Source organism: Lissotriton vulgaris, chromosome 11 (genome assembly GCF_964263255.1).
Source record: "Lissotriton vulgaris chromosome 11, aLisVul1.2, whole genome shotgun sequence".
In the NCBI taxonomy this organism is placed as follows: Eukaryota; Metazoa; Chordata; class Amphibia; order Caudata; family Salamandridae; genus Lissotriton; species Lissotriton vulgaris.
The window spans coordinates 1017625114-1017769292 of record NC_141699.1 but is presented as its reverse complement, the minus strand read 5'-3'; the positions used below and the strand labels follow the sequence as shown (position 1 = coordinate 1017769292).

Sequence of the window (144179 nt, the reverse complement as noted above, 5' to 3'; positions counted from 1 at the left end):
AAATATATGTGTGCAAGTGCTTGCACAGTTGTATATAGATTTCTCGTAATGCCATAAATGTCTGGCATGCAAACGTAGGAGGAATGTCACCAAATCTATAAACAGTGGGAAAACGTACAAAAATAAAATAATCAATTCCAAAGTGGCCCTATACACGTCTGTAGCACCACTGGCCTCTTATGAAAAGAATCCAAATACATATTTGAGCCAAAGGAAAACAAGGATAAAAGCTATCTGATTTCCAGACATTATAAACAATACCATGACAGTGACCCAACATCTTTGACTTATTTTGTAATCGATGCAATGAACAGAAATGCAAGAGACAACAAGAGCCATGATAGACTATCAAAGTAAGAAGCACATTTCCAATGGCTCTTAATCTTGATGATGAGCTCTATGTCCATTTAGACTGAACATAATACCAACCCTTTAAGAGTGATCTCCCTCAGTGAATGTGTCCCAAATCACACAATTAACTCTTTGAAGAACACATAAGAATAAAAGACAACCATCCTGTATATACCAAAAAGGGGATGGTGCTGGACGCTTAAATAGTGATCATGACAATCCCCCACCAAAAGGTAAAAACATTGTAAAGAATACATGCCAACAAATCCAGGTGATGTAAACAGCATCACATCTCACATCCATCATACAAACTTGTGGTGGTCAAAAAAGATGATCAGATTGTAAGCAATGGGAAAAATTATGTGCAATCACCTTTTTTTTGCTTTTAATAGTGATTCACATATAGACTTTTTATCCCTGAATGCCTACCAAAGTAACCCTGAATTATGCCATTTGAAGCATTTAACGCTCTACAAACCTATAGCTAGCAGACGTAAGATTAAAACTAATTGTATGAATACAGAAAAGATACCTAGCCTCAAATGGACAACAGCGAAAGAAACATAAATGGATAATTGAAAAAACACTATTGTTTGGAATAAATCAGAAGATATTTTAATCTGAAAAATAGACTACAATATTTAATTAATTATAACTGAGTGCAACTGTCTTTCACCAAATATTCTAGAATGCTTGACACTTTTGTAGAGGTAATACAGTTCTCAATGTGTGTATAATAAAAACTGAGAAAGGAATTGTATTGCTGTGAACAAGATCATTTACCGTCAAAATGCATTAGTGTTGTGTAAACTACATTTATTGAAATACATTTTAAGCTTGTTGCACCTGATTTGCATTCTGTGTGTGCAACTATAGTCTTGTTTGTAGAATAGTATATTTATATATATAAAACTACCTTCGGGAAAAAAGGGCAGGGTGTACCCCCCAGTAATAGAAAGAGTCAACATAAACACTATATATATATATATATATATATATGTGTGTATATATATATATATATATATATATATATATTATTATGTTCAGTCCGAAGCAGCACAGCACAGCATAGCCCACGCCACGCCACGCAGCAAAACTGAAATTTGAGTAAAGCCACAGACTCCGTGCTCTCGTTCTCAGTGCTTTTTATTTGTGATGAATAACAGCCCACCAGTCGCCATGACGCGTTTCACCTCAGCCGAGGCTTGATCACATGTATTGCTGTGAACAAGATCATTTACCGTCAAAACGCAATAGTGTTGTGTAAACTACATTTATTGAAATACATTTTAAGCTTGTTGCACCTGATTTGCATTCTGTGTGTGCAACTACAGTCTTGTTTGTAGAATAGTATATTTATATATATAAAACTACCTTTGGGAAAAAAGGGCAGGGTGTACCCTCCAGTAATAGAAAGAGGCAACATAAACACACACACACACACATATATATATATATATATATATATATATATATATATATATATATATATATATACACACACACACACACACACACACACATATACACACACGCAAATACCCCCTACACACATATTTAAAATGATAAATATCATCACTGTGCATTGATAGTAAGTTGAGCGTTTACATGGGTGCAATGTTTTGCTTAGCAAACACAAGGAGATGATGGACGGAGCGTTGAAACTTTTAAGACATTCACCCCAGTCACAGATCTGGGTTGAATCTATCATTCTTTAACTCACTTTGCTACCCCAGTTTAGACCCAGCTATATGCATATCAGTCTTGACCCTGTGCCTCATTGGAACAGTCCAGCCTGAACTGCCAAGACCTTCCCAAAAAAGTTAATTTACTTTGCTATTTCGTAGAAAGTAATGCGCTGATAGGTCAAAAGTTGAACAATAAAAAGGGGGTTCCCAAATGCTGATTTCCCCTATTAATGTCCATAGGAAACTGCACTTTCATATAAAAAATGGCTGTCTAGCATTGATCCAAAAATATGCTTTTAAAGAGATACTCAGATTGGGCTTTAAGGGGTTGAGAAGTGTGGAATATCTGTTCGATTGGACCTGCAGGAGTCCTGTAGTACCATTTTCTTTTTGAAATAGACTCCTCTGATTGGCTGAAGGAGCCTTTTTTCCTATTCGCCATTTTAATACCATGAGGCCAGTCGTAGCCCACGGTATTCAGTGATCTGATTGGCTGGTAACAACATGGAACAAAATGATGTGCTCACCATTACAGAACTCGGGACTCAGTCCCAGTGTTCTGAAAATATTTTGCCAATAGGGTATTAGTGGAAAGGGGCGACCACTCGGTCCCCCCGAACGTATGGCGGAGTACCACGATCCTCCCGGGAAGCCATCTTGGGCGGGAGGCGAGTCTCGGCTGGTATGCCCGAAGCGGCGTAGCCGGGGCGCGCCTTTTTCCCGCCCTAGAGTGGGTTGGCCTAGACACTGACGCGGCCGGCCACGCCCTTGGGGCAGGCAGGGGCGGGTTTACGCCCGCCCTGAAGACGGATAAAAGGAGCAGCAAGCCAAGAAAGCATCCTCTTGTTCCTGTGCTCTGAAGCTGCACCTCCTCGCTGCACGTGAGCTCGAGACGGAACGAAGAGCCATTTTTGAGCGTTATAATCGTTCTTGTTTGTCTTTCAGATACTCTGTTGGAGAATGCCGAAGAAGGCGGGAAAGCGCATGACTACCGACCAGATGCTGCGCGTTCTCATGAAAGAGGTGACCGACCTAAAGAGGCGAATGGATAAAGACGAGGAAGGGGGGCCGAAACGTCCTTTGGCGGGAGCAGCCCCGGGAGGGAAAAGCAAGAGGCCCAGGAGGGGAGCAGCTGGGGGAGACATCCCGGGTCCCAGTACCCCGCTCGAAGCACCCACTCCCGTGCCGGAAGAAGGGAATCCGATTCCCGTTGTGGTCACCCCCGTGTCCGGGGAAGATATGCCGCCCGAGCTGGCAGCACAATTAGCAGCGTGGTTGGGTAAAGGTAGCGAGGGCGCCACGGCTGTCGACGCGCAGGTGCTGATGAAGCAACTGTGTGAGACACGGGAAGCAGCGAAGGTGTCCACGCCGGCTGCAGCAGTAGAGAAGCCACAGGGGACGGGTTCAGTCGCAGAGACAGCGTCCGGTTCAGGTAAGCGGCCATTGCCGATTGCGAGGGATGAGTCAGCACCCTCTCGTAGGGAAAAGTTGGGTCAGCATGTCCCTTTACCTATTAAAGAGAAGATATGGGCAGGGGAGTATGTAAACATCTTCTCGTTGCTTACTGATCATTACGAGATGGAGCATGTTAAGGGCCAAAAGGACCTCATGCATCCGAGTGTTTGGCGCGCAAAGATGGCCGCCTTTAAGGTAAATGAAAACATTGGCAATTGGGGCAAAGCGTGGGGGGTTTTTACATCGATCTTGGGGGAACGAAGGCCCGAATTGCTGCCCGAATTGCCGATTTATCAGTCACGGATCATGGGGTACTCGGTATCACACGAGGGTAATCATTGGTTCTGCTATGATAATATTTTCAGAAAGGCTAAAGAACATGATAAAAACTTAACTTGGGATTGTTATGATTCTGTGTCATGGTCCAAAATGGAGGATACTGGTATGTTGAAATTGCCTTTAGTAGGGAGTAACGTTGGCGAATCCTCCCGCCAGTATGCGGGGACGCCCTTTCGATCAGGTACGGGTACTGACAATCACTCGAGGCCTACCGGCAATACAGGTAAAAGGGGGGTTTGTTGGAACTTCAACAGGGGTAAATGTACTAGGCCCCAGGGGTCGTGCAAATTTAGACACGAATGTAGTGGGTGTGGGCAATCATCCCATCCTGAGTCCACGTGCAGAGCCAAAACGGGTGATAACGGGGGTAGAGGAGGCGCCAAACAGGTCTAACATAGTCGAGGGGCGCCTTTACCTACCCCGATTGATACCTTGGCAATGATTCCCTGGCTCAGCGAATACCCGGATCGTGCTTCCGCTGGGGTGTTGCGGAACGGGTTTTCATATGGTTTCCGCATCCCAGTGGGGGGCTTTCAAGGTGTAGAGAAATGTAAGAATCAGATATCTGTCTTGCAGCATACGACCGTGGTACAGGAAAAGATCCGGAAGGAGGTTACTCGAGGTCGAGTCGCCGGTCCGTTTAGTGTACCCCCGGTTGCTAACTTTGTTTGTTCTCCTTTAGGGGTGGTCCCCAAGAAGGACCCGGGTGAGTTTCGGCTGATACATAATTTATCAGCCCCACGTGGTCTTTCCGTAAACGAAGCGATAGACCCGGAAGTGTGTTCGGTGCGGTACGCATCCTTCGATGAGGCCGTAGCCATTTTGAATCGCCTGGGGCCCGGTGCGCTGATGGCAAAATCTGATATCGAGTCAGCGTTCCGGTTGCTCCCGGTACATCCGGACGATCAGCGTCTCCTAGGTTTCATGTTTCAGGGCCATTATTACATGGATAGGTGTATGCCGATGGGGTGCTCTATATCTTGTGCCTATTTCGAAAAATTCAGTATTTTCCTACAATGGGTCTTCACAAAAAAGACGGGTTTTCAACACGTGATGCATTATCTCGATGATTTTTTGTTCCTGGGGGCAGCCGGGGATCCGGAATGTGGGCAGGCTTTGGCTGCTTTTTGTGTCTTAATGAATCAGTTTGGCGTGCCATTGGCACCAGGTAAGACTGTGGGTCCTTCCACTTGCCTCGAGTTTCTGGGGATCGAGTTAGACTCCGGAGAAGGTTGTTTTCGTTTACCAGGCGACAAAGTGTCAAAGTTCAGGGCATCCCTGCAAATGTGTATAAGTGGATCTAAGGTTAAGCTGCATCAATTACAGCAGTTAGTGGGTCAGTTGAATTTTGCCCTGAGAGTTATACCAATGGCCCGCCCCTTTTCCCGTTCGATTGCTCAAGCCATGGTCGGCCTGAAGGAGGGCCATCATCGCACAAGGCTCTCGGCAGAGGTCCGCCAGGACATGCGCATTTGGTTGGCATTTCTGGCGGATTTCAATGGTCGAGTCGTCTGGAACAAACCGGCCGTGTCCTCTGAGGAGCTGGGGCTGTGGACAGATTCGGCAGGGAGCATAGGTTTTGGTGCCATTTTCGGCACGAGATGGTCTGCACAAAAGTGGCCGGCATGGTGGCATGACAGTGGACTGACAAGTAACATTGCTTTCCTGGAACTTTTCCCCATTTTGGTGGCCCTGAGAACGTGGCCCGAAGGGTTCAGAGATCACTCTGTGGTATTCTGGTCTGACAATATGACCGTGGTCGAGTGTATCAATAGCCAGGCAGCACGATGCAAATGGATTTTGAGACTACTCAAGGAAATCGTTTTACTGTGTATGCAATTGAATGTGCTATTCAAAGCAAGACATGTCCCGGGGGTAATGAACCAGGCGGCTGATGCCCTGTCTCGTTTTCGTATGCAGGCTTTCTGGGGTTTTCTTCCCACAGCGGACCCGGAGCCGGCACCCTTTCCCGAAGCTCTCTGGTCTCTCGGTGCCCCGAACTTCGTAACCTCGTGGGAGAGAGTTTAGCACCCAGGACAAGGAAGGCATATGAAGGGGCGTTCCGGTCCTATTTAGCCTTTTTGGGGACTGCTAGAGGGGAGCTTTGGGGCCAGGAGGAATGGGTAGTGAACTTTCTGATGTCTTTACATCTGGCAGGGAAATCGGTGGCCACGGCCCAGAGGCATCGGGCTGCCATTTCCTTTGTTGCTAGGGCTCATGGGATCCAGGACCCGACAGCGTCTTTCGTTGTACAAAAAGCGCTACGTGGGTGGCAACGCCGTGAGGGTCGCAGAGTAGACGAGAGGCGCCCGATAGGTTTGGATAGGTTGGCCCAGTTATTATCCAGACTCCCTGCAACATGTTCATCTCAGTTTGAGACGGTGTTATTCCGAGCCGCTTTTACGCTGGCATTTCATGGGGCTATGCGGGTAAGCGAACTAGTGGCGAGGAACAAGCAGGATGTGACAGGAGGACTGTGCCAGGAGCACGTTCAGATCAGAGGGGAGACAATGACTGTCTCATTTGTCAGGTCCAAGACCGATCAAAGTGGGATGGGTGACTGCATAATCATACGCAGGATGCCCGGGTCCTCCATGTGCCCGGTAAAGTGTTTAGAGGATTATTTAGCACGAAGGGTGGCATCATGGGGGGGGACCTTGTTGAGACACGCTGACGCCACCCCACTGACAAGGTTTCAGTTTCAGCGGGTGCTTGCGATGTCGATTACCGCTGCGGGCTTGAACCCGGGCGAGTTTGGGACCCATTCCTTTCGGATAGGGGCTGCTACAGAGGCTACAGCCAGGGGTCTGAATGTGGAACAAGTTAAACGGGTGGGGCGTTGGTCCTCCAATTGTTATAAAAGGTATGTGCGGTTGCACATGTTGTGAAGCTGTAATGATGTACTCACGCTTCTTGTTTTTGTTTGGTTTTTCAGTTGCGCAAGCCTACGAGGCGGGGCGGACTATGCAGTCGACCCAACACCGGGCCAGCGGTCAGACATCACCGGCTGTGAAAAAGGAGGTGTGGGTCGTGGGCCACTCATACGTGAGGCGTGCCGCGGACGTATTCAAGGCAGGTGATATGATTCACGTGGCTGGGGAATACGGGTACAGTGTGTCCTTCTACGGAAGAGGCGGTCTCTGTATTGACCAGTTTCAATCATTTTTCGAGGGCTTGCTAGGGCGGACGAGGTCACCGCCGTCTGTAGTCATAGTACATCTTGGGGGCAATGATTTGGTCACCACTGGTAGACGACTTCTTCTTGAGGCGATGCTTTCCACTGTAAGTTGGTTAGCGAGGAGAGTTCCAGGGTGCACAATTGCGTGGTCCCATATGATCCCACGAAAAGTGTGGTGGGGGGCCTTTTCTGTTTCTGCTTTGAATCATTCTGTTAGAAAGATTAATAACAAAGTGAGTAGGTTGTTCCGTTCCAAGACACTGCATTCTATTTCGCATGGGTGTATTAATGATGACAGTATGTATTTGGGGGATGGTGTGCATTTGTCTCGGGTGGGGAATGAGTTACTCATAGGAGACTTCTTAGCATGGCTAAAGACGTTATAACATGACCTTTAGGTAGGAGTTTTGTGGGGGGTCCGGATAGCCGGTCAACTATCCGGCCTGTGGCGGTAAGGTCATGATCGGTGAGCACTAATTGGAAGATCCCTATGAGTGGGCGTCACCCAGCACGGATGGGAGCGCTCGGGGGAGGTGGCCATTGGCCCCTCAACGGGGAGGCGGTCCCTTCTAAGGATGGGTCGCCGAAAGGAAAGGAAAGGCGGTCAAGGCCCCTTCCTGGGTAGGAGGGGTTACAGCCCCCTCCTGGGGAATTTTCCGGGGCCAGGACGTCTGCGACGGCAGATGTGGTAAGTTGTGTGGGGTTTGGGGGGGGTCTACGCTACCTTCTAGATACCTCACACGAGTCCTCGTACGACCTCTAAGTGGCGTCGAGTTTTATTGGGGCCCCCGTCAAGTCAAGGGAAATTGGTAGTTGCACTTGAGGTACGCCTCTGTGCGGTCGCCCTTCACAAGTGAGGGGGATATTTCGGGGTTAGGGATCTTGACACCGGTGACGACCTTGCCGTTGGCCCTTAAACGTTAGGATGTACAATTTCAAAATTTCAAGTAATGTTTTGTAGGATGTTAGTTCGGCTAGGAGAACCTTTGTATTAGAGAATATGTTAAGGTTAGCCAAACATCGCAATGTGGTAATGAAATTGTACATATTATGAAACTGTTTATTTAATGTTTTAATTTTGTTTCATATTTTAATAAATACGGCCGGGAGGGTCACTCCCTCCCGTTTTCCAAAAACTTCATCACTGTTTCCAGTTTCCCATCCTTGGGGATTGTGTTGAGAGGGGGTGGCGGGTATCTCAGCCATATGGAAAGGGGCGACCACTCGGTCCCCCCGAACGTATGACGGAGTACCACGATCCTCCCGGGAAGCCATCTTGGGCGGGAGGCGAGTCTCGGCTGGTATGCCCGAAGCGGCGTAGCCGGGGCGCGCCTTTTTCCCGCCCTAGAGTGGGTTGGCCTAGACACTGACGCGGCCGGCCACGCCCTTGGGGCAGGCAGGGGCGGGTTTACGCCCGCCCTGAAGACGGATAAAAGGAGCAGCAAGCCAAGAAAGCATCCTCTTGTTCCTGTGCTCTGAAGCTGCACCTCCTCGCTGCACGTGAGCTCGAGACGGAACGAAGAGCCATTTTTGACCCACCCACCAGCCCCTGAGGACAGCATGTGGTTTTGAATAAAGTCTGATGGATAACTCTGATTTTGTTTACAGGTTGTGGTTTATTATTGTGATGACTTTTGAGTATGCAATAAAGAATGGTCAATTTGTGTTATGTTTTGCAAAATAAAGTAATTCTGCTTTAGTGTTATCAGTGAGCATGCTTTTAATAAAATTGTGGTGCTACTGTCTTTTCATGATTTAGTCATTTAGTAATTTAGTTAGCATTGTCGTATTTATTTTGGTCGGGCGGTAAGGTCATGATCGGTGAGCACTAATTGGAAGATCCCTATGAGTGGGCGTCACCCAGCACGGATGGGAGCGCTCGGGGGAGGTGGCCATTGGCCCCTCAACGGGGAGGCGGTCCCTTCTAAGGATGGGTCGCCGAAAGGAAAGGAAAGGCGGTCAAGGCCCCTTCCTGGGTAGGAGGGGTTACAGCCCCCTCCTGGGGAATTTCCCGGGGCCAGGACGTCTGCGACGGCAGATGTGGTAAGTTGTGTGGGGTTTGGGGGGGGGTCTACGCTACCTTCTAGATACCTCACACGAGTCCTCGTACTACCTCTAAGTGGCGTCGAGTTTTATTGGGGCCCCCGTCAAGTCAAGGGAAATTGGTAGTTGCACTTGAGGTACGCCTCTGTGCGGTCGCCCTTCACAAGTGAGGGGGATATTTCGGGGTTAGGGATCTTGACACCGGTGACGACCTTGCCGTTGGCCCTTAAACGTTAGGATGTACAATTTCAAAATTTCAAGTAATGTTTTGTAGGATGTTAGTTCGGCTAGGAGAACCTTTGTATTAGAGAATATGTTAAGGTTAGCCAAACATCGCAATGTGGTAATGAAATTGTACATATTATGAAACTGTTTATTTAATGTTTTAATTTTGTTTCATATTTTAATAAATACGGCCGGGAGGGTCACTCCCTCCCGTTTTCCAAAAACTTCATCACTGTTTCCAGTTTCCCATCCTTGGGGATTGTGTTGAGAGGGGGTGGCGGGTATCTCAGCCATATAGCGCGTGACACCCTTACACCCAGGTCTCCTGTGAGCTTCTTTAATGCTCCTGCAAGATTCGTTGCTCTAGGTTTGCTATCATGGTACCCCGGTGGAGCACAAGCTTCAGTGAAGAAGCATACATGGGGCTGCAGTGCCATGAGAGGGAATTGTTTGTGGGTGGTACCTTGGAACCCAATGAAAACACAATATGGTGGTGGGTGGCTCTAATCAAAAGGTTTAACATCTACTTTTAAGTTTGACATGTTCTTGTAGTAACAAAATCCTATATTTGCTTTTCACTACTGTGAGGCCTACCCATCTCATATGATAACATTGGATATTCCTCATTCCATTTGATAATCTGTAATTTTAAATTAGCAGCAGGTAGCTATGTCATGTTTTGTATCCTTGGAATTGTAATGAGAACCATATTTAATAGTAAAGTCAGATTTTGTTCAAAATTTCAAAAAGGCCACTATTAGAAAGTTGACATTTTTCGGACATTTTTCTGCCCTAAGCCATTTTGGGCGTGCATCCTGTCTTGGGTTACATGACCGGGTGTAATTGACAGTAAGACTTTCTGAATTCCCCAGACAGTCATTCACTTTATGAATCAGGTGTGCCTGAATTGGCTATCTGCTGGCTGGATGGGGGGGCAAAGCTAAGGACAGCCGCACTTGCAACTGAATAGGGCGTTCTATGCCTTCACACACCTATGCCCTCCACATTGTCACTGCAGCCACCTTGGATCCAGGGCTGGGGCGTCAGGAAATTCCATGTACTTGAAAGCCATTGTCTAGAAACTTCACCTACCTTCCAGAAGGAGGGCAACAGGGTATAAAATTAAGACCTCAGACACCAAATCTTCAGTTCACTCCTGAACCGGCAAAAGGATTTAGAAAGGACTGCCTGCTTTTCTGACCTGCTGTGCACTCTGCAAGACTGCTTTGCTGTACCTGGAGGAACTTCTCTGATACCTGGAGCCGACCTTGAACCCTCAGAAGCTAGCCCTGCTGTTGAGCCCTGCATCTTCACCTGAACACAGGAGTACTTAAGTGACTCCAAGAGCTAGTTTGCGGGCCTTCTGTTCAGAGGCACAGGGACATAAAATGGCTCCCAGCATCTGAGTCCTAAACCCCCAAATGGTGTCCCACCAGACCAGGACCCTTGGTTGTGGTGCTAAAGGTGCTCAAATGGCCACATCCCAAAACTGAGGACAGAAAACTGCTCTGAGAACCAGGAGGAGAGTGGTACCAACCTGATTGACTATCCTCCTGAGATGTATTGCTGGTCTGAATGACTTTGCTTCTTCTCCTGTTATGTTGTACTTCAAAGCAGAAAATGCTTACAGCTGCCTTGTGAAACTGTTTTTGGCTACATCCCTCTGTCTGCTGGAGATTTTTGACATCCAAAAGAGAGACTGTGTCTGAACATAGAAATCTTCACTGGGCTTTGACCCAAGGCTCCCTGACTTCGACGCTCCCTCTTCGGGCACAGCCTAGAATTTCACCCCCTGAAGTTTACTTTCTCAGATCATTTTTCTAAAAACTTCTTCTAAGTCCGAAGGTAAGTGCTGATCAGGCCTAGTCCACATTTTCTACCCAGACCATGCTCCATCGTGGTCGGCCATATTTTTGCAACCCAGTCTCATGCAACCAGTTGTCCACAGTTGGCCTTTTGATCTGTTTTGAATTAGTTTTAACTAACATATTTACACATTTTTAACTCTAGTTCTACTGATTGGATTTTTGTCATTTTGGTGTCAAAGAATATGTCAATATTTATTCTATTTGTCTAAATTAGTGTGGTCTTTTTCTTGTGTTGTGTTTTTACTTTATAACTGTTTGTGTGCTGCATCAATAATTTACACATTGCTTCTAAGTTAAGCTTGAATATTTTTTGTGCCAAGCTACCTTGGGTTAGGCACAGGTTACATTAGTGACTTTTTGTGGTTCACCCTACAAGGGATTATTGCTGTTGCTTGACCAGGCTCACACCCCAGTCAACCAAAAACCCAATTTCCTACATTACCATTAAAAAAGGTAATTGAAAAATACAAAGTTTAAGGGTATGTTACAATTTAATTTGAACTCAGACTCAACTATAACTAACACAATGGTAATGCACACACAAATTACATGGTTAAATCTTCTTATTGAATGCTTCTCAGTGGTTTCAAAGATTATATTTTACAGAAAAGTCATCTAATGCTGAATTATTTCAGTAATTTATAGTGTTCATTTAATTTGAAGGAAATGTAGCTTCCCTAAACAAATAAAACAGTTAAACACAGTATTTGTCTTTCTTTTAATGACAGTGTTGGTCCTAGACTATTAATCAGCCCACCTGACAAGCTCACCCTTGGAGGCCCATCCTTGATGAAAGCCTCTGTGAAGGGGAACAGCGTTTACAACGCAACTTATACCACGCAGTACCTTTACCACGCAACTTTTGCAACGCAAGTCGTTACAAAGACTTGCGCTGGGGGGCGCTGTAGGATAAGGAATAGTTTAATTTACTATCCAAAACCTTCCCTACTATCCACGGGGACTGGAGTTGGAATAGTAAATTAAACTATTCACTATCCAGCGCCCCCCAACGCAAGTCGTTGTAACGACTTGCGTTGTAAAACCTGCGTGGTAAAGGCATGCGTTATAAAAGCATGCGTAGTAACGACATACATCCCTCTGTGAAGGTATCCTCCTCAGTGTGTAAAAATAAACAGTGTAAATGCCGAGTTCTGTCAGCAAAACGTTACACTGTCCTATATTTCACTTTATTTTCTTTCTTAACATATGTGTTATTAAACATACTCTATAGTGTCAAGGTACTATAAAAATAAAGCACAATTTACAAAGTACGTTTTTAATTTCTTACAATGCATTTTGAATTTAAAACAACATTTATAATAATGCACATTGTTGCCTAAACAGATGTTATGTATTAGCACATTACTCCATTTAAAAACGCATATTTCTCAAAACATTGACAGACATATCTGCAGTTTCAGGCAAATGTTGAACATGAAGCAGATGATGTTCCCATAGTCTAAATCAGTCTAAATCATTCCAAAGTCATTTAATAAATCATGTAACATGTAATATGGTCCCATATATCCATCTCAGGTGTCAATTATAAACCACTCGACCCTTGAGCTCATGTTGTGTCATTGTCATCAGAACCCCTCAAAGCCAATATAAGCCCATCTTACACAGTTACCCTGTATGCATTATCTATAAATGACATAAATGACCCTTCCCACTGAAATTTTATCAGGCCTTTCAAAGCTCATTTTACAGAAAAGAGGTCTAACTGTGAAATGTTTCCTGTGATTCACAGTGCTGAATTAATTTGCAGGATATTACCTTCCCTAAATAAATACAAAAGCAAAAAAGATGTTTATCACAGTATTTGTGTTTTTATGCTGTTGAAATAAAACACTTTCACAATGACTGCGCTGCACTAAGAGTATTAATCAGCACACATGCCAAGCTCAACCTTGAAGGCCCATCCTTGATGCAAGCATTTACCATTGACTCCAATCCAATTTATGAAAAGAAATATTGACATCAAAGATCCTAGTCATCAAAAAGTTATAAAGTGCACTTTATTTTCTTTCTTTGTATGTCTTCTTAAACCTACTCTTTAATGTCAATGTACTGCAAAAGAAATGCACATTTTAGAATGCATGCTTTACTTTTCTTACAATGCACTTCACATAAAAAAATGATTTAGAATAATCCACATTATTGCATAAAATACATTAAAAATATTAGCATATTATCCCTAACAAAATCACACACATTTTTCATAATATTCACTGGCATATTTGCAGCTTTAGGGAAACAATGAATACTAAACATGCTCAAATGATCCAACTCCTTCTTCAGAGTAATAAATCCATTATTAAATAATGTCATATAAAAAATACATAATGAGTAACATGTGTAATAATATCGGTCCGGCATAACCATCTTGAGGTTGACAAGATAATTATCAACCATTTCTCCTTTGGCCTCATGGTTTGTAACAGTCACCACAGTCCCTAGATGGCAGTATAGTTCCATATTACACAGTTACCCATTATATAATCTCTCCATATTACATGGCTCAGATTTCTTATTGAACGTTTGCCAGTGTTTCAAAGCTCATATTTTGCACAAAATGAGGTTTAATTGTTAACTATTGCCCATGATTCACAGAGCTGAATTAATTTGCAGGATGTTTAGCTTCCCTAAATAAATAAGAAAGTTAAATGTATGTTTATCATAGCATTTGCCTTTCTTTCAATGCTGATAATAAAACCACTTTCTCTATGACAGTGATGCTCTCAAAACATTAAGCAGAACACCTGAAAATCTCACCTTTGAAGGCCCATCCTTGATGCAAGCATCTTTCATTCAATTTTATCCATTGTGTGAAAATAAACGTTGTAAACGCAGAATTCTGTCAGCAAAAGTAACACTATCCAACATTACAGTGTCTTTTCTTTCTTGTTAAACCTACACTTTAGTGTCAATGTACTACAAAAAACAGCATATTTTAGATTGCTTGTTTTCAATTGCTTTATATTGTGCTTTACATTTAAAATGTGACTTTTAATAATGTACATTGTTGCAAAAGGTATTTAATTACTAGCACAATACCTCCAGCAATAATGCACATTTCTTAAAACATTGATAGTCATATCTGCAGTCTCCGCAAACAATGATATCAAATGGATGTCTCTAAAATGCACAATTCTTTCTAAAGACTACTAAAATGAATGAATTAGTCATGACATATAAAACATAATTTACAAGTAATGCTTGATATGAATGTTTCCAGAATCTATCAATGGCAATAAACACCCATATTACACAGCTACATTGGAAAGCACACCTGAATTGGTGGATCTTTTATATCCTGGATGCATTGTACTCACTTGTGTGATACTGCAATACAACTATGAATCTTTCCTTTGTGTGGTGTTTGATGAGCTCTGTGCACTTGGGATTGACCCTTTTCAGATTTTGCTTCATAATTTATAGACAAATGTTAATCTTCAACATCTTGGTCCCTTCTCCTGATGCTTCTAGACATTCAGCGATTTTTAATTCCCTATACCCCTTCATCCTGAGTCAGAAATACTTGTTCTGTCAGAGCCAGCTGGAAAATGGTCCAGATAATTTTTGAAACATCAACAAGTTTAGCATTTACAGATTAAGTAATAAATCCACCAAGTCAAATTGTCCAGAGAATTCTACAAGGTGCCTGCAAGTCACTACTTTGGCTTTAACACATATATAATTCACCATTCCATAAGTTATTGCAAAACTGTTCTTGCACAATATGTTGAGCTAACCAGTCTCATAATTGGAAAAAAGGGCGTTCACGCCTTCTGAAATGGGAAGAGCAATTCATTAGTCCTAGGTTGTTCTGGCAGTGCCTTCAACACAGTGTTTGGCTGGGTGCTATATGTGCATCTAAAGGTTTTGGCCATCTTCATAAGAGGTTGCCCTAAAATATTGTACCACCTAACCCTAGCGGATCTCACCAGACATTATATCTCTTCTTTGGGTTTGCCTGGGCTGTTTGATTCATTAATATTTGAACAAGTGTACTGACCTGAACTAAAACTAGCTTATACCAGTAAGCAGAGCATGATTGCTGGGTTCTTACTCTATTGAAATTATTTTTGAGGATGTTGATGATGAAGATGATAATGATGATAGTGACAATGCAAGTGTTCTTCAATGCAGAATTAGAGATACAGTACAGTGGGACTTTGAGGGAAGCCAGAGCCTACTGCAACATTCAATGTTTTACTCAATGCAAGCACCCCTTCTTCTACACTTCAAAAGTATTTTAGATGGGGGTTGTTCAGTACTATTTCTCTTCCCAACCAGGAGTGACTTTTAATTGATATCTTTGTAGGAGTTAATCTCTGACCTAATCCATAAAAGAAATTTGTTGAAGATCAGATGATGAATGTTCACAAACCAATGTGGTGTTGGGCATTCAAAAACTCACAAGGCTATTCATGATTTGTAACACCCAGTTCCCACCCCTTGCTATGGAATTACACCCTTGTACACCCTAGGTACCAATTAAGGAATGCCTGTCAGCCATTTCTAAACCAATTTCTATCTGTGAACATGTATTTATGGCGGAAAGGCCCTATGTAAATTGGGCCTATGGTTTGGACAACTAAGGAGCCTTAATTTACCACTATAGTTTCAACATGACACCATTCATTGTATATTAAAATTATGTACATTTTGCTATTTGTCCTTTTTGGCATAAATACATCTTTCACATAATATTAAAGTATAGTGATTTATGTAACACATTAATTCCAGATAGATATTTGAATCTTTATTTCAATTGAGATTATTGTCTTGCAATGTACCACGACTCAGGCTCCCACCACCATAAGCCTTCACTAAATATCCGCAGCTACTAGGAGAGTCAAGCTCTCTTGAAAAGTAAGCCAAATATCTTTTGCAGACTGAGTACCTAGTGTTTGTTTGTGGGACACTGTTGTATTTTCACCTTTTGGTATTGATAAGCTGTCCCTCACACTGATTGTATTTGGGGAAATGGATGACAATCATCATGATTCTTGTATTGCTCGCAATTAAAGGCTAGCACACACTGGCTTACCAAATATTTTGTTGGTATGCCAGTGCTCATATTGAATCCAACTCTCAAAGTTATTTCCATATGTAAGTTCAGTCAATTCATGCAAATACTACAAACGTACCTTTTTGTAATGACTGGAGAACTACTTTTAACAACCACAAAGATTTTCTCATAGAAATTCCAGGCCGGGTGGTGAGGTGAAATTTCCCTAAAAGTTTGGAACACCCAAAAATGTACTTAACAAACAAATATTTAGCTTGGTCTATTTAGACCATGGAGGTATTTAGACATTTAGCACTATATTTTGGCAAGACTAAATCCCTTTTCAGAATGTTCCTGGGATACATTCAGTTTTAAATCTGGTGGGATGTTGGGGGAGGGCATTTCTCTTGAGGAAAAATGTTTTCCTAGTGGAAAAAAAAGAGTTATGCCAAATATGTTCACTTGAACAATTGTACACACATGGAGAAATGCATTCACTATGATATACATAGAAATTCAAAAATGTGTTCCATGAGTAGTCCTGGCCACTGTTGCAGATTGACAGTAATGTTTGTAGAAGACTTACCAAATTCAAAACATTATACTTTTACACCAAAATGAAGGAGAAATATGGATTTATACTCACATTAATTTGTAGGCGTTACTATATTTGTACATAGGGCAAGCTGGTGTGCTGGTAGGAGGTGTGCTTAATGACCTTATTGGGCTGAAAATCATTATATTTACTGGGGTAAAGGCACATGGTAATTTCTGCTCACTGCTGTAGTATGACTGCTGGTTTGGTTCTTGAGTGAATGCTCGTGTTTGTAATGTAATGTAAACAGCACTTGTAAAGTGCAAATGGATACCTGAAAGGTGTCCTGGCACTAAAGTAGAGAATTGATCCTACAGAAGAAATATTTTGTGAACAGCCAGGGATTAAAGGCTTTGTGAAATGGTAATAGCTGTTGTTGCTCATGCAAAGAGAGAGTTACAGAGTTCCAAGTCCTGCCGCTATGAATGAAAAAGCATAGCTCCCCTAAACGGGTGCAATGAAATCAAAAGATGGCCACATGATGACCTCAGTTGACTAGTTGGAAAATAATGGTAAACATTCTTCTTAAGATAGGGAGGTCCTCTGGCATGGAAAGCACGAAGTTCCGTGCATCATGTTCAACCAACTACACACGTGGTAATTGTGCTTCATATGAGAATACATAGATGCATGTCCTGGACATCCCATTGTGTACAGCATTAAACACAGTTACATATCATGATTGAAAAAACACATTAATGGAGTATGCAGTGGACTCGAGTGAGTCTTTGTTCATTTTCAAAATGTTTCATCTCCAAAGTCCACAACCAGTTTCTGATGCATGACAGTAACTTCTGGTGGTGTTGCCACCAATGATGACTCATACTGAAAGTGTTGGTCTATGGAAACAATTCTCGAACAGACTACATACACACAAATGGTTTGTAGCACTGCTGGCCAATCAACTTGATGAATTGTTATGTGTGGCGTTGTATTTCATCCACACATTTTTTAGCTGTGTCATCCTATTCTGTGCCGTTAGACTTGTGGAGTTGCAAAATAAGACTTGATTCTTGGCTCAAGTCCAAAGTCAAAATCAAGACCATAATCAAAAAGCTGACTCATTGTAATTTTCCATGGATGGCTAAGAATTCCAAATTGAAGTCAACTTCTGCAACAAAATCTTTTTTTTAAAAAAATGAGTGCTTTAATCATTTCTGAAAATAAACACAAAGAAACTTACAGAGCAAGCAAACAGCTTCACACACATCAACCCAGCGAGTACAAAATAAATATTGTTACAGACATTGACTCACGATACCCACAGGTGACACAACTGTAAAGCATTGCATACAATAAATAGAGAAAATGTGAAATAAACAAGGTCATCGAGCAAACGCATTCAAGAAGGAATACAATATTTTCGCACTTAGCTGACATAAACTCAGCAAAGGTAACATCAATCAGTACATTTATCCCTCAGTGTCAGAGCTGTTACCCAGTAAGCAAGTGAGCGGCGTTAGTGGGATCACCATTTCAGTGCCTTCCTCAATACCTCCTGGCCCCAGGAGGACTGGACCCTGGCACATTCCTAAGCCAGATGGAGAAAGAAAGCCCCGTCCTCCCCACAACACGCAGACCTAGCTCCCCTAGTAGCTGCAACAAAAATCTTACAATCTCTTGTACTACCATGAACTGACTTGATGGCAGCTGCCAAATTGCCTCTGATGCCTTAGAATGGTTAAGGTACAATCCTCTGCTAAGCTGTCATCATCACCATAACCATACAAAGGTGCATGTACATTTGGACTTATTCTTGTTGGTGATGCCTTTATGTATGTATATTGACTTACAAAGTAAAAACCTAGGTACAGTTTAACTGTGTGTGTTGAAGGGAGTACATCATTTCAGGGATACAGTTTATGAAGAAACAAAACAGGAGTAGAGGAAAAATGTGTAGGTGAATTGAGTGTGAGCGAGGTAAAATTAAAACCAGAGGCCACAGCCTCCTGGCGTACCGTATGATGAAAGATCGAATGGGTTGCACAGTCGTCATACTACAGGCATCCTACCATCACACATTAATATGACATTAATTGTAAAGGAGGATATTGAGCTTTTTTTAAAGTAGCAAATGGATAGACTTTAAATGAGATGGCATTTCGTACCCTCACTGCGTAGCAGGAGAAGGCGTAGGCCCTTACTACTAGTGGCTTGAGTAGTATCCCATGGAAGAATTGGCTCTTGCTATTCAAAAATGCCTGCAGTTTCCAGGCCAGGAATTTCCATGTCAAAAAACACTGTATGTGGTAATCTGAAACAACAGAGCTGGATCCTATTGCAGTGATTTAATTGTATCCTGGCATGCGAATGCAGAAATACAGAGTGGTCAAAATATCTTGATCAAGATATCAAAAAGCAAAAATGTAGTGCACAGAGGAAGGTATGGATTTACTCTTCTTAACGCCATGGCTACATACCCTGAAGACATATATATATATCATCAAGGTATATTTATAGGAGTTAGCTAAGAAACTCTAAGCATATTTACCTGTTGTTATTATGGGTATTGATATTCTTGTCATGAAATTGCGAACACTTGACATTCCTGCTTCAGTTTTCAGAACCCACACCAGTGATTTTGTACTGTAGTCAGCTATTCTACCTAGTCCCCATTTGTCCTCCTTACAAACAAGGACGAGAGCAGACAACATTCCCCCAGGCCTTGGAAACTCTGCCCTGACATTTTGTGCCCTGCTGGCCCACTTGCTGATATCCTCCAACTGCACTGAGCAGACCGATCATGTCAGTGGGGTTAATGGGAAAAACTGTGGAAAGGTAGTCAGTTCTGCTGGATCCAGCTGCCAATTACCCACTCAGGCAACACGACTTCTGGACATTAGTGTGCAGTTCTGTCAGGAATTGCAGATTCTGGTGTTCTGGCATCCCCACACCAAAATTAAGCTAACTCGTAATGAGTGAGTTAGTATACTGTTTTTACATTCCTGTCTTCTAACTTCCAACATTTCATTGTTTTTTAGCTTCACAAAGTAAACATTTTCAAAGTTTAGAAAATGGGAGTTCTAAATGGTACTTTTAAGCAACAAGCTACAATTCCCACTGCCACATAGGATCACAGGTAGATTGGCATTGCTTGTTTACCATCCCACATCTCCCACTCTCCACATTACCCCACGCTCAACCAGAGCCCCAGTATTTACCCCACCATCACATTATAACTTTCCCTGTTGTGTCAATTCCAAACTCACTACTTCTGGTTCCAATATGGAAACCATGGCAGTTTTGGAAAGGAAAAAAGATTGAAATGTTCCCCACATACTGAGAGACAATTAGGTCTTCCAAAACGGCCATTACACAATTAAAATCTTGTATACATTGTGATTTCTCATATTGTAGCCTTATAGCCCGCCGTAGAGGGCTATACCGGCTATTAAAGGCCCTCTCCAGCGTTAAAGGCCCGAGCCGAAGGCGAGGACCTTTAACAAGGGAGAGGGACTTTAATAGCGGTATAGTCCATCTACGAAGGGCTATAAGGCTATTAGAACATTCTGTCACTAGAGGACAGAATGTTCTAACAAAAAAAACAAAGCCTTTTGGGAGCTTGAGGGGATTGGAATTCCCTCAGGCTCCCTTAACCCTTTGTTCACAGCCAGAGCTGTGAACAAAGAAACATTGGAATGTTGGAGCTCCGGGCTTATACCAGCCATTATAAGCCCAGAGCACTGCATTGTTGTCAATGGAGCTACCAACATTCCAATGTTCTAATTTCGATTATTTCATTTTCTTCTTCTTTTTCTAATCATGAAATTTTCAGTCGGAGACATGGCTCAAGCAAAACCCAGAATTTGTGCATTGGTTGAATGTGCTGCACAAGTAAAAATCAACACGGCATTAAGAAACATTTTGGAGAATACATTGAGCTGGTAACCTGTATGTATTTGTATGCAAGGACATATTTCTTGTACATCTTTACACAAATGACCTCCCACAAACATTAGTTGTATAACATGTAATTTTCACAAAACCTATGCGTTTTATTGGTGTGACAAAAAGCAATCTCACCCAGCCCGAAGACAATTTCAGCTCATCAGGACATCAGTTATTTGATTCCCAGATTTGATTCACCATTTTGATGGTTCATCTCCAGGAATGAGACAAACACCAACAGACCTCCAACCACAGGCTATTTTCTTCACTTGGGGCTCATTGCGATGTCAGGTGGACGACCGTAGCGGTCTGGAACTGTCTGACCTTAGGTCAGCGGTTCTGACCTCACAATTTCCATTTTGCTATGGCAGCTTGTGCAGCCAGCGGAAAAGGCCCGCAGCACAAGCTACCTTTGGGAAATGGACGTTTTCAAACACCTTGTAGCAGGCACCATGCTGTGCTTGCCACACGGTGCAGAGATGTTTAGGGGGCACTATAGGTGCCCCCCAGGCCCTATAGCGGAGGGCCAGGAGGGAAGGGGGCCCTGCTAGGGGCCTTAAAACACACTTTCCAACAGCCTTTCCATGGCAGAAAGGCCAGCATGAAAATGCTGTCTTGAAGTGCAAACACAATCCCGATGGCGGAGCAGGGCTCTGTCATCATTAGGGGATTATGTTGGCTTCTGACACTCCGACAGGCTCCTTGAGCCTTTGGAAGCACACCAGGATCCCCCTGCAGGTTTCACTCCGACCGCGTTCATCCTAATACAGCGTTCAGACTGAAACCTATAATGTCGGGCATACAGCCTCTAACAGCTGGTCGGAGGCTTTTTGCCCGACAACATAATAGGACCCTACATAGTTAAGGAATAGGCTGGGCACAATGTATATTACGTGTTTCAGCAATTAATTATGGGTTCTGAAGCCTGAGGCAATCGTTGGGCATTTTGGGTATTAATTGCAGTAAATTGCCTTTCCTTGGGAATGACTGTCCATAGTTCTCTTGGAGTTATTTTGGCAATCTCATTTTTCTATAAACTCCTTAGGATTTCTTTTTTCTAAGATACAACTTTTTGGATCCACATGTGACTCAGTCTCCACTTACTTTTTGGAGTGAAAAGTAAGTATGTATATATATTTTGTAATATTTTGTGCCTTCCCTTTATAATGCCTTTTAATTGGGAAGGAGACGAGGCATGGCAGCTTGAGCTAATGGTTTTGAAACTTGGAAACAAGGTTGGAAATTCAAGCCTCAGCCTAACACCCTGCAATACTGGGCCTTTCACTTAATCTCCCCATGCCAAAATAAATGTGTCATCTAATCTGGCTCTATTGTAAAGTACTCTATTGTCATCAGGCACACTTTGCGCTACATATTAATGCCAAGAAATGCCTACATTCACACCCCTGCTCTGCATTCACAAATGTCGAACACGTTCTATAATAAAAGAGTTATCTTTTTTCAAACTCAATTTGCATGAGAAAATTCAGGCACTCCTTAATTATTTGGGAGTGGTTCTTAGTTTCACAAAAATATTTTTTGTGCATTTCAATTTCCTCAGATGACTCACTGACACAAACCTTTGGCAAACAGCCCATCTGCTAAAGGTATATGTAAGGCAAAAAAATCTGCCTTATTTAGTAGAGTCATTACAAAGATTTACTTGTTTGGAAACATCAGGCAAAGTGAGGAACACCCTGATGGTTCCATTAATGAAATAGGATAAAAAATTACAATTACCTACTGAGAGAAAATTCCTAGTGTGTTACGGCCATGTTTTTCAGATTTTTGAAGAACAAATTCCTACATTGAGAGTCTGCTATTGATGACAAAAAAAACTTGCTGAGTGAGAAAATTAAATATGTTGCCAATCTGCAAAGCATCAGTGCCATCGGCAGAGATGCAGCAGCTCTGCTGAGGTACAGAGTTCCCTGCCTGCCTGGTGAGGATTTTCAAATTTGGGGAGAGGATGTAGGCTTATGGCTAGGGCAATCGACCTCGAAGCTGGGGAACCGGGTTTGAGTCTCTGCAACGACGCTCAACATCCTGTGATTCTGGGCCAATCACTTAATCTCTCTGTGCCTAACAAAAATGAATGTGTCCTTGTGTAACAAAACTGGTGCTTGTGTAAAGCGCTCTGATACACGATATCTTTGAGTCTAGTTTGGGCTACATAAAACGCTTTAAAAAAAAATGCCAGATGGTCCTCCGCCTCCATGTTAGAGTAGGCCATTTTCTCGCAGACCTGACAGTCTGACTGGCTGCCTGCCAAACTGAGGGGGTCATTAAGATGGCGGGTGGACTTTGTCCTCACGCCATCCTTCCGTGGAATGGGACCGCCTGCAATTGGTGCGGGGGTCCCTTTGGTGACATTAGGATGCGCCCGCCACACTGGCGGGCGCATCCTGCATTCTTGACATTGCGGCGAGCGGTGCTCTCAGCAACGTCCGCCGCAATGCCAAGAAGGCATGTGGTGCATGGAACTGCAGGGGGGTAGCATAGGTACCCCCCATGTGCACCCCACCCAGAATCCCTGCTAATGGCCCCCAAGTATACCGTCTGCCTTTACGTGGCGGCAGACTTGGTAATATGGATGGCAGTGTCTCCCAGACACCGCCACCATGTTAGCAGCTTTTCCTCCCGGTTAACTCTACGCCCAGGCGGAAAAACGGCAGACGGTCTCCCCCGCCATGGAAATGTGGCGTGGGGGAAATTCGAAGCTGGCGGAGGTTTCTAGCGGGCGGATCGCCACTGCCATATGGGCGGTGGCGATCCGCCCCCTATCTTAATGACCCCCTAAATCTGTCTCTCAAAGTCCATGTCTGGTGTAAGACAACATCTCTACCAATGAATTAAACTTTCCATTCAAATCCTGCCTAGGGCCTAGTTCATGACCAAACTGTCAATCTATTTATAAAGTATTCTAACGGTAATATGTCAAAACTACACTACACAGTTACACCAAGCCACAAAATTATTTTATGGCTCAAACAAAACTCCTATGTTACTCCACAAAAATGTTTGCCAAATTAACCCATGTGTGCAAAGCATTGCGAAATCAATCTTTATTAGTTGGATATTGTTTTGAAATAGTTGTGTGTGGATCATATGCTTCCAATATTATTAGAGGAATGGATTAATTATTTCCCCATCCGTGAATATTTTGTACATACCGCTACTATTTCCCTTCTTGAGTTTGAAAATTCACATTAAGAGCCTGATTTACAAAGGTAACTCATACTTTTACGTTTACACTTTTGAGTACGTTTGCTACTTTTCGTTATTCAAAAACTCCTAGTGTAAGTTACTAACAAAACTAAAACCAGTAGTAAGTCCAGCACTGCATACGGCCAAACAAGTGTTACTGCAACAACCTTCCATATGAAATAATAAAACATTTTAAAGTTACTTCAAAAGTGCAGTTTGTGAATACTGAAGAAAAGTGAACTTAGTGTGTAACCGTACTAATAAGTGCAGTTTGTGAATACTGAAACGTAGTAAATTTACTCAAAAGTGAAAACTTACTCAAAAGTGCAGTTTGTGAATCGGGCCTTCATTCTTTAAGTTTGTGCAACCAATGTTGTTCTCTGGACTACTGTTTTAGTTAATACATTTTCACACATTCAGAGTAGCTGTAATGACGAGTTTTCGTCAGAAACTGGATATTTCTGAATCGATTTTAGGTCATTTACTAGTTTTCTGCTGCAATTGGATCAAAAATCATATCCTCATGAGCTGTTTGTGTGGAACAAAAAGTAAGGCTGAAATCAGATATGCCCCAACATGTTCTGGCAAATTTAATATTGTAATAGTTTGTTCCCATTTGCAAACACTTTCTCGACAACTTTACCGAAACAGTTTAGATTTCTTGTGGCTTTCACTGTTAACCATATAGGGGCAGATTTACAATAACTGGTGCATCCCTAGGGATGCGCCAGTTATTGTGCGCCACAGCTCCGCCACCCATGGTGCGCCGCATTTACAATGCGGTGCACCATGGGGCAAAAACGGCACAGATGCGTGACGCATCTGTACCGTAAAGGCAGCGCATTGCTGGAGTGCTCCAGCAATGCTCTCAGGGGCCATATCTATCCAATGCTGCGTCAAGCCTTACGCCTGCTTCAAGCAGGCGCAGGGTTTTGATGCAGCATTGGCCTAAAAGAGCCTGCGTGAAATCTTGTAGATTTCACGCAGGCACTTTTGCAAGGCGCACCTGCCCCGGAACGCCCACATGTGGCTCAGGGCTTTACAACATGACGGATCTGCCTAGATGCGTCACGTTGTAAATGGGTCGGAGGGATGCACCACGTTTACGCCGCTGTTGCGTGACGCAACGGCGGCGCAAGTCCGCCATAAATCTGCCCCAGAGTTCTTAGTGAAAACATTATTTGTGCTGAATTCTTGAGAGAAAAATCCCATCATTAATAGTGTGAGGAATATGTAATTGTTACACACAGCACAGTGGCAAATAAACACCTTAGAACCTATAGTTGACAAGTGTCATAAAGGTGTAACTACAGAGAGTATCACATGCCCTTGCCTGCCTTTCTCGTGGCTGGTCGTTGTTGATTTTGTCACTGGAAACAAAGCATGAAAAGATCAAAAATCATTCTTTGCAGCACTTTTTCCATATCTTCGGATAATGAGGTGTTATTTTTCGTATTTTACAGTTATTTTTATAAGCTGGTCTGATGTTTGAGGTATAAGTGGGCTCCGGCAGCCGTCAAGTTAGTTTCTGCTTATTCTTCATTTTAGTTATTTTCTGTATTCTTGTTGGAGGAGATCAATGCATGCCTTAGAGCTGAGGTCATAGCCTTCTGAAGAATGAAGTGGTCGTCTCTGTTCAATTTATGGATCAGGAATGCTGGAATTTAATAATATTTATTCATTAGAAATGCAGGAAAATTGGAGCCCAATGCTCCTAGAATTGCATTCTAAAATCCTTACGTTTTGATAAGGAACGCTATGTTTCTGGGGCCCAGTGTAATGGTGTGGTTTCTACTGTAGGCTGCATGATGCAACATATTTGGGAGGGGGCAAACTGGCAATCACTTTTACACTATGAAATGCATTTGCTACTAATTCTGTAATATGTGGAATTTGCATTTTATGTATAGATTGGAAATGTTCAAGTATAATATTAGACTACCTTCTTTCTCATTACCTCTTGGCTACATGTTTTCATCAGGGAAAATGTGCTAAATTCAAACCCTTCCTTGCTGCCGTTGGCCATTGGCCGACGGCAGCACTTCCTCCCCAGTGCTGCCGTCGTTTTGCGGAAGTGCCGCACTGCGGGAAAATCAGAGCCGCAGTAAACGGGTTAAAGTAGCACTCCAAAAAAATAGAGCTGCTATAACTTGGCAGCACAACCACCTCAAAAAGTCTACCAATGTCTCATGGTGTTCTTCAGAATATGTGTGCACAGACCCATAGATGGTGCACCCTTTACAAACTGTGACCATATAAATTCAATATAGGCTTCACTTGAACATGAACCTAATTCCTTGTTGTTTTACAGAAGCCAGTCCTTTCACTGCCCTGCCAACAGCTTGGTATTAATATGGACTTCAAAGTGAGTCAAGAAACTGAGGGGCTCATTTACAAGGTCCCTAGCAGCACTTTTGCGCCGCAACATTTTTACAAGACCACGCAAAGCTACTTTGCGTGGCATTTCATGGCCTTGTAAATAAGTGCCCCTTTAACTCAGAACACAATGTGAAAGGGGCAGTCCATGGGTGTTGCTGTGAGTGTTCCCACGCGAAACCCATGGAATCTGAAGCATTCCCAGATTTACGAGGAATCATAAACCTGGAGATGTGTCAGACTCTCACACCACTCCAGAGGTAGCATTAGGGATGGGCAACAGATGTAGGTGGATTTCGGCCGTTACCGACCGGTGTTTAGTGATTGAGATGTGGGGGCCTATATTTTACTGAATCGATAAATTTACCGATTCGGTAAATCTATATGTAGGTGGCACTGGAAACAGTGCCACAGGCCCCTAAGAATTCGTTATTTACCATGTAATACTATTGCATGGTAAATAACGAATTCCTTGTACATGCACATCTGTGCATGTACACCTGTGCCATGTGGCACACATACATGCCCGGAGTGCATGTATGTGTGTCACATGGCACACAAGCCTGAATCAGGGGTGCAACAGGGTGTCAAAGTGACACCCTGTCCCCTTTGTAAATTCGGTAATTTTACCCAATCGGTATTTACCGATTTGGTAATTGACATTGGTTTCAATGGGCCTCAAGGCCCATAGGAATCACTGGCAATTACCAAATCCGTAAATACAGAATCGGTAATTCCCGAATGTTACAGATTCGGTAAAAAAATCGGTAAAAATACCTACGTAGCATTTACCGATTTGTAAATACCGAATTGGTAAAATTCGGTATTTACGAATCCGGAAATGCCATTTACCTACATCGGGCCCAAAGATCCTTATTTCTCATTGATTTTTCTTCTTTCTATGTGTGCTGCATTCTGCAGCACACATAGAAAGAGGAAAACACCTCTTGTGACTGTTTTTATGCAGGAAGGTGTCCCAACAATCACCCCTACAAAGCAGACACCATTGCACCATGGCACAAAGGTGCCTGCATTGGCGACTGCAGCCCATTGTGCGCCAGCGCAGGCGAAAAGGACAGGTATGCACCATATCTTATAGATATGGCACATTCCTGCCCTTCTCTTTTGACGCAGGGCAGCACACCAAGATTCCTTGCGGCACAGCATTGCCCTGCACCAAAACCTTGTAAATGAGGCCCTGAATTCCCATGCTGTGTTTTCCTGGGCCTCCTAAATGAACAGGCAGCTGATACAGATCAAAACTATTGCTCAAATGATATCAACTTCAAGTTAATATTGCATAAAAAGCAGCATAGGTGATGATGCACTGAACCTGATTTTTATTTAAACAGTAGGATTATTAGGACTATCCTAAAGAGAATCATATTTTGTAACCCTCTCGAAGCCAATTAAAGGTCATTTCACAGTTCATGGGCTACTGCCCAGGAGCATATTTCCTGTCAGACCAATAAGCTATCAACAGCTGTGTGCTGGCAGATTAAAGAAATCCCTCCAGACATTGCAGACACTGATTTTGTTTCTAATACTCTGATACATTACTAGATAGCACTTTATAAGTGAATGATAACATCTTGAAAATGATTGTGGAGGTTACCAGCAGGTAAATCCATTCTCTTGTGGTTGCGGATATGTGCACTAATCTAGGAAGATCATACACTGACCACACATAAGGATTCTGTGGCAAAACAGTTGCATTTTTTACTTTCTTTTTGGTCACCCTTGCCATCCAGGCAAAGTATTGTGTATGCATTGTACAATAATAGCTCTCATAATTGGTCCCTTATTTTCCTAGTGCAGATGATGACAAAACTTTCTGAGCAGGTAATTGTAGCAGTTAGAACCCTTTATGGTATGGTGCAAATGACAACCCAAAAAAATCCATTCATTACAAAGACTACTAGTTTACTCACCTTCTTTTTCACTACCGCCTCTACTTTTCTCACCAAGATGAAAGTATGTTATGTTATGTTATGTTGTGAAAAAATGCATATTTTTATGATCACCCCCATTGTTTGGAACTGATGCTGCTGGTTTTGTGACTCTGTGCACTGGGGCACTGCTAACCAGAAGACAATTGAAGGACTGCAACTGCTGTTGTGACCTGTGGGGAAACCCCTAAGGGATGTACCTGCTCCCAGTTGTGCCCAGGACAAAGAAGTGAACTCCATGGGTCAGTTGGCTGGCCAACAGAGACCATGGTCATCATTAAAGCCAGAGCCATCAATGTCGAATTACCGGTCAGCCACAACTCGCTGGTTTGCCACACTGAAGGAGACTCCAAAGAAATGGCAACAAGTTTTGCACTTTTTGGCACTATTTTTATTTAACCCCTTCAACCCGGGGCTAATTCCCCCGCTGTGCGGGGGTGGAGGGGCTGCGCACGGCAGCGCGGTGCTCGTGATGTCATGCTACACTCGTCATGCTGCACAGTGGAGCTGTGCTCATGACGAGCTGAGCTCGTCACGCCTCCGCCCACTCCCATGGAACGCCCGCACAGGCGGGGAATTAGCCCCGTGTGGGCCATCAGCGGCCATTATGATGAGCTCAGCTCGTCATGAGCACAGCTCCACTGTGCCTCATGACGAGCTCAGCTCGTCATTGAGCACGCAAGGGGTTAAACATTTTAAAAATGTATATCTATTGTTCCCAATATAGATTTTTGCCATTTTGGTGTCATTTTGTTCAATAAAATATTCTCTATTATCATAAAGTGGATTGGTTTATTTTATAGTGGGGTGTTTTCCACTTGTTCGATGAGGCTCAGAAACCCTACAAATGCATGAGGCTTTCTGAGCCTCATTGCGTTTCAACACCTACAACCTCAATACAATGGAGGCTGTCATTTTGGAAACCAGCCTGACATTCCGGCTGGCTTCCGACGGGCTCCAGGAGCTCGTCTGCCAGTCGGAACCAGCACGTAATCCCAATGGAAGGCATTTTAAGCCCTCCAGATTATGATGTCAGTTTCTGGTAGGGTTTCCATGCCGGGCTTTCAGACTTGAAAACCTTGTCAGAAAGAGACCTTGGTGGTCCCTAGCAGAGCCCCTTCTTCCTGAGGCCTCCGGTTAGGGCCCCTGTTGATCCCGGCACCGTGTAGCAGGCACCTGGAGGTGACTGCCACACGTTGCAGGGATAAACACGAACTCCCTTTTCTGAACGGGAGCTTGTGCTGCGGTCGGTTTTTGGCCTCCAAAAGGGAGCTTGCGACCGCACCATAAGCGGTCGCTTCGAAATTCAGTGCAGGACTTCCAACCGACTGCGACAGTCTGCCCAACATCGTAATATGGCCCAAAGTATGTCAATGACAGAGCTTACCCAAGCTTTGTTGCTGATGCTCCTTCGACGACCTGGTGGAGTACGGACGATCAGAGGCTATACTTGCAATGGCCAGCCATTTTGGAGTGGATGATTCAATGGCTCTTTTTTGCTGTACAATAAAAAGAAATAATAATACCCAAACTATGGGCATGGGGGTGATCAGTTTTTTCATTGTCAAGTGCTAATTCAAATTTTGGCATTTTGTTTTGAAAATGTAAAATCTTTGTAAAAGCTTGATGGGAGGCCATCCCGTTTCATGGCTTCATCCATCAAATTATGACACCTTTGTCAGGAATCACAGTGACATCTCCAAATGTGTGAGGCAGAAGTCGATCAGGATGGCGGGGGCAAAGTTATGCATCATCCCAATGGAGTATTTGCTGTCTGCTGCAAAATAAATCAGTCCCTTAGAGTGGAGTAAAAAAGAGCAGTAAATAAAACAACCACTGATTAAAAAATCCAGATTTTTAAACAGTGTGCATTGAAAGTTAGACATGACTCTGCCCACAAACGTATGCTACCCAACCACACCCCATGCTTCGTCAGGCAGTGACCAGTACTGACAACCAGAATCTCTGATTTTGATGCACTGACACTTAAATTACTTCTCTTCAGTAACTCTTGAATATACCTCCACCACCCTAGTCCTACCTTCTACAACATCATCTATTAGCATAATTCTGAAAATTCAATCCCAAGTACATGAAGAGCTGGTTATTGGGCTGCACATATAGGTTGAATAAGAATGGGAATACACATGAGCCCTTCAGGACTCAGAACATAGAGTTCACAATTTCAGAAGTGTTCTGCTCTACCACCTGCTAAACCAACCTTTACACAGGAACGCAATACCCCTGCCATGCCCAACAGTCACACTAATCTATCTGCTAATGCAACAAAGTGATGGAAGGAATCCTTGAATTCTCAGCCTCTGGTACTCCCTCTGCTTTGCATTCCAGACCATTGTTAGTTTTCACTCACTATGGCATTCTAAACAGATACCAGGTTTTGGACCTGGGGATTTCTGCAGGGTCACCCCAGATTTTTAACTTCATTTGCTGAATCTGTTTTTGTAGGCTTTTAAGACTCTGTGAACTTTACTCCTGCCAACCAGTGGTAAAGTTATTGTGTTCACCTTCCTGAACAAAGTAAAATTGGTCTGCACCTGATTGGTCCATTTAGTTTACTTATATCTCTCCAGTATGGTGAGCTATAAGTAAACTAAATGGGCCAATGTACTCATGGCTTGTAAATTAAAGCTGTCAGTGGACTGCAGGACTCATTGTGTCCCCCACTAAAGCAATACTATAAAAAATGCCTCTGTCCTGACACCGCAACCAGTAGTGCAGTTTAAATTTGCATTATGACCTGGAAAAATAAACTTATTGCAGGCCTAAACCTTCCTGTTTGAGTTGTAATAGGCTTTATTGAGTAAATAACAACTACATAAAAAATAGGCCTTAAATAAACAAAATATCTGTAATATAATAGAAAGGTAAAACAGGCAGAAAGCTATTTTCATTGTGACAATACATGGGGGGGAAGGGTAATAGAATGCACATTTACAATTGAGGATCGTGTAACAATAATTAACCTCCTTAAGGAATAAACAAATACATGGAACATCTAAAATGCAATTAAATAGTGAAAGAAAAAAATTATGTAGAGAAGAAAGCAGAGACAATAGTAATTTATGGAGGCTGAAATTTTTCAGAACGATTACATAATACATGCGTTGTAACCTCAGTTAAATAGTTAGTTAAAGGTGACCAAAATAAAACCCTACTTACAAATGGTTTGACAGAGGTGGCAAACGCGATAGCCAGTCTGTGGTAGTGACAAACATTGTTCCACCAGGACTTCACTGAAAGTTTATTTGAACATTTCCAGTTTAGTGAAATTAGCTGGAAGGCGAAAGTCAACATCAAGTCAAATAAACCTTTTTCATTTAAAGATAATCCCAACAACTCTGATAAACTTCCTGTAAAAGAATATTATTTGATAGAGGAGTATGCGAGTTAAAAATAGCTGAGAAATGCGACTAAATATTCTTCCAAAAGGAAGATACAGCAGGGCATGAAAATAGGAGGTGCATCAAATCAGCCAAAGGAAAATCACAGGACCAACAAGCCTTGTTATTAGTATGTATAAAATTAGCTATGGATGAGGGAGTAAAATATATTCTATGGTAAAGAAAGAACATGGATTGAGTGGTGGAGGCAGATCTAGACATCATCAAGACCTACCCCATAACTTGTTTCAGAAACCGATGCTCCAAACACAGCCCAAATTCGTCTCCCATGCAGTCTCTATCTTAGATTTAGGACGGTCAGCATTTGGGATAAGAAGATGTTTATAGATCAGGGATGCTTTAGGAAGCACAACTAATACTCTGAGGAGTGGATCCACTGTGTGCACAAGCTCAATTGAAGGAAGAGTATAAAAAACATCAGGAATTATTTCCAAAAGAATCGAAAATTTGTGCCAAAACAAGCGCAGGCATTTAAAGGTTCCCTGAAATTGAGGAAAAGAACACAAAGACAAACCATCAAACATGTCCTGAACCCAAATATTTCCCCAAAGTCTAGCGAATTTCAATAAAGAGGTCTAATATTAATGGTAATGAGACGATTGTACCAAAGAGAAAACTGTAGGAAGGTATCCCTAGAGACAATTTCCAATTGACAGTGAGGTTTTATTAATAAACTAGTGACATTGACTTTTGTAGTAAAGTCAAGAACTTCCATTGCAGAAAAAGGCGCAAGTAAGGACAATTCAACATTGACCATATAGGTGCAAAAGAGGAGACTTCAGTAAGAAGTCATTTAGAAGCTAATCTAAGACAAAAGGCCTTGTAATAGAGCCGAAACTCCGGAAAGTTCACTCCTTCCGTAGATTTAGGTTTTTGAAGATGTGAAAGGGAATGGGAATCAACAATGGGAGCATCCTGCTAGCCTCTCCTCCGGATCGCCCCTCTGCACTCTGGTATATGCAGCGCGTATAACTTGAAGAGTTAGAAAAAGTTCATGAGTGTTTCACCAAGGTTGGTGCAAGTAAGTAGTTGATATTTCCAGTATCTCTAGACATGAGACATGGCTCGTGTTTCGGGATAATATCCCTCATCAGTAGAGAAAGGTTCTGGGGTGTTTGAGAAGGCCACCAAACAACTATCACAGGCTTCGTTGCCTCTCAGGCGTGCAGGTGCATCTCCAAAAGCTCATCAGTACGGGGGCTGTCGGGAGCCCTATAACAGATTTTTTATGAATCCATAAAAATTTAGAGAGGAGGGAATCCAATTTTTTCAAATAGACTTTCAGGATGCAAATGGGAATCATAGAGAAAATATATAATAAAACCTGAGTAATCATAATTTTAATTAAATCAAGATGTTCCCACCAAGAAAGAAATAGAGGGTTCCATGAAGAGAGGAGTTTAGAAATTCAGTCTAGAACTTTCTTCATATTCATTTTAACTGAATCCAATATGGAGTTATTAAACCAAATGCCTAAATAGTTGAATTTAGAACTATTCCATGGCCACCCAGTGGTTTCAAAATGTTGTCTGCAACAAAATGTGGTGATGGGGAGAATTTCTGTCTTGTCAGAATTAAACTTATAACTTGCAACTAGGGAAAAATCTGAGATTTCTTGCAATAGAGGTTTCAGGATGAGATATAAAGAGTAAGATATTGTCCGCATAAGCAGAACACTTCAAATGTTGATTTCTATTAATAAAACCATAAATAGAGGTATTCTGGTGGATATGAGATAAAAGGGTTCAAGTGATAAAATAAATGGAAAGGGAGAAGGAGGACAACCTTGATGTACACCGTTGCAAATGAAAAACTTGAGAGATAAGACTATTAACTACGACAGAAGCCTTAGGAACTGAATATAACAGAGAGTTCAAAGAAATACATTTAGGACCAGCACCATGCCAATGACGGGCTTTAAATAAAAAGGACCAATTCAATCTATCAAAAGCTTTCTCTGCATTAATGGAGACAGCAGCTAGAGGATAGGAAAGAGTTAGGGCCTTATTTAAAACATTAAATAGTAAACGAGAATTGTCAGAAGGTAGTCTGCCTTTAACAAAACCACGCTGCTCTAAACAAATATGTTTTGGCAAAAGAGGTTCAAGTTGCAAGGTAAGAAATTTGGCAAAAAATGTTATAATCGACATTTACTAGGTAAATAGGATGATAATTTTGATAATGTTTGTGATCACGAACATCTATATGGATTAAACATATTCTAGCTTCTAAAAAGGTGCCCTCTGCCTTACCAGTAGTATGAAAGTATTGAAAGAGCTGTAGGAGTTTTTGGGGAAGTAGATTTGAGAGGTGTAAAACTAATTCTACTATGAACCCATCTGGGCTCGGAGTTTTATATTTTTTAAGAGACTTAAAGAATAAGGTAGCTCTAGGATGGACATATCAGATTCTAGAAGTGCAAAGTCCAGGTCTACATGAAAAGGGGGTGGAGCGTGACTGAGATAGGTGTCGACGGAAGAGGCATGTGAAGAGAACTATTTAGAGTTTTATAAAATGTTATAAGTTCATCTAAAATGTCCTGATCTTTAAACACAAGTTTTCCATCCAATGAGTGAATAGACTTTACAAAAACATGTTCTTTCCAAGATTTCAGATAATTAGGCAGAGGTTTTCCAATCTTTATTTCATCCACCTTAATACACTAGTACGAAGAAGAATAGATGAAGCATTATCTGTAGTTGTTTTGTTAAAGTCAAGCTTTACACAAACAAGCTCTTCTAAGGCAGAATCAGACAATGAAGTATACAATTGGTGTACAATTGGTGTTCTAGGCGTTTGATATTAGCTAGCAACATTTTATGCTGATTAAGTAAGTGATTCCTTTTTCTGGAAACACATTCTACAATAAAGCTACATGCAGTAGCCTTTAAAGCATCCCATATCAAAGAAGGTGAAGCATCTGGAGCTGCATATAGAGAAAAGAATTCCTCCTCAAAGGAAATGAAAGAGGAAGAAAAAAGTGTATCCTGCAAAAGAGAATTATTAAACCTCCACTTAGAGGGCTTGGCATGTGAGCGGAGCACATCGAAATCAGCAACAACCGGGGCATGATCAGAAATGACAATAGGTTTGAATAAGGAGGAAATAAGGTTCTGTGTCAAGGGTTTAGAAAGAAATATGTAATCTAATCAGGTCAGGGTGCCATGTGGGGGATAGAAAAAAAGAAAATTCAGTAGTTACAGAGGTTACAGCTTCTCCTAGCATCCACAAGATGTGTCTGAGATATTGTGCTTTGAAATTTCATTTTTTTGTAATGTTAGGCCAAAAAGAATACTCTGATTGAGTTGGACCATAAACGTTAAACATTGTAAAGAAATATTGTTAATTAGCAACTTAACTTAACTAATAACCATCCACCTTCTAAATCAGTTTCCTGAGATATAACAGAGCATTGCAATCATTCATGACATAGAATAATTACCCCATTCTTCTTACTGGTCATAGGAGACACTAAGACTAAACAAACCCAATTCCATTTGAGATTCAAAGCCTCTGTCGCCGTCAAGTGAGTATCTTGAAATAAAACTAAGTTAGGATTACATGAGGCTCAATGGGATAGTATTCTCTGCCTCTTTATAAGGTTAATAAAACCTTTCACAATCCAAGACACAACTCTGAATGAGAATAAATTAGGTGTAAAACCACATGATCAACAGAGTCCTATGGCCAACAAAAAATAATTCAACAACATTGATGTAAAGAGAGAAAGAGAATATTGAAAAGTGAAGTATATAGTAAGAGAAGACAGTACATGTAAAACCAAAAATGATGACTGTGATACATACCTGCAAGGGGAAACAAGCAAACAATAAGGACTGGCGACAGACAGTAAAGATGGCACATCCAACAGGGGGAGGCGTACCACGTCGGGAGATCAAGAAAGGGCAGGCTAATGGATACGTAGGGATTTGAGATGATCTGAAATGATGATAAAAACAAAGAAAGACAAAAAGGATAATTATAAACAGATACAACCACTGAAATGTAACCTATAAAGGAAGTAACAAATGAGGATTAGAATGAGCATTATATGGAACACTCAAAATTCTTAGAGACTGTCACATAAGAGTCAAGTTCTAGAAGCACCAGTTGTATCCATGGAAGCCATGGAATGTGAATGAAGACATATTCGAAGATCTACTGGAACTTCAAAAGTAGAAGTGCTGTTTTGAAAAGTTACTTTAAACAAGCATGGATGAAGTAAACCATATCTCTCACCCATGGCACGTAGAGCCGGTCTGAGAACTCCTTCTCAGACCTCCTGTTTAGCTGTTTCTGTGGAGACGTCTTGGAATAAGAACACTTTAGATCCTGACCACATTAGGTATTTCTTAAGTTTGGCTGCGGTTAAGACTTGCAAAAGGTCAGTGAATTTAAAAAAAAGAAGGATCATGCCACAAGGCATTGAGGGAGCAGATGCAGCAGAGAGGAGATGACCCAGCCTATGGGCAGGCTGGATATTCAGAGACACTAAAGTAGGAGATCTAAAAGCTTCAGAAGAAAAGAGGTGAAAAAGGTCACAGGGTCTTCTCCCTCGACACCCTCAGGAAGACCATACAAACGAAGGTTGTTATGACTATTTCTGTTTTCAAGATCCTCAGCAGATTTATTCAAGAGTATCACCTACCTCTCCACGGATGAGATGTTTGTAGAGGTATCTTGAAGGTCACTGATGTGTTATTCAACAGTGGACAACCTGGAGTCAAGTTAAAACCATTTAGTGTCCAGAATTTGTAGACGTGTATTGGTTTCTTCAATAAATGGGACAAAGTACATATTTCCTCTAAAATAGTGTCCAAAGAAACAGACAAAGCTGGTCTCCGCCGAGAAGGAAGTTCTTGCTTAAGTATTTTGTTAGCAGAGAAGGGCAAATTCAATTTTGATGGCGCAATGGATGGAGATATTACCCTATAAGAGTTAGAATTAGTCATAATGACAGAGTTATGCAAGTCAACCATAGGGGCGCCAGGGAGGCTGAGTGCGATACAGGCAGTCCAGTGGTCGACTTTTACTACAGTGTAACAGATATTTAGATCTGCCCATGTAAAAAAAATATTCCAATCAAGCATGGGCAAAAGAAGTCTCCCTTTAATGAAAAATAAATGGTAAAAAGACCAGTGGCGTTGGCTTTTATCCTTTTAAAATGGTTGGAGTTTGCCACAATGTATTAAGAATGTTTCAAAAGACAGTGGTCCCAAACATTAGCAAAAGATATAGCAATCAGAATGAATATAGACCAAAATTGAAATCTATATTTTTAAACTGTCCAGCCGGACAAGATTTAATAGTATAAATATTTATATGTGACAGGAGAGATGAAAAACAATTGCCAAGCGGGACACAGCCTGTGTCCTACTATCACATATGACATACAAATAAGGCAAACAAAAAAGGAAACAGGGCTGTCTGTAAGTGCTTTAGATTTAAACAGACAATGGTAAAAATACACTTTGCGTGATCTTTTCAATATAATGTCAGAAATCATCAAGTGTAAAATGTCGACGACGTTTCGATCCCTGTTAGTATGGGATCATCATCAGGACTTGTAATTATATGCCTTAGTGTCAAGAAAATCGACAGGGTCGTCAATTTATTTAAAATAAATTTGTATGGACCGATTAAACTTTCAAAAGGAAAACAGGTCCTGCCGGCCAAATAAAGGCGGATGTGGCAAATGGGGACCGTTATCGAATTAAGTGAATGATAACCGGGTCCAGGATGAAGCTCGAGTGCCAGTTTAAGGAATACAGATTAAAACCGGAGAAAAGTACCAGGTTCCGCCGCACTGGGGGTCTATTGCATCGGTCGAGTCAATACTCGTTCCGTTCAGGAGCTCATCCAGAGTATTGACTCGTCCGATGCAACAGACCCCCATTGCGGCGGTACCTGTTTCTTCTCTCCGGATGAGCTCCTGAACGGAACGACTTGCGTCTGGTTGCAAATGTGACCATCTTGGATACAGACTCTGGACTTTACTTGCTCTGTACTCTTCATGTCAGCAATGACCTCCCTGCGATTCTTGACAATGCAAAGCTCTGACCAGCAACCGGGTCTTCAAACAAATAATGATGTACTTGCATGTAAACTCCAGCCAGCTCTTTTACATCGACCACTATCTTCTTGAGGCCCCACCAAAGCGAAGCTCTGACTGAATGTCCTTATATGGAACCGGACCTCTTTAAAAGGTCATATTTCCACCAGGATGAATCTGGTCCATGTATCAAACCCGCTCTCCATCACGGTCGGCCTAAACTTTTCTCTTTGACCTGGTCCAGCACAACCAGATAACCGCTATTGGTGATTTGTGCTTCTATAAGCTATACGTACATAAAGGTTTAGAAATTCATAACTCCAGATTTGCTTATTGGACTTTTGGCATTTTTTTCATCGTTTTTTTTTTTTTTACACTATTGTTCTAAATGAGGTTTTTCGTGTGTTGTTTCTTCACTTTATTAATGTTTGAGCACTGCATAAATAATTCACACATTGCCTTTAAGTTTAAACTGAGTTCATTTGGGCCAAGCTTTTGTGAGGATTTTGTGAGGATTAAGGACAGATTTATTTATTGACTTTTGTGGTTCACCCTGACAAGGATTGTGTTCAATACTTAGGTAAGACTCTCACCCATCTCAGCTAATAACTACATTTCTTGTGGTCTCTTTGTTTGTGACTGATGAGATGAGATTAGATGGCCCCATCATAAAATCAGAACATATTATTGTCAATGAAAATACATTTAATCTAAAGGGGGTAGGCTCAAATTCCCCTCAGAGCTGCAAAAATATCTTGACACATGTGGATTCCTTTCCACTGATAAATATTTGTTCTCCTATTCCAGGTACAGTAATACTTAAATCCAGAAGTCCTTCTCTATGTAAGACAATTGAATGTCCTAACCAACTAATATTTAATTCTGCCATTCAGTTGTAGACCATGTGCAGCCCTGGACAATTCTCTTCTGAAATGACGCACAAACTTACTGGATGAAACCATATCAGATCGAAATCACTGAAGAATGAACATCTCTCAGGACTGTCTTAATCTTGTTTGAAATCAAGTCTGAAATGAAAGTGAGAAAAAATGAGATCTTGTGAGCCTACAAAATGGAATATAAAAGCCTAGTGCGAGGCTTGTAACTCCAAGCTAATATCTCTAACAAACTGTTCATAGCTTTTCCAATCATATAACATACACTATCAATGTTAGTCACAACACAGAGAAAAAACTCATACTCTTGTAAAATATTTGTCACAAATACCTCATTTAAAGTAACAAAAAGATAACACTGCATCCCTTCTACTAAAATAGCTCATTATGATTTGGGATTATGCAAGTGCACTGTATCTGTTTGATGATAGCTATTCAAGTCTTCAGGGAGTATTATGTAGTCACCATAAATCTTCTTCCATGAAGGAAAATGTGTACTTTATATGCTTAGAAGTTTTCCAGAGCCAACAGGTAATGATGACACTGTAATTATGTTGCTATGGTCAGAAAAAGAAAATATAGAGGCAAAAAATCATAAATGTAATGGCACTCATAAAATAGTAAAAGAAGCTTGTATACTGTAATTCACTGTATCTATGCTGTGTTGTCATTGTGTAAAGAAGCTGGTATGGATGGAGCTACTTCATCTTTAGTACAAGTTCACTAAAAGTCCACTTGACCCATCTCTGAGGCAAATTAGAATGAGTTATAGATTGGTAAAAGGCATCATCTTCTGTCTTTTTTAGAAGATTCACTCATTTATTTATTTAATATGTCGAAGTTATAAATTAGACAGCATTTGTAGGCAGTGCAAAATGTGAAAAGGTAGAAGGGTCTGTTTACAAAGTCTATTCAGGTGTGTACAATATAAGGTAAACATTGCACTGCCCACTTCAATGATGGATGAGAAAAGTATTATATGTATCAAAATGTGCATATATGGTGTATTGAAACACATATTATACATATTGAAAATCATAGTGTAAAAGAAACACATATTCTGTTTGACACTATGGGCCCAATTCTGATGTGGTTTGGAAAGCTTCCTGACCAAATGGGTTTGGGAATGGTTTTTAACCGAATCGGGAGAGTCCAACCGACCGAGTATGATGCATCCAGAGGCTTCCAGATACGATTTGGTTGGACTCCTATTGACTTCAATGGGAGCCATTGTTCCTAACGAAAGCAAAGGCTCCCTTTGAAGAAAGGGGTGGCTGGGGAAAATCCGGCATCATGTGGCGGGCACCCCCTCATGCCAGCCACACTGTGCATGGCTAAGTATGGGCGAATTTTGCGGATCCGCGGTCAGCAAATTCGCGCAAAATGGCAAAAAAATCAGCAAGTTTGCGGATTTTCCCGCATAATCGTGGATTTTTTGCCATTTGCAATAATGTGACACGTGTACCCTGGTGTGTCTGGTGCGGGGCCAAAAAGGTGGGGCTTCCATGCGAGTTCACATCCCTCTTCTAAGGGTCAGAGACCAATCAGAGAATCAGATGAGAAGGAAGCAGCCCCCTGTTCACAGTAAGTACACTGGGATTGTGCTCAAGGAACTCGTGGGTGCAAAGTCCTCCATCAAGGATTACATCTAATTGTAGGCGGTAGATATGGGGAGGAAGCACACCTGCCTAGCATCGTCCGCGCTCACTAGTTGTTTGGGCTGATTGTAATGCGTGACTGAATTTGAGCTTCAACTCGGGCACCTGCTTTATTTATATCTGTAAGTGCTTCCTGTTGAGGTTTAATTTTTGTGACAGGAGCATTTTGCCAGAATGAATCCTGCCTGCATTATTCACAAAGATGCTGCAAAAAAAAAAAAAATCCGCCGCGAGCCAATTTGCGAATTTTCGGCAATGTCGCGAGATTCGCAAATCGCGAAATTGCCACAAAATCTGCAAAATCCACGAGCTGAACGGATTTTGCACCCACACTGATGCATGGCTGGAAAGGGGGGACCCATGGTTATCCCCACAGGCCCCATTAGGAAGGCTCGATTTGCCGGCTGACTATGGGCCCACAAAGTCTGATTTCGACTGCCATTTTGAGTCAGACGGCACGATTCAGAAAGCTATCCAAATCCAGCTTCGTACTTGGTTGTTCAGAAATACGGCCCGTAGTGACGCACAATTCTGCTCTGTACAGCTTGGTCATTACAAATGCTGTGGGGTTGGGATTGGGACGCCTAACTTGCATCATACTCAGGGCTTAATTCTGAAGCGGTTAGGAAGGCCTCCTAACGGCATTTGCTCTGCCCAAATTGGATCGGGAATGTGTCTTTCGAACGACTTGGAAAGGTTCCAATCGACAAGTACAATGCAAATTAAGTGCTAGGAATATCCCAATCCAAACCCAACGGCATTTGGAATGACCAAGCCTAACGGAGCAGAATTGTACATCTCTACAAGCTGTATTTCCAAACAACTGAGTACGATGCTGGATTTGGACAGCCTTTCCGAATCCTGCAGTCCGACTGAAATCGGCAGTCAGATTCAGACTTTGGGGGCCCGTAGTAGGCCCCCCTGCACCTGGAGCCTTCCTAATCGGGCCCTTGCGGGTACCCATGGGTCCCCCCTTACCAGCCATACACAGTGTGGCAGGCACCAAGGGGTGCCCGCTACAGGGTGTCTGATTTTCCTCAGTCACCCCTTTCTTCAATGGGAACCTATGCATTCAGTAGGAACAAAGGCTCCCATTGAAGTCAATAGGAGTCCAACCAAATCGTATCTGGAACCATCCGGATGCATCATACTCGGTCGGTTGGACTCTCCCGATCCGATTCGGTTGGAAACCATTTCCAAACCGATTTGGTCAGTAAGCTTTCCAAACTGCATCAGAATCGGGTCCTCAATCGGTCGGATATCCTTCTCAGCCAGTCAGAAAGACATGTTCCCGATCCGATTTGGACAATGCAAATGCCGTTAGGAGGTCTCTCTAACAGCATCAGAATCAGGCCCTTAATATGTCCAGAATTTTCAAGTGCACATCGGACAACTAAACAGACACAGATCTTACATTCAATACAAGCTGACATGCTAGCTTTAAAACACTTACATATATGTGTAAACAACCCAAACCTGATGATCCGGATCATTGTGGGGTCATCAGGGTATAACTATGTTACATTTAATGAGGGTGACACTGTACCAATTGCATGTGAATCCAATTTATACACCAATGCTGAGATGCATTTTGCCACGAGAGAAAAGATTATGATGGCAGTACAGAGTACTGTGGTGAGAGAGAGCATTGGCTTAGGGGAAACAAATAATTGTCGTGACTCCGGTGTCAGCCTTAGAGCCTGTCACAAAAGTTAGCGCACCTAATGCAAAAGCATTGCATCCAGGATGACCTGCTGGTGACACCGCCTTCCAATTAGAGTAGAGAACAGCGACTTAAACAGTGTTTTGCAACATGCCCACATGAGTTCTATTTTTATAAAAATACAACCACTTCCTTGTTTAGTCAGACAGCACTCAACTGACACTGCAGGGTTATCACAAGTCAGAATTCCAGCATAGCTGATTCCTGCATACCTACCCAAGGTATGTCCAGCCCAACACCAAGAAAGACAGCCTGATGACACTTACCCACAGGTAACAGGGAGTTAGTCCACCCAGCAGGGATTTGGCAGATTATCCACTCTAGGCAAAACTTGGTTAGGGAACGCTTGTTAGGAGTACACATATACACACTACTTATATGCCTGCATATTTACACTGTCTTAGCCCAAGGGTGGAAAGGTTCATTCTTTTCACTGTTCTTGTAAAGCTAATTATGCCAATCTGTTTAATTCTACTAATCAAAATCAGCAGATCAAAACATTTCTCTGTTAACATTTGCAGTAGAGTCCAGTTGTTGGTGAGTTGATTAGATGGCTCAAAGATGCAGGATGCACAATTGTATTTCGAATTCAAAGAAGTTGAATGACCAATTCTAAGCTGTGAAGCAACGTGGCAGGAAACATAACAATAAATATGGTGGTTAGTTGTTGACTCTCTGATTTGAAAGGTTTAAATGAATCAAAGCTCTGAATTGGACATACCAAAAACTGATCCAACCATAAGAGTGTGATAAAATATGGCAATTGATCAAACCTTACACAGTGACTGGTCAAGGTAGGGTTGATCCTGGGTCTAGGTGGTTTACAAAGGCTGTGCACATGGTGGGGTTGGCTGCCCTGGAGTGGGTTGGCCGCAGGGCCTGGACAAATTTATTTTAGAAAAAGGTGTGCATAATTTATTAGAAATTGTGCATTTGGTTTTATAAAGAGAACAAGGTAATTGTTGATTTAGAGCCAGAAATATGACATGATAAAAATAAATCTATTTTATCATACACATCTCCCCTCTTTAACCCTACGTTTATGTGGGAACATTCTGTGAGTGTGCTTAGGCAGAGCCTTTGTGGTGTGTAAATGTGGTAGGTGAGCGCACCTCCCCTCATCCTGACAGAGATGGCCTATCCTGACTCCAACTATTTCCCCTTTGTCTCACTGTCCAAGAGCAATACACAAAAACCAACTGCCAGCTACACCACGTCATGTGACCCAGTATATAGGCTGCAGGCACCAAATGGTTCAGACAGGAAAATGCCAACTTCCAAAACTTTGCAATGTCAGAATTGTGACTAAATATCCAACTTTACCATTAAAGAGGGTTTTAAATTACAAATCTTTAGAGAACAAACTTGACCTTTCTACCTTTTCTCAAATGAAATTTATAATGTAATACTTGTAATAAGGTAACCTTACATTATCCTATGTAAGAAGTAGGCCTTGAAGTGGTTTAAAAGGAATTGAAGGAATCATTGCTAACAGGCCATGTGAAACTTAAAGGGGTGAATTAAATGTAATAAATGGGAAGGTTTAAGCCTGGATTATTTTGCCAGGTTAAAAGAGCAGTCTAAAAAAAGTGCACGCGTGCTGCAATGGAAGCCCTGAGACATGTTTGAAAGGCTACTTAGGTGGGGGTGTAAGAAATTGATTACTAGTGATAGGATTGAGCCCTTACTCAAGCAGCAACCACAATCCCTGCTAAGGTGAGACACAAATTAACTGTCACATGGTCAGGATAGGCCTAGCAGAAACACTGTCATTTACATGCTCACTTTTCTTAAGTTGCCTTCTTTTTCATACATGATGACTTTTGACATATATATGTGTGTGCGTGACAGTACAGAATAACACTCTCGTAATCTGCATTGCTTGCATTTCTACTTCGTGGGTACGTTATCGCAACACAATGAACATCTAGTATGAGGGATAACGTTCACTGCCCAAATGTCACATTTGTTACTTGTCAGGTTAGTGACACTGATATTCAACAAGAATAAAGAACTGCAGCCTAAACAGGAGTTATGGCATGACCACATGGGTTCTATTGTTATAAATACACAATCACTTCCTTGTTTAGGCAGAGGAGCACTCAGCAGACACTGCAGATTTACCACATGTCGGAAATCAGCTGATTCCTGCATACCAACACGAGGGATATACAGCTCTACACGAAGACAGGAAATCTGATGACACTTGCCCACAGGTAATGGGAGGTAGTCCAATCGACAGGGATTCGACAGATAACCCACCTAGGAACTATGTTAGGGATGCACATACACACAGTACTGATATGCCAGCATATATACTCTGTCTAAGCACAATGGTGGAAATGGTCATTCTTTTCACTTTTCTTGTAATGCTAATAACACAAATCTATTTTATTCCACTCATCATCGCAGGGCACGTATTTTATGCAAAAATCACAACATTAAAATAGATATTGTAAAGCTTTGCTGAGTATTTCTTGTGTACTTCTTGGGGTATGCACGAGAATCCAAACATAAATGTTCTGGAATTATTGCCACTGTGTCCTTGGGGGACCAGTGTTGTCATGTTCTGATGTTGCACACACATTTGTTACCCTGTAATATTAAGGGTTTGGATGGTTCACTGTGAGCTAGCAGGACTACATGGCCAACATCTCCTGAGGGGGTGCCGGCAATCAGGCTTCCACCATCCCAACGTTTATATTGTCTGACAGAAGCACTGTTTAACCACACTTTGGTAAAAGCTGTATGACATAACCTGTGCTCAACCCTCTGGTAGCTTGGCACAGAGCAGAAAGCTTAACTTAGAGGCAATGTGTAAAGTAGTTGTATTTATGCAGCACTAGGATGAGTATTAAAAAAACAACACAGAAATCCTACACCAATTTAGAAAAATAGAGCAGACTTCAATAAATAAAATTAGACCAAAGCAACAAAAAATCAGTAAGTAGAACCAGAGTTTTTCATTTTTAAAGATTTAAGTGAAAAGTAGCACCAGAAAGCCTAAAGGGCCACTCACAGCTACCTGGCTGTGGTTGAACGCCTGTTATGTCATTGTGGCTCTGAACAGGAGGCCAGCAAACTAGACCTTGGAGTCACTCTTAGAGTACTGTGCTCAGGTGCAGGTCCAAAACCCTCTGATTTAGGCAGAGGGCAACAGCATCCAGCAAGGCAGCAGTCCAGCAAGGCAGTAGTCTTGCAGGGCAGCATCCAGCAGAGTGGCAGCACAATGTTCTGTCTTCCTAACAGAGTTACAACAATTCCAGAAGTGTACTGAAGAGTTGGTGTCTGAGGTCCAATACTTACAACAGTTGCCTTCTTTGAAGTGGGGGAAGCTTTTAGAGCTTTCTCTTTGAAGTGGAAAGAATTCCTGCTCTGCTACCCCTACCCTGGCTCCAGACTAACTAAAGGGGTTATGCAGTACTTTGTGTGAAGGGAGGGCACAGCCTATTCAAGTGTAAGCAGGGCTGCACCCAGCTCCACCCCCTTTCTGACAGTAATGGCCCATCTAAGCTCTCTATTGTGGTGGTTGTCTTGAAGGAAACACCAAGCCCAACTGTCATTTATACCAAGTCATCTGTCCCAGGGAAAGGCTTTAGGCACTAAATGGCTAAGGCACTTTTTTGATCTTACTGTTATCCTATGGGAGAGGTACGCCTTGCAGTAGTGAAAAACAAATGTAATAGTTTTTCACTATAAGGACTAGTCCAGCTTTTAAAATACAATGCACCATACCCTCTGGAATGTCCAGAACCAACACTAGGGTGGCATATATATATATATATATATATATATATATATATATATATATATATATATATATATATATATATATATATATATATATATATATATATATATATATATATATATATATAGGCCAGGCCAACAGTTTCTTTTGCCAGTTTGAAATGACAGTTTAGAATTGCACTTACATGCTGCAATGGTAGGTGCAAGTAAATTAAATGTGCCAATTTGGTATAAGCCATTTTTACAATGTTTGTAAGAAAGAGCACACGCACTTTAGCACTGTTTAGCAGTAGTAAAGTGCACAGAGTCCTATGGCCAACAAAAAATAGTTCAACAAAAATATGTAGGAGGAAGGCAAAAACTCTGGGGATGACCCTGTAGAAAGGGCCAAGTTCAACAGAGTAGCACAATAAATGTTATAGGCCCACTAGAGCATTTCATTTACTGGTCCAGGGTGCAGGCAGTTCCACTTTCCTAGGAGCTTACAAGTAAATTGAATTTGCCATTTGGGTGTAAGCCAATGTTGCAATCACACAAGGGCGCTGGAGATTTAAGGACCTGCGTGGGCCAACTCCCCACTACTTATTCATATTATTCATATTACAAAAAAGGCCACGGTCCGGAGTCAACGGGAGGTCATACAAGTTACTGGGTGTACTCTGCCGCTACAATGGGCATTTCCAGAGGTGCCTTGCTTCATCATAGGGGTGCCTCCTCACGTGAAAGACCTTGTCTCCACGTGGGCTACAACCCCCTTGCTACAAGAGAGGAGCTCAGGGTTTTTTTTATTGAGAAGGAAGCCGATGTACTAACACCCTATGTGAGCCTGGTGTGTTCAGAAAAAGGTGCAGTGCTAATATGTGAGTGATTAAAACTGGCTACAGGGTTAGCTATACCATAACTTTATTCAGCTACCCGGTGTCAGGAGTAAAACAGTAAATAGCTAGTAACGTAGTAACGCAGAGGCATCTGTGTAAATGCTAGACCAACATGTTTCGGCCAAAGGACCTAGAATAGTGTCATGGCCTTCTTCAGGGTTAATAGTACAGCTACTGCAATAAATAAGTACAATGAATGTGTGAAAAAACATAGAAAACACATGCAAAACAATATATATTAGGGTAATACTGAACCAGTGAGTTTGACTGTTCAGTATGTTCAAGATCAACCTATTGTGAGGACAAAGAGCAGCATGTCACAATATACAGTCATATTAGGAACCCCATTTACTCATACTTTAAAACACATTAACATACTAGACCAATGTGTAATGACCATGATGTGTGACTCACCACTGTAGGTAAGAGAATTCAACACATCTGTATTGGCATGATAGCCATATGGCACGTGCGCATAAACCTGTCAAAGAAGGTTTATAGACCCCAAGAGAGGGAAGTAAAAGAAAGAATGCAACATGCATGTTTTCTCAAATTTGCAGATCTGTCCTCTAAGAAAAGGGTGACCCTGCCCAACTGAGCAATCCTGCTGTCTCAGAGAAACAGAGGTCAGAACAGAGAAGGGTACACATGACTAAGAATGACTAATGCAGCAACATCAGGTTGTGTCCGCGTGCACTAGTTGGCAGTGCCATCAATATTGGAGGACTGATGCGCACTCTAAGGGGCAGGGTTTGGAGTCTGAGAGATTATCAGACAATGTAGGACAATTTGAAGCACTAAAGTTGCACGAAGGAGATCATGCATCAGGGATTGATCGAAGAGTCTCTAGTGCATCAGGGTAACTAGTAACTCTGTGCTGGCAGTGTTGATGTGTGGGCATGAGAGCAAGTGAGAGAGATTCGGCTGTGGTTGGTGCATGCCGCTTGAAGCAGTTGAGTAGGGGAAGGGAAGACTTGCGCCGGCAGCCCACTCTGTTATAATATTGATAGCGGTGTGCTAAGGCAGCCACACAGGGATGTGAGCCATCACTGAGCGTGGTCCGTAGTGGATGGCGCATGCTGCTTACAAACAGGAGTACAGTGTAGTCAGGGGAGACTGCACCGCAGACCTGGTTAACTCGATGGTGGTCGCCGTGTGACCTCACACCGATTGACACCACTCAAAGGGATAAGGTAGGAGTCGGAGCTATCCCAGCGCGCGGGACAGCCACCTACAGCAGGTGCGACTTCAAAAGGGGAACGTCCCTGGACGTGTGGCATCAGGGTCCGGACCCCACCAACCTGTGGTAAGTACCTGCTTGAGCAATTTGCAATGAGCAATTTGGATGCATCCGGATGCTTCTGGATACGAGTCAGTCGAACTCCCATTCACTTCTATTTGAGCCTGTGGTCCGAACGCAAACACAGGCTCCCATTAAAGATAGGGGTGGCTGAGGAAAAGTGTGCACCCTATGGCAGGCACCCCATGGTGCCTGCCACACTGTGCATGTGTGGAACAGATTGTCCCTTGGGTACCCCCATGGGCCCTATTCGGAGGAGCCCGGATGAAGGGGGCATGCTATGGGCCCCCAAAGTCAGATTCCGACAGCCAATTTGTTCTGTAGAAACTGATTCAGACCGGCTGTCCTTATCGGTCATCGGACTTGCTCGCTCAAAAACCGAGTCCATAGAGCCATACGATTCAGCTCTGAAAGATGCAACCTGTCTGAATGCCTTTTGGAACCGATTCGGACAGCCCTAGTAGTTTACAGGCATCAGAATTGGTTGTTGGGAAGTGTGAACGATTCAGTCGGAAACAAGGGTTCCGGATCGGATTTGGCAAACCCAAATTCGATTCGGAGCCCTTCCGAACTACATCGGAATTGACCCCTTAATGCTGGCATGCTACACCTGAGAAAAAAACTTCACGACACAGTGGTTGGCAGAGTTTTGCCAGAACTCTGCATTCCAAGCCGAATGCCGAGTTGGCAGAACTCCGCAAACTCCGCCGGCAGAGCTGAATTTCTCGCCCACACCTATATTGACAACACAATGAGGCAGACAGATTAAGTTAGAGTGACATCAATTCATACACTGCCACCAATCAGTAAATGTGCTCTCAACAACCCAATAGATAGCTATCATGTAGTGATGATCACACTGAATAGAGTATATGTGTTTCTGCAGCCACATCTGTAGACATCAAGTACATGAGTGATATTTCTCAATGGCGGGATTCATGTAAATTTATACTCCATTAGCTACATTTTAAAAGACTTTATAAAATGTTGTTTATTCAGCAGCTGGCAATATTCTACAGTCAAACCTGTGTCAATAATTTGACAAATATTCATTAATATGACACATTTTATATCCATTGACATGAGATTGAGCATGCTGCAAATGTAGTGCAAGAAAAACATTGTAAATCACAATAAAGATGTGCCTTCACCTAAACCTTGTGACACTATGGAGGCCTGGCAATTCTATTGAGAGAAGAGATAGACTGGGACCCGGAGGAAATTGAGCTATCGCTGCCTAATGTTCAATGCATCAGCATTAAGTGCCAGAAAGAAAAAAAATTGAGACTTTATCTGACCTCTTACTTTTTAATATATATTTTCCACCAAGAACCTCAAACGATCAAATCCTGAGTAAAGCATTCAAGGAAATCGAATCAATTCTAGAGGTAAGGGGATACCCTATGATGATAATGGCCGGGGACTTCAATGGAAAGATCTAAAATTCACTAATTTATAATAGGGGGAACTCTCCACAGGAAGAAGCCTGCCAGATTCCAACCCCCGTCCTCCCTGATAAATTTAAAGCAGACAAAAGGGGGAAAATGCTTTTGTCTTCTATCGAAGCAATTAATGGCATAATATTAAATGGGAGGAAAGATGGTGATATTCCGGCGGCATTTACCAGACTGGGTCCAACTTAGTCTTCAATCATAGACTATTTTATCTGCAGTTTGGATTTATTTCCGAAGGTCCAATCGCTTTCCACTAGATATTCTCATGAAAGCGATCATGCATTACTTACTACGGAAGTTGAAGTCTATTCCCAGCACGCCTCCCCGTGGTCACTTCATTCATACGAAGGCCAGGCAGCTGTAGATCTTAAAACAGGAAGGATCTATTGGAATTCTAAAGCAATTAGCAAGTTAAATCATATGATTTCTCATGATACGCTAACATTAGTGAGAAATACTGGCAATCCAATAAATAGATTTGAGGCAACCTTATAGTCTGTAGTCGCTTCTCTCTTCAAGGAAGTACCACGAGACAAGAACGTGTTAAAACATGCCATATGGGAAAACCTTTGGAGAATAATTCTCGACAAATAAATAAATTGACTAAAATGCAATTTCGCTCTTTCTGTGTGCTAAAACAAGGAGAAAGAAGGAAACTGAAAAAACTCCACCAATGGACAAAGGAGAAAGACAAGCACTAAGAGATCTTGTCTGGGTTGATATTCAACTAGCAGGAAAACACAACAATAATAAATCATTCTGTAAAATATTCTCTGCGCAGATGGGGAAAGGCAAATCTTCTCAAGCAACTCCTGTATCATCATCTGACTGGGAAAAGTATATTCTAAGGCTCTATAAATCTAACCATCATGACACTTCTTCCCCTGGACTGGATCAGGTACTGAAGAAACTACCTGAACAGAAACCAATGGAAATATCAGCCGTCCAGATCTTACTTCTGATTTCCTCTGCCAGGTCTTCAGCAGCGATGGACCCAGATAAGATACCTATCAAAGTCTTACAAAAAATAGGCTGGGGAAATATCTTAGCCCCTCTCTTCCAACATTGCTGGAAAAATGGAGAAATTCCAGATTCTTGGCGAGGGAGTGTGGTGGTTCCCCTTTTAAAAAAGGTATAAGACTGAATCCTGCAAACTATCGACAAATAGCTCTCCTCGACGCCTCCGGCACGATCTTTGCTGCTTTTGTTTTGGAACACTTAAAAGACTGGGCTTTTTCTAGAAAAGTTATTCCCATGTATCAGGCATTATTAATTTCAGGGATAGACTGGTGGTTAGTCACATCTGTAACTGGTATCATCAGAGAGGAGATGGTGGTATATATACCTGCGACCTAAGTTACTTTTATCCCCCATCTTCCTCTCTGCCACCAAATTCACATCAATTGGGGTGCCTGCATAACGGTACGATGGAGGGGTATAAAACCAGATTTAACATCCCCACGTTTAATTACTTTGATAGGCTCTCAGAGTTAGAGGGGGTGGATTGACTCAGTACTGAGGGCACAATTGATAATGTGATGCCTAATCACCAGATTGGATGTGATTTCCTCCCCTATATGGCCTACAACTGTTACTATCAACACCCCTGAAATTTACTCTTTTAATGATCATTCCCAAAACCTATCAGTTAATTCGGGCCTAGCCGACGGAAATATTCGAGTAACTCCGGTCAGTACAACCCAGTGTAATTTTTTAAAGGAGAATATTAGTATAGGTCCTGCTTTTGCTAGTTCCTTGGGTAACTCTATTTTGAGTATACTTTACTGGAACACCGCAGGTTTGAGCTCAAAAGTGGCGAACGATATTTGGCTTAGTTTTGCCAAAGTTTAGCATTCTTTGTATCCAAGAAAGGCGGGCTACATCTGAGATACATTTAGAGGGATATAAAACCTTTTTCTCCCCAGCACTACTGTCACCCTCTGGTAGAGCAAAAGGTGGCTGGACCACATTTGTTTCAAATCTCGTGCAGATTATGAAAATCGTTCCAATCAAATTAGAACCCAATGTTCAAATAGCAGCTCTGTACTTGAGTAACATTGACATTCTTTTACTAGTCAATTTTTATAATAATCTCCACCCAAGAGAGTTAATAAAAGTGATAAAATAAATTTTTCTCTCCCTTCAGGAATTAATTAATAAGGCCAATAAAGATGTGGTAATTGTTTGGGGTGGCGATTTAATCAAACCTTGTGCAGCAACAGTGATAATTCAGCCCGTGGTATTATGGATGAGAATGAAAACCTGGTAACTCACATCCCCATACTATAATTGGGGAGTGCTTGAACGAAACCTTTTGTGGCTTAGATCTAGGTCTGGCAAATGATATGGTGATTCCCTCAGTCCCGCTTATTCCTACTTTCAATGGCAGAGGAAGGTCAAGTACAATAGATTTTATTTTTATCTCTTCGAAAGCTGGATCTCGAGTCCTGAATTTTAAGACCCATGACATCACTATTAGCGATCACTACCCAAACAGCATTATCTTAAAACTCTTGCAGAAGCCAGATAGGCATAATACTATGAGGACCCTTGGGCAAAACACATTGATTTCTAGGGCAAAACACATTGATTTTAGATAGGCGTAATGGCTATTCACTTAAGTGTGAGAAAGTGGACCCATTGGATATCAACACAAGTGTGGTCAAAAATTCAAGAAAAGCGATCGAAAAATTTCTTGATCTGGCCACCTCTAACGAGAATGTTATGACCAATTGTGCGATTGTAACAAAATCAATAAAAGAAGCCCTTTTCGTCAGATTGAACAACAGAAAGCCCAAAACCAAAGGATGGTTTGATAGTAGTTGTACTAATGCATATAGAAAACTAAAAGTAGCACTACATAAAACAGAAAGGGATACCCAGGAAATAGCAACTCTTAGAAGGGAGTATAATCGGGTCATAAAATCGAGGAAAGCGGAACTGAAAAAGGATCTATGGGATCAACTCCATAAATCTTGTATCTTAAGAGATAGCGCCGCTTTTTGGGCAATTTTTATATCGCCTTTTTTGTCAGAAACTAGAGATAAGCCTAAAATTGATGTTGCGATAGACGAACAAACATGGGTTGAACATTTTGAACGGACATTTGGCATCCCCCCCAATGGGCAAGAAACACATAGTGCACAGGTATCAACCATCACTGAGCCCAAAAAAACTCAATGTCCGATAGCTCTTGATATAACGTATGAAGAAGTGGAGCTCGCATTGATGGCTAGCAAAAATGGAAAGGACCCAGGTCCTGATGGGGTCCAAATTGATTTTTTAAAATTTAACATGGGTTTGTGGACCCCGATTTTGACCAGAGTCCTACGTGCATCATGTGCTGTAGGGCTTGTGGACTCGTGGTCTCAATCCATTCTTGTTCCCATTTTTAAAAAAGGGGACCGCCAATTGCCCTCTTGTTACCATCCTGTCTCCCTGCTGGACTCTCTGGGGAAAGTGGCGGGGCGAGTTATCCTAGAGAGACTCCAGCAGTGGGCGAATGATAGCAAGATTCTATTGGATATTCAATTTGGGTTCTGTGAAGGTCTTGGTACTACTGAGCAAGCCCTCAATTTCTCTCTTTTGATGGGCAAGTATGTAAATGCTAAGGGGGGCCTATATATGGCGATTGTCTGCAGCTTTTGACTGCGTTAGTCATACTAAATGATGGTCCATTTTATTGGATATGGGGGTAGAGCAGCCTCTTGTAAATTGTGTGCACAAATTATACTCTGATGCTACAGCCAGAGTGAGGTATGATGTTGGGGGGGAATTAACAGCGTCATTCAGGGTAGTGAGAGGGGTTAGGCAGGGCTGTGTCGTGGCCCCCTTTCTTTTTACTCTCTATATCAATGGCCTGGAACAGGACATGGTAAAAGGGTGCCTGGAACTGCCAACTATTAACAATCTCCCAATACCGGCCTTACTCTATGCCGATGACGCTGTGATTTTAGCCCGTACCCCCTTAGAACTATAACGTGCTCTTGTGCGATATAGCACTTTTATGGCCAATCTGGACCTGAAAATTAATACTAAAAAAAACCTTTGTTATGACTTCAGGTCCTAGAACCAAGAAAATTAAGGCTATTTTCATTGACAATGTAAAACTTGAGAGCACAATCACATACCCGTACCTGGGAATTGTAATAGATCATAAATGTTCTTGGAGGCAGGCCATTGAGTCAAGGAAATTCGTTTTTATGAGGGCAACAGTTGTGCTAGTTAATTTCTCAAGGAAATTGGGAATAAGCACCCCCAACAAACTCATCGAGATATATAAGGCTAAATGGGTAGCCATCGCAACATATGGCGCTGGTGTGTGGGGGTACGGGAAGGTTGAAGCCCTACAAAAGGTTGAAAATAGTTTTTTAAGGTTTCTCCTCGCTGTCCCACAGGGTACTGTGACCTACTCGTGCCACTTGGAACTGGGTCTGTCTCATTTGATTGACCTAGTTAAAATCCAACCTCTCCTCCTATGGCACCGAATTTGGTCATCAAACAAAACCATTTTTGGTCAAGGGTTTATTCAGGACTGTATCTGTCTAGAGAACGCTCGCAAGAGTGGATGAATAGCCTACATTAAAAACTTCTTGTATGATTTGGGTATGGCACAATATTATCATTCTGCCATCCTAATCTCAGATCTCTCTAGAAAAGCGTTAAAAAAACACTGCTTGACGCACTTAGAATACCTGCGGCTGACTAATGAGGCCAGTAAAATAACAGTCCAACACATTTTATTAATGCAAACAACCTTGACCATTCAACCCTATTTAACTTTCAATCTTTCCAGCTACGAAAGATTTTTATTAACGCGGTTCAGGTGGATATTTTCCACAGTTTGGTGACTTTCCCAACAGCTAACGATTGGGCAAAGAATTTACAAACATGCCCCTGTGATGATGTCTCTGCCCAATCCTCAATCCACGCAATCCTATTCTGTAAATTTTACTGTGAACCAAGGAAACGCTGGCTTATGCCGATTCTAAGAACCATGGGTTTTCGAATGTGCCGCCCCGCATTTCTCTCCCTCCAATTTTTGGACGAAGAGTGTCTGCTAAAGCCATAGCTAAATTTCTGAAGTTTGTCATCAGACACAGGCCAAATTTAGATTAAGCTGCAAATATTATATTCTGGGATTATACTCACTTCTACTCGCTGTATAGTTTAAGATGTTTTAGACTGTTTTTAACTGTTTCTATCCTCACATTTTATAAATTGTGAAAATTGTGATAGTTGTAAATAAATTTTTTATATGTGCTCAACTAGAAGAACAAATTTTAAATTTTAAATGCTTCCACTTGTGTACATTTTTAAATGTACTTTTATGGTTTTTCAAATAGATGAAAGCCGAATAAAGGACTATTTGTATCAGGCTGGGTTTCTCCCAAAGCATTCTATTTTGAACAACATTGCTGTGCTTCAAACAGTGCTTGATAAGTTTGTGAAGTTAAATGACCACATTTTATATTGGGCTTTTATTGATTTTTCGGCGGCGTTCGATATTGGAGATAGATTGACTCTATGGAGAAAATTGGCTGAAATGGGGATTCCCAATGATCTTTTAACAATAATAATCTCCCTTCATACGTCAACATGGTGCAGAGTCCAAATGGGGGAGAAAAAGGCCTAACCAAACCCATCCCTTTGCGGAATGGGCTAAAACAGAGATGCTTATTAGCTCCCCTATTATTTTCCATCTATATTAGCGATCTCCCGGGGCGTTTCTTTCAAAGTAAGAATTTCCCTCCAAAATTAGCTTAAATTGATATACCTTGTTTAATGTATGCAGATGATATTGTTATACTTGACCAGACCCGATAGGTTTACAAAGATCTTTGAATGAATTAAATCTGTATGCAATCGAAAATTTCCTGATGCCAAATATTAATAAAACAAAAGCAATCCCTTTCACTGGCAGAAGGAAGCCCATACCTTATATCTGGTCTTTTGGAGATGAACCAATAGAGACTGTAAGAGAGTATGTATATTTAGGTCATATTTTTACTTCCAATCTGTTAGATACAGCCCACCTCTGCCACCTGTACCGGAAGGCAGATTCCCATGTTGGGTCTTTACAGAGATTGTACCACTCAACGGTAAATAGACACTTTACACGAATGCTGGAAGTCTACAGTATGAGAATCCCTCCGATTTTATCGTATGCCATGGAATATTCACAAATTAAAACATTGCAATCTATAAAAGTAAGGGAAGGGACCATACTGTTTTTCTAACCCCTTGTGTTTGTAAAGTGCTCTGATATCTGCAAAGATCTTGTTCGCGCTATATAAAACTTTCAAAATAAATAAATAAATAAATAAATACTCCGAAAATTTATAAAAGTGGCTTAGTCGGTGCCAGTTCAAGCCCTACGTCTTGAGCTATCAGTAACGGACATCTCAACTAGAGTAATTTCAAATATTATTAGGTGGGAGTACAATTTATTACATGCAGCCCCAGACACCTTAAGACATTTGCTAAAATTGGAGTCTTTCAGAGAGGAAGCGACTGGGTATTCTTTTAATAGGAATATGGTGAAAGCCTTTGAGGTCTCTCAATGCACGGTCGCACTTTTACAGCAGTGGTCCCCAGCACACTTGAAATTGTTTTTAAAACATTTGGCCCCTAGAATCAGCTTTGAATCTGATAAAGAACACTGCAGTCAATTGAAGCACTATAAATGGTTTGCAGAACAAATAGAATTTAAAACCTATGCTCCCTATTTGCGATTTCCCATTAGCCACTTTTTTAGGTAATTGGGATGGTACTAATAATCCCAAAGGCTTATGCGAATTATGCAATGGTGGCCAACAAGATTTTCTACAGGTTTTATTAATATGTCCTAATGTGAGCATAGCTGCGGCTCCTCAACGTTATATGACCCCAATTAAATTAAAGTATAGCACAGTCTCTGCCCAAGACCTAATGAAATTGTGTAATTCTCCTGTTAATGAATTTGTCTGTCATAATCTGTTTAAGTTTTTAAAAATCTTTTTGCGGCTGTTTTAAGTTATAAGCACAAAACTGAAGATTTTACCATATCTAATCCTATCGAATGCTGTATGAGTAGGTGGTGGAATATTGCTACTGTACCAACTTGTAGTGAGCCTAAAAAGCAAAAGTCTTTTATCTAATCATGTTTATGAGTATCTAAAATTATTTTAATTCTGTATTTGTTGATCTCAGTCGAGATCTGGATCAAATAAAATGTTTACTGTCAATGTTTGCGACACTATTGTCAGGATTCTGAAAATTGCTATTAGGTGGTGCTCATGAGCGTCCATTGAGGCCCGTCCTTTAGATCAACCTAGGCTGTTTTGCTGCTTTGCTGCTTTGCTATAAGGCTTTCTCTTAGTTTTTGCATTTTAAACATAGTTTATATTACTCCTGCCATGCGTATTTACAGATGATTCATTGGCCTGTTTTTCAGTGTTCCTTGATCTACATATTTTCTTCCCTGTTTCTCTTTTTGCCCTGTTCTGCATTCAGATCCTCTTGCTCCATTCCCTTTGCTCTATTGCTTGTGCTTATGTTTAAATCTTCTTGTTGCCACACTGTGCCACTGAGTTGTAGGGTTTCTTTTTTGCACAGCAATTCTCTCCAATCTCTTTTTCTATAGCAGGTTGGGAATCTTTCAATATTGTTCGAAAATGACTACTCCTTGTTTTATTGTTAGAGGTTTTTTCTGTTACACACAGATCAGTGTACACAAAGCATATAAACTATAATTTGTGACAGTTTGTCATCTCTTTTTGTACTTCCTTATTGTGTTGCAAGTGTTTATTGTATTGAATTTGTGTAGTATTTCTTGTTTTGCTTGTGATAACATTCCCAAGTTCATATCCAGAGGCCTGATCCTAGTTCATTCCAACCTGCCTCAGTCTTCGGCTTTTCTCCTTCTCCTTTCACGATTTCAGGTTCTCTCTGCACCTCGGCCTACTCCCCCGACATCACATGACACAATTCCCAAGGAAAGCAGTCCAACAGGGCCATTTTGCACTTTACAAATCTGTTATCACCTCCTTTGACCACAGTCGTGTTTTCAAACAATTGATAAATCACATTTTGAATTGAAAATATAACGGCCCTTCTTAAATTCCCAATTCAGCATGAGTCATTAAAGCCATTTTGCAATTCAGATTATTTTTACTGAATTCCAAAAACGGTATAGTATATTTCAAAAAAACATTTTGGAGTTGCAGGGAGTCTCTGATTTTGTGAATTGCAGGGATTACAAATGTAAAATATTTTTTTGATGTCTGTCCCTTAGCCTAGTATTTGTTTGGATACTTTTATGAATCATGGGGTCAGTGTTTGCTCTGAGACAATTCTCTGTGTCAAAGTGAGCATAAGGGTGTTTATCGGTGCGCATCTGCTTCTGCACACTTATCGCAGTGTTTATGTGTTGAATTTGAGGGAGGAAGACAAAAACACTTATAAACGCCACCCCTTTGTACTACCTCATTCTTCTTTTCCCATCCTCATCATTGAAGCATATGCACCATCAAAATTGTATTAAACTTTTGTCCAATGTTATCATCATTTAAAACCAAATTTCAAGTCAAGTTTGAGTTCATGGATTCCGTTGTTCTACAGCCCAGTTTCTTTTTTAGTTTTTAGCTCTTTTATACAGAACTAACACAGCTCTAGGGAGAATATTGCAGGGAAGATTAGAGGCATGTTTTCTATTGTTGGAAAGGTAGCTCAAGCATAAGGTACTGTCCATAGAGCTCATGGTGTGTGGTATTTAGTTCAGAGTTGTTCAGAAAAGATGTATAGTTTATTTATACACAGGCACATTTACATGTATTACCAATCTGTAACACAGGCAAACATTTACAATTATTGATTGCTTGATATCAATAGCAAGACTCAACATGCCAATGGTGGCACTAGGACACCTTATGATGAAAACTCCCCACTATCATTACCAAACCCATCTTCATTGTCATTTTGTGTAAGGCCCCACTTTGAGAAGCAAATGCAATGTATCATTGAAGCCAAACTTGGTGAAAGCGTCATAGTGTGCTCTACAAAATACAATATTTCTCTCTCTACCAAACATCCCTCATGCCCTTCCTGTTTCCAAGATATTAAAATATTTGTTCAAGGCGTCCTTTAGTCTTGTCAAACCTCAATTTGATCTATTTTAAACCCTCTCTTGTAGATTTAAATAAAGAATACCTGCCAACCTGCCACACTCCCCAGATCCTAGAGCACTGCTGTTCATGAATGTTTCAAAGAAAACAAACATCCTGGAAATCTCCCCTACCCCTTCTCATCCCACCACCCCCTCCTCCTGCACATTATTCTCCACTCTCAAACACGGAACAGGGGCAAGGCACATTGATTACATATGTTCAGTGAGAGACATTGCGGAGCACAGGAGAGAAGACTGATTTGCATGAGACACGTGACTCGGAAAGGTGGTATTGCCACTCAATTCAATCTCCTGTCTATGCAAAAGGGATGCAGAGAAAAGTGTAGGAGAGTCATCATCCACCACTCCAGCAGTTTGTTCAGCTCTCTGAAAATCCATGGAAGGTGTTGGACCAGTGCATTCCCTTACCTGGGTCTGAGAACTGCTTCCTTGTGCTGACATTGGAGCTGCAAAATATGAGTTCTGGCTTTTACAACTGTGACATTACTGGAATAAGGAACATGGTCTTGAAACCTCTTTTCTCACTAAAGGCTTCAAGTAAAAGCTATGCACTACATAGCAAATGCAAATCACAACTATGGGCCCAATTTGGGTGTCGGGCAGAGAGCTCTTTGCCTGACATCCTGATTTCTCGCTCCAGCCACTGTGCTTCAATTACAGCAGTTAGAAGGAAACCATTGGAGAGATTCTGCTCCTCTTCTGATGAGCTCTGTGAGCCCATACGAACAGGAGCAGTATAGTAATCCTGAGCTAGTTTCTGCTTTACTGTCTGGAGTACGATGTCCGTTTTCAACAGCCAACCCATGTCTGCCTTTCCGACATGGATTGACTGCCAGAAACTGACTTTGGGGTCACTAACAGGGCCTGCTTACCCCTGGCCCTCTGCATTTGAGCCTGGGGGCACCTATGCTGCCCTCCTTAACATCCATCCCTGCATGGTGCCTGCCACATGGTGCTGGTATGTTTTTTAACCTCCATTTATCAATGGAAGCTTGTGCTGTAGGCCTTTTCTGCCCACCGCACAAGCTGCCATTGGGCAGTCGCATTGTAATAGAGCGGTCAGAAATGCCAACCTAATGTGGGGCGGTTCTTTTGCCGCAACTTTCTCCCGACATCATAATCAGGCCCTAAATGTGCTCCAGCTGTGGGGTTCAGTGTCTAATGACAATCCAATAAAAACAATAATACTCCTTCATCTCCAAAGATGACAAAGTGTATATGAAAATAAAGGGCATTTGTTAAAAGGGTTGAGGGATATTTAATATTTTATAGATCTACTGAATAATAGCAAAATAAAATAATGTATGAAATGTCTCCATTGCTTATTAATGAGGAAGTATATCATTCAGAGAACTCCATTTGCATATTCACTTTATGCAAAGAGGTCCAAAATCCACTTAAAACCACATGTTTTAGTTGTACTCTTCATTCCAGAAGAAGGTTCCCTGGTACAAGTTAAATCCATCCTTCGGAGCACATCACACTATTCCTTGGCCATAATCCTGTACCAGTAAACAACCAAGACCTTAAAGGCACACATTACCTAAGAGTGTTTGAAAATCTAACAGCTATTTGGAATAAATGTAACTTGGGGCAAAAATTGAAATATTGGCACCAAGGACAACTAAAAAGCATGATGCAGTAATAAGAGCTTCATTATTGACTGTGCCATTCTGTCCTCATGTTCACTATTAAAATGTGCTTGTAACCATAGCATCAATTTTCCCAAATCATTCATTTTTGTTTCATAATATGTTTCTCCATCAGAATAGGCATTCATATTATTTTAAATGTGATGATTAGTTGAATCCTCTACTATTTTCCAGAAACCTTAACATCTTTCCTCTTTTAAAGTAACAATGTACTATTAATTGTAAAAAAAAGTTTCTGCATTAAAGCATCTATACATTTCCCAACTTCAGAATCAACTTGTAAGGGTAAATTTGGAGATGGTGTAGAATACCTCATCATTCTAAAGGAGCTTCATAAATTAAAAATAATGCTCCTTATCTTCTTTTACAAGCCATTTCTCGCCTTCAGAAAAGCTCTCAATGATTATATGGAAGGTGAAATGTTCTTTCTTTTATCTTTCCTCTTGACATTTTTGAAAGGAATCTCAGTGAAATACAATCTGGCTTTTCGAGTTCTAAATTCAATTTACTGAGATCCAGAGTCCTGCATTGAATTCCTAATCAGATTTTTAGTCTGACCTTGCGCCTCAGAATCATAGAACTATTCAATTGAATCAGGTGTTTGATTATTGACATTTTTTGAGGTGAAATGACACATGGCACGTTTTACCTTTGCTTTCAGATGTTGGTACCAGAATGGCAGACTTGTCCAACACACATGCCAGCTGCACAATAATGAATTCAATTTAATGATCTTTGGTATGTAAGTCTTATAAAAGGCTTTTGTGAAACATGAACAAATTGAGCCTAATAAAGGTGCTTAGGAACATTTCCATTGCTCCTTTACAGATGTGCAAAAGGATTGTTTGTTACAATGGATTTAAATCTGGATAACACTGCTCCGAGCTTTCCTGTTTCACATACTTTCATTCTGAACTCATTGACAACAGACACTTTGGTAAATTTTATGACTCAAACCCACATAAATATATTTTAGATTATCTGGAACATTTTAATTTGGCCAGCATCAGCATGTATATTAGTCTGTAATGAATGCACTTACTTAGTATCACATACCGTGTATATTCTAAACATGGGTATGTACTATAGGTAAAATATTGGTCACATTTCCTCTGTAAATTGAACAGTTGCAGCTTCTATGCACTGAGGTCTGGGTCAGTAGTTCAAATATTGGCAAAGCTGACTTCACCTTGCATCCCACAGAGCTTAGAGATGGCAGAGCTGCGCTGGTGTATCATAAATTAGCATTCTACATCTTTGTATTACAAAATTGATTACCTTCTTCTCAGGCAATTGACTTGGGAGCATCAACACTGTAATAAATCAATAAGTAGTGTTTGAGAAAAAATAACGTAGTGGAGAAGAAGAAAAATAGTGGCATAGGACAGAATGAAAGTTTTGTAACCTACAAATGCACCTCTCAACCTTAATATGGTTGGAGTGGAACAATTCTCCACAAATGTAGTGGTAACATATAAAAATTTCCAGCCTTGAAAGAAACTGATTTCAAGAGAAGAGAAATAGCTTTTTGAAATTATTCAATTTCACCCAAAAAGAAGTTGAAAAAAATGTACCCGAATTAAGTAGCTCTAGACAATATGTAACAACAGAGTTTGTAGTTAACTCTCATCAAATTACGTACATGACATTCACAAAATATGGAAATTCTCAATTTAATTAAATTTATTATAAAAGGCACGCCCAACGACAAATGGTGAAAAAACTACAAAATACGAAATTAACATTTTAAATAGGATATTCTTCTTCTGGCCAGGTCGACTTGCATTGTCTGTGGCTGTGTTCTATATCCAACAGAACAACTAGCCACAGAAGGATAAACTGTCATCTTAGTTTGTAAATCCTTTGGTGGTGCATTTAGTACTTGATTAGAAGTGCATTATATCCTATGGTATTTATAATAGGGCGGAGAGGATATCCGGTACATTTGTGATGGAGTAGCCCATTCGCCAAACTCTAAATCAGACACTTAAGTGTCACATAAGGGGATTTGTGGCTGTGTCAGTTGAATGGAGAACAGGAAAAGGGAGTGGCATAAAGATGCAAACCTGCCAATGAAAGACTGAAATGTAGGTTGTCCAAGATACACCAATTTCTGGGGCCCGCCATCCGTTTATGAAATCCTATGTCAGCAAGCCCATTTATTAATATTTACTTGGGAGCTCTGTGTGTATGTTTTGTTCAGATTAACTGAAAGTGTATTTTTGTTTGCTTCACTTATAGGCTTGTCCATTGAGTGCAATCATTTAAGTGTCCCCCTGTGTATGCCACAAACTCTTCTCAAGATGCCCACTTCACCTGGATGGGCCAATTCTCTCATGGTGAGCTTAGAGTTGTGGTCGCCATTAGAGCATTTATTTGTCTTCCTCATACTAGAATCTTTTACTATATATGCAATACAGTTCTTTATAATGTTACTGTTGTAAAGATTATTTTCTCAGCACCAAACAAGATATTGAGGAATCTGCTGTGGAGAGAAAAACACACCGACAAAAAGAACTATAGACAATTAAATTGTACAGTTTTTGTAAAGTGCTGCACATGTTGCTTCAATGGATTAAGTGTGAACTGAAGAAATACAGTTTGTAGGAGTACACAGCCAATGGACGAGTACAGAGATGAGAAATGTAAGGCATGCCAGATATGGCTCAGAGCTATAACCAACTGGCGAATGATCAAGCATGCTCTCAGATTAATTGGTGTGCTTAGTTTTTCTGTTTAGGACTCACATTGCCACTGAGTTGGGTAGCTCGTCAGGTGATGAGACACTGTCTTTTTGAAAACACTGTTTGGGATCTTTAACACCTTGGCTGCGGCTGGAATTCTGCGCCGGTGCTGGACATTCCGATCGCGGGCGTGATCATGACAGCTCCCAGCCGTCATCAGCGCACGCCCACAGTGACTCATGAGGACTGGGAGCCGTCATTAGCACCAAAAGTGTTAAGGACTTCCTGAACATTCAGTAGCTTCGTTTTGACTTCACAGGCAGGTTAATGATGCTCTACATCAAGCCACTCTGTCCTCAGAGTGGTCAACCTCTATGTTTTTTTATATCTGACCCTATAATGGCATATGTGGACAACATTCTTTTCTTTAATATGAAAGAGGGAGCCTAATGTCTGTCAGGTTTTATAGATAACCTGTGCCACTGACATTGTGTTTGTGCTTTGAATGTTATCCGCTTATTCCGCTGCAGTGTGGCAGTATAGCGGAGTTTGCAGGGCCGCGTCGGCCAACGGACATGCGCAGCACTATGAAGGTAGTGAGTGCGACGGCCGATGGCCGACAGAAGCACACAAGTGGTATTCTACATTCCAATGACAGCCAATACTTCACGAAGAGTGGGAGGGGTGCTCTTGTTTCTTCAGGTTAAGGCATATCCCGACACCATGGTGTGCACCCTCTCCTCATTTGGATCTATGCTTTTGGAAGTTCTATGCACAGAATGTTATGTTATGTTATGTTAGATGTGCTTGTATAGCGCACGGCTGCCCCAGCCAAGGGGCGTCCCGGCGCTAGCTGCCTATGTCCAAGGGACAGCAAGATGGAATTGCAGGAAGTCCAGAGGTGAATATAACATAACTAGTTAAAAAGGTGGGTTTTTATAGCTTTGCGAAAGGATAAAAGGTCATTCATTGCGCGGATTTGGGCTGGAAGTCCATTCCAAAGTTTGGCGGCTAAGTATCCAAACGAGCGGCCGCCCATTCTGGATAACTTGATGCAGGGAATGATGACCAAGTTCTGACCTTCTGACCGAAGGGACCGCCTAGGGACGTAGGGTGAGAGCAGAGGACATAACATAGGTGGTGAGGAGAGTTTCAAAATTTTAAAAGCAAGACAGAGAGTTTTAAAATGAATCCTCTTTTCAACAGGTAGCCAGTGTAGGTTCCTGAGGGTGGAGGAGACCGATTTGTGCCGGGGTAGCCCTGTAAGAGCTCTTACAGCGGCGTTTTGGACTCTTTGTAGTCTCATTTTCTCAGCTACGTTAGTTCCCAGCAGAAGTGAACTAGCGTAGTCCAGCCGTGATAAAATAGCCAACTGTACTATCACTTGGCGGGTTTGGTGGTCGAAGAATTTTAGGATGGGCCGAAGGTTTCGAAGAATCCCGAAACATGTGGCGGCGACTATTTTTGTGTGGTGGGTAAAGTTCAGAGCAGAGTCCACCCAAACTCCTAGGTTTTTTACCACCTTCTTGGGGACAGGCGGTTGGTCTAAGGTTTCAGGCCACCAATTATTGCCCCAGACCGAAATGTCTTTGCTTAGAAGCAGAACCTCCGTTTTACCGGCGTTTAATTGGAGGTAGTTTGCTGACATCCAGCTGGTGATGTCACTGAGGGTTTGCCTAAAGTTCATGGCACTCAGGCCATTATCGTCTTTTAGAGCCACCACCAGCTGGGTGTCGTCAGCGTAGGACACCAATGTGAGTCCATGTTTCCTAGCTACCTCTGCCAGTGGGAGGACATATACATTGAACAGGGTCGGGCTAAGAGCCGACCCCTGAGGAACTCCTTGTTCAACGGGACATTCCTTCGAAATGAAGGGTGGGGTAGAGACCCTAAAGGATCTGTTGGCAAGGAAGGCCCTAAACCAGTCAAGGGCCTGGTCTACAACTCCTACTTCCTCAAGTCTGGACAGCAGTACCTTGTGTGAAACTGTATCAAAGGCAGCACTGAGATCTAAAAGAATCAGTGCTGCCTTTCCTCCTGCGTCCAGTATGGTCCGAAGATGTTCAATGACGCTAAGGAGTGCAGTCTCGGTACTGTGCCCAGCTCGGAATCCATGTTGAGACCTGTCTAGAATGGAGTTAGACATTAGGAAGTTGGTCAGGATGGAATTGACATAGGCTTCTGCCACCTTGGCAGGCCAGGGGAGCAGGGAGATGGGCCTGAAATTCTCCGGGAGGCTAGGGTCAAGTGAGGGTTTTTTTTATAATAGGTGAGACCCATGCTTGTTTTCAGGTGGTGGGGATGTTGGCCGTAAGGAAGGACGAGTTGGTGATGGCTCTGAGTGGGCCCAGAACGTGCTCACCAGCTTCTCTGAAGAATTCAGGTTTTAAAGGATCGGCGGGAGAGCCGGATTTGATTTTGGCGCCGACTTTCAGATAGTTGTCATGGCTAATGGGTGGAATAACAGAAAGTTTAGGTCCATGAGAATCGGCGATGGGTAAATTATGGGGCACAGTTGTAAACGTGTTGTAGATTTTTTAAATTTTGTCCATAAAGAAGGTGGCCAGATTATCGCACAGGTCAGGGGAGGTATTGATGTTTTTTACAGTTTTTTTTGCACTCAGCTCTTTCATTATGCGAAAGATGGTTTTAGAGGCATTGTGGCTGTTCTGAATTTCCGATGCATAGTATGCCGCCCTGGTCCTACATATGTTACGATGGTAGCTTTTTTGACGCTGGCAATAAATGCTTTTTAGCATGGGGTCGTAGTCCTTTCTCCATTTGCGCTCTGCTTTTTTTAGCTCTTTTCTGAGCAAGGTGAGCTCGTTATTAAACCAGGGGCTAGATTCATGGGCTCGTGGTTTAGTTAGTTTAGCTGGTATTAATGAGTCTAGAGCTTTTGTTATCCGGTTGCAGAAACAGTCGTAGTCTAAATGGGGATCGTCGCTGGAAATAGAGGGGTCTGCAGCAAGGAGAGTGTGGAGATCTTCCAAGCGGAGTTTCTTCCAAGGTCTTTTCAAGACCTGGTGGGTGGGAATGGTAGAAAGGTCACTACTAGCGGGTAAATCCATAGTTACTAGGTAGTGATCTCTCCAGGTCATGGGGATGGGAGAATGGACTTTCAGGTTATCCAGGTTAGAAAAAACTGGGTCGAGAAGGTGCAGACCGCTGTGTGTGGGACCCTTCACGAGTTGGCAGAGCTGTAAAGCAGCAAGGTCAGCAATCAGGGAGTTGATCTTGTTGTCTGTGACCGAGTCAAAATGGATGTTTAAGTCTCCAATGATGGAGAAATTGGCGGTTTTGATGACTAGGGAACAGACATTCTCCAAGAGAGACTTTATAAAGTTAGCATCCGCGCCCGGGGGTCTGTAGATCAGGAGACCCGTAAGGGTGAGTTGGGGGTTAACTTTGATGTGATACTGAGCACTTTCACAGTCCTCTATTACTAGGTTAGTGAAGGTGCACGTAAGATGGCTTTTAGCAATCATTGCTATCCCACCTCCTCTGGAATGTCTATTTAGAGTGTACGCGGTATATCCCTTAGGGGTTGCTAAGTTTATGATGGAGTCCATGTCCTCCTTCAACCATGTTTCTGTAACAAATAGAACGTCACAGGTTTGGTTGGATAGCAACTCGAAGATTTCTAGATGGTGTTTTGGAAGGGACCTGACATTCAAAAGAATGTTGCAATAGTCCCCGATGATATTATAAGTGGCTTGGTTTATTGTTTAAAGTAGTTGCTTGTGGTAAATCAAAGTGTAATCAGTGAAGTGTTTTATTGAAATGAACGCTGAATTACAACTATTTGGAATAGGGATGAAGTTTCACTCAAAGATACAGTGCGTGTGAAATATGAGACTGCTGGCTGCATGACTTGTTGAAGAGAGGAAGCATTTTTTTTCACTGAGAATACAAAACGCTCCAGACATTACCTAACATTGGTTCTTTTCATATGTTCACATTCCCTATGGTGGTAGACTTAGAGTTCCTCTGCATTCATCTTTAAGTGAAGACAGAGACAATGGATGGCCGGAGAGAAGGGGGCAGGTACACATGGAACAGAAAAGGTGACATTGACATAATCTCTTTGGCACTCACCTGCATCTCTTTTCATACAATTGCTACCTATATGTCAATCTGCTGGCTGCATTTTGTCATAAAAATGGTGCCTGCCACTGCACTCCAAGACACTCCCACACATGGCACAGTCGGTTTTATGGAGGTATCATGGCTCATCTGCGTGTAATTATTTTTAGAAAGGATTTATTTTGCTTAATAGGATCAGTCACCAGATACAAAGAAGCACATGTTATATCAATTACATCAAGTATTTTCTGTGCAGGGGTCCACTGTAACCCATAATTTCCCTAGACTTTAGTCAGGGTGATGGTTTAAAGAAGAGAGTGATTCTATGCGAGGAATGAGAGAGATAAAATGGTTGTGCATAATTGATTGTAGTCTTGTATACTCAGAAAATGTTCGAGCTGATGAGTTGAAGATAATCTTAACAATGCTATTGAGACATGAAAGCTGCAACTTTAGGACCTCAGATTGAAAATGTACCCCAGTGCTGATAAAGTAGCGAATGCCCCTCCTTTTAGTATTTTGGCGTGATTCGTGTGGTAATTAACACTAGCTTATTTCAATGCTTCGTAATTATTACTGGCCTATTTCAATGCTTTGTTTTTCCCTCTTGTGTAGATTTGTCTCAAATATGATCTAGGATTGCAAAAAATCTGTTCAGTACTGAGTTCCATGTTGTTAATTGTATAATATAATTTGCTATAATATATGTGACCTATTATATATAGTGGAATGAACAGATCCTCTTTGTGATCACAAAATAATGTAGTGTGAAAAGTAACTGGTGAAACCTCTGCCTACTGTTAGTGGACAGATTGCCAAAGCAGGAGATGTTTTGGTGGATCTGAGGGTTTTGGAGTATTTTGTATGAAATATGCTCATTGTATTTTCAAGATATAGGGCCTCATTACGATGTCGGGAGTAAAGCCACCCAACAGCTCATCGAGGTCTTTTAGCCCTACATCAGAGGTTTCCTTATGACCGATGTATTATGATACTGGCGGTCGGAAGGAAACCAGTGGGGGAATTCTGCTCCGCTCCCAACTGGCTGACGGAGCACATTGGGGTGGCAGTAGGAAATGCAATCTCCAAATGGCACAAGAGCCAGCCTTGGCTCCACCATCGGGATTGCAATTTTGCTTTCCACCTGCCCTTTCATGGCGGTCCACCCACCATTAAAAGGCAGGTGGAAAGTGACTTTGGACCCCCTAAAAGGGCCACCTCCCCCAAGGCCCCTTGATATGGTGCCTGAGGGGCACCTGTGATGCCGACCTAAATTTGCCAAAACCATGTGGCAGGCACCACATGGTGCCTGCCACATAGTGCAGGGATGTTTAAACTCTGCATTTTTTCAATTGCAGTTTGTACTGCTATCAGCAGCTTAAGCCGCAATGGAAAAAATGCAGGATCAGATCATAATCTTGGAAGGGGGATGTCTGACTCCTTGTCAGGCAGTCCTACTTCCGCTACGATGCTGTTCGGACGTGCTTCTGACCAGCATTGTAATCAGCCCCATAGTGGGTTTGGTGGGGTTGGTGTTCTCACTCATGCTTGAGAGAAGTTTCCATGTTAGGATTAGCAAAATGTTTTCCCAACATTTTGAGATGGGATGTTCACAGGAACCATACAGATGGGTGCAAGAACAATGCTTCATTTGTAACACTGATGTTTACACACATTTGCAGGCACATTGTTTGAAGAATCAGGTATCAGTTTAAGAACTCCTTATCTATGGCAGTTTGATGACATGGTTTCAACTAAGCCACTTCAGGATTAAGGCATTGTTAACTGAATTAGAGGAATTTACCTGGCACAAACAACATGAATTGTGTTTGTCTTGTAAAGTAGATTAGTAGATATAATAGGAATTCCTTTGAGGTGTTTTTTGAAGGTACTGTATACAGATTTAGTATGTTTATGCAGCAGCGGGGTGGTGTGGGTGGGATGTTGACAGCCGACAGAATAGGAATCATTTATTTATTTAATTTTCCCTATTCCGTCGTCTGTCAACTCCCCCCTCCCACCCTACCACGCTTGCCTGCACGGACCACCGCTGCGTTTAAGTAAATAATGTTCTTTTCCAGCAGACATTTTCCCATCCAATGGAGCATTGGTAGGTCTAATATCTTCTTGCATGTACTGGTTTAAGCAGTGACACAAAGGATCATTCCTCAGACATCAGCTGATGTCACAAAATAATGTTTCATGAAGCACTTAAGAGACTTACATAGAAGACTTTCATCATTTACTGTACAGATTGTGCACACTTCAACAATCATCACCAGTTAGGACCTGGTTTACTTTACGAATGATGGGCACTCTCCTGTAAATATCTGCTATATGTAAATTTGCTATTTGTGTGTGTAAGAATAATTGTAAACTGAAAGGTTTGGTAAAAGGCGGCTGCTTATTTTCTCACACAGAGGAAGATGACGGTCTGCATGAACAAAGTATAGAAAGCAAATGCCTTGACACTACAAAGCATCCGAAGACAGATGGAATTGCAGTTGCAAGTGGTGCAGCCGTGTCAGGTCAACACAGTCCGGAGATGGCAAACAAACAGACACAAGGTAAACTGTGCTTTGCTGTAACAATCTGAATGTCTGAAAAATCTGAAAATATAAATATTGCTCAATGTAAATGAGGTAGAGGGTTTACATTTTACTGTTGATGAAATGTAAAAGGAATTAAATGGTATGTTTGCTATTACTGTAATTTAAGTGGTATAGGATAGTGTACAATCCTTGTAACAGAAATGAATATGGTCCGATTTGAAAATAGAATCTGTGTATTCTTTCTTTCCTAACTCCAAATAGAACTTCCTTCAACTATGCACCAGAGAAAGGTTATGGTGTGTGCATTACAGTAATAGCTAACAGCCAGCAAACTCTTTGCAAATTCCCAAAACCTATTTGTTGTAGGTTGTTGCCATCTCAACTACTTTAAAATGCTCACTTTCAGTCCCTGAAACTACATTATTACTTTATAACTGTAGTGGCAGCCTGTTCTGATTTATAAGTCCGATCTACAAGTGAAATATCCACTTATGCTGATTCTATGAATCAGGATCTATGATTCTCCTGATTCAGGATCTATGATTCTCCTTATTCCCCAATCTTGATTCTATGAATCAGGATCTATGATTCTCCTTATTCCCCAATCTTGATTCTATGAATCAGGATCTATGATTCTCCTGAATCAGGATCTATGATTCTCCTCATTCCCGATCTTGATTCTGTGAATCAGGATCTATGATTCTCCTGATTCCCGAGCTTGATTCTCCTGATTTACGATCTATGGTTTATGAATCAAGATTGGGAAATTTCCACTCACACATCTGTGTGCAAAACAGAAAATCGTGATTGACGTTCAAAATGTTATTCTCAAGAACAGAATCGTCTCATTCAGATGTGAAGATTACAAGTTAGAATAAAAAGTAGGCAATTTAGGAAACTGAGCAATTACATTACATCCTTTTTTCTCTAATCTTCAGTTAACTCTTTATTTTCTGTATGCAGTCTTTCCCATAAATTCTTAGTTTCTTCATTCTTTTTCATGCCCTTACTGCTCTTCCTTCTTCTGTCTTCCTTTCCTAGTGTCATTTTTTAACATCCATTTGCCTTCTCCTTCCTTTATATTTCTCCCCCATTTCAATTCATTCCCCTCATCTTTGCTGCCTTAAGTTTCTTACTGGCTTTCCTTCCTCATGTCAATTGGATTCCCACCCCTTCCTTTCTCTGGTCCATTTTTTAAATTTCTCACTTTGATGTCTTTCCTTGTTTCCTGATGACACCCACATGGTGGGATTGGTGTCCCTCAGCTAATCAATTAGGTCAATGTCACTAGAAGTTATGTCTAGGGAGCTACTGAGATTAATCACCAACATCATCTTGCTGCATGTCACCAAGATGGTCTCACACTGTAAAAACTTGAATAGTCCAACTCTGGCGTTCAGCTTTTCAGTGTGTATAGATGTTCATACTTCAGGGTACAAGCACCGCTTTTCAACATTCTACCTTTGTGGTGTGTTCAATTACACCCTAAAGCCGATCCATAACAACAGAGCCTTCATTGGCCAAGATATTGAAGTGTGTTTAGAATTTCCAAAATATTTAATACAAACACTGATTTTCAGCATATTACCATTGTTCTGTGTTCAAATACATTCTAATGCTGATTTATACCAACAATGCCTTCCTTGGCCAAGATATTTAAGTAGGCTCAGCATTTTCAAAATATTCAATGCTTTGTTGGTAGAAGTGCCAGATCAGAAGTGATGAAACCAACAAGTAGGTTGCTTTTCCCATGCAATGCTATCCTGCAGGGAGCAGAACTTTTGTGTCGTCCAAAGAGTGAAGGATTAGTGGCAACAATTCTGAAGAGACTAGTAGAATTGGCTGAATGCCTTTCCGCTTGGGGTGAAATGTTCGCTGAGCATAATTGGCAGTTTAGTCACATTTGGGAATGAGAATCTCTAGGGGGTTAAGAGAGTGAGAATCAACATGCATTGATACAGAGCAATTGGTTAAAACAAGAAAATAGAAAAACACTAACATTGACTTCACAAACACGTTGCACGCATTTTGAATAATCTTGTCTATCTTTCATAATGCGTTGGATATTTACACATTCTGTACATTCAGATCAATTATTCCGATGAAGCATCCCAGCCAAGAACAATTTTGCATAATATTTTGATTTTATTTACACACGAAAAAGAGAAAAGAGAGGGTTTGTCTTGTAACGGTTGTTTTCCCGTTGGACTATCGGGATATATACATATATACCCTTTTCAAATTGTGACTGGGCCCCAGGGGATGGGTTGCCCTGCTCCAAAATTGGCCTGGAGAGTGGGGTTGCGAGGCCCCATACACATTACTAATCTGGCTGGGCCCTGGAAATGGGGTCTCCATGGGACAAAATCGGCCTGAGGAAGGGGGCTGCGTGCCCACTACCCATTTTCTAACTTTGGCAGGGGATGGGGTCTCTTGGGCCAACATCAAGCCGAGAGGGGGACTGCTTGCCCCTCCCAATTTCTATTAAGGCCAGGTCCCAGCGAATGGGGTTTCACATGGCCAAAACTGGTTCATAGTGGGCCCATGCGGGCCCCTCCCCATATCAATATCGGCCAGGTTCCAGGGAATGGGGTCCCTGTGGCAAAATCTTACTGAGGAGGGGTGCCATAGGCAAAAAGAAAACAAGCACAGCTTTTTTTGCCAAGGATCCTCTGCGAATTCATGGAAAAAGTTTAAAAAACTATTTTTGGTCCCTGGCATGGTCTCTCTGGGACACTACCACCAGGCCAGGGGACATTGTATTCCTACCGTTCCCCCTTGTGTTTTTGTTTCTTGGGACTTCGGCCAAGTCTGAGTTCCAAGATGGCTGCCACCACTTCCTGCTTGAAATGGTGGCAGTCAATTGCAGAATTGCTGGTCTCTGTGAATCCATGTCTCTAACACTTCTTCTTTAGTCACTCCAAAACTACTAAACAGATTTACACTAAATTAGAAAAAGCACTTGTCTGGGCCAAGATCTAGCTGTCTTCCCAAAGTGGTGTGATTCTGTTCAGGAGTTACAGCTATAGCCGTGTCTAAAATCTCTACCAGAATTTGCATGGGGAAAACGTTTTTTGGGACCCCCCTTTTTCTCGTCCGTCACTTGACAAATCACTCCAAAAAATTCCAGACAGCAGCTGAAGTGAATGGCAAACTAGTTTTGAAATTGTCATGAAGATTCATCAAATGGCCCTAAAGTTATTAGCAAAACAAAATCGTGACTTCTATGAAAACTAGATCCTAACTATAACTACCTAATGGGGGTTAAAGTAACATTATTATTAGGTGAAATGTTCAGTATCAACATAACATTTTAAACTGCAATTGTTGCAGTGATATTATCAAAGATGTAACAGAAGATGTCATGAATGATGTAATAGGTGGGGTAAATTTCAGTGCATTGTGAGGGTGTGAGTGTTTGTTAACTTAGGGTATGGGCTATAGTTACTTGAGATGATAATAAATATGACTGGTAAATTTCTGTGTTTTTTAGAGTTTAATATGTTACATTGTTACTGAACATTTCATGTAACTATAACGTTACTTTAACCTTTTTTATTTCAGTGAATTTGTAGGTTTTTACATTTAATGTAATATTTAATTGCCATACATAAATCCAACCCCCACATGTAGCCAACCTCACGCTGTGCAGAGCCTTCAGCATTGCGCAGGGGAAGATGATCACAACCCCTGGCCTGTTACTAGGTCCTAAGGCCAATCCTCCGAAAGAAAACCAACCCTGCACTATGCAGGGCCTTCAGTTATACATGGCAGGGGTTTGGCCACAGGGTCGGGCCTCTGTCCAACCCCCCAAAGGCAGCCAACCCCACACTGCCCATGCCCTTCAGCCATGCACAGTAGAGGGTTAGCCACAGGGCCTTGCCCTGAGGACCCTGTCCCCCAGGGTCTTATTTTATTATGTGGGATGCCTGATCCTCCTCCCCAAGCCTTGTTAGACCCTGGTGACCCATCACCCAGCGCAGCTTTTTTTAATTAGAGTGGAGGGTGACATGTGGCCCCCCTCCCCAGGCCTTATCAGGCCCTGAGGACCCCATCCCCAAGGGCCCTTTTTTAATTAAAGGAAAGGAGGGCTCTTGATCCCTCATGCCAAGCCTTGTTAGGCCCTGGGGATCCAATCCTCTAGTTAAAATAAAGGGGCGGGAGGTTATGCAGCCCTCCGGCCCACGTGTATTCACCCCGAGAACGCCATCCCCAGGACCTATGTTACATAAAGCCCCAAGGTCCCCAAGGCCCCAACCAGCCCCTCGCGTGTAGCAGGGGCCAGCATTGTTCCCGCCTGGCTGGAGCAGCTACTAATGCTCCTCCCTCCGAAGAGAGCAATAGTTTGATCTGTTTCCTTGCCTGCATCAGTGCAGTCATGCAAGCAAATCAAAAGTTTGCTCCCAGCCAACAGGAGAATTTCAGCAAGGAGGACTTTGTGTTTGCTTCCGTGGGAGATTAAAAAAAGGTTCCACCATTCAGGAGAAAACACAGGTTTCCATGCCCGTGCAAGCGCTAGTATATAATTCAAGTCCACATTAAACATTATACTAGGCCTGGCAAGTGTTCACAGCGTTTTCCAGTACACATTTCACAGAAGTACAGTTAGTCATTTTAACACAAGTATTTGAGATCTGCACCACTTTTGTGTGCCTAAGACTTAAGTGGAGTGAAGATTTGAAATGCAATGCTGTTATTTATTGTTTAATAATATTTTAAATACTCCTTATTGATATTTCAGGCTTCTTTTACTGTTTTCATTGAATTGTGTGCTTGTCCCTATTTGACATTTGCAAAGCAATTGCTTTCTCAATCAGTTTTCAATCTCCATGTCATCTTCCTATCTAAACTATCTTAAGCGCTGAATCGTTTAGCTGTCGCCACATTACTCTCTCCCATTGCATTTTGTATCTTGCATTTAAGTACTCCTAACCTCTATTTAAAAATATTAACTAAGAGAACACCTCTATAGTTTCTTCTACAAATGCACAATCACAGGTTATTGATGAGGAATCTGAAATTAAATATCAGGAATTTTACTTGGTACATTTTTAGTAATTAGGATATAATCACATCTCTAGTGAATACAGATGGTGGGACTAACAGTAAGACTATTCCTTTTTTCTAATGGAAAGAATTATGTTTGGTCTTCTAGTTACATTTTGAAATATTATATTTTTAATCAACATCTTATTTCTGTGGCTTTGGTTTATGTTTCATCCTGGTGCATTTCAATAGCCCATGAGGTAAAGTGTGTAGTTACATTATGTGCCCAAATTCGACAATTGATCCTTTCTAGAGATAAGAATTGCATAGTTTACAAAAAACAGACACACATTTATGAGTGTAAAATTCCCACCCTGTTTCAAGAAATCATGAATGCTGCAGTTTTGCGTTCATATGTGAACTCTCAAAAGTGGCAATTACACCAGCATCAGAGAACTGTAGCATTCACAACGTGTGCATGCTAGCAAGGGTGGATGTTGAAAAAGTTGTAGACTCCCAAAAATGTTAAATTCTTCGGGTATTAAGATTTATCTTGTATTTATATATATTTTCTAGGAAAGAGGAGTTGGCCTATTGGCTAGGGCGGTCAACCTCAAATCTGGGGAACTGGGCTCGAGACTCGGCAACGGCGCTTAATATCCTGTGATTTTGGCCAAAACACTTAGGGGCACATTAGGATGGCGGGCGGGCCTAGCGGAACTCGGGACCGCCCGCCTAAAGGGCGGGGGACCCGACATTGCCATTAGGATGCGCCCGCCACACTGGCGGGCGCATTCCTCAATTTAACATTGTGGCGGGCGGTGCTCACTGCTCTGCCCGCCACAATGTTAAAAACAAAAGCATGCCTTTGCACAATCGAAGCGGCAGGCACCGCGCGGTGCCTGCCTCTTTGATTATGCAAAGGCAGGGGGGTACCACAGGTACCCCCCTGTGTGCCACCCCCCTTTGGCCTTCACTCTGGGGGCCCACAGGGGGTCCCCAGAGTGAACACTGCATGCCTTTTCGTGGCGGTATTGCCGCCACGGAAAGGCATTAAAAAAAGCCCATTGTAATATTGCAGGCGGTGTCTGACAGACACCGCCTGCATGTTACTCGTTTTCTGCCCCGGCCGCAAGGCCGGGGCAGAGGATCTGCGTCAACGACCACCCCCAGCCTCTTCTGTCATTTGACTCCGCTTTATGGGCAATTATGGCCACAATGTTTAACAGTGATGGGGATTTGTGGCGAACTCACTAACTTGTGTCTCAATCCCAAAGGTGCCTTCACTTATGTTAATACATGGCAGCAGTCTCAGCAGGCACCCCCAACACCCAGTCTTACTTTCACTTCCAACATACTGCACTACAGCAGGTTTCTCAAGTTTTCCCCGTGAGTGTAGAATCAGAATGATCAATAACTTTGTTTGGGCTCCTCAGTGCAGGTCCACCCAATGGGCAATGCTGAATTGCATTGCGGCCAGTTCCTCACTAGCCCTGGTGTCCTTCAGCACCATCCTCCTGCATTCACTGTATGCGGAGCTGAGGGGGAAATGCCAACGATGTGGAGCAGCAGCGACAGCAGGTGCAAGCAGTCACTTGGCTTTGTTCCGGGGGAAGGCGCTCATCCCATGCACGCCTTGTCAGTCATCCTCATAGGCCCCAGAAGCCACCAACTTAGGCCTTGCCATCTTGCCATGAAAAACTCCAGCTACAGATCTCCAGCTGGTAAAAATGATTTCTCCCAGGAATGCGGCAGTGTTAAGGAGGACCATACCATGGTGCAAGGGAGAGTTGTGGCAGGATGAGTGAAGAGCTTGGTCGGTGGAGTTGAGCTCACATTTCAGGCCTCCACAATCTTCCTTAGCTTGGCTACACGACACCCCCTTATTTGTGATATTATTGAAGAAGACAATACCTCTCATCACAACTTAAAGACATTGTGCAAGTCCTGATTCTCTATAAATGAGGTCATTCTACAAACATTCCCTACAAAGAAGCTTCTGCTCTGTGGAGTTCTATAAATGCAGCAACCAGAAGGATCACTAGCTAATAATAACTAGATCACCCGAAATTACCAAGAATATTTAATGGGTCGCTTTCTTGAAAATATGTCAAGTTAAGGTTTAAAAACTACATACAACACATAGCCTAATGGTGACATATCCAGAATACTTTGGTGCAGCTTGTGGCAAATTGCCATTGACAACCCTATAGTCTTCAAATTGCTAAATGGAATTTGGGAAGCAGGGAATCCTTTAGTACTAACACCAAGAGGACTGTGTTCTGTATTGCTCTATAATTTCACATTTCACCTCCTCAGGATGAGAGGTATACTTCAAATGGTGAGTCTTCCTAGCAGTGGAAGTGTTGCAGGGATTCTGCTCATGCACAGAACTATGAGCAGGAAACCATGACCTCGGTGTATTGTGGTGTACCAAATACCCACCTCAGTGCCCAGAACCCCAATCTGACTAGCATCAGTGTCTCATTTGTTCTCCGTGCTACAGCGAAGCTACCAATGATTAGACAACCCAGAACAAGCTACTTAGTGAACTCTCAGGAATAGTTGGAATCAAGAACACTCTTTCATTTTTATTCTCATACTTGTCCAACACGTGAGTAATCAGATACACAATATAGTTTCAAATGTTTATTTTATCTACGTGCTCCAAGATGCAGTACTTTAGCCAATACTAGTAAACAGATGCATACAAATAATTCAATCAGCATTGTTACAATTCCAGAAAACACAAAGGGAGAACTCATATTATAATGATAGTGGAACCAGGACTATAGCACTGTGTACCACCCTCCCTAGGCTAGGAGCTAGCTTTATAATAATAGAGGATCCCTAAGTTTAAAAGGGGAACCCCATACCTCTAAGATCAGATGAAGTGATATGGCCGGGATACCCATCACCCCCTCCCAACACGATCCCCAAGAATGGGAAGACGGAAACAATTCTTGAGCTTTTGGAAGGCGGGAGGGAGTTACCCTCCCGGCCGTATTTATTAAAAATATGAAACAAAATTAAAACATCAAAATAACAGTTTCATATCATGTACAATTTCATTTACACATTACGATGTTTATTGGCTAACCTTAACATATCTCTAATACAAAGGTTCTCCTAGCCGATTCTAAAACATCCTGTAAATGCATTTCTCAAAATTCAAATTGTACATCCTAACATTACGGGCCAACGGCAAGGTCGTAACCGGTGTCAGATCCCTAATACCAGATCTCCCCCCTTACTTGTGAGGGGCGGGCGCACAGAGGACTGTACCTCTGTGCCAACTTCCAATTTCCCTTGTCTTAACGGGGGCCCCATATTTACTCAACGCCATCTTGGTGGTCGTCCGAGGACTCGTGTGAGGTGTCTAGAAGGTAGCGTAGACCCCCCTCCCACCCCACACTGCTTACCACATCCGCCGTCGCGGATGTCCTGGCCCCGGGAAATTCCCAGGAGGGGCCCGTAGCCCCTCCTCCCCAGGGAGGGGCCTTGACCGCCTTCCCTTTCGGCGGCCCCATCCTTAGAGGGTACCGCCTCCCCGTGTGAGGGGCCAATGGCCGCCTCCCCCCGGGCGCTCCCATCCATAATGGGTGGCGCCCCACCTCTAGGGATCTTCCAATTACTGCTCACCGATCATGACCTTACCGCCCGACCAAAAATAAATACGACAGTTTTTTAACCTAATGAGGCGGAATAAACAGTTATAATGGACATTTTAACATAACTTCAAACTATGCAATCGCTGCTCTTTCAATTCAGCTGCAATACTTCGCCTAAAAACAGTAACCATTTTATTGTCATATTAAAAACAATCCAAACTTTATTTGAAACAACCTGAAAAGAGATAAAATCCTCGTTAAACCACTTTATTGCAATACAAATCGCTGTCATCAGGGGCTGGTGGGTGGGTCAAAATTGGCTCCTTGTTCCGTCTCGGGCTCACGTGCAACGAGGGGGTGCAGCTTCCAAGCACGGGAACAAGAGGATGCTTCCTTGGATTGTTGCTCCTTTTATTCTTCCTCGGGAGGGCGCGGACCCTCCTCCAACCGCCTACTGGGCGTGGCCATCGGTGTAGGTGTCTAGGACAACCCCTCTTGGGCGGGAAAAGGCGCGCCCCGGCTACGCCACTTCGGGCATACCAGCCGAGACACGCCTCCCGCCCAAAATGGTTTCCCGGGGGGATCGGGGCACCCGACCATACGTTCGGGGGGACCGAGTGGTCGCCCCTTTCCATATGGCCGGGATACCCATCACCCCCTCCCAACACGATCCCCAAGAATGGGAAGACGGAAACAATTCTTGAGCTTTTGGAAGGTGGGAGGGAGTTACCCTCCCGGCCGTATTTATTAAAAATATGAAACAAAATTAAAACATCAAAATAACAGTTTCATATCATGTACAATTTCATTTACACATTACGATGTTTATTGGCTAACCTTAACATATCTCTAATACAAAGGTTCTCCTAGCCGATTCTAAAACATCCTGTAAATGCATTTCTCAAAATTCAAATTGTACATCCTAACATTACGGGCCAACGGCAAGGTCGTAACCGGTGTCAGATCCCTAATACCAGATCTCCCCCCCTTACTTGTGAGGGGCGGGCGCACAGAGGACTGTACCTCTGTGCCAACTTCCAATTTCCCTTGTCTTAACGGGGGCCCCATATTTACTCGACGCCATCTTGGTGGTCGTCCGAGGACTCGTGTGAGGTGTCTAGAAGGTAGCGTAGACCCCCCTCCCACCCCACACTGCTTACCACATCCGCCGTTGCGGATGTCCTGGCCCCAGGAAATTCCCAGGAGGGGCCCGTAGCCCCTCCTCCCCAGGGAGGGGCCTTGACCGCCTTCCCTTTTGGCGGCCCCATCCTTAGAGGGTACCGCCTCCCCGTGTGAGGGGCCAATGGCCGCCTCCCCCCGGGCGCTCCCATCCATAATGGGTGGCGCCCCACCTCTAGGGATCTTCCAATTACTGCTCACCGATTATGACCTTACCGCCACAGGCCGGATAGTTGACCGGCTATCCGGACCCCCCACAAAACTCCTACTAAAGGTCATGGCTACACAAACTTATTAACCAAGCTAAGAAGTCACCTATGAGTTAGACATTTCCCTCCCGGGACAAGTGGACCCCGTCTTCCAGATACATATGGTCCCCCCTGATACATCCATGTGGAACACAATGCAAATTTCTTGTACGAAACAACCTACCCAGTTTGTTATTAACCTTCTTTACTGATTGATTCAATGCTGACACAGAGAGCACACCTTCCGAGGAATCATGTGTGACCATGCAATCGTGCACCCCGGAACCCTTCTCGACAACCAACTTACTGAGGATAAGATTAACTCGAGCAGTACTCGTCGACCAATGGTCACCAAATCATTGCCCCCAAGATGCACTATGATTATAGACGGCGGTGACCTTGTCCGCACTAACAGTCCCTCCATAAAACCGTGAAACTGGTCAATACAGAGCCCGCCCCTTCCGTGGAAGGTCACCCTGTACCCGTATTCCCCAGCCACGTGAATCATGTCACCTGCTTTGAATACGTCCGCGGCGCGCCTCACGTATGAGTGGCCAACGACCCACACCACTCTTCCCTCAGCCGGTGATCTTTGACCGCTGGTCCCCAGGTGTCGGGTCAACTGCACAGTCCGCCCCGCAAAGCCTGCTCGCGAAACTGAAAACCAAACAGAAGACAAGAAGCGTGAGTGCATGACATTAGCTTCACAACATGTGCAATCGCACATACCTTTTATAACAATTTGAGGACCAACGCCCCAACTGTTTCACCTTTTCAACACTCAGACCCCTGGCTGTCGCCTCTGTAGCAGCCCCTATCCGGAAGGAATGGGTCCCAAAATCGCTCGGGTCCAAGCCCGCTGCCGCGATTGTCATTGTTAACACCCGCTGAAACTGAAATCTAGTCAGTGGGGTGGCGTCGGTGTGCCTCAGCAAGCTCCCCCCCCATGATGCCGCCCTCTGCGCTAAATACTCCTTCACGCATTTTACCGGGCACATGGGAGACCCCGGGATCTGCTGGATTACCACACTGTCCCCGATGGCTCCCTGGTCGGTCTTGGACCTGGCCATTGTGACTATCATTGTGTCACCCCTTATCTGAATGTGTTCTCGACACAGACCTCCCCCCGTATCCTGCTTATTCCTTGCTACCAGTTCGCTTACCCGCATAGCCCCATGGAATGCTAATGCAAAAGCGGCCCGGATCAGCACTGTCTCTGATTGAGATGAACATGTCGCAGGGAGTACGGACATTAACAGGGACAACCTTTCTAGACCTATCGGGTGCCTCTCATCCACTCTACGACCCTCAAGGCGTTGCCACCCACGCAGAGCCTTCCTTACGAGAAAGGACGATGTGGGGTCCTGGATGCCATGAGCCTGCGCCATGAAGGCAATGGCGGCCCTGTGCCTATTGGCTGTTGCCAGTGATCGGCCTGCCTGATGTAGTGATACCAGAAATTTCAGGACATACTCCTCCTGCCCCCAATGCTCCCCCCTAGCTGAACTCAAAAATTCCCAATAGGAACGGAACGCCCCTTCATATGCCTTCCTTGTCCTGGGTGCTAGACTCTCTCCCACGAGGTTTTGTAATCCGGGGCACCGAGAGACCAGAGAGCTTCGGGAAATGGTGCCGCCACCAAGTCCGCTGAGGGCAGAAAACCCCGGAAGGCCTGCATGTGGGAACGAGAGAGCGCATCAGCCACCTGGTTCAGTACCCCAGGCACGTGTCTTGCCCTAAAGTGGACGTTTAGTTTCATACATAGCAGGACAATTTCCTTCAGCAATCTCAAAATCCATTTGCAGCGTGCTGCCTGGTTATTGATACATTCAACAACGGTCATATTATCCGACCAGAACACCACAGTGCGACCACGAAACCCTTCTGGCCATGTTTTCAATGCCACCAGAATGGGGAACAGCTCCAGAAACCCAATGTTACCTGTGAGCCTACTATCGTGCCACCACGCCGGCCACGTTCGTGCCGACCATTGATTACCAAAGATGGCGCCAAAGCCCACACTCCCTGCCGAGTCGGTCCACAACCCCAGCTCCTCGGAGGAAGCAGGCGGTTTGTTCCACACAACGCGACCGTTGAAATCCGCCAGAAATGCCAGCCATATGCACATATCCTGGCGAACCTCTGCTGACAGTCGTGTGCGGTGGTGCCCTTCCTTGAGGCCCACCATGGCTTGTGCGATAGAGCGGGAAAAGGGGCGTGCCATCGGTATCACTCTAAGGGCAAAGTTAAGCTGACCCACAGCTTGTTGCAACTGATGGAGAGTTACTTTTTTCTGGCCGAGGCACATTTCAAGTGAGGCTTTAAATTTCATTACCTTCTCCTTGGGCAAACGGAAGCACCCCTCTACAGAATCAAGCTCGATTCCCAGAAACTCAAGTGAAGTAGATGGCCCTACCGTCTTGCCCGGTGCCAGTGGCACGCCAAAACGTTTCATGAGATTACAGAATTCCCTCAAAGCCTGTGCACATTCCGTGTCCCCAGCTGCCCCCAGAAACAGAAAATCATCAAGGTAATGCATAACCTGCGTAAAGCCCGTGGCTCTGGTGAACGCCCACTGCAAAAAAGTACTGAATTTCTCAAAATACGCACAAGAGATGGAGCAACCCATCGGCATACATTTATCCATATAGTAGCGTCCTTGAAACACAAAACCTAAGAGACGCTGATCGTGTGGGTGTACCGGGAGCAACCGGAACGCTGACTCGATATCTGATTTAGCCATCAGCGCCCCGGGCCCCAGGCGATTCAACATGGCGACGGCCTCATCAAAGGATGCGTACCGCACCGAACAAACTCCCGGGTCAATCGCATCGTTCACCGAAAGACCCCTAGGAGCCGACAAATTATGGATTAATCGAAACTCACCTGGGTCCTTCTTGGGGACTACTCCCAACGGTGAACAAACAAAATTAACAACAGGCGGATTCACATACGGTCCCGCAACCCGACCTCGGGTCACCTCCTTTGCAATCTTTGCCTGTACCACCGCCGTATTTTGTTGGACAGATAGTTGATTTTTACACTGTGCTTCCCCCCGAATATCCCCCGCCGGGATGTGGAAACCATATGAGAAACCATCTCGCAACACCCCAGCGGAGACATGATCAGGGTATTCGTTCAGCCAAGGGATCAATGCCATGATGTTAACGGGAGTAGGTAACAGTGCCCCTCGGTCGATGTTAGACCTGTTTGGCTCCTCCTCTACCTCCTGTCTCACCATTCTTGGCTCTGCACAAACTCTCGGGGTGTGAAGCCTGTCCGCACCCCGCACACTCATGCCTAAACTTGCATGTCCCTTGTGGCCTAGTGCATTTGCCTCTGTTAAAGCTCCAACAGACCCCTTTTTTACCTGAGTTCCCATTATTCTTTGTGTGCTGATCCCCGTTGGCGCCTGCCCGAAAGGGCGCCGCCGAATAATGGCGGGAAGGCTCTGTCCCATTCCCGCCAAAAGAAGACGACTTCGCCGTGCTCGGCATACCCTGTTTCTGCCATGAAATGGAGTCGAAACAATCCCACGTCAGGGATGAGTCGTGCTCCTTGGCCTTACGAAATTTGTTATCATAACACATCCATTGATTGCCTTCGTATGATTCATAAAATTCCATAATACGTGTTTGATAACAGGTTAATTCCGACAACAGTTCAGGCCTACGTTCCCCCATGATTGCAGTGAACATTCCAAAGGCCCTGGCCCAATTAGAGATCGTTTCATCTACTCTGAAACCCGCCATTTTTGCACGCCATACACTCGGATGTAACAACTCCTTCTGATTTTTAACGTGCTCAATCTCATAGTGATCGGTCAACAGAGAAAACATATTCACATATTTATCAGCCCAGATCCTTTCTTTCACATCCATCGGGATATGCTGCACCACCCTTTCCCTCCTTGAGGGTAACGATCCCATCCCCGCCATTGGCAACGGCTGCTTAACCGAACCGGTAGCTGTATCTATTGTTGCCGCCATTCCAACGCTCGCCGCCGGTCTTTCCGAGGGAACCTGCGGGGGAACAAGAGGACAAGGTGCCTTCGCAGCATCTCTCGATTGCCGCAACTGCTTCATTATTAACCTGGCCTCTTCGGCCGTGTCCCCTGATGCCCCACCACTCTCATTGTTCTTGCCCAACCATGTCGCCAACTGGGCGGCCAGTTCGGGAGGCATATCCCCCTCGCTAACGGGTGTAACTACCACAGGGATCGGCTGTCCCGCGTTCGGGATCGGAACTGGGGCCTCCACCGGACTGACCGGGCTCGCTGGAGGGGACTCGGGCACCGGGGCCTCCTCTCCTGCCGCCCTATTCCTGGCCCTTTTACCTCTCCCAGCAGGGACTACTCCCGGCAATGCTGGTCCGATGACTTTCTTCGGTCTACCCGTGCCATTCATTGCCGCCATCTGCTTCTTCATGTTCGCCATGTCCTTCACCAGCATGCGAAGCATTTGTTCGGTCCCCACTTTCTTTCCGAGCTTCTTGCCAGGCATCGTTCACGGATATTCGAATCGAGGTCCTGGATCCAAAGCTTCGGACTCACTGAAAGAGAAACACAAAATATTACACGTTCTCAAAATTGGCTCCTTGTTCCGTCTCGGGCTCACGTGCAACGAGGGGGTGCAGCTTCCAAGCACGGGAACACGAGGATGCTTCCTTGGATTGTTGCTCCTTTTATTCTTCCTCGGGAGGGCGCGGACCCTCCTCCAACTGCCTACTGGGCGTGGCCATCGGTGTAGGTGTCTAGGACAACCCCTCTTGGGCGGTAAAAGGCGCACCCCGGCTACGCCACTTCGGGCATACCAGCCGAGACACGCCTCCCGCTTAAAATGGTTTCCCGGGGGGATCGGGCACCCGACCATACGTTCGGGGGGACCGAGTGGTCGCCCCTTTCCAATCACATCCCAGGAAAAGCACAGCTCTCTGTAGATGGAAAGGTTTTCTCCAAGTGCCCGCTACATGCATGCAATGCAATATTAACGGCACCCGAGTTTCAGTTATTTGCAGCCGGGTTCGTGTTTTGTCTAAGTGAGTGGGACTGATCAACATGAATTAACAGCATACATTGTTATTCAACCTCGAACACTCTGTGCAGACTGAGGTCGCGGTGTAAGCCTAGAGTTGTGAAAAACAGACCGTTCTCATGTGAAGAAAAGCAAGCAGTTTTATTTACGAGAACAGAAGCATGAAGTGTTGTGTGCAAAAGCGGTAAGATGGTGTCTAAGCATATACAGCCTGATTCATGTAGGCAATAGCGCTCGCAAAAGGGCCAGATTCTGAGAATCTGGCCCTTTGCGAGTGCGATTTTTGCATTTGGTATTCATGATACCAAATGCAAAAATCGCTATTTAAGAAGTCGCAAATATGCGAGGAATAGCATTTAAGGAATCTCTATTAGAGATTCCTCAAATGCTATTCATGACACATCCTGAAATTGCGATTTAGCACTTTTGGGGCCGCTATTTACCGAGAGGTCAGACCTGTCGGTAAATAGCAGAAACTCAGAAAAATGCTTTTAAAAGCATTTTTCTAAGTTGCATGTTGCACACACACATGTCCTTTGGACATGTGTGTGCGCAACACCTGTCCAAATGTGCATTTTAGGGGTGCTACAGGGCGTCCTTTGGACACCCCTGGCACCCTTTCAGTCGCTATCTCATTTGCGAGTAGCAAATTGCTACTCGCAAATAAGGGATACTCCCCATTCATTCCTATGGGCCTCTTGGCCCATAGGAATGAATGGGGAGTATTTGCGAGTAGCAAATTGCTACTCGCAAATAAAGAACATGTAGGAATCGCTATTTTATTAGCAATTCCTACATGAATGCCGTTTTGCGTGTCCTCAATAGCGAGTCGCTATGATTCGCTATTAGGGACACGCAAAACGGATTGTACATGAATCAGGCTGTTAGTTTACTTATGCTAACAGCCATGTCTGCAGGCAATAGCATATCCTCACTACAGAAGTTACATCTAGAACTCACATGGCCATGAATGGATAATGTTCACTAGAAAAGAGAAGTAACTTTGCTTTTTGTTATGTGCACCAGGGGCACTGACTTACAGCCTGATTCATCAAAGACCCGTTTTGCGAGTCTATAATAGCGATTCATAAGGAATCGCTATTACAGACTCGCAAAACGGGATTCATGTAGGAATCGCAAAAAGAATTGTGATTCCTACACATTCCTTATTTGCGATTAGCAAATTGCTAATCGCAAATAAGGAATAACTCCCCATTAATTCCTATGGGCCAAAAGGCCCTTAGGAATGAATGGGGAGTATTCCTTATTTGCGACTAGCAATTAGCTAATCGCAAATAAGATAGCGATTTTAAGAGTGCCAGGGATGTCCAAAGGAGCACCCCTTAAATGCAAATTGAAACAGGTGTTGCGCACACAGTGTGTGCAACATGCAACTTAGAAAAATGCTTTTAAAAGCATTTTTCTAAATTTTCGCTATTTACCACAAGGTTTGACCTTGCGGTAAATAGCGGTCCGAAATTGCGAATTCGCAATTTTTAAATGGATGATGAATTGCATTTAGGGAATCTCAAATAGAGATTCCTTAAATGTAATTTCTCGCAAATTTGCGAAATCGCTATTACCGATTTTTGCATTTGGGATGATGAATCCCAAATGCAAAAATAGCGCTCGCAAAGGGCCAGATTCTCAGAATCTGGCCCTTTGCGAGCCGATTTCGGCTTGATGAATCAGGCTGAAAGTATCATATATAAACCCCTCATAAGCATGCATAGTGTTCAATGTTCTATCATTTCTCATTCTCTATGGCAGGCATTCACTTAATAACATTCTAAATGCTTCAATTTCATGGCAAATAAAGCATAGAATAAAACGCCCAATACAATGTGGAAGAGAACTAAAAATGTTCAATTACTGTGTCAGATAACCCCCAGCGCCTTTTCATGAAAGGCGCTGCTACCGGAATGAAGGCAAAAACACGTTTTCTGTGTGCATTGAAACTCTAATAAACTTGTATTTTAGCTTCAGAAGCTCCAAGACAACCTTCAGCAGCATCATGATCTAAGTGCGTTATCATTCTAACTTAGCAAAAGACAGACATTTCTCAAACATATTCCATACAAGGAGCATTCTGTTCTATTTAGCACTTGTCCATCTAATGTGGCTGACATGCTTGAAGCTTAGAGAAGCATAATGTGCAGCTATTGTAACAAATTGTAATGGAATACAAATGTTAGCAGTAAATCTGCTGAAATGCGTCTGGGAAAATAAACGGTTCCCATTATCAACTGCACATCAGGCATTCCAGAGTAGACCTTCTTTATTAAGAGATAACCACAAGGCACGGTATTGATGAAAAACAGTCATGTTTTTACCGCAGTGTTCCCAGGCAATGTTCAGAATGCAGCCATATAATGCAGTGTCACTTTAAACATGAATTTATCAGGTTCACTGGCATCTTTCACAGAACAATCGATAACCCCATATGTTTTCAATTCGTTCGAGGCTGATTTGAGGTGTGGTTTGTGGCAGTTTCATTCTGCAGTGTCCTTGTTCAAAGATGCATGTGGTTGCATGCCGGAACCACGCATGCCATTACTATGAATGCCTTAACAATGCAGTCATTACAAATACCGCGTCTTTACCACACATGCCTTTACAATGAACGTCTTTACCATGCATCATGCCTTAAGAATAAAGAACGAAAAAGTAAGTATTTAGCGGGTAAGGCTATATATATATATATATATATATATATATATATATATATATATATATATATATATATATATATATATATATATATATATATATATATATATACATACATATATATATATATATATATATATATATATATATATATATATATATATATATATACATATATATATATATATATATATACATACATACATACATATATATATATATATATATATATATATATATATATATATATATATATATATATATATATATATATATATATATATATATATATATATATATATATATATATCCACCAAACTGTCCTAGCTACGAACAAAATACATCGTTGAAAAAGAGATCTGTGGAGTGCGTGTGTATTTTCTGGCGTTTTGGTGAAGGATATATAGATAGATAGATAGATAGATAGATAGATAGATAGATAGATAGATAGATAGATAGATAGATAGATAGATAGATAGATAGATAGATAGATATTTTTTTGCCCGTTAATTCAGATGGTGTCTGCAAAGATTCGGGGTGTTTCATGTAGTGTGTGCAGAGAAAAAGAGGGGCCCCAAAACACGCTTTCACCATGTTAATTTCTGAAGGACCTTTAAACACTACTGCAGCCCGAACCGCTGGGCGGGTCTACACAAAATTTGGCAGGAAGCAAGATATTGGTAAGCAGATCGTGCTTTTCATGATTTGTTTTGTGTTTAGTTTGCGAGATATTAACTGGAAAACAAATTTGTATATATAGGACTCAGATCCAACAGTCTCCGTGTTGAAATTTGATTGGCTGCAAAAACATTTTCTGCCAAGCTTGGCTTGAGCTGAGTCCCACAAATAACATACAAATAAAACAAAGGAGGGGCAGGGTAGCACTAACCTGACTCCCTACAACTGGTGATGGCATACCACAGGGACACCGCTGTGGGTTATAAACATTTTTCATATCAATTTTGCCATTAAATTGTGGTTAAATCCGTGGATTCGCAGCAAAATTGAAAAAAGGCACGGGCTCCCGCACATGGTAGGGAAACCCCTGGGTAGCCCAGACCCCGGGGGCTTTATAAACACAAAAGAGGGGCAAATGTTTTAAAATACATGCATGTGGGCCATGCAGCCCCCCTTCACAGAATGCGGAATGCCAAGCCCAGAGTGATGTTGGAAACTTACAGACGCCCGCAGCAATGGAGAAGACACCCCTTGAGACGGCGGTAGCAACCAATAACTCACAGAGGCAGAGTGCCGCTTCGGGCCGAAAGAAGGATGGGAAGAAGAACGTTGCCGGCTCTACCGTAATCGACTTCTGGCGGAGGCCTCCAGGATCGCTTCCGGAGTGAGAGAAGAAGCACCTGACAGCATCCTCCAGCGATGCTGCAAAGTCTGCCGCTGCTCCCAAAGGAATCACACTAGGGGATGTGGGCGAAAGAACCGAGGGGACGAATGCTCAGTGTGACCCCGCCAAAACACAAACAACACTCAAAGGGAAGCAAGACCCCCCGCTTCAGTGCAAACTGCACAATTTGCGCAGTCGGACACTATTTTCTGCTCCGACAGAGTACTAGTAAAGATATCTTCTATTTTGTCCGCCCCGACTTCTGCACACTACAGGTAGAGGCTACACATGTTAATTAAGCCGTTTCAAGAAAAAAAGCACAAGCCTACTTAAATAACCCTGCACGGCTTCAAGTCATTTATGGAGGTCAAACAACATTTTTTCTCTCAGAGATCAAAGCTAAATAGTACTTGGTCGAATTAAAATGAGCTAGCTATAATTGACTATATGCTCTTAAAGATGCATATTGGTAAATTCAGTATATATGCTTGATTTGTAATGATTCGGGTTGTGACTCTCACTTGCTGGGCGGAGGGGTCACCATGGGGTCTGGACGATATTGGTCTTTAATAGTTTTTTTTTTGTAATGACTGAAGGTCGGTATCCTCCTCTAGTCTACAATGAGAGGTTTACTGTTTAAGCTCTGTTGCTGTGTTGCATTTTCATCAACCCAGACTCTCATGGAGTCTGTATGCCTTACTTTGGGTTTGAACTGAGAGGGGGTAGGGGTGGCTGGGGCACGGGGGTTGGGTGGGGGGGAGAAGCATAAAAAAAAAAATCCAGGTGTAAAACAGTAGTCACTACTACTACTTTAACTTTTTTCACATTAACTCTAGGAAGTACACCATCAAAACCTGTTGCATATCAGGGGAAAAATCAAATGTCGTTAGTACAGATATATAGAGAAATAAGGAACAAGTCTTAATGGGGAGACTAACCATACGCACTTGGAATGTTGCGGGGCTTCATGACAGAGACAAGCGCCTACGACTGAATGAGATAATCTACCAAAATCCTGCAGATATAGTATGTCTCCAAGAGACCCACTTGTCTTGGGACAAAAAGGAGTTATTAAAAATCAGGGGTTATAACTTACTTTCTTGCACCACTCAAACATCTAACACGCGTGGGGTAGCGATACTCGCTAAAACCTTCTTAGGGCAAGCTATCCGTAAGATTGCAGATGCTCAGGGCAGATGGGTCATCATCGAATTGGCTCTGGGCATAACTGTCTGCTCGGTCTATGGATCCAATCAAGATGATCCCTCTAACTTTGAGAAACTTGAACTTGAGTTTGCTTCATGGCCAGGCCCACTTGTTTTTTGCGGCGTTTTAAGCATCTCGCTTGGATCCTCATTTAACAATCAGAGGCAGCCAAAACATCTGGGCCGCAAACCACACGTTTTTAATGCAATTAGCCGGCTCCGAGATAGCTTTGGCTTGGTCGATATATGGGGAGCAAAAAATCAGCCAGATCCAGGGTTCACATACTTCTCATGCCCTCATAATAAATATGTTAGAATCGACTATATACTTACAACAATGGATCTCTCTAATCAAGCTACAATCATTAAACATCCCAAAATAATCTCTGACCACAATGCACTAACCCTTACAATTAACGTAACGACCTTTAGTAGACAATGTAGGAGCTGGACCTTTGATAGGAAACTATTGGTTAATAAGGAGTACATCAAATATATTACCAATTGGGCTCAAGAATTCTTTGATATAAACTGTTTTAGCGCCCCAAGGTGTGTGGTCTGAGATTGCTTTAAAGCACCTCTCAGGGGTGAAACGGTGAGCTATGTAGCTATAACCAGAAAACAATTCAATAGGGAGTACAACCAGAATAACCATGAACTAGCTAGGGCAGAGGAAGTATACACTGCACAGATAGCTCAAGGAGAGTATGGGAAACACACTATGTATTGTATGCTGGTACTAAAAACAGATTTAAACTCTGGGTTGACTCAGAAAGCTGCGGAAATCAATAAAGCACACCAGAGGAATGTATATGAGAATGGGGAAAGAGTAGGCAAACAGCTCGCTCTGCACACTCGCCAAAAAACCTCCTATAATGCTAGCACAGCTACACAATCAGGAGGACATACACACACAAACAACTGACATAATGAACGCATCCCAACACTAATATCAGAAGCTTTACCAAAAGGATAGCATAGCCAATAGGGTTGAATCCGATATGTTCCTAAGGGATTTTCTAAGTGATCCAGAAATGAGTAGGCGCATAGATGCCACAACCCGAGAGGACCTCGTGAAAGAATTCACTCTCACAGAAGTACAAATAGCCCTCTCTGCTCTTGCCTCAGGGAAGGCCGCTGCCCCGGACAAAATCCCCCTTGAATTATATAAAGCTCTGAATAAATGTCTAGGCCCTCTTCTACCCGATTTATTTCTTGGTATACAATGGGGTGGGACCTCCCCGGAGTCTTGGAAAGACACAAATATAATCATCTTTCCAAAAAAGGGAAAAGCCCCAGACCAACTGTCATCCTACCACCCAATTTCATTAATTAACTCAGACTCAAAATTATACTCTACAATCATGGCCAATCGGCTCGGGAGGGTTGTCGAACATCTGGTCTCCCCATGGCAGCACGGATTCATACCCGGTAAAGCCACGACCGACCATACTCGAAGGGCTATCTCCCTCTGTGACATCATGTCCGGGACGGGGGGCCGGATGTCGATGATCCTCCTGGGAAGGCTTTCGACCGTGTGTCATGGGATTTTCTCTGGGCAATATTGACCCACAATAACTTTGGCCCCATTTTTGTAAAATCTATAATCGCTATGTATCTGGACCCGCCGAGTTTCCAAATGTGGTTGGCCCGCCTTTTGGGGGTATTTAATCAAGAGAGTGCTATATATGCCACTAGGGGAAGACAAGCTAGTAGGCGAGGCAATAAGATTTGGTCACCAACAACAACTTGGAATATAAGTGTTAGGTCTCCTGCACCATAGTCGGATGTAACTTTTTATGTATTTAAGTATCGTTATAGGTATAAAAATTCGATGTACAATGTCATTTATTTATTCAATACGAGTTTATGAATTCCTAAAATCTTTTTTCTTCCCTTTTCTCAAAAATGCACACTTTGTATAACTATGTACTTCCCTTTTTTCTACTCTAAATCATGTATTGTCTACTTCTGAATGACTTATGTTTTATCTGGATTTTGATAATAAATATATATATTTTTTTAAAACATGAAATACACATAACTTGAATTTCAAACTAATCGTGCCCAGCACCCAAATTAATCTCTGAACTGAGTATCAATTTAGTAAATCAAAGTTCATTCAGTATGAAGTTTTGTTTATTCCGAATATTGTGATTATTACTATACTTCTCTAATTTGATTTTAAACACTTATGAATAAAATTGAGAAATAAAGAATGGATTGTTTTTGCAATATGGACTACCTCGTTTTCTTCATATATGTGAATCAATATTCGGAATGAGCAAACTTCATATGGCTGAGATACCCGCCACCCCCTCTCAACACAATCCCCAAGGATGGGAAACCGGAAACAGTTCTGAACTTTTGGAAGACGGGAGGGAGTGACCCTCCCGGCCGTATTTATTAAAATATGAAACAAAATTAAAACATTAAAATAACAGTTTCATATTATGTACAATTTCATTACCACATTGCGATGTTTGGCTAACCTTAACATATTCTCTAATACAAAGGTTCTCCTAGCCGAACTAACATCCTACAAAACATTTAACTTGAAATTTTGAAATTGTACATCCTAACGTTTAAGGGCCAACGGCAAGGTCGTAACCGGTGTCAAGATCCCTAAACCAGAAATATCCCCCTCACTTGTGAGGGGCGACTGCACAGAGGTGTACCTCAAGTGCAACTACCAATTTCCCTTGACTTGACGGGGGCCCCAATAAACTCGACGCCACTTAAAGGTCGTCCGAGGACTCGTGTGAGGTATCTAGAAGGTAGCGTAGACCCCCCCCCAAACCCCACACAACTTACCACATCTGCCGTCGCAGATGTCCTGGCCCCGGGAAATTCTCCAGGAGGGGGCTGTAGCCCCTCCTACCCAGGAAGGGGCCTTGACCGCCTTTCCTTTCCTTTCGGCGGCCCATCCTTAGAAGGGACCGCCTCCCCGTTGAGGGGCCAATGGCCACCTCCCTCGAGCGCTCCCATCCGTAATGGGTGACGCCCACTCATAGGGATCTTCCAATTAGTGCTCACCGATCATGACCTTACCGCCCGACCAAAATAAATACGACAATTCTAAACTAAATGACTAATTACTTACAAGACAGTAACAACAACAACTTTATTAAAAGTATGCTTACTGATCAACACTAGAGCAGGATTACTTTATTTGCAAAACATACCACAAATTAACCATTCTTTATTGCATATTCAAAGTTATCATGATAATAATCCGAACCTGCAAACAAAATTAGAGTTACCACATCAAACTTTATTCAAAACCACTTGCTGTCCTCAGGGGCTGGTGGGTGGGTCAAAATTGGCTCTTCGTTCCGTCTCGAGCTCACGTGCAGCGAGGTGGTGCAGCTTCAGAGCACAGGCACAAGAGGATGCTTCCTTGGCTTGTTGCTCCTTTTATCCGTCTTCAGGGCGGGCGTAAACCCGCCCCTGCCTGCCCCAAGGGCGTGGCCGGCCGCGTCAGTGTCTAGGCCAGCCCACTCCAGGGCGGGAAAAAGGCGCGCCCCGGCTACGCCGCTTCGGGCATACCAGCCGAGACTCGCCTCCCGCCCAAGATGGCTTCCCGGGGGGATCGTGGTACTCCGCCATACGTTCGGGGGGACCGAATGGTCGCCCCTTTCCATATGGCTGAGATACCCGCCACCCCCTCTCAACACAATCCCCAAGGATGGGAAACCGGAAACAGTTCTGAACTTTTGGAAGACGGGAGGGAGTGACCCTCCCGGCCGTATTTATTAAAATATGAAACAAAATTAAAACATTAAAATAACAGTTTCATATTATGTACAATTTCATTACCACATTGCGATGTTTGGCTAACCTTAACATATTCTCTAATACAAAGGTTCTCCTAGCCGAACTAACATCCTACAAAACATTTAACTTGAAATTTTGAAATTGTACATAATAACGTTTAAGGGCCAACGGCAAGGTCGTAACCGGTGTCAAGATCCCTAAACCAGAAATATCCCCCTCACTTGTGAGGGGCGACCGCACAGAGGTGTACCTCAAGTGCAACTACCAATTTCCCTTGACTTGACGGGGGCCCCAATAAACTCGACGCCACTTAAAGGTCGTCCGAGGACTCGTGTGAGGTATCTAGAAGGTAGCGTAGACCCCCCCCCAAACCCCACATAACTTACCACATCTGCCGTCGCAGATGTCCTGGCCCCGGGAAATTCTCCAGGAGGGGGCTGTAGCCCCTCCTACCCAGGAAGGGGCCTTGACCGCCTTTCCTTTCCTTTCGGCGGCCCATCCTTAGAAGGGACCGCCTCCCCGTTGAGGGGCCAATGGCCACCTCCCTCGAGCGCTCCCATCCGTAATGGGTGACGCCCACTCATAGGGATCTTCCAATTAGTGCTCACCGATCATGACCTTACCGCCACAGGCCGGATAGTTGACCGGCTATCCGGACCCCCCACAACACTCCTACCTAAAGGTCATGTCTTAAAGTCTTTAGCCAAGCTATCAAGTCTCCTATGAGTAACTCGTTCCCCACCCGGGACAAATGAACACCATCCCCCAAATACATACTGTCACCAGTAATACAACCATGCGAAATAGAATGCAGTGTATTGGAACGGAACAATCTACTCACTTTGTTATTAATTTTTCTTACTGAATGATTCAGAGCAGAAACAGAAATAGCCCCCCGCCATACTTTTCGTGGGATCATATGGGACCATGCAATTGTGCACCCTGGAACTCTCCTCGCTAACCAACTTACAGTGGAAAGCATCGCCTCAAGAAGAAGTCGTCTACCAGTGGTGACCAAATCATTGCCCCCAAGATGTACTATGACTATAGACGGCGGTGACCTCGTCCGCCCTAGTAAACCCTCGAAAAATGATTGAAACTGGTCAATACAGAGTCCGCCCCTTCCGTAGAAGGACACACTGTACCCGTATTCCCCAGCCATGTGAATCATGTCACCTGCTTTGAATACGTCCGCGGCACGCCTCACGTATGAGTGGCCCACGACCCACACCTCCTTTTTCACAGCCGGTGAAGTCTGACCGCTGGCCCGGTGTTGGGTCGACTGCATAGTCCGCCCCGCCTCGTAGGCTTGCGCAACTGAAACCAAACAAAAACAAGAAGCGTGAGTACATCATTACAGCTTCACAACATGTGCAACCGCACATACCTTTTATAACAATTGGAGGACCAACGCCCCACACGTTTAACTTGTTCAACATTCAGACCCCTGGCTGTAGCCTCTGTAGCAGCCCCTATCCGAAAGGAATGGGTCCCAAACTCGCCCGGGTTCAAGCCCGCAGCGGCAATCGACATCGCAAGCACCCGCTGAAACTGAAACCTCGTCAGTGGGGTGGCGTCAGCGTGTCTCAACAAGGTCCCCCCCCATGATGCCACCCTTTGTGCTAAATATTCCTCTACACAACTCACCGGGCACATGGAGAACCCGGGAATCCTTTGTATGATTATGCAATCACCCATCGCACCCTGATCGGTCTTGGACCTGACAAATGAGACAGTCATTGTCCCCCCTCTGACCTGAACGTGCTCTCGGCACAGTCCCCCCATCACATCCTGCTTGTTCCTTGCCACTAGTTTGCTTACCCGCATAGCCCCATGGAATGCCAGCGTAAAAGCGGCTCGGAATAACACTGTTTCATACTGGGATGAACACGTTGCAGGGAGTATGGATAATAACAGGGCCAACCTATCCAAACCTATCGGGCGCCTTTCATCTACTCTGCGACCCTCAAGGCGTTGCCACCCACGTAGCGCTTTTTGCACAACGAAAGACGCTGTCGGGTCCTGGATCCCATGAGCCCTAGCCACAAAGGAAATGGCGGCCCGATGCCTCTGGGCCGTAGCCACTGATTTGCCTGCCTGATGTAAAGACAGCAGGAATTTCACTACCAACTCCTCCTGACCCCAAAGCTCCCCTCTAGCAGCCCCCAAAAAGGCCCAATAGGAACGGGACGCCCCTTCATATGCCTTCCTCGTCCTGGGTGCTAAACTCTCTCCCACGAGGTTACGAAGTTCGGGGCACCGAGAGACCAGAGAGCTTCGGGAAAGGGTGCCGCCACCGGGTCCGCTGTGGGCAGAAAACCCCAGAAGGCCTGCATACGAAAACGAGAAAGCGCATCAGCCGCCTGGTTCATCACCCCCGGCACATGTCTTGCCTTAAATAGCACATTCAATTGCATACACAGTAATACAATTTCCTTGAGCAATCTCAGAATCCATTTGCATCGTGCTGCCTGGCTATTGATACACTCAACCACGGTCATGTTATCAGACCAGAATACCACAGAGTGATCTCTGAACCCCTCGGGCCAAGTTCTCAGGGCCACCAGAATGGGGAAAAGTTCCAGAAAAGCAATGTTACTTGTCAGTCCACTATCATGCCACCATGACGGCCATTTTTGTGCCGACCACTGAGTGCCGAATATGGCACCAAAACCAATGCTCCCTGCCGAATCTGTCCACAGCCCCAGCTCCTCAGAGGACACCGCCGGTTTGGTCCAGACAATTCGACCATTGAAATCCGCCAGAAATGCCAACCAAATGCGCATGTCCTGGCGAACCTCTGCCGAGAGCCTTGTGCGATGATGACCCTCCTTCAGGCCGACCATGGCTTGAGCGATCGAGCGGGAAAAGGGGCGGGCCATCGGTATTACTCTTAGGGCAAAATTCAACTGTCCCACCAATTGTTGTAATTGATGTAGCTTAACTTTAGACTCACTTATACACGTTTGCAGGCATGCCCTGAATCTTAACACTTTGTCTCCTGGTAAACGAAAACAACCTTCTTCAGAGTCGAGCTCGATCCCCAGAAACTCGAGGCAAGTCGAGGGACCCACAGTCTTACCTGGTGCCAATGGCACGCCAAACTGATTCATCAAGACACAAAATTCAGTCAAAGCCTGTCCACATTCCGGATCCCCGGCTGCCCCCAGAAACAAAAAGTCATCGAGATAATGCATAACATGTTGAAACCCCGTCTTTTTTGTGAAGACCCATTGCAGGAAACAACTGAACTTTTCAAAATAGGCACAAGATATAGAGCACCCCATTGGCATACACCTATCCATGTAATAGTGACCCTGAAACATGAAACCCAGGAGACGCTGATCGTCTGGATGTACCGGGAGCAACCGGAACGCTGACTCGATATCAGATTTTGCCATCAGCGCACCGGGCCCCAGGCGATTCAATATGGCTACGGCCTCATCGAAGGATGCGTACCGCACCGAACACACTTCCGGGTCTATCGCATCGTTTACGGAAAGACCACGTGGGGCTGATAAATTATGTATCAGCCGAAACTCACCCGGGTCCTTCTTGGGGACCACCCCTAAAGGGGAACAAACAAAGTTAGCAACTGGTGGCACATTAAATGGACCGGCGACTCGACCTCGAGTAACCTCTTTCCCGATCTTTTCCTGTACCACGGTCGTATGTTGCAAGACCGATATTTGGTTTTTACATTTCGCTATACCCTGAAACTCCCCCACTGGGATGCAGAAACCATATGCAAACCCGTTCCGCAACACCCCAGCGGAAGCGTGATCCGGGTATTCGCTGAGCCAGGGCATCATTGCCATGGTATCAATCGGAGTAGGTAAAGGCGCCCCTCGGACTATATCAGACCTGTTTGGCGCCTCCTCTACCCCCGTTATCACCCGTTTTGGCTCTGCACATGGACTCAGGATGGGATGATTGCCCACACCCACCACATTCGTGCCTAAATTTGCATGTCCCCTGGGGCCTCGTACATTTACCCCTGTTAAAGTTCCAACAAATCCCCCTTTTACCTGCGTTGCCGATCGGCCTCGAGTGGTTGTCGTTACTCGTACCTGATCGAAAGGGCGTCCCAGCATATTGGCGGGAGGATTCACCCACGCTACTCCCTACCAATGGCAACTTCAACATACCAGTATCTTCCATTTTGGACCAAGACACAGAATCATAACAATCCCAAGTTAAGTTTTTATCATGTTCTTTCGCTTTTCTGAAAATATTATCGTAACAGAACCATTGATTGCCCTCGTGTGATACAGAATACCCCATGATCCGTGACTGATAAATCGGCAATTCGGACAGCAATTCGGGCCTACGTTCACCCATGATGGATGCAAAAATCCCCCACGCTCTGCCCCAAGTGCCAATGTTTTCATTTACCTTAAAGGCGGCCATCTTTGCGCGCCAAACACTCGGATGCATGAGCTCCTTCTGGCTCTTAACATGCTCCATCTCATAATGATCGGTAAGCAACGAGAAGATGTTTATATACTCCTCTGCCCATATCTTCTCTTTAATAGCCAGAGGGACATGTTGACCCAACTTTTCCCTTCGTGAGGGTGCAGACTCATCCCTCGCAATCGGCAATGGCCGCTTACCTGAACCGGAAGCTGTATCTGCGACTGGACCTGTCCCAGGTGGCTTCTCTACTGCCGCAGCCGGCGATGGTGCCTTCGCCGCTTCCCTTGTTTCACGCAGTTGCTTCATCAACACCTGCGCGTCGTCAGCCGTGGCGCCCTTGCTACCTTTACCCAACCACGCTGCTAATTGTGCTGCCAGCTCGGGCGGCATATCCTCCCCGGACACGGGGGTGACCACTACGGGAATCGGATTCCCCTCTCCCGGCATGGGAGTTGGTTCTTCGAGTGGGGTACAGGGAACCGGGATGTCTCCCCCAGCTGCTCCCCTTCTGGGCCTCTTGCCTTTTCCTCCCGGAGCTGCTCCTGCCAAAGGACGTTTCGGTCCCCCTTCCTCGTCTTTATCCGCCATTCGCCTCTTTAGGTCGGTCACCTCTTTCATAAGAACACGCAGCATCTGGTCGGTAGTCATTCGCTTTCCCGCTTTCTTGGGCATTCTCCAACAGAGTATCTGCAAAACAAACAAGAAAGATTACAACGCTCAAAATTGGCTCTTCGTTCCGTCTCGAGCTCACGTGCAGCGAGGTGGTGCAGCTTCAGAGCACAGGAACAAGAGGATGCTTCCTTGGCTTGTTGCTCCTTTTATCCGTCTTCAGGGCGGGCGTAAACCCGCCCCTGCCTGCCCCAAGGGCGTGGCCGGCCGCGTCAGTGTCTAGGCCAGCCCACTCCAGGGCTGGAAAAAGGCGCGCCCCGGCTACGCCGCTTCGGGCATACCAGCCGAGACTCGCCTCCCGCCCAAGATGGCTTCCCGGGGGGATCGTGGTACTCCGCCATACGTTCGGGGGGACCGAATGGTCGCCCCTTTCCATATTGAATGGACTTTTATAAACAAAATTGATACACAGTTCAGTGATTGATTTGAGTGTGAATTTATTTTGTTTTCATTAATCCAGGATTTATTTCTACCCCAGGGGTGCATGGCAACTGTTCTCCAGGTACAAGATACAAGAACTCTCAATTCACATGTTTTTAATTACTTAGGCTTTTTTGTAATCACAACGGATAGTGGTTTTTTTCTTTGCCCCAGTCACCGATTGTAAATCATTTGTTACATAACTTAAATCTATTCTCATAAGCGTTCATTCACATAAAAAAAACTACACAAGAAGGGAATCATTTTTATATGACAGTACTTATGTACCTGAAGGGCAGTGGCTGTTCCAGCCACAGAAGGTTTGTGGATATCTAGTCCCATGAACCACAGAAAGGGTAGGAGATTTAAGGGCATATTTACAGCTGAATGGAGAAGCCTGGCGCTTCTCCATTCTGATAACGCTGGGATGTGCCGTATTCATAAGAATGTGACACACCTCTGTGTTACCCCTAGTGCTGGCGCTGAGTTCAGCTGCCTAGCACCAACACAGGCACCCTTGCACCATAGTGCAAGGGGGTCTGCATTGGGGGGAAGATTGTTTATGTGCAGGAAGGTCCCCCTTCCTACACATAAGCAAGCTTTAAATGACGTTTTGTAACTTCTATGTGTGATCTTAAATACAGCACACAGAGAAGTTGCAAAACAGCATTTTTTTCAGATTATTGTTTATGTGGACATGAACAATCATAGGCAATTTGCTGTTTCTATGTGTGCTGCTCAACGCAGCACATATGGGAACAGCAAAAACTAGGAGAAATAAACCTTTTCTCCTCGTTTTGCCTGTTTAAGACCAGGTTTTCCCAGGTCTTAATTTACGCTGCTCTTGTAAATAGGGGGCAGCATCAAAATCAATGGGTGTTTTGCGTGGAACACCCACCGCAACACCCATTGCCCTCCCCTTTCACGTTAAATACAGCGTCAAAGGGTGCCTTATTTACATTACCTGTAGCTAAACGCTGCCTTGTAAATAAGGCAAGCCCCCTATCCTCATCACAACATCAGTGAAAGTTAGCAAGCCAAATGCACTTTTTGCATGTGCAGCATAAATATATAACACTAGCGGCCCGTCCCGACGTTGTCCGGGTAAAAAAAGGCTAGGCAGCAATGGTTTTAGTATTGAAAATAACATTTACTTCAAAACTTCATGGTACACCACATTTCGTGTTTCATGAGAATCAGGAAGTAGAATAAATTGGTCGTCAGAATTCCCCGACCTCGATAGCGCGACATATAACTGTCCATGAGTGAAGCAGTCCTCTCGTAAGTCTATCCCAATGACTTTGTATGTCTGACCTTGTGATTTGTTAATGGTGGATGCAAAAGCAATGTTAATAGGGAATTGTAAGCATTTGAATTGAAATGGTAGATCAGTAGGGATCATGGGTATCCAGGGAATATGGGCTAACTGTCCTGCAGCAGGGCCAGTGAGAATAGTAGTCTCTATTACATAAGGTAAAAGAGATTTAACTTGTAGGCGCGTCCCATTGCAGAGATTTGGTGCATGTAGGTTTTGTAATAACATGATGGAGTGTATGAGGGGGAAGCCCTGGTTAAGTGAGTGGAGGAATTCTTGGGGATAATGCACAGCGTCTTGTGTATCTAATACTGTATCAATGGAATTATATATTGTGGTTTCACCTGGGAATAGTTGTAGTATGTGTTCATCAATATGATGCACTGCAGAGTTTCGGGCGGCAACTATAGACCTTTCGAAAATCCATGTGTAATCTTTGCTGAGAAGATGCTTGATGTCTGGGTAAACATGTTGTATGAGTTCATGTAGTGTACAGAGACGCTTACCTAAGTTTTGTATGTTGATAAAGCCATTTGTGTCAGGTATGTCTCCGTTGGCCACTTCTATTAGAAGATCTGCAAATTGTGTATCTCCACCTCCTAAATGTGTCCTCATGTTAGTGCGCAAGGTAATAGATTGTACGAAGTTCCATAGGTGTGATGCTTTTAAGCATGCTTTTAGTATATCAGCCCGCGTTCCTGTAGGCATCACAGGAAGAGTTTGTCGGAAGTCACTAGCAAACACAAAAGTAGCACCTCCAATTATGTTGTATGAATTTATAATGTCTTTGAGAGTTCTGTCAACTGCCTCAATATGTGAGCGGTGTGTCATTGTACATTCGTCCCACATGATAAGAGACACATTTTGAAGCAGTGTCCCCAAAGGTCCGTTTTTCCAAATAGAGCATATTGAATCCTTTTCAAGGGAAACTGTTAGAGGCAGTTCAAAGGTAGAATGTGCTGTTTTCTCAGCTATAAGTCCTTGGTTTATGATTTCATTGTTGATAGCAGCCTGTGCCGACGTTGTCCAGGTATGAATTGCTGCCGGCCAGTAGTATATTGGTTTGTTGGATTTCGTTTTGATAGCATTTCTTATCTGTGACAGGCCTGTGAAACGCCCCGATTCACAGTGCACTGCTGATGCACTTAAGAGTGCACGTCCAGTAGTGTGTGAACTCGAGTTTCTTGCTGGAGATGTGGGCTGCCGTGCCACCAATGTACTTACCGGGGGAGGGTAAACACTGATTATTCTGCAACTTTCTTTCCGCATACCATCACTCCGCCTACTTTCATTACGAAAGTACCATGACAAAACAATGCCATTATAACGCATGGCATTACATTTTATATGCTTTTACTACGCATACATTTACAGCAAAATTCGTTGTAAAAGCATGAATGGTAAAAGCATGTTTTTTTTAATGTTTGGATAAGGTAAGTATAGGTATAGGGGTATATGTTTTGGGGTACTGAGGTATATGTTTTGGGGTGTTTGGGTATTTTAAGGGTTCAGATATAGTTTTGGGTTATGGGGTACAGGGGTAGTTTTAGGGATAGGTATGGGTTTTGGGGTACAGGGGTATTTTTAGGGTTCAGGGCTAGGTTTGGGGTTTGGGGTACAGGGGTATTTTTAGGGGTCAGGGCTAGGTTTGCGTTTTGGGGTACAGGGGTATTTTAAGGGTTCAGATATAGTTTTGGGTTTTGGGGTATAGGGGTATTTTTAGGGTTCAGGGGTAGGTTTGGGTTTGGGGTACAGGGGTATTTTAAGGGTTCAGGGCTAGGTTTGGGTTTTGGGGTACAGGAGTATTTTTAGGGCTCAGGGCCAGGTTTGGGTTTTGGGGTACAGAGGTATTTTAGGGTTCAGGGCTAGGTTTGGGTTTTGGGGTACAGGGGTATTTTTAGGGTTCAGGGCTAGGTTTGGGTTTTGTGGTACAGGGGTGTTTGTAGGGTTCAGGGCTAGGTTTGTATTTTGGGGCACAGGGGTATTTTAGGGTTCAGCGGTAGGTTTGGGTTTTGGGGTGTCGGGGTATTTTTAAGGTTCAGGGGTAGGTTTGGGTTTTGGGGTACAGGGGTATTTTTAGGGTTAGGGGTAGGTTTGGGTTTTGGGGTACAGGGGTATTTTTAGGGTTCAGGGCTAGGTTTGGGTTTTGGGGTACAGAGGTATTTTAGGGTTCAGGGGTAGGTTTGGGTTTTGGGGTACAGGGGTATTTTTAGGGTTCAGGGCTAAGTTTGTGTTTTGGGGTACAGGGGTGTTTTTAGGGTTCAGGGGTAGGGTTGGGTTTTGGGGTACAGGGGTATTTTAAGGGTTCAGGGCTAGGTTTGTGTTTTGGGGTACAGGGGTATTTTAGGGTTCAGCGGTAGGTTTGGGGTTTGGGGTACAGTGGTATTTTTAGGGTTCAGGGCTAGGTTTGGGTTTTGGGGTACAGGGGTATTTTTAGGGTTCAGGGGTAGGTTTGGGTTTTGAGGTCCAGGGGTATTTATAGGGTTCAGGGCTAGGTTTGGGTTTTGGGGTATAGGGGTATTTTTAGGGTTTAGGGATAGGTTTGGGTTTTGGGGTACAGGGTATATTTATAGGGTTAAGATGGGTTAGTGTTTAAGGGTGTTGGGGTATTTTAAGGAGTAAGGGTGGGTTATGATCATGGGCTGCAGGGGTATTTAAAGGGAGCAGGGTGGGATTAGCACACAATATGAGACATGGCATGAAGGGTGGAACGTACCACACGCCCCCAGTGTTTGTCACGCCCCCCAGCACACGCCCCAGCACACGCCCACAGCACAACGCAGAAACGCCCACAAGGGACTACTTTGCTGGCACGGTTCTTTTACCTTTTAAATGTATATGGTGGGCGTCTGTATAGCCTATGTCCTTCTGCTGCAACTGCCCTTTCCAACGCTGTATTGTGTGTTGTGATTGGTGCTTTGGTTCCTGAGATTACCCGCCTCAAAGGTTTGGGCTCTCTCTTTATATTATTAGTATGGATAAACATGCACTTATGAGCTTCAATCTTTTAATAGTCATAGAAAAATCATAAATGTACAATATATTGTTGAGATCAAACTCAAGTTCAATATTATGAAAAATGACAAAGGTAAAATATGAACAATTAGGTTCTGCTGAAAAAGAGCATCAACTAGTGCAAAGGAAGTGGTTTTAAATGTCACATCAGTGATATTTTATTAGATTTGCTTTCATACTGAGCAAGCCTATTTTGTGACTGCAACAAAAGAAACGGGCTTGACTCACAAAAAAAATTGTAAATCTGCTCCTGCTTAGGTGCAGATTTACAACCTTCCCCAGTTCACAAAGATATTCCTCAGTACTCGTGAAAAACTGAGCATGGCTCATGTTTTCAAAAATGGTCCAGGAACGTTTCTGAAAATTCCTGATGTCACGTTTTCATTGATATTTTGGCTCGCAATATTGTACAAGTGCCCACACAGGCTTCTTTGAAATGCCAGTCCATTGAGCGGTGAAACTTATTAGTAGCTTTTTTCTCCACCCAGACCACTTTTTTCTCTCTGGACCCTTACGCTCACACCAATTTTGGGAATGTACTCTCCTAAAACCCACTATGAAAAGGCATTTAATCCCCACTTGTCAGAAGTACATGACCAAAATTTAGAGGGGCCATATTATACAAGATGCTGGGGGGGGCGCAACAAGCGTTTGCACCTGCTTTGCGCACCCCTGGGGCACTTTGATATAGCCGAAGTGGATGCAGATGCTTGTGTGGCCCCTTGTGTAATAAGATAGAGCGGGCGCACATATAGCGCCAGCCATATCCTCAATGGGCGTTCCTTTATTTGCATTGGGGTGTGGCCCCATGCAAATGAGGGAATCCCTTTGCCTCTGCTCGCGCACCATAGTATAGATATGCGGTACAAAAGGGGGTGGTGATGGACGGAGCATCTGAATTAATCAAACACTCACACCCAGTCAAAAGATCTGGGTTTAATCCATCACCGTTCTTTAGCCCACTCTGCCACCCCAGTTCAGACATGGCTATATGCAAATCAGTCTGACCCTGTGCCTCATGGGAACAGTCCAGCCCAAACTGCCAAGCCATGTCTTCCCTGGACCGGAAACAAGCTTCCGAGGACCGGTTTCTGGCATTCCAGCCGTTTTCAGCCCGGCTTGCTTGAATCCAGTGGCAAAGTGAGCAAGGGACTCACGTCTGAGCATACCCTGCCACACTTATGGCGGCCAAAAGCGGTACAAAAAGGGGTGGTGATAGATATGGGCACAAAGGCAAGGAAGCCATCAGTAGGTGCACGGACAGTGTGCCACAAAAAGGTGGGGCACTGTCAGTGCACCCCCTGAAAGCAGCCCTCTGGAGGGAGTGAAGGGGATCCTATGGCCCCATCAGACACCCCCTTGAAGGGGAGTGCAGTCACTCACTGCACCCGCCTGCAAGTGGATCTCTCATCTATCTTATAAGGGCAGGCAGGTTGCTGCCTGAACAGGGACACATGGAGCCGCTGCCCCATGGTAGTATGAGTTTGCGGCTGCCCTAGGGTAGCACACTCAGTCTAATGAAAATGCACCGCATTGTATAATAGGGCCCCAGGTTGGTAAAGAGTTTAAGAGCAGTTTGTGAATGGGCACAAACTGATGAGTTTGATGCCATTCAATAGCTATCAAATCAATTCTGCACATATCTTGGATTTACCACTACCCACCCATTGAGACTACTGCATAATATCATGCTTTTTTCAGGTAATATTAAGTGGGACTTCCAAGGTTTACAACTGTAATCTCCTCTTCGTTGAATTTCTCGTTGCTGGAAAACCTGCTATGTTCAATTGTAAATCAGTTATACGAAGGCAAATGGGTTTGTGCATAGGTACCTTTGTTCGACTTTTAGCTACTTAGGCAAAATATTACCACCACAAAAAAACACAAAGAAGTGGGACACGAGAGCACACCCTTGTAATGTGAATTATAATAATAACTAGAAATGTAGTCCAGATTAGCAGCTTGCGGAGAGTTTATTCACTAGCATGCATAACCCAAAATAATATTTTGTAAATGAGAGCCTTACACCCTCTTAGTGATGAGAATTTGGGAAGAATGCCAAATTCGGGGCACCTAAAAGATCATTTGGATTTTCTTTAATCTCCAATTTTAATAAGAACGTTTTAACTGAAGCTCGAGCTATCTTCTGATTATTTTTGGTGCACTGTTATCTATATTCCACAATTGCCACTTCGAGCCTGTCAATATGTATGGCTTTATAACAAACTCATTTGTCTGGGGTATTTTAAATTCCGAGAAAAAGTTAACTCTCAAGGCATACAAAAGTGGCAAATGATTCTGAGAACAATTATTTATACAGTGTCTACTGCTAGCCTGTGTTCGGCATTCAAGAAAGCCATCTCATTATTTTTAAATGTCATGTACTGTTCAGTCAAGACCAATATCAGGTGCAAAGAAATGCAGCTCACGCGGTTCAAAGTTTAAGAAATACATTACCAATCTGAAATTGATTATTTTTCAGGAAATTAAATTGATGTAACCCTCTAGTAAAAGAGGTGACATAATGAGCGGCGTTTTGAAAACGTAAAACAATTGTGATTTTGAATAATAAACAGTCCACGAGCGTCTCTCACAGTTGTACGTCCTAATGAGTTTCCGTCTATATACATTATTTAAACATTCTCCTTCAGGTATAAATTAATTCACTGAAACTTGATTTCAGCTACTTCTTTTGGTGACCTTGCCGTGACCTTTGTTCTAAAGGGATAAAAACTTCGATCACGGATAGCAGTGTATCATGGACTGGCGTGCAGGTTTCAAAAACATGTTTTTCTATGCTACCTTAATGCATCATGCCTCAGGCCACAATTTAATAAACAAGGTGAATGCCCTTTAAATGCGATCCTCTTACTCAACTAAAGTTCAGCGATCAGGGTGCGAATAATACCACTATCTGCTTCGAAATTTGTATTTGTAAGCACGTGTCTGCATTGTTTTCAAACGTTTTCTAGATAACTTTCACATATTTGTTTCTGTTATGTAGTTAGCATGTACAATAGCTGAGTGTTTAACATGTAAAACAAATGATAATCATTCTGCAGTAGAGGCACGTGCTGAATAACTTTTTTTTTTTTTTGCTTGACAGGTTTCAACATTTGTGTGAGCAATGCACTAATGAAAAGTAACAGAACAAGAAGCTGACGTGAGGAGGGAGGAAGGGACAAAGACAGCTGAAGGCTCCAAGCCTAGCTCTTAGGTGTTTGTGCAAATAAGTCAATACCCGTCTGCCGGCCAGCTGATAAATTAAATCTGTAGGCATTAAAGAGTGGGAGGACAAATACCTGAAAAGCCTGAAGGAATATATAATCCGGGGAACGCATAGCTTCGTGTATGTATTTATTCATCATAAGAAGGGCTGCTGGAATTAAGGAGCAGTGGAGGACGAAATTATGCAGCAGGGGTGGTTAAATTGCACTGTAAGAAATGTTATATCTTGAGGCATAATGTGACAAATTCTATGCCACAAATATTTCACTGTTTTGTTATTTTGTTGCTCACCTTAATAAAGCCTGGATACATGTTTACCTCATTGATGGCACTTTAAAACCAGAATGCGCAAATAATCAACTAAAAGTTGATCAGTTAAAGTTTGAAAAGAATTTACCACTGTATGGCACCGGATATACCACCATGATCAATGATCATGCCATGATGAAACCCCTGTCAATCATATCCTATTTCCTTTCATGCCAGAGATAGGGAAATACCTTCGGATTTCCAGTCCAATACTATTAGAAGCTTGACATTTATCATGCTATGCTAGAGCATCTATCATAATGCTCCATTATTCATTATTAATTGACCAATTCTTTTATTAATTGTTAATTTAGTAGGTGATCCCTACCATTCTAAGGCCACTTCTGAGTGTCAAAATAACATGTCTGTGGACAGTCTGCCAGACCACTTGATGTTTTGAATTAGAATTTGTATTTGAGCAGGCTTTATCATGTGATGGCATTAAGACTTTGGGGGTCTCATTTATGGGGATTTGGTGTAGGTCAGCACCAAATGAAAGGCAGGAGTGCACCATATTTATGCCATATGCTACATTACTGTCACTCACCCGCGCTGGCACAATTTTGGCAGCCCGGCACAAATCCAGGCACTCTTGAAGCATGGTGTAAGGGTGTCTGTGTTGTTGGCAGGAAAGTTTTTGTGCAGGAAGGGGCACCGTCCTGCACAAAAGCAATCCTAAAAGCACACATAGAAAGAGGAACAAATGAGGAGAATCAAATATATTTATCCTCAGTATGCCTCATCACAACAGGAGGCATAAGGATTTGGTGCTATCCCAGGTTACCATGATCTTGTAAATCTGGGGCAGTGTCAAAATCCATGGGTGTTGCATAGGAAAACACACCTCAAAGCGCATTGAAAGTCTCCATAGTGCAGAGTAAGGCAATGTGGCAATTTGCGCTGCCTCATTTTACGCCATATCTATGAGGCCATCCAAAGCCATGCATATTGGCTTTGCATGACCTCATAGATATAATTTTGCAATCTACGCTGCAGGAGCATCACACAACGGGCTTATGTGGGGGCCAGTAAATAAGCCCCTAGGTTCTGAATTGCTAGCTCCTAAATTAACCTCGCTCAGGCATCTTGAATATTATGTATTCTCTTCAGAATGAAGACCATAGTTTGCCTGTCGCAAGGATTCGCCAATTAGTGTGAAAATTTGAACATCCTCATTGGCATCACCTCTTCAGACTCAGGCGACACTAGTTTGCCAAACTATGGTAAGAATTCAGTGTCACTAAGAACATGACCCAATCCTGTGAATTTCCACGTCAGTGTGAAAGCCAAGAGGTATGGAGAATAGGAATATGACTTTCACTAACTAATCCGATTCTATGGTGCACTCAAAGGCACCTAGTTGGCGGCTAAAATCTATCTTAGGACAACGCAGCTACATTGTCTTAATCTGCTCAGTTCTCAAACTAGTCTCCTCAATACTATTAATGAACTCTTTGAATAGAGTAACCAACTGCTAGAATCCAGCCTTGTACCTGAGCTGGTACCAACTATTGGCATGCAAGACTCTGTCTTCTGATTCCTTTAACGTGAAAGCCAAAGTGGGAGTAGTCACAACTACAAGGTACGTTAGATCTACATTGGTTTAACAAATATCTAAAATTCCAGAGTTTTTCATCCAACATTTAGTGAATTAATTAGGATTTTATGCCATATATTTTGTCAGTCGGTTTAGGGGTGCTTCAGGGTGCAACCTTTGTCACACTAGCAGGGAACGTTCTGTCACATTCAGCCTTTGCTCCAATGACAGAGGGATATTCCCTAAAATATCTATGGGAAACCACTTCAGGGAAAAAGTCCATGACAGACATTCCAACATGACATTGTTGCGGTTTTCCCACCATACATGGCCACTGGGAATGAACTGCTTTACTGGAGGATAACGTGGAAGTTGCTATTTTTCGTATGTTCCATACATGTTTCAGTAAAATTCCCAATTCGTTTCATTTCCTTTTTGTAAAAGACCACCAAAGTGTGAATGGCTGTCATGGTGCTAAGTACACCTGGGCGGAGTTACAATTATGCAAACACAAGGAGATGATGAACGGAGCACCCCAGACACTCACCCCCAGTCACAGATCTGGGTTGAATTCATCATCGTTCTTTAGCTCAGTTTGCCACCCCCAGTTCAGACTCAGCTATGTGCAAATCAGTCTTGACCCTGTGCCTCATGGGAGCAGCCCAGCCCGAACTGCCAAGCCTGGTCTTCCCTGGACTGGAAACAAGCATCCTGGAACCGGTTTAGGGTTAATACCCCTCATCAGCCAGGCTATCTTGAATCCAGTGGCAAAGTGAGCAGAGGACCCACGTCCTGGCCTACCCTTCCAACCTAGAGTGAACAAAGCAAACACAAGGAGATGATTAACCAAGCACTGAAACTTTTCAAACACTCACCCCCAGTCACTGATCTGAGGTGAACTTCTGAAAGGTTTCAGCGCTCCATCCATCATTTCCTTGTGTTTGCTTTGTAATTTCAATTATGCCACAGTAATTTCAGTAATCCTACATTACTCTTTGAAGGAGAACTACTGATACTAATATTCAGACTACGCCTGCTTGCATAACTAAGAGTAATGTGGGAGGGAATCCTACTGTGAGGACACATTTAGCAAGCACAAGTGGTTGCTCATGACTGCTTTTCATCTTCTGCTACATCTAGTGCTATTTCATAGTGCAAAAGGCATCCTTAAATCCATTTTGAGATGCAAGGGTGCATAGCGATAAATGCCAGGGTTAAGTTGGGAAGAATTGTACCCCACGTGCAAATTTAGGTATACAGATATTCAACCGTGGACCTTTGCTGATCAGCAAACTCAAACTTAACGCATATGCTGATGATGTGGCAATCTTTTCTTCCAACCCGGCAACAGCTGTTTCTCAGATTTGTCTTGAGGAACGTACCTTTGTGGAATTCTCTGATTATAATCTAAACTTAGGTAAAACACAGGTTCTTCTGAAATTAACCCCCAATTAAGGGAGCTACCACCCTAAGGGTTTATTTAGGTATTAGACTGTGTTCTGTGGTTTTTAACCCGTTAAGTGCTGCCGTCGGCCGTTGAACGTTCAGAGCACTACCTGGCTCGTGCTGCGCACATTCAACGGCCGACACAGCCCCGCCGTACTTTAAAACGCCTGCACTACCGCAAAAAAATGGGCACGGTTAACAGGTTAATATTGTAAAATTAAATGATGAAACTTTACTATCTCCAACGATTATTAAATTAAAATAATGGAATAAGCTACCACTCACCATTATTGGATGAGTAAATATTTTTTAAATAAATATCCTCCCTAAATTTCTGTATCTGTTCAGGGCAATTACTTTTTTTAGATGGCTGGAAGATGACATCAGTAGCTTTATCTGGGGCTATAGGCGGGCTAAGCACGCTAGCTGATTTCTGAAATCTCCCTATAAAACATGTTGGCTCTCAATTCCAGACTTCAAGCTCTACTTTTGGACTGCTTTTACTGGTCACTTATGCAGTTTACTGACCTATAGGTACCCAAATCTAACACCGCTATACTATCAGTTCAGTCTAGGAGCAGAAGCTAGATTTTTCTTTAATCGGCTTGATTATCCCAACTATTACAAGAGGGTATGTTCCAAAGTACTGAGAGATATCATTTGTATTTGGAAGGGGGTCTGCAAGACGGTTTCTCTCAGTTTTATTACCAAGGATACCCCTATATGGGATAATCCTGCTTTTCCTTATATTTCTTGTGATTGAACCTCCAGAGTGTGGGCAGATTACAGGATGGCTCAATTATTTGATTTAAATGGTTTTAGATCTTTTTCTGACCTACAAGATGCATATAAACTGCCTCCTCATTCTTTTTTTAAAATATCTTCAGTTGAGGGATTATATGCAGACAGTTTGCCGGCATCTGGAGGGCCTCAACAGCTCAATTTTCTTCATACTTTTTCAAGCTTGTTATAAACCTACTATAAATATGATGTATCAGGCATTCTCAATTTTTGTTATAGATGACATTCCGCTATTAGCGGTGAAGTGGAGCAAACTACTTACATCTGAAGTTTCAGCTGGGTAGGTGCAGATGACTTTAGATCTGTTGGACTGCTCTGTATACTCTGTTAATCTTAAATAGTAACAGTATTATACCCCATAAGAAATTCTTAAATGGGGAGCAACCCCTACTTTGCATAGGACAGATACAACTAGATATCCTAAGTGTAAACATTTTTCTGCTGATATCCTGCACATGTTTGTGCTCTGCCCCGTCAACAACATTTTTGGGAAGGAGTGATAAACTGTATGTCATTGTGCTTGGGCCATCATATACAATTATCTGTCAAAGAGATAATGATGTGTGTTAAAAATGTATTTAATGGAGACTTACAGAAATTGGTTACGACTATGTTGGCATCTGCCCAACTCTTTATTGCTCGAGCATGGATCTCAGAGAATGCCCCTAAAGATTCTGAATGGTGCCCTCTTCTCTATCAAATATATGAATTCGAATTTGCTTAGACTAAAGAAAGAGGTTTCTCCACCCTGATAAGATTTAGAAAAATTTTAGACAGGATTTTCTAATTGCCGATAATAATTAAATGGATATAGTAACTGTTTAATTTGAACATGTCCCTGGCCTATATTATATCATAATTTTAGTCAGTTTATCAATAAACTAATCTATCTGTACCAAATTAATAAATGGAATTTATCGGGTACAATTGCCCTTACTCGATTATTCCCCTTTGCATGCTTTATTGATTCTTTTTTTTTATATTTTATCCTGTATGAATTGATCTTATGTATTGCTTTATGATATGACCTAATAAATGAAAATAATAATAAAAAAATTATATTTTTTATTTATTTGTCATGATTTGTGAATGTAGTATTTTTTAAAGCATTTAATTTTTGTTTTATTTGTAATGCGGGATGTGGGGTGTGACATGTGAGGATCATAGAGGATAAAGGTGGGGAAAGTTTTATAATATAGGGGCAAATAATGATACTGGTGGGGACGTCACCGACAGGCAGACCATGACAGAACCACTGAAAGACAGAACTTTGGGCTGACTGCCGCATTACGATGCAAGGGGTCAGACCCTTGACGGTTGTGGGATAGAAGGCCACCTTCAACAGATCTACTGATCCCGAAGGGCGTCCGTCAGAATCTTGGTCCTGAATGGAGGTAGTGCCTGCTCAGACACCACTGTCAGGATCAAGGTGTCCTTTTCTGACTGCCTGTTAATGGTGATCCGACCGCCATAGGAAGGCAACCAGAAAGGAAAGATTTTTTTTTTCTTTTTTAGATATAATGTTTTAAAAAAAAAATATTTCAATTCATATTAATTAGTTTTATTTCCATTTCTAACATTTGGTATGATTTTTCATTTTTTTTAATGAAATGGTTGAATTTTTTACTCATTTGTTAATTTTTGTATCTTTTTTGTTGTGCTATTTTGTTTAGTTATGTGAAGTATATTTTTGGGAAAGTTTGAATTTTCTGTAATACATGCTATAGTTTTTGTAATAATTGTTTATATATTTTGAAAAATGTTACAACATTATTTATTTGTTAGATAGTAATATATTCTTATATTCATTCTTATATTAGTTATATATTAATATTTAGTTGATATGCATATAATTCTGAAAATACATTAAATAAAATTTTTAAGAATTGCTTTAATTTGTAAACCTTTTGTATTGTGTAATTAAAAATGAAAATACTTTGTTTTCTTGTAAATTAGTTTATATATATTTAGGTACTTGGATAAATGTAAAGTAGCTTTTTTAAGTGTTAATTTATTATAATTTATGTTTTCATTTATTATTTCTTTAATATTGTTAAATAATGTTAAATATTATGTAGCTTAGGTGGCTTAGGAGTAGTAAATCCTTCTCCCACAAAATCACTCTTTCCCAAATGCAGCTTTGATTCGAGAGGGAATAGGAAATCTATCTTTTCAAAGTCTAACCCTTTCCCCAATGCAGCTTAGATATGAGTATAAATAATAAAATATGTCCCCTAAAATTTCGAACACTTTAGCAGCTATGGTATAGATTAGAGCAGAAATAGTATATCTAAGCTCTTTAAAGTTTAATCCATTTCCCAGTGTACAAAAGGTTGGAGTAGGGATAATAAATCTACATCCCTCAAAGCCCTACCCATTCCCATATTTGGCTTAGATTGAAGCAGGAGTAATAAATCTATGCCCCTCAAAGTCTAAGCTTTCATCAATGTAGCTTAGATTGGAGGGCAAATAGTAAATCTAACCTCCTCAAACTCCAGTGCTGTAAACAATGTAGCTGAGATTGGTGAATGAATAGTAAATATCACCTCTCAAAGTACACTGATTTTCCTAATGTAGCTTAGATTGGAGTGGGAATGGCAAGTCTACCACCTAAAAACCCAAGCCTTTACTCAAAGTGGTATACAATGATATTGTACTAGTAAATCTCCTACCTCCCAGAAAGTTCAATCATTTCCTCAATATAGCTTAGGGTGTAGAAAAAATAGTAAGGAGTGTTTCAGACGTTGGCGGTGTGGGAGTGGGGTGACAGGCCAACACCTGCACTGCCAAAGTTGACCACAGGCCACCTTAGAGGTTCCCCCCGTCTGGTTGACAGTCCTTTGGCGTTCCCCCAGCAGTGCCTTTGAAAAAAACACCGCAATTGGAATGCCTATGCAAGTTCCTGAAAGGCATGGAACAGTCAATGCCAAACTGAAAATGGGCATTCATGAACACAGGGGGGCACACCATGTGCCCTCTGCATGCACCCCCATGGCATTAGGTAACAGGTTTCCTCACCGTCAGCAGTTTTGTGGCGTGAACACAGCCATGAGACTGATGGCAATGAGGAAACTTGAAAGATGCTTGGCGGAGCCGCAGCGGCCCTGCCCAGCATGTTGCGGCCTCACACTGCCATGCCACCACTAGGGAACGTGCTTCTCTGGCGGTTGCAGCAGTGCAATGTTGGTCTCACCGCCAAAGTTGCAATACGGCAAATGGACTACCGCACCACAAGGAGAATGGCAGTCCTCAGAATGGCAGTCTCGTAATCAGCCCAAATTCTACTGCCCTCTAAATTCAACGTTTTCAATAATATAGCTTAGACTGGAGTGGGAATAGTAAATTTAGCCCCTTCAAAGTCCAACCCTTTTCCAGTGTAGTTTAGATTGAAGCAAGAATAGTATATGTAACCCCCTCAAAGACAAACAATTTCCTCAGTGTAGCTTAGTTTGGAGTCGAAATAGTGAAATATACCCCCTCAAAGTCCTACCCTCTCCCCAATGTGGCTTAGATCAGAATGTGAATATTGAAACGTGTTATTACATTTTATTTTAAATTCTTTTTACTATACTAACCTTTACTTTTCAGTCCTACAGGATTTTATTTATGACAAAATATATTTTTGACTGATTAGTAAACATTAATTTAATAATATTTTTATAAATACTTTATTTAGATATGTGATTGTTGTTTAAAGTTTTACTTTATATTTAATTTGTAAATTTAGATGTTTTAGAGTACTTTTCTTAATATGGGGCCTGGCTATGCTAGGCCTTGTTGATTAGCAAATAATTTCGCTTTGCATTGTTGTATTTCACATAATTCTTTAATTTGTTTTGATATGTTAGATTGGCTATAGATTGTTCTAATATACGTTGTTGTCAGCCTTTTTAATAAGGGTAGGAATTGGTAAACCGTAGGAGGACTAATGGTATATTTGTGCTGTGTTAGTCATTGTGTAATATGTAGATTTCTGTGAACGGTGGAGGGCACAATTTGAACATACCATCCATCATCCCTGTGTTGCTTTGAGTTATTCGCAGGAGGTTGTTTTCTGTTGAATACATATATATTCCTTTGTCATTAATGGTGTTGTTATACAAAAGGAAAGGTTTATTGTTTTATATTACAGTTACAGTTTTGGGTGTATATATTGGGTTATAATTTTGGAACAGCCACATTTTCTGGTGTTGCTTTCCTAGTTCTGGCTATGGGCCTTTTTATGAATTTGGCACTGAGGGAGTGGGCGGTTCATCGCTGACCCGCTTCCGTACCACCAAACCCGAACACTGCCCGCCCACCACATTTTGATACAAATCATTCTTTGGTATGCGGGCAGCGTGGCAGTCCCACGGCGTTGCAGTAAAAAGGCACAATGAGCCTTTTATAGTGCCCCGATGTAGCATTGCTACAGCGTGATCCAGAATATCATGGTCTGTACATTCAAAGCTGTGCTCGAATGGGGGGGTGCTTGCACACAGGAGGGCAGCACATGTGCTCCCTGCATGCATCTATCTGCATGGGGCCAGTAGGGTCCTCTTTGTTTCCCCACCACCAGCTTTTACATGGCGTTGCTGACAGCCATGTAAGGCTAGTGCTCGGGAAACTCAAAATATGCATAGTGGTGCCGCCGCAGCACCACCAGCATATTCTGAGCCCCTGACCGCCACACCACCACCAAGGAATGTGGTTCCCAGGTGGGTGCAGTGGTCAAATGGTGGTCCTACCACCAAACATATAATACGGCGTCGGACCGCTGGTGTGATGGTGGCTAGACCACCATCGCAGTGCCCCCACGAGTCTAGCAGTCCATGGACCACCACACTCGTAATAAGGCCCTAATAGTTTTTTTAATTTGGGATACCTGGGAGTTGGCCTGTGGTATGGCCTAGAACATGTGGTACGTTTTCTTTAAATGTATTCTTGTAGCCTCTTATGAGCTTGTGCTAGCTTCCCTGACTCCCTGTAATACATTTTTTAACAATTTCATTTTTAGTCTTACCCCTCCCATAACATGCTTTAGAATAATAAACAGCACGAAGAAACCTGTTGGTGAACAAGCGCTATAAAAGCTCCTATTAACATAACATAATATTTTGTACAGGCCGAGTGCGTTTTTTTACTATGTGTACTTTCTAGAATATAAGTATGTCCCATGTGAGTCAAACACATGTTTCCTCACTGAGATTTGATATATGTGGCCCATTCTGACAAATTAACTATGGAATTTAGAATCGCATACTAATTATTTATTAGTATTTATGAGAAGCATTATTTTTAAACATGATCTGTATTTATTTGTCAGTTAAACTTGCAGATTTATTGTAAATTAATTTTTAGAGATGTTTTAATTTTTTAAAGATTATGATCTGGTGCCTGATTTTTTTCTAGTGAATAAATTGCTTTTGTTAGCGTTAAATGTATGAAAATTATTGATGGAAGTAGCTTTTTCATTCCTCTGGTGTAATGGTGGGCAGAGAGCTCCGCTCCGCCCGCTCTGCGGCGGGTCGGAGTTGACCAGTCCCCGCCTCCCACCTGCCCTATTAACAATTATTAAACAAGCTTAAAAAACACAATATAAAGTATTAAAATGCCTCACCTGAGCTGCGGTGTTCCCGGGCTGTCCTCTTCCTCCTTCTCAACTTCTTGATGACAACTGCGCATGTGAGACAATGTTGTCTTGGGAATATCTAAACAATTTGTACCCCAACATATGATTATGTTGAATGACCTGGATGTAAAGTCCCACTGCATATTGAAAATGGCATGTTTGACATATAAACCATCTATTTTTATGGTTACATCAAAGTGCTGTAAATCAAGATGGAGGAATACCATTACATCCATTTTAAATAAGAAAACATATGGAACCAATAAGTTCAAAATGGATGTATGACATTACAACGCATGCTTTTACCATGCATGCCTTTACAACACGGTTTTTACAACGCATGCCTTTACAACGCATAGTGCTTTGAGGCGCTGGATAGTGAATAGTTTAATTTACTATTCCAACTCCAGTCCCCGTGGATAGTAGGGAAGGTGTTGGATAGTACATTAAACTAATTCCCTATCCTAGAGCGCCCCCCCAGCGCAATGCGTTGTAATGGTTTGCGTTGTAAAAGTTGCGTCGTAATGGTAGTGCGTTGTAAAAGTTTTGTTGTAAAGGTTGTTTACCGTTCAAAACATTGCTGAGCATGTAATGCCTCCTCTCCATGGGTTAATTCTTGAAATAGAATTACAGTGCAATCAACTTAGTGGCACTTACCTATGCCCCTTAGTATCCTATGTCAGTACCAGAAAAATGTTAAGACAAAGACTGTTTTTTTTCGTTTTCATTCTAATTTCTTTCACATTACTGATTGTCAGCGTAAGTACATTTTGTAAATGCCTCATACATTCCTTGCCATAATGGTCTCAATGCTCTGTAAAATAGTCAGTCTTTGGCTATTGCCTAATATTTGGAAGGAAGTCCTTTGATGAATGAGAGAATATTAGCAGCACCACACTGCTTACTCGCCTCTTTCCAATCAGATCTTTATTTATTTATTTAGCGTCTCTTTGTTGTAAAGATATAACCACAAAGGCAATGGAGAGACTTTATTATAAATGTTGCTTAGGTCATTACTTTGAAATTCTTTGAGCTTTCAACACTACTTAAATTATTGTGGACCAGAAACAAAAAGTGACAGTGAAATTGAATTCCTGATTCAATTTCAAAGTGCTTTATTCGGTTTGTAAAGAAAATACAACCATATAGCAACAAACATAACAATTTACACAATACTAAAGCAAGTTACCATGATTATAAAAACATAATGCATCAAGATAGATCTCATAGTAAAAACCCTATACAGTTAATTCTGTATCTAATATACATTTGGCAGCATTTATAGAACATAAACCTTAAGCCATTTGACAAATGCATTTAACTGTAATATTGACAATTATACGACCTTTAGTTATGTGCAAATATGCAGTTAAAGTGCTAAGTTTCGTCGCTATGTGCAATTTAGCAAATCAAGAGAAAGGTTCGGCAACATCCTTCCTAAAGTGCAATATGCAATTAGCAGCACTTAATCTAACTATACACAGAAAAAAATAAAAATAGATAAAACAAAGTGCAAGTGCTATGCCATTCCAACAGTGCATATTATACAATAGCAGCAATTAATCCAACATACATGTATGTGCAAATTAGCATAATAAAGTGCATGATGTCAACAACAGCTCATTTTAAAGTGCACAGTACATTTAGCAGCTAGGAAATTCATATAATTATTGATTTTCTTGCAAAAATACATTTTAAAATATAAGTGGCCACATAAAAGCATACATCTGGGGTGGCTAAATTAAACACTAGTTTCATTGCTGTTTGTAAATGGTGCGTATTATATTTTAAAAAGATGGGTTTCAAATAATATTTCCTAAAAGAGATATAAAAAGTACAAGATAGCATAAAGTGACACGTGCTCTGTTTTGATTTACCATCACATGTGCACAAACAAGTTCCAGGTTTTTTTGGCACAGGAAAGGCCACCAGGTGATGCACAATTCCTAGGCGGAGACGGGTTAACACAAATCGGTGGGAAGGGATGCTAACTGTTACAAAATAAGATTGAAAACCTGCATTGATGTTATATTGCTGGTAAAAATTGAATGTACTCTGTTTTTCATATTTTTCCATTCTAGCCTCTGCTATATATTTTAAAAACGAGACCTTCAACTCCCGTTTTGATAATATAGGATCCATTATTAAATCGTTATAAATATCCAAACCATACAATGTTTTATACCAATGATGTATGTGATTCAGCCAAGGGATATTCGATCGGCGATCAAGTTTAATACAGTCAGTTATTACGTCCTGCGTAAATTTTGTCTCCTCCTTTGCCCAAACAGTTAGGCGTGCCATTGGCGCCGGGTAAAACAGTGGGTCCTACGACTTGCCTCGAGTTTCTGGGGATCGAGTTGGACTCCATTGAGGGGTGTTTCCGTTTGCCAGCCGAGAAAGTGTTGAAGTTCAGGGCTGCGCTGCAACTGTGTATAAATGCATCAAAAGTTACGCTGCAACAATTACAGCAAGTGGTGGGACAGTTGAATTTTGCACTGAGGGTGATACCAATGGCCCGCCCCTTTTCCCGTTCAATTGCCCAAGCGATGGTCGGCCTTAAAGAAGGCCATCATCGCACGAGATTATCGGCCGAGATCCGCCAGGACATGCGTATTTGGTTAGCATTCTTGGCGGATTTCAATGGTAGAATCGTCTGGAATAAACCAGCCGTGTCTTCTGAGGAGCTGGGGCTGTGGACAGATTCGGCGGGAAGCATAGGTTTTGGCGCCATTTTCGGCCCAAAATGGTCAGCACAAAGATGGCCGACTTGGTGGCATGAGAAGGGTCTAACGAGTAATATTGCTTTCCTCGAGCTGTTTCCCATCTTGGTGGCCTTGAGAACATGGCCCGATGGGTTCAAAAATCACTCGGTCATATTTTGGTCGGACAATATGACTGTGGTCGAGTGCATCAATAGTCAGGCAGCACGTTGTAAACTGATCTTAAGACTACTTAAAGAAATTGTTTTACTATGTATGCAATTGAACGTGCTATTCAGAGCAAAACACGTGCCAGGGGTGATGAATCAGGCAGCTGACGCACTGTCTCGTTTTCAAATGCAGGCTTTTGCTGGTTTCCTTCCCTCAGCGGACCCAGAGCCGGCACCCTTTACCGAGGCTCTCTGGTCTCTCGGTGCCCCGAACTTCGTCACCTCGTGGGAGAGAGTCTAGCACCAAGGACGAGGAAGGCATATGGAGGGGCGTTTCGGGCCTATTTAGCCTTTTTGGGGAGTGATAGAGAGCGACTTTGGGGTCATGAGGAATGGGTGGTGAATTTCCTGATGGCCTTACGTAGGGCTGGGAAATCGGTGGCTACGGCCCAGAGGCATCGTGCTGCCATTTCCTTTATTGCCAGAGCACACGCTATCCAGGACCCAACAGCGTCTTTCGTTGTACAGAAAGCGCTGCGTGGGTGGCAACGCCTTGAGGGTCGCAGAGTAGATGAAAGGCGCCCGATAGGTTTGGATAGATTGTCCCAGTTGTTAGCTACACTTCCTGCCACATGTTCATCTCAGTTTGAGGCAGTGCTGTTCCGAGCCGCGTTTACGCTAGCATTTCACGGAGCAATGCGAGTAAGCGAACTAGTTGCAAGGAACAGACTGGATGTGGCGGGGGGTTTGTGCCGGGAACACGTTCAGATCAGGGGAGAAACAATGACTGTCTCCTTTGTAAGGTCTAAAACTGACCAAGATGGGATGGGTGACTGCGTCATCATACGCAGGATTCCTGGGTCCTCCATATGTCCGGTAAAGTGTTTAGAGGATTACCTAGCACGAAGGGTGGCATCATGGGGGGGGACTTTGTTAAGACACGCGGACGCCACCCCACTGACGAAATTTCAGTTTCAGCGGGTGCTTGCGATGTCAGTTGCCGCTGCGGGCTTGAACCCTGGCGAATTTGGGACCCATTCCTTTCGGATAGGGGCTGCTACTGAAGCTACAGCCAGGGGTCTTAATGTTGAGCAAGTGAAACGAATGGGGCGTTGGTCCTCCAATTGTTATAAAAGATATGTGCGGTTGCACATGTTGTGAAGCTGTAATTATGTACTCTGTACTCACGCTTCTTGTTTTTGTTTGGTTTCAGTTACGCAAGCCTACGAGGCGGGGCGGACTATGCAGTCGACCTTACACCGGGCCAGCGGTCAGACATCACCGGCTGTGAAAAAGGAGGTGTGGGTCGTGGGCCACTCATACGTGAGGCGTGCCGCAGACGTATTCAAAGCAGGTGACATGATTCACGTAGCTGGGGAATACGGGTACAGGATGTCCTTCTACGGAAGGGGCGGTCTCTGTATTGACCAGTTTCAAACATATTTTGAGGGTTTGTTAGGGCGGACAAGGTCACCGCCGTCTATAGTTATAGTGCATGTTGGGGGCAATGATTTGGTCACCATCGGTAGACGACTACTCCTGGAGGCAATGCTTTCCACTGTAAGTTGGTTAGCGAGGAGAGTTCCGGGGTGCACGATTGCATGGTCCCATTTGATTCCACGAAAGGTGTGGCGGGGGGCTATCTCTATACCTGCTTTGAATCACTCTGTTAGAAAGCTTAACAATAAAGTGAGTAGGTTGTTCCGTTCCAGGACATTGCATTCTATTTCTCATAGCTGTATTAATGATGACAGGATGTATTCGGGGGATGGTGTGCATTTGTCTTGGGTGGGGAATGAGTTTTTCTTAGGAGACCTCTTAGCATGGTTGAAATCTTTGAAACATGACCTTTAGGTAGGAGTTTTGTGGGGGGTCCGGATAGCCGGTCAACTATCCGGCCTGTGGCGGTAAGGTCGTGATCGGTGAGCACTAATTGGAAGATCCCTATGAGTGGGCGTCACCCAACACGGATGGGAGCGCTCGGGGGAGGTGGCCTTTGGCCCCTCAACGGGGAGGCGGTCCCTTCTAAGGATGGGTCGCAGGAAGAAGAGGAAAGGCGGTCAAGGCCCCTTCCTGTGTAGGAGGGGTTACAGCCCCCTCCTGGGGAATTTCCCGGGGCCAGGGACATCTGCGACGGCAGATGCGGTAAGTTGTGTGGGGTTGGGGGGAGGTCTACGATACCTTCTAGATACCTCACACGAGTCTTCGAACGACCTTTAACTGGCGTCGAGTTGATAAGTGCCCCCGTCAAGACAAGGGAAATTGTAGTAGTTGCACGTGAGTACGCCTCAGTGCTGTCGCCCCTCCCAAGTGGGGGGGGGTATGTCTGGTTAGGGATCTTGACACCGGTTACGACCTTGCCGTTGGCCCTTAAACGTTAGGATGTACAATTTCAATATTTCAAGTAAATGTTTTGTAGGATGTTAGATCGGCTAGGAGAACCTCTGTATTAGAGAATCTGTTAAGGTTAGCCAAACATCGCAGTGTGGTATGAAATTGTACATTAATGTTTAAATGTTTTTTATTTTTTGTTTTTAATAAATACGGCCGGGAGGGTCACTCCCTCCCACTTCCAAAAACTTCAAGAACTGTTTCCGGTTTCCCTCATTTGGGGATTGTGTTGAGAGGGGGTGGCGGGTATCTCAGCCATATGGAAAGGGGCGACCACTCGGTCCCCCCGAACGTATGGCAGAGTGCCTCGATCCCCCCGGGAAGACATTTTTGGGCGGGAGGCGCGTCTCGGCTGGTATGCCCGAAGCGGCGTAGCCGGGGCGCGCTTTTTTCCCGCCCTTGAGTGGGCTGGCCTAGACACGGACGCCGCCAGCCACGCCCTCGGGGCAGGCAGGGGCAGGTTTACGCCCGCCCTGAAGATGGATAAAAAGAGACGCAAGACCAGAAGACATCCTCTTGTTCCTGTGCTCTGAAGCTGCACCTCCCCGCTGCACGTGAGCTCGAGACGGAACGAAGAGCCAATTTTGACCCACCCACCAGCCCCTGAGGACAGCTAGTTGTTTTAATAAAGTTGATCAGTTATTCGATTTCGTTTTCAGGTTGTTTTGGTGTTATGTTGATATTTAATGTGTAATAAAGATTGGTATAATGTTACAAGTTGGTGATTAAAGAATGTCGGATTTAAGGTCCATTTAGACACAGGTTTTTCGGTCATAATGGCCAATGTAGTTTCGTTTAGTTAGCACTTGTCGTATTTATTTCGGTCAGGCGGTAGGCGGTAAGGTCATGATCGGTGAGCACTAATTGGAAGATCCCTATGAGTGGGCGTCACCCAACACGGATGGGAGCGCTCGGGGGAGGTGGCCTTTGGCCCCTCAACGGGGAGGCGGTCCCTTCTAAGGATGGGTCGCCGGAAGAAGAGGAAAGGCGGTCAAGGCCCCTTCCTGTGTAGGAGGGGTTACAGCCCCCTCCTGGGGAATTTCCCGGGGCCAGGGACATCTGCGACGGCAGATGCGGTAAGTTGTGTGGGGTTGGGGGGAGGTCTACGATACCTTCTAGATACCTCACACGAGTCTTCGAACGACCTTTAACTGGCGTCGAGTTGATAAGTGCCCCCGTCAAGACAAGGGAAATTGTAGTAGTTGCACGTGAGTACGCCTCAGTGCTGTCGCCCCTCCCAAGTGGGGGGGGGGTATGTCTGGTTAGGGATCTTGACACCGGTTACGACCTTGCCGTTGGCCCTTAAACGTTAGGATGTACAATTTCAATATTTCAAGTAAATGTTTTGTAGGATGTTAGATCGGCTAGGAGAACCTCTGTATTAGAGAATCTGTTAAGGTTAGCCAAACATCGCAGTGTGGTATGAAATTGTACATTAATGTTTAAATGTTTTTTATTTTTTGTTTTTAATAAATACGGCCGGGAGGGTCACTCCCTCCCACTTCCAAAAACTTCAAGAACTGTTTCCGGTTTCCCTCATTTGGGGATTGTGTTGAGAGGGGGTGGCGGGTATCTCAGCCATATGGAAAGGGGCGACCACTCGGTCCCCCCGAATGTATGGCAGAGTGCCTCGATCCCCCCGGGAAGACATTTTTGGGCGGGAGGCGCGTCTCGGCTGGTATGCCCGAAGCGGCGTAGCCGGGGCGCGCTTTTTTCCCGCCCTTGAGTGGGCTGGCCTAGACACGGACGCCGCCAGCCACGCCCTCGGGGCAGGCAGGGGCGGGTTTACGCCCGCCCTGAAGATGGATAAAAAGAGACGCAAGACCAGAAGACATCCTCTTGTTCCTGTGCTCTGAAGCTGCACCTCCCCGCTGCACGTGAGCTCGAGACGGAACGAAGAGCCAATTTTGACCCACCCACCAGCCCCTGAGGACAGCTAGTTGTTTTAATAAAGTTGATCAGTTATTCGATTTCGTTTTCAGGTTGTTTTGGTGTTATGTTGATATTTAATGTGTAATAAAGATTGGTATAATGTTACAAGTTGGTGATTAAAGAATGTCGGATTTAAGGTCCATTTAGACACAGGTTTTTCGGTCATAATGGCCAATGTAGTTTCGTTTAGTTAGCACTTGTCGTATTTATTTCGGTCAGGCGGTAGGCGGTAAGGTCATGATCGGGGAGCACTAATTGGAAGATCCCTATGAGTGGGCGTCACCCAACACGGATGGGAGCGCTCGGGGGAGGTGGCCTTTGGCCCCTCAACGGGGAGGCGGTCCCTTCTAAGGATGGGTCGCCGGAAGAAGAGGAAAGGCGGTCAAGGCCCCTTCCTGTGTAGGAGGGGTTACAGCCCCCTCCTGGGGAATTTCCCGGGGCCAGGGACATCTGCGACGGCAGATGCGGTAAGTTGTGTGGGGTTGGGGGGAGGTCTACGATACCTTCTAGATACCTCACACGAGTCTTCGAACGACCTTTAACTGGCGTCGAGTTGATAAGTGCCCCCGTCAAGACAAGGGAAATTGTAGTAGTTGCACGTGAGTACGCCTCAGTGCTGTCGCCCCTCCCAAGTGGGGGGGGGTATGTCTGGTTAGGGATCTTGACACCGGTTACGACCTTGCCGTTGGCCCTTAAACGTTAGGATGTACAATTTCAATATTTCAAGTAAATGTTTTGTAGGATGTTAGATCGGCTAGGAGAACCTCTGTATTAGAGAATCTGTTAAGGTTAGCCAAACATCGCAGTGTGGTATGAAATTGTACATTAATGTTTAAATGTTTTTTATTTTTTGTTTTTAATAAATACGGCCGGGAGGGTCACTCCCTCCCACTTCCAAAAACTTCAAGAACTGTTTCCGGTTTCCCTCATTTGGGGATTGTGTTGAGAGGGGGTGGCGGGTATCTCAGCCATAATGCATCTGGCATTGAAAAGGGTTAGCATTTCATGAATTCTACGATCCCCTAATTTAGCGGCAAATCTAAAAATACAGTTAGTATTCCTGGTCATTTTAAAAAGAACACTTTTTTGTTCATTTGTCCATCTCCCATCTCCTGAAAAGGTGATGCCTAGATAACAAAAACTATTAACAGATTCTAGTCTCCCCCCTTCTAAAAAAAAAGGCTTGTGTTTTCTTTGTTTCTTACCACACACCATAGTAACCGTCTTCCCTTTATTGATTTTCAATTTCCTATTTTCAATAAATATGTGGAATTGATTAATTAAAAGTTGCAGTCCATTGTGAGTCCTAGAGAGGAGGACCGCGTTGTCCGCGTATAAAAGGACTGGGATAGGGTTACCATTTATGATGGGAGCATCTGCATTAGTCTTTCTTAAAATTGTGTCAACATGGTTAATAAAAAGAGAGAATAATAGGGGGGCGAGTGCACATCCTTGGCGGATGCCTCTCTTAACTTTAAAGAAAGGGGTGCACTCGCCATCTGTTCCATACCTAACTTTGCTTGATAGATTATTATACAAGCGGGCAAGCAGATGGATGATTTAAGTGGGGGCGCCCATTGCCAATAGTGTGGGCCAGAGCAGTGCGTGTTCCACCAGACCGAACGCGGAACTCAAGTCGGCAAAGCATAGGTAAAATTTACCAGATTTAGCTTTAGTATACTTGCCGACTATGAGTTCCAGGTTCACGCACTGCTCCATTGTACCTATTCCCCTACGGAACCCATACTGCACTGGGGACAAGATGTTTCTCTCCTCAGCCCAGACTTCCAATCTCATTATTAGGGCTCGACTAAGGATTTTAACTGTCGAGTCCAGAAGTGAGATTGGACGATAATTCCGTGCCTCCGACCTAGATCCTTTTTTGTAGAGGGGTATTATGATTGATTGGCCCCATGTCGATGGTAAATTATCTTCCACCGCAGCATTAAAATAACGGGTTAAAATTGGGGCCCATAGAAATATTTCATGTTTATAAAAGTCCATGGGTACCCCATCGGGCCCAGGAGCTTTACACCCTTACTGTTTTTAATTGCCTCTGTCACTTCATCTAAGGTTAAAAACAACTGAATTTTCTGCCATTTAAAACAAAAAATAGACCCATCTAGATTAAAATCAGAGTTAAAAATCTCTGAAAAATGTGCAATGCATGCACGACAGCTGACATGGGAACTGACCTCAGGAATATTATCATTCCTTAAGAATGAGCCATTTATAGTTTCCCTGAAAAGTTTGTGGTTTTTAGTTGCTACGGCCATATCAAGTTTATTCCAGGCATCGTTCTGCAACTCCCTTTTCCTAGTTGCCAGGGCCAATTTATAATTAATTCGTTCTTCTCTCACTCTTTCTTTATCTCCGGGTTTAACATCAAGTACACTTTTTAACCTTTTTAGGGTTTTGGCACAATGTATGTCAAACCACACAGTTTTATTTCTTTTAGGCCTTCTATTTCTTTTTAACAAAGAATTTTCAACTGTGCATGTGATTTTCATGAAATTAGAGAGAACGACAGACGCTATCACGTTAGGTGCAAGGTAGTATTCAACCTCTCTGGTACATTTACAGATAATATCCTTCGTTACTTTGTTAGGATCAATTTTAATCCATTTAATTCTTGTGCCCTTTGATCTCACAGCAGTAATCCCATAGGCAGATCTGCCGTGCACAACCGTTTTTGGGCCCCATCCCATTAACTCCACTGAAATGCTGTTGTGATCACTCACAGGCTGCTCTATTACCCAAACATTGGAGAAAACCAAACCATTAGACACCAAAATATGGTCGATATTTGTATGGGCATCTCTCCCCCTAAATCTTGGGCACTTTTCATTATTTTTGTTTTTTGTACATTCCAGCAGTTCCAAATTGAATTTAGCTATTAAATTATTCAGTGCGCTGCCGTAATTGCTGTGCGGAAAATGGTTAACGTAAACGATGTCACCCCCTGCATGATCTTCGTGGTGACCACAAATCCCCTTCCGAGCATGTCTACAGGCTTGAATGTTAAAATCGCCTGTCCACAATATTGCAAAATTATTCTTTGAAGGAACAATTGCAGCTTCAATAGCACGTTCAACATCGGGGAAAATCTTATCTCGTTTGGGGCCCACAATATTATTATAAAAGTTTACAACAATTAAGTCCCTGCCATGGCTGTGTGTTAGTCGCAATACAGACGCGTGCTGGCATACTACTGTATGTCCCCCATCATTGAATTCCGTTAATTTAGTTGAAACCAAAGTCAATAGACCTCCCTTAGCTCTACCAGACTTGGATGCTACTGCTGCCACACTATAAGAGGTATAGCCTTCAACTTCTATTTGTTCTATATGCCATGTCTCTTGTAAGCATATGATATCATAACCACATTTGATAAAATTATCCCAGAACGGCGTGTCTAATTTCGAAGCAATTCCCGCTATATTCCAAGTACTAATGACAAGGGAGTCAGCATAACTGTCTCCTATACCTTTAGAGTGGTTAGACAAAAGTGAAGCTTCTGGACTTACTGTCATAATATCGTTAACATTAACATCTTTTACATTTATATCATTTTCTATATCATTATCTGTAACATTGTGTGTACATAGCACATTATTTGGCAAAATTAACTGTGACTCAATTATAGCTTTTACGCAGCTTTCGTCCCCAAACTCTTTTTCCAAAGTTAATGTGTCACCTGATACAACGCTTTCAGAATGCGGGGTCATGGATAAAGCATTCAGTCAGTCATTCTCCTCTAGTGAGTTGAACAATTTAAATCTATTAGAGGTTGGGACCAAAAAGTTGTCATTTATGTTGGGAAGTAAAGGGGGACAGATAGGAACAACATTAGGATACTTGATATGGGCCGCTCTTGGATGCTGGAAGTTATGTGTAGTGATTTGTCTTCCAGACTGGTTCCTATAAATTCCTGATTCAAGTCAGGGCCGGACTGGCCGTTGCGGGCACCGGGCAATTTCCCGGTGTGCCGCAAGGGTGGGGCCCGGTTTTGGGCCCCTGTTGGCCGTTTTTGTTACAGGGCCGTTTTTGCAGCATAGCTGCAAGAATCACTTTATACCAACATTCCTCAGTATGATTCTCTCCGTGTCATTGAAAAAATCCTAGAGACAAGTCCATGTCCTCATAATGTTCCATCTATCTTCATTCTCTAACTTCTTGAGATTTGTCTAACCAAAAACTTTTTTCTTTTTGAAGGACAATTCTATGGCCAGGTGCAGGGTACCTCCATGGGAGCCATTTTTGCTCCAAATCTGGCTATACTCTATATGGACAACATAGAGACATCTTACATCTTGAATACGTTCAACCCCTTCCACAATGGCATATATAGACTATATTTTTTTACTCTGGACAGAATCCCCTGACAGCTTAGTTCAGTTCCATCATTGGCTCAATAACAACAGTGGAGGTCTCAAATACACACTGTCTACTAACAAGGAATCAATTCCCTTCTTAGATCTTGAGATAAAACACACTGAAGGCCGTCTCACAACCTGCTTACACCGCAAACCCACTGAGAGAAACACTTTGCTGACCTACAGTAGCCACCATCCATGGGCATTAAAAGACTCCCTTCCCTTCTCACAGTTTTTACGCATTAGGAGAAACTGTTACTTTAAAGAGGACTATTTCACCGAGGCCAAAATCCTAAGCCATAAACTTAGAAGTAGGGGATACCCACGAAAATTGGTGTGGCGCTCCTTAAAACGGGCGTGGTATTGCCCAAGAGAAACCCTCTTGGAACCAAAACCCCAAAAACACCAGGACAAACTTATCTGTGTCACTACGTTCTCTCCAGCTTCCAACGCCATTAGGAAAAGCGTGTTAAGGCACTGGCCTGTACTCAACGCTGGCCTACTGAATCTCTAACGCCCTTTGTTTACCTTCAAAAGAGCAAAGAATATAAAGGGCCACCTTGTGCGCGCATCTCTCCCCCAGCAACCACCCAAAACAACACTCAATGATGCATGGGGTCTCCCCACCCTCACAGGTCACGCCAAATGTGGTAGTTGTGTATGTTGCAAATCAACCATTGAGGGAAAAAGTTTTGAATATGGTATCATCAAATTTGACAGAAAATATTTCTCAAATTGTACCTCTACAAACGTAGTATACGCAGTCTTCTGTCCTTGTATGTTGATTTATGTAGGTCAAACTAGCCAGAAGATAAAACTCAGGATTGGACAACATCGCAGCAGGATTCGCTACAAAACAGCCAACGCCCCCCTCGTGGACCACTTCACTGAAAACGGACATACCGAAAAGGATCTGCTCTGGACAATAATTACTCTGATCAAACCCCCACCCAGGGGAGCAGATGTCTCAATGCTCCTAAACAAAGAGGAACTACATTGGATTTTAAAAACTAACAGTTTCCGCAGTGGTCTAAATCGCCTCAAGGACTGGACCTCCTTGCTTTAATGATAGTTTCTGTAATTAATCTGCCAAGTATTCGTACTGTATTTTAAGTCACTTGCGCCGTTTTATTATTTGCCTTCACTCACAATGGTAAACACCATCCCCTTGAAATATCACTTTAATATTACCCAATCCAAAATGGCCACCACGGTTCTCATCCAGAATAGTGTCACTCAATTATTTTTCTCCGTTGGCCAAAATATTCTAGCGATTTTTTAATCAATTATCCTTTATTGTAATTGCACTTCTACCCTCAGTTAAATGCGCCGTTCTTCACCTGCACCCACACTGGTGAATCTCACCTCTTTGCACTGCATTCAAAAATGGCCGCCCTTGTAACAATAGAAACCAGCACAACCACTCTGAATTAGTCCCTTATCTCTTTCAATGGCATAGCACTTCTACATCATGGTTGCCAAGGCCGACACTCATTCCACAGCGTGTGCAGTCGGACAGGCCATTGTGCTCCTACCTCAAAAGCAAGTTTATCCCCTTTTTTCCCTGTATCCCCACATTCCGTGGAAAGCCGTGTTTCAATGCCTAACACACGCTTCTAATCCTTTTACAGATCGTGCGATCTCGCACTTGTTTGGACCTGATTAATTCTCCACTCGAGTGGGATTTCCAAACCTCTACGGTAATTATGGCGAACCCTCCGGCGAACCCTCCGCCTTGTGTTATGCCACTGCCTCTGTCTGAAGGGACCAGTGCTAATCCTCTCCCCCTCCTTCCACAGGTCCCATTGCTGACCCCTTTACTAAATGCGAGCAACCGCGCCCGTAATTGCATTACCCGCAAATCTTGGCGCCCGCTCTCATGCGTGCTTGCAATATCACTACTGGTAACTATTCAATTAAAAAAACAGGTAACCGTCATGCCGCATTTAAAACGGTCACGAACTTACAATGTTGAGTCCCCGTGTTTATCCCACAGGATCCATGGCAAACACTGCGACAAACATGCGGCAAAAATCAGCAACTTTGATTGCATGCTCCCGGTCTTCCGATATCACGTTTATCAGCATGCATGCCGCTTTTTCACACCAAACGATCACAAACTAAGTATGACTAGTCCCCACGTTCTTTCACCACCCTGCGCCATTTTTACTCGTTCACCGCGCCGTCCCCCCAAAACAAGGCATCACTTATTTCGCGCAAGTACCCACCAGGATCTCATGCTCCCGGACTCTTGGTATCACGCCCTATTTAACAGTATGCGTGACATGGTACTTACCACCTCTCTGCGCCCACAATCACATCACTCGGGAGCATCTTTGAGTCAGGCCCTTGTGAATAGTATGCATCGTATCACACCCCTCACGGTTTTTCACTCACTTACCATTTTCTTGCCCCCTCCACCTACATAGGTCGCCGTATTAGAATCCACTACAGTCACAGATATAATATGATTAGCAGAACTTATGTTTACCAACAATTTTGTCTTTTTCCCCCCTTCCTTCCTTATGTTAATTACATGTACAGTAATGTGTTAAAGGCACTGTGTAATTGTTTTAATTAAGACAACAATGATTGATCCAAATGTCTTGAGGATGATGCCTAGTATCTAGTGCTGGCATCGAAACGTCGTCGACACCCACACACCATAAGCAATATGACTAAGCAATATTGTAATGTGCAATGGTGTATAAAGTAATGATTTAAGTCTGTAAAATTCTAAAACACAAGTGTACAGACATATCTTACCTTGCCCTTTGGCCATTCTGTGTTCGTTGTTGTGTCTCAATGTTCTGTGGGTCACGGCTGTGCCCACTTGTCATCTAGTGTTTGAAACACCTCGTTATTTTCACCCTTATTTGAAAAATAAATTCTTGTCCGGCTGGACAAAAGACATACTAGCTATTTAGAGTATGATTATTGTATGATTGTGATTTCTGCTCCAAAAATAGAGACCATTGTTCTCTAGAATATCACACATAAAGCATGACATTTTAAAGAACCAAGTTATCTGGCAGAAAAGATTCGAATATCTGGTGGCAGCCGCTACCTAAGAATCGCTAACTCTCTTAAGTTGGAACCGCCTAGATTCCGAAAACAAAAAACGTACACACAAGCGCCAAGGATCTGGAATGCCTTACCACCTAAGGCACACTCAAATCCATTGATCCACTTCTTAAAGAAACAGGTAAAAAAGATACTAATGAATAGATTCCTGGCATAGTCTTTCGGACAGACAGGGCACAAGGGATGTCTCAATGCCAGCAACATCTAGATTGGTAAGAGGCATGTCGTTTGCAGCAGAATCCTCAAACACTCTGATCCTCTGGGTACGTGGTTGTGAATACTTTCAGAGCAGCAGCAAATACCCACCACAAAGTCGCTAGAACTATGAAGACTAATGAAATATTAATGGACTGACGGTTTTATGATTATGTTATTTGTTGCAACAGCCCAATGGGGCTCCTTACTCTGGAGGTATCTGTGTCTATACCTTTCATCCTGTTCATTCAACCCCATGTACAGTGTTCTGATAGCCCTGGGTCATGCGCACGCTTTATAAAACGCTCTAAATAAATAAATACATTTGCATACATTTCAAATGTGTAATTCATAAATAAAGGGGATATGCTCCCCGCAACACTAGCTTCTAAAAAACATAACACAAGCTTACGAGTTCACGTTCTCCAGCAAGTTGCAGTAGCATGTTTTATTTAGCATAGTTAGAAATCCCCATTTACACATCTCCTGTGGAAGAACTGCTACATTTGGAATATTAGTGTAATAAAATATTGTAAGAACAAAGTAAACATTCAATGATTCAAATGCTCTTTGGCTATGTTTGGTAGCTTGTGTAGCCAAGGGGCTGTTGCAGGGACCACACGCCCCAGCCTGCCACGCGCCTTAAGGCAACTTCATCGGGGGCCATAATGCACCTGAAAAGCGCTCCATCAGCCTGCAGCATGGGTGTTGGTGAAGCCAAGGGGCCACCGCAGGGACCATAAGCCCCAGCCTGCAACATGCCTGAAGGCGCCATCATCAGGGCCATACTGACTGCTGCTTTACTCCGACATTAGAGCTCTCTTCTAGCAATTTGCCTAATAAATCTTCAAGGGTTTGGCGTATTAGAGCTGCCCAAATTAATGCTAGATCATTTAGGAAGCATCATGTGAACGCGTTTGACCTGGACTCTGACAACTCAATATACTTACTGTTTGGTACAGAGACTTGGCTGGATTCTTCATCCAACCCTGCTGTTGTGCTGGCTACACCTGCTGGTAATAAGCTTTGTCGATTGGACCGCCCAGTTGGCAGAGGGAGTGGTTTGGGCCTTTTGCACAGGGATAACTGGGTTCTCCATAGCGAAACTTCCAGACTATGGGGGAAGTGTGAGGCTTTGGATTTCAGCATCCAGTTTTCGGCCCATTTCACATTAGGTGGCTCCCTCATCTACCTTCCCCCTGGTACGGCTAGTGCCTTTCTTAAATCCTGTGGGGATGCGGTAGCTGAGCGAGCACTGCTTTTCTGGTTCTGGGAGATGTGAATCTTCACCTCGATCCACTTGAGGCTGGAAACTCGGCTGATTTCTTTGACTCCATTCAATTGGCTCAACTTTCTCAATGGGTCATTCATCCTTCTCATCAAGGGGGCCACATCTTATATCCCATCTGTTCTAAGTTCCCTATTCAGGTGGTCAAGCCCTCTCCTGTTTCATGGTCAGATCACTTCCTTATTTGCTTTTCCTGGGAAGTTACTCAGCCCGCCCGGCTGGCTTGTTGCCTCCGCCCTCCAACATTCAACAAAATTGACCCTCTCCAGTTTACTAGCACTTTGGCTGCTTCTCGGCCCTCCCTTCAACAAGACCTGGAGGGGAAGGTGACCAGGTTTACTGAATGGATCTCTGGCTCAGTGTCCAAACTATCTTCACTGTGCCGGCCCAAGCTGGCAAGAGATTCCCCTTATAAAGCTTGTTTTTCTCCAGAGTTGAAAGCCTTGAGACATGAGTGTAAAATATTGAAGAGGGCTTGGCGTTCCAGCTGCTATTGTCCTATGGCGAAACACTCACTCAGATTCAAACAAAAAATCTATTTCGCCGCTCTAGCGGTTACTAAAATTCGATACTTTACTTTGCGTATCGACCAAGCCAATAGTAACTCAAAATATTTTTTTTTCATTCTGCAAAGTTTTATGTCCTCCAGTGCTCAGGCTCGCATCACCTAAGTCTCGGATTCTTGGTGTAATACTCTTGCAAAGTTTTTTCTGGACAAAATTTGCACTATACAAGCTAGTTTCTCCTCATGTGCCTCTTTGCTTATGGCTTACCCTTCTGGCCATCCTGCAGCTGACCCTGCTAACACGCTGTCAACCTTTGTGCCAATAGAACTGTCTGGCACCATTAAAATTCTTAAGGCCTTGATCCCTGTGCTGCCAGACTTCTGGCCTCTGTTGCGGACAGTATCGATCTCAAAGTTAATCAAATTGTCAACATGTCCTTGCGGGAGACTTCTGTTCCGGTGTCCTGGAAGCAGGCACAAATTCTCTCTCTCCTTAAGAAGCCGTTCCTGGACCCATTGACTCCTGTAATCTTCCGCCCAATCTCGCTTATGCCAAGTCTGGTTAAGGTCTGTGAAAAGGTGGTTACAAATCAACTTACCAATTACATCGAGGCATTGGGTTTGTTACACCCTGCACTATCTGGCTTCCAGGCCTCGTATAGCAAGGAGTCGGCATTGCTAGAGGTGTCAGAAACGATCCGCGAGAGTCTGTTGCTGGCGGGAGAGTCCCAATGATCATGTTAGATCTCTCTGCGGCATTCGATCCATTGCCCCACTCCCTGCTCCTTGATCGCCTCCTGGAGATGGGCATATCCGGGTCTGTCTGGGACTGGATCAGGTCCCTCTTGGCAGCAGGTTTGGCTTCCACCGGGTGCCACTACACCCCAGCAAGTGGCCGCGGTTGTCCGGCAGGGGTCATCCTTTAGTCCCCTCCTTTTTAACATCTATGTCACCCTGCTGGTTTATCTAGCGGAGATATTAGGCGCTAAGGTGATAGCCTACGCTGATGACACCCGGGCTTCTGTTCTCTTGGGGAAGGGACGATGACTCAGTCCTTCCTGCTCAACACTGTCTGTCCTCTGTTTTTCACTGGCTCGCTCAGGCGCAGCTGAAGTATAATGAAGAGAATTCAGAGGTTCTATTGTATGGCGTATTTCCTGCTAACTTCAGAGAGAAGCTGTGGCCCTCAGGCTTCCCCTTGCCTAGCACAAGGGGGAACGTTGCAAAAAATCTGGGGGTTTGGTTCAATGAGAACCTCACTTTTTCTACCCAGTTCAAGACGCCGGCTGGGACCTGCTTTGTCACTGTGAAAGCTCTGAGGAAGTTTCTTCCTCTCCTCCCAAGACCTGCTAAAGAAACTGTTGTCCGCGCTTTGATCCTGTCCCGCCTGGATTATGCCAACGCACTTTATGTTGGCATCCCCGGCTACCTCTTGAATAAATTACAGGTGGTTCAGAATTCGGCTGCTAGACTCCTGCTGGGTCTGTCTAGCAGGAGTAGTGTGCGCGTTCCGTCGCGCTCTCTGCACTGGCTCCCAGAGGAGTCCTGAATAAAATGTAATATTTTGGCTACTGCCCATAGTCCTCTATATGGCCTGGAACCTATTTACCTACAGAAGAGATTCGCTTTTTACAATCCAGTGAGACAGTTGCGTTCTTCTTCTCAACTTCTGGTGTAGATCCCTAGGTTCAACCGCCAAAGGCTTGGTGGGAGCTCCTTTGTTCGGAAAGCTGCTCTGGCATGGAATGCACTGCTCCTGGTCCTGCACAGCATTTAGGACCCTGTAATCTTTAAAAAAAGTTACAAACCCTTCTCTTCTAGTTTTGCTCTGGCTTCTGTTTCCTCTTTTCCAAGTATACGCTGGGACACTCTCTGGAGTATCTGTGCACACTATAAATACATATAACATAACATAACAAGCATGAAAGAGCTCCATTAGCCTGCAGCATGGGTGTTTGTGAAGCTGAGGGCCTGCTGTAGGGACCACAATCTGCAACACACCTGGAGGCACCACCAACGGGAACTATAATGTGCTTGAAAAGCGCTCTGTTAGACATCAGCATGAGTGTTTGTGAAGCTGAGGGTCTGCTGCAGGGACCTAAGGCCCCAGCCTGCAACGCCCATAGAGGTGCCATCATCAGTGGCCATAGTGGGCTTGAAGAGCGCAACATCAGCCCACAGTCTGGACACGCACGGGATGTGTCTGGACCTAGGGCAGGCCCATCCACACCTGTTGGAGTGTGATCTGGGACTCTCTCTGAGATCTTATCAGCTACAGCATGGGTGTTCTGCTGTTAGTGTGAGTAGTGCCTTAATTTGATTTTTACTTGATTTCTCTGAACTCGTCTTTTGGATTTTTCCTGTACCTCACTACTACCAACGCTATGGCGAAGAGAAAAGTGGACTCCCTGAATGTGGCAGACAAACGACCAAGAAATAGCAATACAATTCTGACCTTTTTGAATCATGCAGTGAGTGTTACCAGATGAAATTTCAAGCTAGGAAGGCCAGTTGTCTCAAACATGCATAGAGTCTGTCCTCAACGGGGCCTTTTGGAACAATATCCCTGGGTAACTTTGGGTGAAAAAGCATGTTTCACTGGGGTTTAACCTGCAAATGAGGGCAGCTTTGTCGACCAGTGAGTTATGCGATCAAGATCAGGGCATCATGGAATCCCATACTCTGATGGCAATTGGTGGGGAGACACCAGTATGAAACTCAAAAATTGGTCACCATTACGTTTATCACCAGCACATAACAAATCAAGTAAGTGGAGCAAAAAACATGGCCTTGTCCCTGCTACTACACCTTTATTACCAATTTCAGTTTCTTCCAGGATTCTTTCTTAAATTTGGAGCTACAATTTTCCACTGATTTTGAAGCTCTGGATAATTGAATCTCTAAGCTAGAAGAGGTGGGGAAAACTGGGATACCCAGCAAGATCTATTCATACCCATTTATCAAGTACTCTTAAAATAATGTTTTGCATCGTACAGTCAGTGGTGACACCAATATAACTTCCCAGGTGGATCCCCCTAACAAGCCTCACCTCTTTTGGTGTCTGAAGCTAGGGGCATTAAACCCTATGCTACCCTTAACATTAACACTCCAGGCACTCTGCCAGCACTGCATCGTCTCAGGGGCCTGTGTCTTTGAATCTGCCTGATCAATCCACTTTGGATAACATGGTCTTGCACACAGCAGAAGGTCGCCTGGAAAGACCATTGCATCCTTTTGGGCAGTTACCTAGCATCAGCATGCCCCCTGTGGCAGACACCCATAGTGAGGTGGTTAGACAATTTCCCCCTGCATCTAGCCTGTCCTCATCCTGGCTAATGTTCCACCCCTCAAATCCAATGAAAATGAGGAAGTATTACCAACTTAAAAACAAAGTAGTTCACTGGCTATCTAGCAAGTTCAAATCCAATCTTACCCAGCCTTCTCTTTAACCCCTTCCATGCTAATGACAAGGTCAGCTCGTCATGGGTGTTACCTGCGCTGCGCTCATGACGAGCTGACCTTGTCATGAACAATGGGAAAAAATGAGTGCCAGCGCCCAGCGGGAAAACCCTTAGCAGCCAAGGTGTTAAGGAGACTATAATGACCAGGAGAGTGGACTGAGTAGGACATCTACCTAAAATGTATCAAGGGGATTGCTTGGTATTGAACTTTTGTAATGCAAGACAGGCTGTTTTTTTCCTGCATAATCTTCCAGCCCTTAGTTCCTCTAGTACCCGAATTGCAATACTCCCCTTGACTTGAGGGAGACAATGGGCCCCATTTACAGAAGTAATCTGAGACAAAATCCTAACCTTACTATTTCTGGTATTCACAGAAGGCATTTAGTAGGAGTAAAGATAGGATTTTGTCTTAAATCTGTAATAAGTCTGTCTTAAGTCTGGCCTACTTTGTCTTATGTTTGTCTTAAGTTTGTCTTAAGTATGTCTTAAGTCAAACTTAAGACAAAATCCTAACTTTACTACTACTAAATGCCTTCTGTGAATACCAAAAGTAGTAAATTCAGGATTTTGTCTCAGATTAGTTCTGTGACTCAGCTCCAATTACAGGGGGAGGTGGGCCAGAGACAGTGTTGGCTCAGGTCTTCAGCATTCTCGGGGCCACATATGTCATCACCCTTTGAACAACCACTTTGAGTCACTATCTTTGCTCTTTGACCAGGATAGACTGGCCTGTAAGAATAAGCCTCTAGATAGCCCGGAGGGTAATAGCCCTGACCAAGAGCTGAATGAACTGAAACATTGGTGAGGTGCAGGGAAAAATTTGCGACATAGGCTGCGTAGAGAAGACAAGTTCCTCTGACATTATAAGTTTCCAGGAGACTTGGGACACAGAGGGAGATTTGTTTACAGTTAGCTATGTTACATTTCACTGTAAAGCTCTGCCCTTCACTTCATAGAAGGGCAAGAGGAGGTTTCGCAATGGTAATGAAAGTGAACTTGAATTGTAATTTGGAGAGGATGCTTTGTCACTCACCTCATATTTTGGGGTTCCTTATAACCTTTTCAAAAGGTTTATGGATTTTTGCTGCTAATGTGTACAATTCAATTTCTGGGTGGAAGAGCAGGATGTCCTCAAGAATTTGAGTGTGTTTTTGAACGATTATTTCTCTCATGTCCCCCAATACTCAGGGCTGATTTTGATGGGGGAATTTTAATTTACATCCTTCCCTAGACTGTTACCAGTATGACATGCTCGATGTAGAGTGTGCCACCAGTGACCAAGTGCATCTTAAGCACTCAGTTCAGGGCGACTTTCTTAATAACTTGATTTTAGATTATAATTTGATAAATTTGCTCAATAGGAATGATGTTACTGCTGAAGGGAGGACACTGACCTTTAAAGGCTTAGTGGCAGCGGCCATTATTGTTATGTTATGTTATGTTATGTTAATATTATTTATAAAGCGCGCAGCTGCCCCAGCAAAGGGGCGTCCTGGCGCTATAGACAGATACTACAACACAACATGCAGGAAGAGAGAAAAACAAGGAGGAACAACTACCCAAGTACAGGAAACTAAAAAGTTTTAATAGCACGCCTGAAGGCGGACAGATTGTTCAAAGCTCGAATATGCACTGGGAGTGAGTTCCACAACCCCGCGGCAAGCACTCGGTAGGAGCGGCCACCCATTCTGCTGAGTTTAAAATGGGGACAGACCGCAAGATGAAGAGCCTCCGATCTCAAGGATCTCGAAGGAATGTAGGGGATGAGCAAGTTGGCAAGTGCAGGCAGCGAGTAAAACGTCATGATTTTAAAGGCCAGACAGAGCGATTTAAACGTAATCCTTTGTCTGACTGGCAGCCAGTGAAGGGCAGAAATGGTGCTGGAAACAGAGCAATGCCTGGGAAGACCAACAATGGCCCGCGCCGCAGCATTCTGTACCCTTTGTAGCCTAGTTGCCTCAGCCTGGTTTACCCCCAACATCAGCGCACTTCAGTAGTCCAGCCGAGATAACACCGAGGCTTGGACGACGAGCTGCCGGGTGGAAAGGTCAAAGAACTTGAGGACCGGTTTTAAGCCTCGCAGGATACCGTAGCAGGTGGCAGCAACCTTCTTCGTATGACCCGTGAATGTGAGCGCCGGATCCAGCCAGACCCCTAAGTTCTTTACTTCGGAAGCTGGGATGGGAGTGATGCCCAATTCTGGAGGCCACCCCTGGTCTCCCCAGAGCTCAGCATGTTTCCCCAAGACCAAGACTTCATTTTTTTTGGCATTCAATTGTAAGCAATTGGTTCTTAACCAATTTGCTACTGCCACAAGTCCTGCTCGGAATCTGGGGGCATCCACTTCAGGGTCTCCACTCAGTGTCACCGCCAGCTGCGTATCGTCAGCATATGAGGTTGATTTTGATTAATATATTTGATTCTACTGGTCTATTTCCTTGACTTTTAAAATGTAGTGTTGATTATGACTTTCATAGCAACCTCAATCCACTGTCAGACACTTTTAAGTAGGAGATAAAACAGCCAGGACCTACTCATTTTTATATTGACCCTGTCCCTCGACAATCTGGCTGCAAAGCGAAATGGGACCGGAAAAATCCCATGCTGCCAAGCAGGGGAGGGGGGTTATGGCCAACTAACCAGGCCATAACCCTTCTCCATGCGAGTCACCAAGATCTTTGAGTACAACTTTGTATCAGAATTGATCAGAGATATCAGCCTATATTACTCTGGATTATTTGAAGGCTTTCTCTTTTTTCTCAAAGCTATATTAGTATCCTCCCAGGAGCAGGGTGGAATCCCGTCCTATTGGCCCCACTAAACAGTTCCTATAGGTCCTTAATCAATTCAAGAAAAAACATTTTGTAGAACTCTAGGGGTATCTGATCAGCACTTCCGCCTTCCCTGGGACCAATGCCTTTAGAGCATTACCTACTTCTTCCTTTTTTTTTAAAACATTTTTATTAACATTGCGAGAGACAGACAAAACAAAAAAAAAGTCATTCATTTTAAGCATATCATAAAACAGTTGACAGTAAATTGTTGCTACAGAGGTATAAGTTATAGCGAGGAAATCATATGACTTAAAAATATATCCTGGGTGCATAGTTATTATAATCTTACCAATATTTTAAAAAGAAAAAGGTCTATACTCCAAATTAAATAAACATTCCCCAGATTCTTTCAAATTTTCGCATGGAGCGGGAACCCCTTACTTTAGCTAACGCTAATTCCATTGCAAAAATTTCATTGACTAGGATCCACAACTCCACAACAATGTGGGGGTTTCGGAGAAATCCAGGCCCTAGCAATAGTCAATCTTGCACATGCAAATAGAATAGTATTTAAATTTTATGCGCGCCATTTACATCCATTAAGTCTAATAAAAAAATATGTGCTGAAGAGGGTGGGCAAATAATCTGCTTCTGATTAAGAATACCTTCTATTCCTTTCCAAAAGTCGGACAATGCGGGACAAGAAAAAAGCATATGCTCTTGATCAGCAGCGACGAGGTCACACTTTGGGCATTTGGAACGATCTTTAAAAAGATTGATTGGAGACCAACTGGAAATTCTTTGGGGGGGTGTAGTACAGTTGACAAACAGTTCTGTATAACTGCAGTCTTAAACTAGAAGATTGAACCACCCGATACATTTGAGAAAAAGAGGCGGATATCTGATTAGATGTTATGTTGATATCCATTCTAGTGGTCCATTTAGCTGCTAGTTTAATACAATCGGCAGCTTTCATCTGATTTAAATATTTATAAGCCTTACTAATAAGTGATTTAATCTTTTTCGGAGTAAAGACATGTCAAAATGTCAGAGTCACTAACTTCGTTGATTTTCTTTTTCCGGACTAGAAAGTCCCATAGTTGCATATATTTAAAGTACATAGAGTCATTCAATTTGTAATGAAGTTTAAGAGATGTAAAGTCAAGTAATCCGTCGGGCCCATAAAGATCACCTAAAGTATTAACACCGCAGCTGGACCATAGCCAAAGAAAGTTGCAAAAAATAAAATTTTAAATCAGGAAAGGTTAGCCCTCCTTTTTCAATTGGAAGTTTCAACATCTGAATCGATCTACGAGCTTTTTTGTATCCCCAGATGTAACTACTACATATCCCATCAAGTTTAAAAAAAAAAAGATTATTAAGGCGTAAGGGAATTGATCTAAATAATATAAAGATATTTTGGTAACACTTTCATTTTAATTAAATTAATCCGCCCAACTAGGCTAAGTGGGATCTTATGCCATTTTTTTAAAGAAAGAGCTACTTTCTTTAGTAAAGAATCATAGTTAAGCCTAATTAATTCATAGATATTTGCAGAAATTTTCACTCCTAGATATGTGGCAGTTTTGCATATACCTTGAACCGGTACTAATGGTTTGTAATTAACTAAGACCTGCGTTTTATTTAAGTTTAGTTTGTATCCAAAGATATCCCCAAATCTTTCTGCTTCCTTAGTTATCCCCGGGAGAGCATTAACCACATCAGTAGTGAAAATCGCACTATCATCCGCATACGCGGCTATTTTTGAAGTATTTATGCCATGTTGAAAAGGGATAATATCAGTTTGGGTCTGAAGTGCGTTTAAAAACGGTTCCAAGGAGAGGGCAAACAGCAAGGGTGACAAAGGCACCCTTGCCGGGTGTCCCTAGCTATTGGGAAATTAGATGAACTCATACCTGCATAGCTTATTTTGGCATTAGGGCGGTCATATAAGGAGCATATTATCCAGCCCAAATATTGACCCTGAAATCCAAATGCCTTCAATACGGCCCAAAGATAGTCCCACCCCACTCTGTCAAATGCTTTCTCAGCATCTAACATGGCCATTCCGAGTGGGGTGGAGGTACTGGATGCATTACCTACTTCTTCCATAATAATAACTGATTCTAATGCCACAGCCTCCCCGGAGTTTACGACATATTACTACCTGACTCTAAAAATTCCAATAAATGGCCTTCAGAGGGATACTTTTCTGTGCATAACCTTCTATAATATTCCTCAAACACCTTGACAATGTCTTCAGGTGTGGCAGCTACTCTCTCATCACTCCTGTCAATTGCCTTAATCCCCCTGTAGGCCTCTTGCTGTCAAATACAAAAGGCCAGTAATCTACCAGCTGACTCGCTATATTCATATGCCTCTGCCTTATGGGTCTCAAACTTCTCTGCCAGATTCATGGGAATCATAGCTTTCTTTATCAAACTGTGCTGGATCTCCTGACCATCCTGGCTTGCCTATATCAGGCCCATGTGCTGTACCTCCAAGTTCCCACCCCCTCATTTAGTTCTTTGATCTCCTTATCTTGCTGCTTCTGATTATGAGATACTAAGCTAAATGTCTAGCCCCTCACAAATGCCTTGCATGAGATTCATACCACACCTCTGGATGCACTATACCTGTTTATTTCCATGAATTCTACTATCCATTTTTTCATGTGATCTTCATACTTCTGGCTTAAAAGCAGTTTTCTGTCGAATGTCCATTTGTTGGGGCATTTATCCATGCCCAATCCGAGAGTTCCAAGGTTAAGCGACTATGATCAGAGAAAATCTTTGATAATCTTTTGATAGCCGATTTCCCTACAAACCCAGGAAAGACCAGAACATAGTCCAGACAAACATATTTTTGATGTGGATGAAAAAAATAAGTATAGCCAGAATCCAAAGCATACTTTCGCTCCCAGATATCTACCAACCCATGACTGCCTTTAAATTGGATTACCGCTCTACAGACCAGCGGCTTCCTCCCCATGTTTTGAGTATTTCAACAACTATTTGCCTTTTGCCTTTATCATTTAACCCACAGACATTAACAAAGAAAATGCAGGATTTATCTGCAAGCATTATGAAATCCATGGGTGTAGCTTGTCCTGTATAGCTTCAGATATAATTTCCTGTTGCCCAAACCAATGCTCTTTTTTTGTTTATTGTTTGCCCCGCCACATCCTGCCTACACCCCTTACGTAGACACCCAGCTCCCCTCAAACCACCCCTCCATTTCCCTCTCACACATGTGAAGCAAACAGACCACACACGGTCTGCTGGAGATGGTTGAGCTCCCTCTGTCCAGTCCCCAGAGCCATAGACTACCTTATATCAAGTATATCATGCTCTGGTGCCACCCCCATTATCAATCACAATAAACATGAACAGTTAACACAAAAGTGAAGTCAGCATCGAGGTGAAGAAGAAAGAAAAATTGCCTAAAAGAAGAAATAGAATTAAAAAGAGAGAAAAAGAAACACAAATTGATGTGAGCAATGCATCAGTTCAGTAAATTGGTTTAACAGTCTGATTCTCCCTTACTCAATGACTCAATGGTACATCAGACTACCTCAAGCCAATTCATTTCTTCAAATCAATGCCTATAAATCGGGGTAAAGACACAAATCCTTGTGCTCTTGTCCTCCAAGAATTCTTCCGCTTTGATCTTAGACATGAACACCTGTGTTTCATTGTTCCATGTAGTCTTTAATTTTGCTGGACTAATCAAAAATGTTTGTGCCCCCTTATCCTGGAAGAGCATGATTAGATGCCTAATGCACAATCTATGTTCCACAGTCACATGACAAAAGTCACGTTGGACAAAAAATTAACAGTTGTCCACAGTGCGTGATTCCCATAGTGTGCTACCCTACCAGTATTTTGGTTTCTCTCCGAGATATAATTGCATCCAGATATATAACACAACAACTGATCTACACCTAAAACCTGTCAGTACGATTGGCTTTGTCAATGGTTGTTAGCTGTTCAACATAAATAAGTAACAACAAAGATTTGTTATAAATAATTAACCTTCAAAATCTTTCAATTCTGAAATTCCAATAGTATTGAGGCCTGTGGAAGGAGTTATGGCTTTCAGTTATGTGCGTTTTATGTCAGATATGTGTCCTTTCTATCTGCACATCTCATCCTCCTGCACATCTTCAAACACCTCTCTTTCCCCTTCAGCACCCTCTTTTCACTCTTCTACGAATGCACTTCCTTGCACATCCCTCACTTCACCACTTCCAAACATACACTGCACTCACTCACATTTAATCAATGTATTTATTTTTGCCCTGTAAATATATTCCCATCGGTGTACCCCTTCACACATACTTTCACTAAATTGCAATTAAAACTGGAATACATGATCATTGTACTGTGTGCTCTGCAGAGAAGCCAACACACAGACAGGCACTTTGCTTGGGCTTCAGTGTCAGTGTCAGATCTCTCAATCAAAGCCCCTCATAAACACCTGCACAGCTCTAACTATGTATGGAAAAAATACAGAAAGAAACACAACATGATTAAACAGCTAACTGTGAGAGAGACAAGATTAATTAAAACTTGAATTAAGACAGGAACTCTATAGCTGACATGAATTGTCTTAACATTTTTAACAGTCATTGCCTGTAAATCAATCTATGTTTTTGGGATTAATCTTGTTAAGGGCATATCACTGGCGTGCGAGACTGAGGTCATGCAGACTGGTTCATGCTACTATGATCGCTAATGTCCACCTTTATTTTGTACATCAAAATAAAAAAACTACACACAATGCTTTTCTTTTCAGAGTATTAATTCATCAAACTATGGTAACATAAAACTGTGCCATTAATACCATTGTATTATTAAAGTCTGCATTGCATGCTGTAAGCCTGGAGACTAAGCAGCTTGGCCATGCACCTGCAGGGATGTAGTACTTGCAGTGAGGCACTTAAAGACACTCTACCAGCAGACTGCATACCAACTACAATGCATTAATATCAAATGGGCCAACATAGCTCAGCCGGACTGAACAGACTTT

At 43.1% G+C, this 144179-nt stretch overlaps 1 long non-coding RNA gene across 1 annotated transcript; it reads left to right on the top strand.

Annotated features, from left to right (window-relative positions):
* Positions 1-69323: 69323 nt before the first annotated feature.
* On the top strand, positions 69324-106883 carry LOC147683946 (uncharacterized). Its single transcript, XR_015301072.1, has 2 exons — positions 69324-69467; positions 106445-106883. It is a non-coding gene; the product is annotated as an uncharacterized LOC147683946 (long non-coding RNA).
* The last annotated feature ends 37296 nt before the right edge of the window (positions 106884-144179 follow it).